The 144,179-nt window shown below is 39.8% G+C and overlaps 5 protein-coding genes across 7 annotated transcripts; all 5 read right to left on the bottom strand.

Annotated features, from left to right (window-relative positions):
- Nucleotides 1-12,206: 12,206 nt before the first annotated feature.
- LOC307123291 (GTPase IMAP family member 8-like) lies at nucleotides 12,207-25,329 on the bottom strand (the record flags this gene model as incomplete). The annotated part of the gene is made up of 6 exons (XM_079811783.1): nucleotides 25,132-25,329; nucleotides 24,884-24,946; nucleotides 15,314-15,949; nucleotides 15,105-15,137; nucleotides 13,748-13,810; nucleotides 12,207-13,585 (listed from the first exon to the last, which is right to left on the bottom strand). Exons 1-6 carry the CDS (start codon nucleotides 25,163-25,165, stop codon nucleotides 12,207-12,209), a joined length of 2,208 nt encoding a protein of 735 aa, XP_079667909.1. The 5' UTR covers nucleotides 25,166-25,329.
- Nucleotides 25,330-30,689: 5,360 nt separating this feature from the next.
- Nucleotides 30,690-57,957, bottom strand: LOC307125495 (GTPase IMAP family member 8-like). Its single transcript, XM_079815368.1, has 8 exons — nucleotides 57,854-57,957; nucleotides 57,669-57,699; nucleotides 57,355-57,405; nucleotides 57,173-57,208; nucleotides 43,862-44,461; nucleotides 39,067-39,108; nucleotides 35,275-35,949; nucleotides 30,690-33,043 (listed from the first exon to the last, which is right to left on the bottom strand). The coding sequence occupies exons 2-8, from the start codon at nucleotides 57,670-57,672 to the stop codon at nucleotides 31,122-31,124; spliced, it is 3,330 nt and encodes a 1,109-aa protein (XP_079671494.1). The 5' UTR covers nucleotides 57,673-57,699; nucleotides 57,854-57,957; the 3' UTR covers nucleotides 30,690-31,121.
- An 18,581-nt stretch (nucleotides 57,958-76,538) lies between these two features.
- On the bottom strand, nucleotides 76,539-85,765 carry LOC307125540 (sterile alpha motif domain-containing protein 3-like). Of its 3 annotated transcripts, XM_079815444.1 has the most exons (8): nucleotides 85,626-85,765; nucleotides 85,412-85,488; nucleotides 84,284-84,369; nucleotides 82,830-82,906; nucleotides 80,612-81,592; nucleotides 80,345-80,497; nucleotides 78,072-78,164; nucleotides 76,539-77,364 (listed from the first exon to the last, which is right to left on the bottom strand). In XM_079815444.1, exons 5-8 carry the CDS (start codon nucleotides 81,590-81,592, stop codon nucleotides 77,062-77,064), a joined length of 1,530 nt encoding a protein of 509 aa, XP_079671570.1. In that variant the 5' UTR covers nucleotides 82,830-82,906; nucleotides 84,284-84,369; nucleotides 85,412-85,488; nucleotides 85,626-85,765; the 3' UTR covers nucleotides 76,539-77,061. The 3 variants fall into 3 exon arrangements, 2 of the variants coding, with proteins under 2 accessions (XP_079671570.1, XP_079671569.1); XM_079815443.1 differs by lacking the exon at nucleotides 85,626-85,765 and having other exon boundaries at nucleotides 85,412-85,527; XR_013816394.1 differs by lacking the exons at nucleotides 80,345-80,497; nucleotides 80,612-81,592; nucleotides 82,830-82,906; nucleotides 85,626-85,765 and having other exon boundaries at nucleotides 77,324-77,364; nucleotides 85,412-85,527.
- A 21,058-nt stretch (nucleotides 85,766-106,823) lies between these two features.
- On the bottom strand, nucleotides 106,824-118,072 carry LOC307123282 (GTPase IMAP family member 8-like; the record flags this gene model as incomplete). Its single annotated transcript, XM_079811770.1, has 5 exons — nucleotides 118,025-118,072; nucleotides 117,761-117,799; nucleotides 117,537-117,569; nucleotides 114,762-115,454; nucleotides 106,824-108,073 (listed from the first exon to the last, which is right to left on the bottom strand). The coding sequence occupies exons 1-5, from the start codon at nucleotides 118,038-118,040 to the stop codon at nucleotides 106,824-106,826; spliced, it is 2,031 nt and encodes a 676-aa protein (XP_079667896.1). The 5' UTR covers nucleotides 118,041-118,072.
- Nucleotides 118,073-121,688: 3,616 nt separating this feature from the next.
- Nucleotides 121,689-138,824, bottom strand: LOC307125556 (uncharacterized protein). Its single transcript, XM_079815484.1, has 2 exons — nucleotides 138,749-138,824; nucleotides 121,689-125,863 (listed from the first exon to the last, which is right to left on the bottom strand). Exons 1-2 carry the CDS (start codon nucleotides 138,771-138,773, stop codon nucleotides 124,566-124,568), a joined length of 1,323 nt encoding a protein of 440 aa, XP_079671610.1. The 5' UTR covers nucleotides 138,774-138,824; the 3' UTR covers nucleotides 121,689-124,565.
- Nucleotides 138,825-144,179: the final 5,355 nt, after the last annotated feature.

Below are 144,179 nucleotides of genomic sequence, written 5' to 3'. Positions count from 1 at the left end.
GAATTTTGTTTCTACCTCTGTGTTTGTGATTACGCAGTAGCACCCGATCTCCAGGCCTCACAAGAGCTCCAAACAACTTGCGGTCGTATAACCTTTTTCTTCTTCTGGAAGCCTCTTGAGACACTGCATTTGCAACCTCCACAGCCGTCTTCAATCTTTCATGATGACCTTTCACCCAATCATCCAGGTTATCAACCTCATCCTCTTCTAGATCCTTTTCCCCAAGCACATCCATCGGTAAACGTGCATCCCTTCCGAACATCAGATAGAATGGGGAATAACCAGTGGATGAATGGACGTGACTGTTGTAAGCCATCACCAGCTCAGGAAGGTGAGTCTTCCAATCTCTCTTTTTCTCTGGTGGCAAGGTTCTTAACAAATCATGCATGGTACGGTTGAATCTTTCACATTGAGCGTTCCCCTGTGGATGGTATGGGCTTGTACGGCTCTTTCCTATACCATAGATTTTGCAAAGCTCCTTGATCACATTGGCCTCAAAACACCTGCCTTGGTCTGAATGCAAGCGAGCCGGACAACCGTAATAAGCGAACCAATGCTTAACCAGAGCTTTTGCCGTTGTGTTTGCTGTCTGATTCTTGGTAGGAACAGCAACCGTGACTCTGGTGAACATATCGGTAAGTACAAGCACGTTTTCATACCCCCCAGCAGACTGTTCAAGCAGTGTATAATCCATGGCGAGGACCTCTAATGAGGCTGAGACATTACTACACGTCATAGGAGCTCGAAGTCTGGGAAAAACATCCTTGGCCAGGATACATCTTTTGCACTGCCTTATCCAGCATGGAACATCCACAGACATGGTAGGCCAGTAGTAACTTCTTCTCATTCGAGCCAGTGTACTTCTTTCCCCAAAATGACCTCCGTGTTCATGTTGGCCCTCATACACTTCACGCTGTAAAGGTTCAGGAACAACCACCTGCCAGATCTCCTCTCCATCCCTAGGGTCGAAGATGCGCCTGAACAGCACTCCCTGCCGCAGCTTAAGACGATCAAACTCCTTGACAAGCTTCTTGAGTTTTGGTTCCATAGAACTCTGATCCACTCTGCTTGGTCTCTTGTTCTCGGACACTGCTTTATAAATGGGACAGATCACAGGGTCATTCCTTTGCTGTTTCCCAATTTCACTCCAGCTATAACCACTTATTTCCCCTCTTACCGATGCTTGCACCGCAGATTTGCCTTCAGGTTCCTCCTGGCAAACCATTTTGCCCGGCCACAAACATGCCCTCACTTCTTCAGCTCCTAGCCGGATGAAATCCTTGCCATCATCGTCCTCCTCCGATTCCTCCCTGGCAGGTATTCTCGATAAGGCATCGGCATTAGTGTTGAGTCGACCAGGTTTGTAGCATACTTCAAAGTTGTACTCCGCCAGCTGTGCTACCCAGCGTTGCTCAACCGCTCCGAGGTTAGCTGAATCGAGGTAACGTAACGGGTTATGGTCAGTAATCACAGTAAATTTTGAATACATAAGGTACTCTTTGAATTTTTCTGTGATTGCCCACTTCAATGCGAGGAGTTCCAACTTGAATGCACTATAATTTTTGTCATTTTTCTCTGATCTCCTCAGACCTCTGCTTGCATATGCCACGACACGTTCAGTCCCTCCTTGCTTCTGGCTGAGTACGGCCCCTAATCCATGATGACTCCCATCTGTGGCAAGTGTAAAGGACATACTGAAGTCGGGGTATGCAAGGATGGGGGGTGACATCAAGCACTTCTTCAACTCATCAAAGGCGGCCTGGCATTCCTGACTCCAGGTGAAAGTTGCAAAGGTTCTGCTTCTCTTTCCTCCACCTACCAACGCATGTAGTGGCTTGGCAATCTGGGCGAACCTTGGGACGAATTTTCTGTAGTAGCTCATAAACCCAAGAACTTGCCTGACCTCTCTTACACTCTTGGGAACTGGCCATGTGTCCAGAGCTTTAACTTTCTCGTTATCCACTTTTACACCTTCTGCCGAAATCTGGTGCCCCAAAAACTTCACTTCTGATCTTAGGAGAAAGCATTTGCTTGGCTTTAGCTTTAGACCATGCTGTTTCAGACGGTTAAAGACAAGTTCCAACCTCTCACAGTGGCTCTCAAAGTCTTTGGAGAAGATAATAACATCATCCAGATAAACCAGAAGAACATCAAAGGCCAAGTCACCAAGCACCACTCCCATAAGGCGCTGAAAGGTGGCCGGGGCGTTGCACAACCCAAATGGCATCCTGGTCCACTCAAACAGGCCAAATGGGGTGGTGACAGCTGTCATCTCTCGATCCCTCTCACTCACAGCTACCTGAAAGTACCCAGCCGTCAGGTCTAGTGTAGAGAACAGTTTAGTATTACCCAAAGCGTCCAATGACTCATCCACTCGCGGAAGCGGATATGCATCCTTACATGTTACTTGGTTCAGCTTTCGGTAATCACAGCAGAAACGCACACTGCCATCTTTCTTCATTACGATAACAGCAGGTGATGCCCAAGGGCTACTGCTCTCTTTGAGAATTCCCTGGGACACCAGATCTTGGACATGCCTTTTGACCTCTTGGAATATCTGTGGTGGTACTCTACGATGTCGCTGTTTTATTGGTGGTGCTTCACCTGTAGGAATGTGGTGGACCACAGCCGTGGTGTAGCCATAATCTTGGTCATCCTTGGAGAAAACATCTCTGTGCTTTGATAACAACTCTGTGAGCCTTTCACATTGTTCTGGTGTGAGTCCTTCATAGTTCACTTCAACAGGAACTGGTAACTGCACAAGTGAGTTCTTATCAGCTTGAACCTTGTTTTGGACCAACTCCTTGACATGAAGTACACCGTCATCTTCTTCAAAATCGAGCACATCCTTTGTGATCACCTTCTTAGGCTTATACACAGAAGCAACTCTGGATCGGGGAGCAAGTCTAACAGCCTTTCCACTCAAGTTCACCATACGCACAGGAACCTTTCCACCCTCTGTTTTAGCAAGAACATGAGCCACTAGGAGTCCTTTTGGCAAACTTGTTCCAGCTACTGGCTCCACTAGCACATGACTTGTTACCCTAGGTGACAATCCACAGCGACCTTCCAGCACCTTTTCACAGCGGGGAGGAATGGTGACAGCCTGTCTCCCAGCAATCTTGACATACCCAATCCTTCCATCAGGCCCTAGATGTCCTGCTTCTTTTTCAACTCTAGCAAGAATCCTCCGGACCTGGGCTTCATCTTGTCGATTATACTTGTCAATCCTCTCCATCCCCTCCGCTGAGATGAACAAGGACTGAACTTCATTGAGTACATTCATCCCGATGATCCCAGAGACCCCTTTCATTTCCTTCACATCAGGGCTTGTGTCCGTCAGAACGAATATACACTTCCCAGGTAGTACTTTTCCTAAACATTCAACATCTGCCTGCAAACATCCCAAGACAGGAATGTCCAGTCCATTGGCGGCGGTCAGCTTAACCCAGCACGCAGAGGATAACTTCAGCTTTTGCTCCTCAAAGTGCTGCCTGAAGTGTGACTCAGATATGGTGGACACTTCTGACCCTGTATCTAAGAGGCACTTGGTCTTGACACCAGCTATCTTCACCTCAATGGCCAGGCAATCTCCAAAAGCACTGTCCTTCTGTTTTTCAGCAGTCTCATCAGCCAGCCATTCCGCTGTGTGACATCTAATCAATGAGGGCCCTGGGCTTTTCTGCACCGCTCCCCCAGAGTCATTCTCTGTAATTTCAGCTAACTCCACTGTATGCTGTGATGCAGCTGGAGGCCTCCTCAACTTGCTACCTTGCGGACAATAGCGACTGGTGTGTCCGGGTTCACCACATGAGTAACAAATATAACGGCCTTCACTGTCTTTTAAAGGTTGTTTCTTTGGACGGCTCTGCTGTGGCCTATTTCTCTCTTTCTCATGGACAGCTTGATATAGTTCCTCTTGACGAGCTGCTATTTTCTGAATCGCCTCATGCAGTTTCTCCAGCGACAGAGCAGAGGAAGCATCCTGTGCTGCAGCAGCATTCACTACCCCTCTGGCACGGGTACTGGACCTCACATTACTAGGAGCCTGCGTTTCCTCCTCTTCTGACCAGGTAATTGCCGCTTGCATCAACTGAACAAAACTCAAATCTGGCTCAGCTTTAACTCTGCGCTTCATCTCTCGTCGCAAAAAGTCGTCTTGTAAGCCTAACACCAACTGCTCCTTCAAAACATTTTCAGCATCCGCCACTCTGTTTGGCTCTCGGTGCTGCACACGATTAAGCCTTTCCCGAAGGTCGTACGCATAGGAGCGTATTGTTTCTCCTGCTTTCTGAGCACGATCATAGAAATCTTTAAGCCTCGTACCAATGGGCACTTTATCTCCATAGGTATCTAGGAGAACAGTGAAGATGTTGTCAACCGTCTCTTCCTTTCCATCCATCATGAACTTAACTGTGGCTTTGGCCTCGTCTTTTAGGTTCTGTTTCACCAGCTCAATCCGGTCCTCAGCGGGAACCCTCATGACCTGAATTGCAGACTTCATCGATGCCACCCATTCTTCAATGCTCAGCTCTCCTGGCTTTGACACGCAACCACTGAATTCAGGGAGCTTCCTGTCCCGTGGGATATAAATGGCAGCTGGGGTCGGTTGTGCGGTGGCTTGACTCTCAATTACCACCTTTGCTAAGGATAGGGCTTCTCGCTGCTCTGCTCTGGCTTGATCGAGTGCCCCTGCCTGCTCTGCAAACCGCCTTTGCATCTCTGCCATGTCTCGTCTTAGTTCCTCAAGCTCAGACATCTTCTTCCTTGACCAACAACTTGTGGGCCTGGAGACGTGTGACTAATTCAATTTGCCTAGTTTGAATCCTGTTCGTGACGCCACTTTTGTAACGGGGTATTTAGCCCGTCTTGTAGAGGAAATTTGTTAGCGCTGCCCTGGAAGACTGAATAACGAAAGGATCTTAGTCCCCGCTTTCAGTGCTTTTAGTCTCGTTATATACTAATGTATATATGTTTTGTACTACTTTATTGAGACGCACTCTATAGACCGACAAGGGTAGGCTTCAGTTAAAGTAATGTCACAAGGTGGCTTTCTGAAGTAATAATATATGCGAGTTGAATATACTCCTCCCTTCCCTGATCTAATAAAGTAGGTAAGACGCCCCTACTCCCTGACAGCTCTCAACCAAAAAGGATACACTGAAAGTAAGTACAAAAAGGTAAATTCAAAAAAATTAAACAGTATTTATTTTCTGTGCAAATGTGTCTTCCTTATAAGGAGGTGTTACTTCAGTTTAAATAATCACTAAATAAATAAAATAAAATAAAATAAACAATCTTTGAGTCTTCTTTCAAACTCACTTGGACACAAACCCCTTCAATGCAAAGGTTATAAACTTTTCACTTGTACAATAATCAACCCTTATTGTACCTCAAACTGGAAAACACTTGTGATTTTTCGTAAAACCCTCTTACAGTGAGTTTTCACTGCTCGAATTATCACGGTTAAATACTACAAAGGCATACACAATGAAATTTCACCGTAAAAAACCACTTACGTGAAACGTCCCTTTAAGTGCTCACTCACAGTTCACTTTAGGTGCTGCAGTTCAAATGAACTTTCACAGTTCACTGTCCAGTGAATCCAAATACCAAAAAGGGAACAACTTGGCAAAAAAACAGTCAATAGAAAAGATTTGAGTGCGTTGTCTCGACGTAGCGTGCGTTGAAATTCACTTGAGATAGTAGTTGAATCACTCAAACTCAATGAAATGTCCCAACAAAAAAAAATTAAAAGATGATCAACATGAATCAAACTCCCAAATGAATCAAACTGAGATGTATCAAACTGAAATGTCGTTTGGATGGCAGGGTAACAACACGGTCTGAAACGCGAGTCTTCTCAAAAACTATAGTCCGCACCAACTACAAAGCATAGCATTTCTCATCTCACAGGCAGTTTCACGTGCAGAACACTCAAAAGACGCGTGACCAGTTCGGTTGAATCGTTAGTTCGTAAGGATGCTTCTCAATCAAAACGGAAAAGTACAAAATGCAGCAAAAATATACCAGATCTCTTCAATCGTCATCAATCAAGAAAAATGTGTACTTTATATGCACTTACGGATGCTTCACGAAGCATTACTGCATCATTCCAGCAGTCCAATGCAATGCAATCCCTGGAGCAAAACGACACAAAAACTCTTTCACGACGAAACGCGGGATACAGCTCACAAAATTACTTGATGCTGTCGTCCTTTATTCGACTAAAGCCCCGATTAACTTCCGTGAAGTAACTTTATCGGACGAGCTCCTCGAACACGACACATCACTCTCACTCAATCTCTTTGTGCGTCACTCTCATACACCGCGCTCTGCTTCTTCTTCTCTCCCAGCGCACCCCGAACGCCGAAAACCAGTTCACCCGTCAAAATAAAAGTCTCCGAAAATAATCTTTTTTTTCAGATAATATCTACCCGTTACACACGACCTGTTACTGAACACTTGTAACTGTTTTGTGACTTCATGTGGCAGCAATTTCTCTGGAGATATCATTAGTCTAGCAAACTGTCCTGGGTCCTCTGCTGTAAAGTCAGGAATGTAGGGTGTAGGACCTCTAGATGTGCTCTCTCTAGAAGGGTGTAGGCGGTCATCAGGAATAAAGTCTCTGGATGGGTGATAAGGCCTTGTGACATGATCTGTCCCTAATAGTGGTTCTCAAGGATTCAGTGAGAATCACAATTTGGCCCTATGTCAAACTCACTCAAATCCTTAATTTTTTCCTGCTTTTAACACATCAACTTTGAGGACAAAATGTTCACTTTCTGCCTAATATATCCCACCCACTAACAGGTGCCGTGATGAAGAGATAATCAGTGTTATTCACTTCACCTGTCATAATGTTATGCCTGATCAGTGTATATAAGAAGTCAAGTCAACTTTATTTATATAGCGCTTTTAACAATGTAGATTGTTTCAAAGCAGCTTTACAGTGTTAAACAGGAAAATAATGCAGCATAATTTTATTCAGCTGTATAGCCATTCTGGAAAAAGTATCATACAGTGACAGTGTGGGCTTTAGATCAATAATTTGATCAGTAATTTAGTTTAAATGGTTAATTTAGTTTATAAATTTAGATGTATTTCGATGTTTAGTTGAAAAATTTAGTGTCCCCAACTGAGCACGCCAAGCCAGAGGCAACAGTGGCAAGGAAACCAAAACCCCATTAGGTGACCTAATGGAGAAAAATAAACCTTGGGAGAAACCAGGCTCAGTCGGGGTGCCAGTTCTCCTCTGGCCAATTAACAAACAGCGTATTATTATTATTATTCTGGCAGTTTTACAGCTCGGAGGTCATAATAGATCAGAATATTCGAGGGACCGACATGCTGGAGAAGCAGAACTGTCTATACAAAAATATGTTTTATATACATGTACATAAACATAATACATTACAGGTACATAAATAAATTTTGATTCTTGTAAACTGACAGTTCAAATAAAAAGTATTTCATATTTACATTGATATGCCAGATTTAAATGCTCCAGTTTCCAGTGCCAGTACCTAGACTTCTGGGGCCCTCAAACTTTGTTTGTCAGTGCGTTCATTAAAAAGCCTGAAATGACCCGGGGTGAGTAAAAAAACATTCAGTAAAAATGAACTATTTAGCCTACTGCTAATAGTAGCCTACTATACAGTAATTGAATAATCAAATGTGAAACATTTATAAAACATTGCAAAGTCTTCACTGTATGAATAAAATATATAGCCTAAAGGGTTAACTTAAGGCTGAGTGATTTCTGGGATGCGGAGGGAATCCCGGAATCCAGTCACGACAATTAATTTACAGTATAACGCAGATACGTAAAACAAGCAAACTGATGGATGAATGAATACATTGACAGTAGAGCTGTAGGCCTACAATAAATCAAATCGCAACATGGTCTGTGAATATTAAAGCAAAACACTGCTATATAAATACATTATCTGCTTGTTCTGTCTCTGTGATGAGCAGCGCCGTTTCGTCTACTACATAGGCTACTTAAGTACGCGATGTTCGTGGTGTTTTAACCTTTCTTTTACTGTCTATGGTTTTAACGTCTCACAAACCATATATGGACATGAACACATGAACATTTTAAAAACCAGTCAAATACACTCTGAAACAGGTTTTCACAGAAGCAGCTCTTCACTAAAACCCATCAAAATAAACGTTTTTGAAAATCTCTTGAAAAATCTCTGTTTTGCAGCACTTTGCCAAAAAATAAAAGGATAAAAGTTTGTTACATTTTATTTAATTACCACCGTTTTGGTCATATATTTGTATAAAAATCATAAAAAGAAAAAAAATCATAGGATTCTTAAACATTTTAATAAGTTAATGATAAAAATAAGTTGTTAATCTAATTCATAACCATTTATTGAATTTGGTTGATTAGACATGTTTTATTGAAATTTTAATAAACAAAACAAATGGTTTCAAGTTTGTTATAATAAAGCATTTGTTCAACCAAAAAAAGAAAAGAAAAACGTTTTCATTCATTTCATGCCAATTTAACGTGATAATAATAACAACCATAATTTAATAATACAGTTTATTTATTAAATAATTGTTTAATACCGTGATGCTGTGAAACTCTGATGTTTTCATATCGTGAAAATCTCATTCTACCACAACCTTACACAGGAGATTCCCCACCTCTGCTATTAAAAAAGTAACTCAGTAACTTTTACTCTGAGTACATTTTAAATGAACTACTTTTTACTTTTACTTGAGTAAATTTTTAGACCGGTACTTTTACTTGTACTTAAGGAAAATTTTGTTGACGTAATAGTACTTTTACTTGAGTAGAATATTTTGTTACTCTTTCCACCTCCTGGTACTAACACACTAGTTGTTCTCCCTGATGTTCGATTGCTTCTCTCAAAATACTACTCCTATTCACTTCCGAAAAGAAGAGGCAAGGCCAGAAATGTTCAGAAAGGTGGGCTTTCATAAAACCAAATTGTATTGAGTATGAAAACGACAAAAAAGCATGTTGGCTTGGATTGGTTTCTTTCAGAATTGTTATACAATTTACATTTATATTTTACATTATGCATTTTTAAAAATTGTACCGTATAAAATTCTTATATTTTAAATGGAAAAGCTTAAAGCTCTTGGCTATGTCCCTCTACTGTTTTTGGGGAAATGGTTGAGGGCCTAGAAATGCACAACAAATGTCCACTGCACAGGGACACGGGGAGTTAGGAAAATTTCTGTAAATCTATTCAACAGCGCAATTCGTTAACATTAGTTAATGAGTTACTTAACATGAACTAACCACAAATAATGCCTGTAAATAGCTTCAATATTTTATAAGGGTAACTCGCAATTTTGACTCATAATGTAGGGTGTATTTTGGTTTCAATTTCTCACATTATGATATACAATATGATATCCCACTTATTATTATAATATCATAATACTAATTTCCCACGTACTGTATTTATTTTACACTATATAAATGAGTCTTATAATGTATAGTTGCCTTAATCTCATATAATGTATGTATATATATATATATATATATATATATATATATATATATATATATATATATATATATATATATATATATATATATATAAAATGCATATATATATATATATATATATGTTGCCATTGTACAGAACTGTAATTGAAATATTCTGGAAAATAGATTTAATAAATACAAATAATTATCAATAATTCAGAAATATTTCTATAGTGCCTTCTAGCGATTTAAATAGATCCCTACTCCAATATTTGAATAAAGATGATAATAATAATAATAATAATAATAATAATAATAATAAATATAGCTGCACGCAGCCATTATCTTGGCCAAGCGCAAAGAAGAAGACAAGACATGCCAAAATGGCTGACAATGTCAGATCAACTGCAGCAATGAGCAATTAAAGACCTATTAAGGTGATTTTAGGCAAAATAGCTGCAAAACGATAAATACAGTCAATAATAATGATTTAATGATTTATCACTTTCAACCAATAGGTGGCACAGTTACGAAATTGATGTGGTGTGGTCAGAATAAGGGAACAATGACACTTGCAAAGATTGGTGTCAATGTATCAAAGCAGGGTGTCAATATAGTGTCAATATGTCATTGCAGAAAAATAGCCTCAAGAGGCCTTTTTATTATAAGTATGGACCACATGGCGGTGCTGTTTTGAAACCTTTTAAGTACCTTAAAGGCATGGTGCTGATGGAACATACCAAGTTTCGTAATGATAACACCAATTCATTTGCAAAGTATAGCAAATTTCATGTTTTGTTCTATTATAGCGCCACCAAGAGGCACAATCCTACCATTTTTGTATGTGTCCTCGGAGTGAGCCCATACATGTGTGTGTCAATTTTGGTGAAAATATCTCATTTCGTTTTGGAGTTATAGACATTTATATGAAAAAACACATGAAAAATGACTGACACCTGACTTTGATTGGATTTTACACCCCCTTACTATCAATATTTTGACATTTGGGCATTAGCATATTGCTATCAACCTATGTTTTCGAACTTCTGACACTGGTTTAGTCACAATCGGACTAGCGGTTTCGACAATATCAGCTAACGTTTTTTAAGCGCTAAATTACCGTGCTGCACAAACCATACACCGAAACCTGGCAAATCTGGTATCGTTGGACTCGGTGAGGATTCAGGAGACAAAAAAAGTTAGTCCCATGAAAATAAGTTAACCCCACCCAAAGTTATAAGCGTTTGAAAAAAAATTATCCACTAGGTGGCGCTGTTTCGAAACTTCTCAGGCTACTTCAAGGCATCGTGCTGATGACCCATACCGAGTTTCGTAACAATCCGTTCATGCGTTCATAAAATACAGCATTTTAGCACATAATTCAAAATGGCCGACAGTCAAAATGGCCGATATGGTAAAATTGGAAATCAGACGACTCGGCATGCCGTCCTGAATCTAACCATTTTTATGATTTTTGGACAAGCGGTTCAAAAGTAATAAGCCATTTTTCGTTTCTCCGGACCAGTAGATGGCACTGCGCCGAAACGCTGCACGTTGCCTCAAGTCATGCTTGTGATGACTTGTACCAAGTTTAGTTTGAATACGATAAAGCGTTGCGGAGATAAGCGCCTTAAGTGTGTTTTCGCAAACGTTACGTAAAATTTGCTTGTGTGTTTATTGAAAATGATTTGACAAATCAACTTGAATTGGTCTGAAGATGATCTGGTTCAATTTTCATGCAAATCGGATGAACCGTCTAGGACGAGTTCGCAAAAGTAGGTTTTTCGGAAAATTCAAAATGGCGGGAAAATTTGACGTCGTAGGGTGCTTGAGGCAAGGAATCAGAGGAAAAAAGAATTTTGTTTCTAGCCCTTATGGTTCAAAAGTTATTAGCATAAACATGAGTGCAACTTAGGACAGGTGGTGGTGCTAGAGGGATTGAGATATAGACTCCAAATTTGCTATGTTGACAATTCAGACTGTCCTCTATGAGTGTGCCAAATTTCATAACTTTCCCGAAGAAGAAGAAGAGGAACGCTAACGGTTTCAATAGGTGCCTATGCACCTTCGTGCTTGGCCCCTAATAAGAACGCCAATGATTTCAATAGATGCACATGGGATCCCACCAGTGAATCTTGACCACTGGCATGTTAGGCTGTACATTCTAAGTAGAGATAGCCCTGGTGTTCCTGTCCAGGAAGATTTGTCTGTAAGGGTAATGTTTAAATGCACAGTTACCAGACAAATATTATTTTTGAGTATTCTTTCCGGTGCGAGGAAGACCCGTTTAGATCTGCTCTGACGGGTAAACATCTAGAGAACGCCCTCAAGTTAGGCCAAGAAGATTTGTCTATAAGGGTACTGTTAAAATATAAAAACAATATAAAAGAACAATATATATATATATACTGTGTGCAACTTTATAAAATGTCTAAATTGAATATATTAGTTTAATGAATATGTCCTCTTTGGAAATATGAACCATTTGACTATATGTAGTCCTGTTAGGTATAGCATTTGTGTGCATATATAGTGAAGTACGGTAGTTTATCTCACATGCAGTACTTGTGGAGCAGCTCTTGCGGTTGAGATTTAGCATTAGCATGTTTGAGTCCAGTGTGAGACAGAGCAACAAAATGAAACATCTTCATTCACAGATTAACTCTTATTAGTTTAGCAGTGTCCTATGAAGGAGAAACGTACATTTAATCTAATGATGTATTATCCGTTATTGAAGCACACAGGGTTTCCCATGGCTCTTCTCCCAGCTATCAATGTTTTGAGCATTTCTGGCATCAATTTTTTTGAGTTCTGCAGCATACACATCAGCGGTCTCTTTGTATGTCCTCATGGCCTCCTCCAACTTCTGTCTGCATTCTTCCATTTCTTTATAGTGCTGAAGCAGATGCTCTTTCTCTGCCTCTCTCTCCTCTTCAGATACTTTAGCTAAATCCTCGCTGATCTGTTGACCTGTGACTGTATCTTTTATATTTTCTGCATTGTCTTCTCCTCTTGCTGTTTCTTTTGTTTTACATTCTTCTGCACTCTCAATCTTTTTCCTTTGCTTTTTGCCTCTTTTTAATGATTTAAACCCCTTCCATTTTTTAACATGTTTCTTACGATTTTCATCAGTTTCTCTTCCTGTTTCTGGTGTCTCTCTCTCCAGATCTGTAGTTCCCGAAAGCTGATTTTCAAGCAGCTTTTCAATCCGATCATCATTCTTTCTCTCAACATGTGACTTAGATTCACAATGATCTTGCGTTTGTCCAGTGTCTGTTGTTGCTGTCTCTTCTCTCTTTATTCTCAACAGTGTGTTCCCTCTCCCCAGGATAAGAAATTCTCTAACCTTTCCTTTTGCTTTTTCTTCCTCTAGTTTGTCTTGAATCTCTTTGATTTCAGACTCATGTTTGGCTTTAATGGCCTCTATCTCTCGTCTGACCTCCTCCTCTCTCTCTCTGTTGATCTGCATGAGTCTGAATGCTCTCTCTGCCTCCTGAAACATTTTGTCATTGTAGAAACTAGCGTTATTATTCCACATCATCTTATCGATCTTCTTTAACAGACTTACAACTTGATCAGGATCCTTCTGTTTATTATTGAACACATGAAATCTTCCCCCACAGTCATTTATCAGTTTCTGGACATGTTGATCTCCTTCTTTAATGTAATCTTCGATACTTTGATCTGCGAGATTGTCTCCTCGTGTGAACACCACCATAGTGTAGGTCTCTGCTTCCTGTCCGAATGTCATTTTGATGAGCTGAAGGGTTTCTCTCTCTTCTCGTGTGATCGGGCCGAAGGCGATGACCAGCAGAAACACGTGCGGTCCAGGAGCCGACAGTTCAATACATCTCATGATCTCCTGTTGAACTTCTTCATTGCTGAGGCTTGTGTCGAAGAGTCCTGGTGTGTCCACCACAGTCACAGGTCGACCACAGGCATCTCCATGCTCTTTTTGACAGGTCTTGGTAACAGATTTCATGCTTGTCCTTGATTGAAATACATCGCATCCGAGGATGGTGTTCCCGGTCGCACTCTTTCCCACTCCAGTTTTTCCAATCAGGACGATTCTTACACCCTTCAAGCCTCTCTCATGGCCAGCTGTGGCTGTGAATCATAAACACAAACATCACAATTTTTTTAAAAGATGAAGTGTGTCATCTTAACGAGTTATAATAGAGAAAAAAATTCATTAATCATCTATGTAAAGCCAACAATAATAATAAATACTCAATATGTTAACAATATGTTATTTTGTGTAATACTCACATTTTGATCGCATTAATTTTCTGGGATTTTCTGACTTTGGCTGAAACTTCTGTGTCTTGGGATCTAAAGATGAAGCACATTATTATCCAATAATAATGCAACACTTGCCTGTAAGTTTGTAAACTTTTTATTGTTTTGATTTCCTCTCTCTGTTTTTAGAGTTAAAGTCAATTAACACTTCACCACCTAAAAATGGGTCTGTGTACATTTTGACCATTTTGACGTCCCTTTCTATTTGATTGGTCAAACCAGGTCTGTGTAATGTGTCACAATTCATATTATCATTTGAATAAATAAAATCTAACTGATTTAAGAACTTTTGTAGATGTACACTATATTGCCAAAAGTGTTGTGACGCCTGCCTTTACATAAACACTTTAATGTCATCCCATTCTTAATCCGTAGGGTTTAATATGGAGTTGGCCCAGCTTCAACTCTTCTGGGAAGGCTTTCCACAAGGTTTAGGAGTGTGTTTATGGAAATTTTTCTAGAAGCGCATTTGTGAGGTCAGGCACTGATGTTGGATGAGAAGGCCTGGCTCTCAGACTCTGCTCTAATTCATCCCAAAGGTGTTCTATCGGGTTGAGGTCAGAACTCTGTGCAGGCCAGTCCAGTTCCTCCACACCAAACTCGCTCATCCATGTCTTTATGGAGCAACGTTTTGTGTACTGGTGTGCAGTCATGTTGGGAAAGGGGCCATCCCCAAACTGTTCCCACAAAGTTGGGAGCATGAAATTGTCCAAAATGTCTTGGTGAAGTATTAAGAGTTCCTTTCACTGGAACTAAGGGGTCAAGCCCAATCCTTGAACCCCCCCCCCCCCCCCCCCCCCCCCCCAAAAAAAAAACGTTACACTTGGCACAATGAAGAGTACGTCCCCTTCTCCTGGCAACCACCAAACCCAGACTCATCCTTGGGATTGGCAGACAGAGAAGTGTGATTGTTCACTCAAGAGAACACGTCTCCTCTGCTCTAGAGTCCAGTGGCGGCGTACTTGTAAAATGAATTAACTTCTATAGCATTATGGTAACATGCTGTAAAAAAGGAGAGCTGTAAATTAACAGTAGAAGGCTGTAAATGAACAGTACATTACTGGCAATCACAGCTGCCAGTAAATTACTGTTATTTTACAGCACATTTTTTGCAGCATGTTATTTACTAACTTGTCATTACTTTATATTGTTGTATGCCCTACGCACCCAAATGATTTTGAAATGCAATGGTCATCATGTACACGTACCGCACAACATGGAACTTACATGAAATAATGAACTGGGATTAAACTGTTCTAAAATAGTGGGAAATTGACTAATGTCAAAAGTTCACTCTAATTTGATTGAAAATTCAATTCATACTTACTTTGATTCACGCTGCATGCCTTTCTACTTAAATCTGAACACACAACATTAAAAAAAGAGCAGGAAATATGTTATTTCATCTACAGATCATAAAAGCAGTTTGTTCTAATGCGTCACGAAAATAAAATATTATTTTTATCCAATACACAAATATTTGTTTTTACTAATCCCTCTATTAATATTTCAGATGAACTGAAGGTAAAGGTTTACCCTTATGCAACTTATTTGATGTTTGATAAACTGTGTCTTTTTTCATCAGGAAAGGCCTTGGATCATCAGGAATCCTCAAGCCATGGCCTCCGTTTTCCTCCACCATCTTCTCAATGCTCTCCAGGAGTTTCTGCACCTGTGATTGGTCTCCATTCTTCTGTATATGATGGTGTGATTGTCTGAAGGTATGTAGTAAATACTTCACTGATCTGTTGTCAGTGTCAGAATCTTTAACACTCACATGCTCCTGCTCCTCATGCATGAAGACCACAATAACATACTCAGATGCACTTGCACCAAAAATACTGTTAATAAGCTTGAGAACATCTTTATTTAGATCTATTAATGTTCGAGGCTTGAGGACCAGCAGCAGGGCATGAGGTCCAGGACCAGATAGATGGAAGAATCTCTTCGGGTCTTGTTCTTCAGGAGAGAGAGCATTATTGGGCAGGTCAGGAGTGTTGATGACCACCACATGTCTCTCCAGCACCATCCCATCATGCCTTTCAGAGAAATTCAGAGAGAACGGTGACTCCAAGAACACCTTTCGTCCAAAGATTGTGTTTCCACAGGAGGCTTTAACATCTGCGTTTGACCCCAGCAGAACTATTATCAGCTCCTCTTTAATCACAGACACTGAAATGACATGAACAGGCTTATAGCTACTCACAGTTCTGTTAATTGATTATTTTAAATTAAGTTTTGGAGTAGATGGGTGATTTTTCACAATCTGACCTGATTAATGTGAACTAATGCAGTGTGCTGAGACATGCTGGTAACATGATTATTGTTGTTTGCCTCATAATGGAAAGAGAAACTGTATACACCATACATATACACTATATTGCCAAAAGTTTTGGGACATCAGCCTTTTCGTACACATGAACTTTAATGCCATCCCATTCTGGAACGGCGGATCAGAAAGGGAATGCTGGCACGTTTGGCTGCCGCTCCTTTCTCCGTTGTTATTTTTTATTGAATTGTGTTACTGTTTATCAGTGGGTAGCGGTCACGGCTTTTGGAGCTTGGCATAATGCCCTTCTTTGGCATAATGCAGAACGGCATTATTATATTTGGACTATTATTTTTATCACAGAGTTTTATCTGCCGGGATCATTCCTTCAACTATTTGTTGCCGCCGGGGATTCTCTCTTCATGGCTCTAAGGTACTCTGTTTCTAATCTGCTGAATCTTAAAAGGAATTATTATCTACCTCATGGCACATATGAACTTTGCCGTAATCTCTGAATTTTGCGTCCTCCACGCTACATACATCGCGCGTCAGGACGCGGGTTTACACACTTCTCTTCAGTTAACATCTCGGTTCCATAATTTCAATGAAAAGCTCAATGATTGTCGTGTGCTGGTGCCGATATAAATAATTTATCAGCTCTTCGACATATAGAGCAGTTGTCGCCATCTTCATCAGCTCCACGCCTACTGTAATCGGTGCTGTTAAATACATGCTTGGTGAACAATAAGTCCCAGATCTTATCGGATATTATCATTGAAAAAGAACTCGACCTGGTGTGCTTCATGGAAACATGGCACAGTCAGTCTGATGGTCTTCTGTTTAATGAATTTACCCCCACTGACTATGGATTATTCGACTCGCCACGCCTCTCTGGGAGGGGAGGGGGCATCATTGTGCTGTTTAATCAACGTTTAAAAATAAGCCCTGTGGTTACCTAAATTTTGTGCTGGTACACCTAAATAAAAAAAAGTTAGGCGCACCAGTGCAACCAAGGCAAAAAGTTATCCTGGATCCCTGCATTGGGATGATTAGCCTGGTTGGCTATCAGGGTTTAGGCCCCATCAAGCCTCCCTGAAGGTTGGCTGTCAGGTGGAAGGCCTCACCAGGCCTCCCTGAAGGCAGGTACTGATGTATGGCATCGGGACAATTAGCCTGGTTGGCCATCAGGTTCTTGGCCCCATCAGGCCTCCCTGGAGGCCGGCTGTCAGGTGGAAGGCCTCACCAGGCCTCCGTAAAGGTCTGCTATCAGTTGGAAGGCCTCACCAGGCCTCACTGAAGGTAAGTACCGATGTTGGCATCTGGTTAAATAGCCTGGCAGGCTGTTAGGTGGTAGGCCTCACCAGGCCTCCCTGAAGGCTTGTATCAGTTGGAAGACCTCACAAAAAAAACGGGCCTCCCTGAAGGTGAGTACCGATGTGTGGTACTTAGTAGGCTATCAGGGGGTAGGCCTCATCAGGCCTCCCTGAAGCCTTGCTATCAGGTAGGAGGCCTCACCAGGCTTCCCTGAAGGCAAGTACCGATGTTTTTCACATCCGGACAGCTAGCCTGCTGGCTATTAGGTTGTAGGCCTCATCAGGCCTCCCTGAAGGCCTGCTGTCAGTTGGAAGGCCTTAGCCAGGCCTCCCTGAAGGCGAGCACCGACGTACGGCATCTGGGTATGCGGCCTAGCAGGTTATCAGGTGGAAGGCCTTACTAGGCCTCCCTGAGGGTGAGCTCTCAGGTTGTGGTCACTTGGACAGTTAGCATGAACTGCTATCAGACAGTAGGCCCGCACTGGGCCTCCCTAGAGGTGATCTCAGCTGCTTGGGATTAGCATGCATCGCTGGCAGGTAGTAGGCCTCACCGGGCCTCCCTGAGGGTGAGCTTGAATGCTCTAGAAGCCGGCATAAATTGCTATCAGGTGGTTGGTCTCTCTAGGCCTCCCTGAGAAACTTGCTATCAGGTAGTAGGCCCCACGGGGCCTCCTTGAGGGCGAAGTTCCCAAGTTTAGGCACTTCTCTGTTACCAGTTACTCTGTTACTCTGTGAGTAGAACCTATGGTAGCTTAGCCTACAGCTGGGGGTTACCCGCCAGGCAGCTTTAGGTGCTCCCCTCACTGAGGGTTGTCTATGAGCACACAGCCGCCTGAGTCTGGTCAGACGGTTGCAGGCCTCTCGTGAGGCCTCCCTGTTAGATCAATCCATAGGCCTGTCCGGCCTCCCTATTGCTTTGTAACACAAGTACCTGGTAGATCCTTGATTTGAGCAGGTAGACTCCCCTCACTAGCAAGGGTTGTAAAGCGCTACGCTGAGTGTTGCTCTCTCGGATAACCCGTCTCTGAGATCCGAGCTAAGAAGGACTGCCAGTTTTTCAGTCCCTTAGTCTGGATGCCTTTCTGAGGCACCGTCCGGAGGCTCTGTTTCTGAACAGACAGGGTTGGCCAAACCGAAGTGTCCAAACACTTAGGGCACTAGGTCAGGCCTCCCTGGTGGCACTTGGGCGAATATGATCCCCGGGTAGTGACTTGGCTGGGGTTCCTTCGGGTCCCCTAGCCACATTCCCCTTAAAAGGGACCCCTTCTGTTGAAGTCATGGTCCTGGGCCTTTGAGCAGTCTGGATAGGACCTCATGCAGTTGCATTAAGGTCCCGCTTTAGGCGTATAGCTTGGGCTATGACCGTAGGGGATGCTGTCACTGACTTATTTACTTGTGCTGACAGTTGTCACTCAGCATGGTGGCGTTGGTATATCATTCCCCGTAGTGTCATTCCAAAGCAGCGCGAGTTCCCTTTCGAAAGGGAACGTCTGGGTTATGTATGTTACCTCTGTTGCCTGAGAACAGGGACCGAGACGCTGCGTTGCCTGCCATGCCTCAGGGTCTGTTTGCCGAACAGTCCCTTCAGACGAGAAGGTGTGTATGTGTTGCCAAGGCACCCTTATATACTTCTGGGTCGCACATTGATGACATCATGGGCTGTCGCCGGTCAATAGGATTGCCGTGATTTGATAGTAGTTTCAGACACCGGTCACACCGAGGCGTTTCCCCGTAGCGTCATTCCGACACAGCGTCTCGTTCCCTGTTCTGAGGGAACAGAGGTGACATACGTAACCCAGATGTTTTATTCACAATAGAATATAGCAATATCAAATGTTGAAAGTAAGACATTTTGAAATGTCATGCCAAATATTGGCTCATTTTGGATTTCATGAGAGCTGCACATTCCAAAAAAGTTGGGACAGGTAGCAATAAGAGGCTGGAAAAGTTAAATGTACATACAGTGAGGAAAATAAGTATTTGAACACCCTACTATTTTGCAAGTTTCCCCACTTGGAAATCATGGAGGGGTCTGAAATTGTCATCGTAGGTGTATGTCCACTGTGAGAGACATAATCTAAAAAAAAAACATCCAGAAATCACAATATATGATTTTTTTACTATTTATTTGTATGATACAGCTACAAATAAGTATTTGAACACCTGTCTATCAGCTAGAATTCTGACCCTCAAAGACCTGTTAGTCTGCCTTTAAAATCTCCACCTCCACTTCATTTATTATCCTAAATTAGATGCACCTGTTTGAGGTCGTTAGCTGCATAGACACCTGTCCACCCCATATATTCAGTAAGAATACAACTACTAACATGGCCAAGACCAAAGAGCTCTCCAAAGACACTAGAGACAAAATTGTACACAAGGCTGGAAAGGGCTACTGGGAAATTGCCAAGCAGCTTGGTGAAAAAAGGTCCACTGTTGGAGCAATCATTAGAAAATGGAAGAAGCTAAACATGACTGTCAATCTCCCTCGGACTGGGGCTCCATGCAAGATCTCACCGTAAGTATCAATGGTCTCAATGATCCTAAGAAAGGTGAGAAATCAGCCCAGAACTACACGGGAGGAGCTGGTCAATGACCTGAAAAGAGCTGGGACCACCATTTCCAAGGTTTCTGTTGGTAATAGACTAAGACATCATGGTTTAAAATCATGCATGGCATGGAAGGTTCCCCTGCTTAAACCAGCACATGTCAAGGCCCGTCTTAAGTTTGCCAATGACCATTTGGATGATCCAGAGGAGTCATGGGAGAAAGTCATGTGGTCAGATGAGACCAAAATAGAACTTTTTGGTCATAATTCCACTAAACATGTTTGGAGGAAGAAGAATGATGAGTACCATCCCAAGAACACCATCCCTTCTGTGAAGCATGGGGGTGGTAGCATCATGCTTTGGGGGTGTTTTTCTGCACATGGGACAGGGCGACTGCACTGTATTAAGGAGAGGATGACCGGGGCCATGTATTGCGAGATTTTAGGGAACAACCTCCTTCCCTCAGTTAGAGCATTGAAGATGGGTCGAGGCTGGGTCTTCCAACATTACAATGACCCGAAGCACACAGCCAGGATAACCAAGGAGTGGCTCTGTAAGAAGCATATCAAGGTTCTGGCGTGGCCTAGCCAGTCGCCAGACCTAAACCCAATAGAGAATCTTTGGAGGGAGCTCAAACTCCGTGTTTTTCAGCGACAGGCCAGAAACCTGACTGATCTAGAGAAGATCTGTGTGGAGTGGGCCAAAATCCCTCCTGCAGTGCAAACCTGGTGAAAAACTACAAGAAACGTTTGACCTTTGTAATTGCAAACAAAGGCTACTGTACCAAATATTAACATTGATTTTCTCAGGTGTTCAAATACTTATTTGCAGCTGTATCATACAAATAAATCGTTTAAAAATCATACATTGTGATTTCCAAAAATTTTTTATTGTGTCTCTCACAGTGGACATGCACCTACGATGACAATTTCAGACCTCTCCATGATTTCTAAGTGGGAGAACTTGCAAAATAGCAGGGTGTTCAAATACTTATTTTCCTCACTGTATAAGAAACAGCTGGAGGACCAATTTGCAACTTATTAGGTGAATTGGCAAAATGATTGGGTATAAAAAGAGCCTCTCAGAGTGGCAGTGTCTCTCAGAAGTCAAGATGGGCAGAGGATCACCAATTCCCCCAGTGCTGCGGCGAAAAATAGTGGAGCAATATCAAAAAGGAGTTTCTGAGAAAAAATGCAAAGAGTTTGAAATTATCATCATCTACAGTGCATAATATCATCCAAAGATTCAGAGAATCTGGAACAATCTCTGTGCGTAAGGGTCAAGGCTGGAAAACCATACTGGATGCCCATGATCTTCGGCCCTTAGACGACACTGCATCACATACAGGAATGCTACTGTAATGGAAATCACAACATGGGCTCAGGAATACTTCCAGAAAACATTCTCGGTAAACACAATCCACCGTACCATTCGCCGTTGCCGGCTAAAACTCTATAGGTAAAAAAAAAGCCATATCTAAACATGATCCAGAAGCACAGACGTTTTCTCTGGGCCAAGGCTCATTTAAAATGGACTGTGGTAAAGTGGAAAACTGTTCTGTGGTCAGACGAATCAAAATTTGAAGTTCTTTTTGGAAAACTGTGACGCCATGTCATCCGGACTAAAGAAGACAAGGACAACCCAAGTTCTTATCAGCGCTCAGTTCAGAAGCCTGCATCTCTGATGGTATGGGGTTGCATGAGTGCATGTGGCGTGGGCAGCTTACACATCTGGAAAGGCACCATCAGTGCTGAAAGGTATATCCAAGTTCTAGAACAACAGTTCTAGAACAACAAGTTATAGGCCTTGCATTCTCAACATGACAATGCCAGACCACATACTGCATCAATTACAACATCATGGCTGCGTAGAAGAAGGATCCGGGTACTGAAATGGCCAGCCTGCAGTCCAGATCTTTCACCCATAAAAAACATTTGGCACATCATAAAAGAGGAAGATGCGACAAAGAAGACCTAAGACAGTTGAGCAACTCGAAGCCTGTATTAAACAAGAATGGGACAACATTCCTATTCCTAAACTTGAGCAACTTGTCTCCTCAGTCCCCAGATGTTTGCAGACTGTTATAAAAAGAAGAGGGGATGCCACACAGTGGTAAACATGGCCTTGTCCAAACTTTTTTGGAATGTGTAGCTCTCATGAAATCCAAAATGAGCCAATATTTGGCATGACATTTCAAAATGTCTTACTTTCAACATTTTATATGTTAACTATAGTCTATTGGGGAAAAAAAAATAAGTTTATGAGATTTATAAAGTAATGCATTCCTTTTTTATTCACTATTTGTACAGTGTCCCAACCTTTTTGGAATCGGGTTTGTACATCACCAAGCTTGGAAGGACCACTTAATTGAATATAAGGCAGCAATTGCATCGGTTAGGTCCCAGTATTTTTCACAGTTAATTGTTAATAATCAAAGTTGTCCCAGACAATTGTTTCAAGTCATTAACAGACTGCTTAAATGTAACTGTTCCTCCAATAAACCCATTGTAGCTAATCTCTGTGATGGGTTTCTTGACTTTTTCAACTCTAAGATTGTTAAGGCACCTAGTTGTATTAGTGTCTCTACCATCCCAGCTCACCTTTCCCACAATACCTTTTCAACACTTTTTCTCTTTTTTCCACACTTGATTTGATCTCTATGAGCAGAGAAGTCTCTCTAATGAAGGCTACCACCTTCTTAGTTGATCTGATACCTACTGGTTTGTTTAAATCATGCTTTGCCTGCGTTAGCTCTGCTGTTTTGAGTATTTTAAATGATTCGCTTTGCTCTGGTGTTGTGCCAGCAGCTTTTAAAATTGCTGTTGTTACACCTGTACCTAAAAAAGACCAATGTGTATTTGGACAATTTCAATAATTACAGTCCAATCTCTAATCTCCCCTTCTTAGCCAAAATTCTTGAGCGAACTGTCGCATCGTAATTGGTTTCTCATCTTACAATTAACAATCTGTTTGAGCCCCGCTAAATCTGGCTTTCGCAAATATCACAGCACCAAAACTGCATTAGTGAAGGTTACTAATGGTCTGTTATTTGCTGCAGACTCTGGCTGGCTGTCAATTTTGATTCTCCTTGACCTCAATGCAGCTTTTAACACCATCGATCATTCACTGTTACTTGCTTGTATGGAATCTGTGTTTGGCATCATGAAGACTGCATTAAAGTGGTTTAAATCTTACCTATCACACCGTAGGGAGTTCGTTGCCATGGGTGGACACAAGTCCAAAATTGGCTCAGTCAGATTTGGCGTTCCCCAGGGATCTACTCGAGTCCCTCACTCTTTAGTATGTATATTTCCGCCCTTGGTCAACTTCTGAGAACTCTTGGACTCAAGTTTCATTTGTATGCAGACGACACCCAGATCTACATTCACTCAAAACCCGGTGATCATGCAGCTGTTGCTTTTCTGGAACACTGCATTTTTTAGATAAAACATGGATGTCTCACAATTTCCTTTCCTTGAGGTTATGCTCATTGGTTCAACCCATCAGGTGCGTAAAGCCGGACCCTTAACACTTAATGTAGATGGCGCTGTCTTGGAGCTCCAAACTAAATTAAAAAACTTGATTTTTGATGCTCACTTAACATTTGACCCTCATGTTCAGAACTAGAATTGCAGTAAAAAAAGTTTTAAACCCCTTCATCGAGACAAATATGAACCTCAAGAACCAGGTGTATGAATTCTGGGTGCATCATACAAAACTCATCAGTAGCTCCCAGAATGCATTGTAGCATGAAGAATGTCACCATTATCGAGATGATTTCATATACACTGATTCTTGATTTGAGTGTGTCTAATCACACAGTAGTTTAAATGTGTTTGAAATCATACACATTCTTATTAAAAAAGTTTTGGGTCTCATGCTGTAGTAACATTACAATAATCAACTACATGAAACTAATAACACAGGTGACAGTCTAGATGAGATCAGCTGATCAGAGCACTTCATAATGATGATGTCTTTATTATCATTAAGCAACTGACAAAATCTAGCAATTTTTTCTCTTCATGTTCTGGCCATAACAAACAATTACAACATCCAGAGAAAAACTATCATTAAAACTAAAGCAAGTACTGACCACCATAATGGTGACATCAAACCAAACTGTTCTTTTCATTAAAACATTAACATCTAAACATCAGTTGATTCTCAATAAGAGCTTCTGAGAAATAAAGTCAGTCTGGTTAGTAATGTGTGAAGCTGGTAATGCTGTTTGTGGAGGTGTTTAATCCTCCTCTGATGAGATCTTGTGATGGTCAGTGTCTCAAGTTGTCCACCACAGGGCAGCAGAGACTTTGAAATGTATTTTTTTTAGATTGTATCTTAATTTTTTAGGCAGGAGGTAGAATTAATGAGTGAAATCAGCTGACTGAGTTCATGAGTGGAATAAACATATGTCAGGACTTTTACTTTCTGACCCCTGGACCTTCCACCTCTGCTTTTAACAGCCTGTAGTGTGGACACATATGTGCACTGAGGTGTGCTTGTGTACCACTAACAGTTGAGTGTGGAATATTTAGTAGTGAGGAAATTTCCCGAATGGACTTATTGCACAGGTGGCAACCGATCACGGTACCATGCTTTAGTTCACTGAGCTCCTGAGAGCAACACATTCTTTCACTAATGTGTGTAGAAGTGTCTGCATGCCTAGTGCTTGATTTATACACCTGTGGCCTTGAAGGGATTGAACACATGAACTCGTAATTTGGAGGGGTGGCCAAATACTTTTTTGGCAATATAGTGTACTGTATGTCTTATACTTATGGGAGATTTTATTCAATTCTTACAGAAAAAAAGCAGGTCTTCATTATATTCCAAGATAATTCAAAAGAAAATTCCCTGGAATCATTACGTGAATGTAAAAAAAAAAAGTATACTAAAAGTATCAGTTCATTTAATATCACATCTTGAATATGTTGTTGCACTACACGTTACTTTATTTAAATGTAAAACTCACTGTTTAGAGGTTGACGTTTACTTCCTCTTCTGTTGAAAAATCCTGAACTTCCTTGATCTTCACCTGTTACAAAAAAAGTATTATCATTAATAAGAAAGATTGAATTTAAATGTTTTATTGTAACAAGGAACTGTAAGGTATTTCATCTCTAAATACAATATTTCAATTTTGAATTCACAGGCCTTGCGTGTTTGCACTTTCAAAGCACAGCATTATTTCAAAGAACTTATGAACAGAAACAGACTCACCAGGTTGTGTGGATAATCCCCTCCAATCGGCCATCTTCACATAATTGTCACTTTTGTACAGTGAAACACTTCAGACATTAAAAAACAAACAGCTGCCTTTGCTGTAAGCGTGTTGTGTTCGATCAAATGTTGTTCATCACAACTCGTACACTGGTTGGACTTGATATGTGGCGTACATTCCATACAACTCCCTGCCATACAATCAGTGCAGTGAGATCTGTCAGATGACTGCTGGTGTCATATCGAAACAGCTTGGTAAATTACAGTGGCTTTAACTCTTTCCCTGCCAGTGTTTTTGAAAAACACCAGCGGCAGCATTTTTGATAATTTTCACAAAAGCTTAATGGACCCCAGAATATTTTGTTGTATGAATATCTGAACATGCAATATATCAATAGAAAGAACAGAGCCTTTGTTTAAGTCAAAGGTTAAATGTGGGTAAGTTTTTTAAAAAAAAGCAACATTTTGAGAAAAAGCTGACATAATCGAGTTTTGGTCAAGCAAGTCAACTTTATTTATATAGCGCTTTTTACAATGCTGATAGTTTCAAAGCAGCTTCACAGTGTTAAACAGGAAAATAATGCAACAGAATTTGATTCTAGCTCATTTAAATGATCATATAGTGACAGTGTGGGCAGATCAGTAAACTTAGTTGAAAATTTATTTAAATATTTATTTTAATATTTAGTGTGCCCGAATGAGCAAGCCAAGCCCAAGGCAACAGTGGCAAAGAACCAAAACTCCATCAGTAGTCATAATGGAGATAAAATAAAAATAAACCTTGGGAGAAACCAGGCTCAGTCGATTGCCAGTTCTCCTCAAACAGCGTATGATTATTATTCTGGAAGTCATATTAGATCGGAATATTCAAAAATCTGAGTCATCACGCCGGAGACGGGTTTATTGAGGATGTTGTGTCGATGAGGCAATTATTAGATAGGAATATTTGTAAGATCAGAGTCATCACGCTGGAGACGGGTTTATTGAGAATGCCGTGTCGATGAGGCAATTATTAGATAGGAATATTCAAAATATCGTGGTCATCACGCCGGGAAATGGGTTAGTCAAAGACTACATCCCACATGCATGCAGTGGCCTCAAGCTGGCACTGCTGGCTTCCTGTCGGCAATGGCATGTATCTTGTCAGCCAGAGCTGGGCCGTGTCAATGATGGCAAAGCATGGATCATGGCAAACAACATGAGGGCTGAGTGTTGCCCAGTTCAATCTGCTCTAAATCAGAATTGTAACCTTGGGCCAATGAAGTGCACTTCAATGCAGTTGACTTGACTGATTTACAATTTACTTCATTTGAAATTATAACTTTTCATCTGTTGTGACTTGGCATTTCAAAAAAAAAAAATTGAATTAATAAAAATTTCTGTAATCATTTAATCCAAATCTTCGTGATGTGTTGCTTTGTGTGAGGAACTGTTGTAGAGTGAGATTTAAAAGTTGTACGTGAGTATTTATAACAGTCTAATGCAGTTCAGCTTAGCTTAAAAAGCAGCAAAGTAGGATCAATTCTGAGAATTTGAGAATCGACTGAGCTTTTAACCACAAATGCGCGATGGCATTGTGTGTGCTTTAGAAACACCCCTTTTCAGCGTGCTTCCAATTTTTCACACACACACACATAGACGCGCCCGTGCACGCTTTGGAATGCAGTGGACTTATATATTAGAAATATGAAACTCACTGACAGAAGCTGTTTTCATCTTCAAATGTTCACATGTGCTTGGTGAAGAGCGCTTGTGCATGCGGCTGTGCACGAGTCCGAATCCATGTAGTGGTTAAATGTACTTGCATCTCAAAATGCTTTTATAACATGAAATTAATGTAAACAGTCAGTTGTGTCTTAAGGGATTAAACCGACAGGACAACCCACACCTTATATTTCAAAAGAGATCTGAGCATCAGTGTGAATGCAGATTATTAGATCTCCTGCTGTCTATGATGTCATCAGTAAAACAACAGTGAAGATGAGAGAGAAAAATCACTAGCAGCTCTTCATGTAGAGTCTAAAGTTCTAAATGTATAGTTAATGTTTAAATAATTATTAAACGTCCATAATAACAGCCAAGGGATTTTACAGAATGAGTTTTAAATGGAAATAAAAAAATGCAGGATTAAAAAACAAAATTTCATAAAGTCAAGGGTTAAGAGCTAGCCTGACGTGGTCATTCTCAATTCTAGTCAGAATATGAGTCTGATACTGCTCCGTTGGGCTGTGATTATGGGGCGTGTTTAAACTGAACCAGGAAAGACCTCAATTGGATAGACCCACAACCAATCAGAGCAACGGAGCGACGCATAACGTTAGTTGTCAAATGTCAGCAGAACTCAACTGCACTGTGTTGCCAAGTCCGCGGGTTGAAGCGACCCCAATTATGTGATATACAGACCCAGGAATGCGAAATTTAGCAGGCAGCCCTGCCAAAAATAACACATATATTATCCCCAAATGCCATTTTGCCCGGAGAACCCCCCCACCCAGTAAGCTATTGGGCTTGTTTTTGGCTAGTTTTGAATAGCAATTGGGCGAGTTTTGCTGTAAAAACTTGGCAACCCTGTCCGCACGCACGCTGGAATAAGTCACGTTAGAAGAAGAAGATGAGTGTAAACGATCTTTGCCGGTGTTGTAAAAAAATAATTTAAGGATACACAGAGTACTTACCAACACCATCACAGGGTTTTTCCTACATTGACATTTTTTTGGCGGCCGCCAAAACAAATTTTTGCCCCGCCAAAGCCTTATTTGATCAGTTATTGTGATTTATGAGTGATGTAGATCTAACGTTACTGCGCTTGTGATCGGCGCATGTTAACTGATGACAGAGAGAACGAGCGGAGAGCCCTACCCCGCGCGCACGCTCTCGGTCTTCAAAATAAGCACCGTTTTAGCATTCTAATATATCACATATCACGTTAATCAAAAGGTCGGAAGACCGAATCCATGTTGCACATGGTGGATTCGGACATTTTTTTCCTTGAACTACCGCTGGATGTGAATTGCGCTCAAAAAACGCTAACTCTTCACCGACCAGCTGACATAAACCATACTTTCAATAAACGGGAAACAAATCCTATCCAGTTATGAAGTGTTTTCTGTGTGTTGACAAATCTTTCGCGATGTTCTAACAGACGGGATTCACACACAAAGCGTCTGCTGGTGTCGATTCGCGACCTAATGACTCCTTTGAACCGAATCATTTTAACGACTGGTTAGAACAACTGAACTGTCCAACACTGAACTCACGAATCAGTTTGATCATTTACTCTGAACATCTGAAATGAGAACACAAGTGTGCTCACCCAATTTAGCAAGAGTGGATAGTAAGAATTAGTTTGAATTATCCACAGTATTTCAGCTTATTTCTGTTGACAATGTGTAGTTAATAGATAGCCTAAAATCATTTAGTTTAGACTGGAGTGAGGTGAAACCAGAACAAAGTTATTAGCTAGCTGATAATTTTAAGAAATTGTATATGGCAGAAAATTAGGCTATTTGTTTTTTTTTTAATACTATTTTTTAATATTGATATGGTTATATACCAAAACAATTATTTGTAAATAGTGTAAAAATGAGGAACAAAAGAAACAAAAATCAAGGTATCGAAATAAGATAAGCAAAAATTACAAACTGTTTCTTTGAATTTATTTTAAATTTATTGTCAGTATTGCGATCGCAGATCACGTGGGTAGGGTACTTTTTACTGTGTATGTGTGGATGACCATGTCTGTCAGCCACCACCGAAGACCATTTTTGACCCAGGAAAAACCCTGCATCATCATTTCTGAGAGAAATAGTAAAAGTGAATGCATATACGAACAAGTTCTCCGTTTAGGATTAGAACAAATTCAACCCAAGCGCCTTTGATGACGTGGATGATTACGTTACTGTTTATCATCTGTCCATCATCGTCTAAAGCCCGCCCTGACAGTTTCATTGGTCTGAACAGTTTCTGTTCGGGCATAATTACTTCTCTATGGATCAAGTCCAGACCGAACTGCCCGTGCAAAAAATGTTGTGGGTGGGGCTAAGTTCGTCTGGCATCAAGGCTAGTTAAGAGCCCAACTAAAGCAAACACTGATCTACAGCATGGTGACTTCCCGAAACATTATTTTCAATAAAACTAAAATTACAGAAATAAAGTCAAACTTGTAATAAAGATGAACAAATAAACATATTACACGCAATAAACAAAGAGTGTTTTCAGTATTTCAGAGTATCTGAACAAGTGTTCGACCGATATATCGGGCCGATATTTGCAGTTTTTACGTGTATTGGCATCGGCCGATACAAGGCTGCTGCGTTCGCCGATAGTTTTTTCTCGGCATTATTTACAGACAGGCGTCCACAGGCAGCTCTGTGTTGCTGGAGATGCTGCAGTTCATTCACTGCCCCTCCCCCACTAGCAGAGCTGGAATCTTCTCTTCAAAATAACGATAAGTTTTAAACTTTCAAAGCATCTTTTAATTGTTTGACTTAGTTGAAATATTGCCATACACTTTGAAAGTGGAAACATGTTGCTCTAAATGTGCTTGCAACTATAGCTAAGCAAGTTTGTGTGTCCAAATGGAAAACGCAAATGCTGAATGCCTCGTCTATAAAACTGCTTGTCATTGTATTTAGGGAGCTGCAACTAGCAAAGTTGTAGGCTATCCGTATGCATACGGTAGCTGTTACGAACACTGGTCATAGGATCAAGTAATGCCGACATTGTTCCGACGTTGTGAGATGGTGGTCCAGTGGGTTAAACCATGGAACTGTTATGCACTGATGATGGTTGTTGCATCATCAGTGCATAACAATCAGCACTCAATTATCATGTTTTCTTTTGTCATAACAAACATGGTTTGCAAAAATAAACAACTAAAATTAAAAAGTCAAGAAAAGCAAACACTGATCTCCATCATGGCGACATCACACTAAACATTTTCCATTAACCATCAATATCTAAACCTCTGTTGATTCTCAATAAGAGCTTCTGTAGGCGTGTGACAGAAATAAAGTCAATCTGGTTAGTAATACGTGTAATAATGTGTAAAGGCTGTTGTAGTTTGTGTTTCTCTTTTTTCTGTTCTTGTTGTTTTTCTGTCCTTCAATGATTCTGTTCATCATTAATGCTCAATTATCATTAATTATCTCACTGCATCAATGTTACTTCGACTGTTTGTAGTGTGGACACTACATGATGTTCCTGTAGGGTTGGAAGGGTTAAATGTGTAAGGAAAAAACGACACCCCCACAAAATGTATTTTAACAGTAATAAACTGTAAGTTAAAAAACAGATATATAATGAAACCCTGTTGCCAGTATTTTACTATAAAAAAGCATGGTAAGGTCTAACAGTGTGGGCTAACCCATTCGGGGCCTCCATAGAAACTGTGGACAAATTACATTAACAGAGAATATTTGTTTTCACGTTTTTTTAAAACCTGGCATTTCAACGTTTCTTTAGACATTTGTCTCATGTCTTTGTGGCAAGCATTCGCTGAGTTACAGCTCATTCTCAGACGCATTTCAGAATAGATTTCACTGACAGAGAGGCGGCTGAACGGGCATCATGTTCTTTTTATTTATTTTATGAAAAGCAAAACATTTTGTATACACAACTAAAAGTAGAGACTGTACTTAACGGTTTTAAATGATGTATAACTTGTCTATATGATAATAATCGATGGACTTATTCGAGTCTCTTTTGGCACTGACAAGAAAAAAATCAAGGCGGCTGACCCCTGGGGGTTTAAAATCAGATTTGTGAGATTAGACTTAAAATGAATCACAGAGTAGCTTTGTTCAGTTTCTTAGAGGCTTTGCAGTTACAATAATTTTGTCTTTAAAATCTGGGTTTTTTTGTGGCTTCATTGTTCATGCTTGTTGTCCCGCATATGATAGCTCACTTAAACCACAGCAAGAAAAAAAAAAAATATGTTCACTTGCCCTAACAAAGCATTCATGTTCATCTCCCTTATGAATATCATAGTTTCACATAAGTCTACACCATTTCTTTTTTAGATTTTCAATCTCCTTTTTCAGATTTTCCACTTCTTCACTTTTCTCATTTTTAAAATGATGATAGAGTTTTTCCAGTAGTTCATGTTGTTTCTGATGTTCTTCCAGCATCAGTTTGAGCTCATCTTTTCTCTCACTTAAATCACTCACTTCTTCTGCTTGTTTTCTGGCTTCATCTTTATGTTTCTTCTTTATATCTTTTATTTCCTTTTCATGTTTCTGTTTCATTTCATCTCTCTCTTTCTCTTCTCTTGCTTGTCTCTCCTTCTCTTCTTCTTCCCTTTTCTTTTTCTCTTCTTCTTGCTCTCGTTTCAGATCGTCTATCTTTTTCTTCCATGTATTTCTCTCTTCTTCTCGTCTCTCATCATCTTCTCGTTTTCTTCTCTCCCACTCCTCTTTTCTCTCTCGTTCTAGATGCTCATAATGTCTCTTCATTTCAGTTTTCTTTTCTTCATATTCTCTCTCTTTTTCTTCTCTTTCTCTTCTCTGTTTCTGTCTCTCCTCCTCTGCTTTCTGTCTTTCTTCATCCCTCTCTCTTTCAAATCTCTTTCTCATTTTATCCAGTTCTTCTTGTTTTTCTCTCAGTTGTTCTTCATATCTCTCTTTTCTCTTTTTTTCATCTTCCTCTCGTTCTCTCATCTGTCTTTTCCGTTCATCCTCCCATTCTCTCTGCTGTCGTTTAATTTCCTCTTGAGTCTCTTTTCTGTCATTTTCTTTTATTTTTCGTATCCATCTCTGTCTCTCTTCCTCTTCTTCTTTCTTCCTCTTTTGCTCCTCAGATTGTATCTTCTTTATTTCCTCTTCTTGTTTCATACGTAACTCTTCTATACGCTCTTGTTCATTTTTCATCTTTTCTTGATCTTGTCTGTATTTCTCTTCTCTCTTTCTATCTTCTTCTTTTCTTTCTTTTTGCTGCTTTTCATACTGTGATTTCTGATTTTCAATCTCTCTCTTCATCTCTTCTATTTTCTGATCATATTCAGCTCTTTGCTGGTTTTCCTCTTCTGATTGTTTCTGGTTTTCAATCTCTCGTTTCTTCTGTTCTGTTTTCTCTTTTTCTTCAAAGTCTTTTATGAGATTTTCTTCTTTTTTTCTGAACTCATGTTCTCTCTGTATTCTCTCCTCCTCTGCTCTTTGTTTCTCTTCTTCGAGTCTCTTCATCATGTTTTTCATTTCCATTTCATATTTGGCTTGTAATTCTTCTCTCTGTTCCTGAATCTCTCTCTCTCTCTCCTTCAGTATTTCCTCCATTCTCTTTTTAATGGACATCTCTGCCTCCTCAAACATGCTGTTAGTGAAGTATTGACCTTCATTGGTGTTTTTCAGCTCTTCTATCATCTTTAACAGTTGAATAACTTGAGTTCTGTCTTGATTGTCTGTGTTATTAAAAACCAGGAATCTGTTTCCACAGTCTGTGATCAGCTTTTTTAGTTCTGCATTTTTACTTTCACTGACAAATTGTTTTATGGGCTTCTTCAGTTTGTCTCCTCCAGTGAACAGAACGATGCTGAACCGAGCAGCTTTATGACCAAAGATCCTCTTTATCAGATCAATTGTGTCCATCTCCTCTTTTGTGAATCTTCCCAAACTCAACACAATGACGAACACATGAGGTCCAGGTGACGAGAGTGAAACACATTTCATTATTTCTTCCACCACGTGATCATTTGTCACTGTCGTGTCAAAGATTCCTGGAGTATCAACAACAGCTACTGATCGACCATCAACTTCACCAACTCCCTTTTCACAAACAGTCGTCACTGAATCTAAGCTTAACTCACTCTCAAACTCATCTCTACCCAGAATAGTGTTTCCTGTTGCACTCTTTCCACTTCCTGTCCTTCCGATCAGCACAATCCTCAAACGCTTCAGATCATCTGCATCACATTCCGAACCTGAAAATCACATTGAAAGAATTAATGTATTAATAACGAACATTTACATTACATTTAGTAGACGCTTTTATCCAAAGTGACTTACAAATGACACAAAAAACTAATCGATAATGAAAATCATCAACAACGAATGCCTTTATCTATTAGTGGGATATGTATGTCAATATGTATGTCACCTTATTTATATAGCGCTTTTAACAATGTAGTGTCATGTGTCAGGTTCTTTCTCTTTGCTTCTCACTATCCTTTTCTTCACTCACTCTCCTTCCTGATTGTTACACACACACACACACACACACACACACACACACACACTTACTCACTCACTCGTTAGGCTCATCTTCTCTCTGTCTACCTGCAACTGTTAGTCATCGCAATCAGCGCTGATCAGCGCCCGCTGCCTTGCGATGACACCTGTTCCCACTTTTGTTTGAGTGCTTACCCTTTATCTAGTGTTTGTTCATACTGCCTCTTGTTGGATCATTGTTTCATGTCATGCATTACGACTGCTGCTTTCTTCATGTCTGATTTGCTTTGGAAGTGCTCACCTGGTCTTGTTTGTCTAATACAGCCTTGCGCCTAAGTTTAGTCTGAGTTCTGCATTTGCTGCAAGAGTACCTTCGCGGTTCTCTGTTCCTGACTGTGATTAATTCTCAAGAACTGCCTCCACCTCTACTGGTGTCCCGATCTCTCACCTCTTCGAGACAGGATCATATCAGCTGCCTTCTCAGTTTGTTTTAACAGTTCTGTGTGCCTTAACGACAGACTGCCTTGTTTATATTCTCATTAAAGACGGTTGTTATCCTGTCAACCTCTGCACTAGGATCCATTCTTTATTGACTCTGACATGTAGATTGTTTCAAAGCAGCTTTACAGTGTTAAACAGGAAAATAATGCAGCATAATTTTATTAAGCTGTATAGCCATTTGATGTCATTAGTTCATTTCAATTTCCATACTATGACAGTGTGGGCTTTAGATCAGTAATTAGATCAGTAATTTAGTTTATATGGTTAATTTAGTTTATTATTTAGATTTATTTCGATGTTTAGTTGAAAAATGTAGTGTCCCCAACTGAGCACGCCAAGCCAGAGGCAACAGTGGCAAGGAAACCAAAACCCCATTAGGTGACCTAATGGAGAAAAATGTGATCCAAGCTGCCCAAAATCATGAGAATTCCTTATTTTAAGATTAGCATAAGGTTTAACATGGCTTGCCCTGACAGGCGCTTTGACAGTGTGCTGTTTAATGTGGGATATGTTTCCTCAGCGCAAAACTTTCATTTTACTGTTATATCCTTATCTGTAAGTGTTAAAAATTCACGCGCTTTTCCATTTTGCACTCTTTTGTATATAGCACAGATATAGATATATTCACTATGTATGTTTTCATAGCATTCAGTTGGTATGTTTGTTTGAAGGACAGCATTGGGCAGGATGTGGAATAATGTGTTTTATCAATAAAATTGTTTTATGTGATATGTATGTGGCTCTATGGCCTGCTTGTGGTCCAGATATGACAATCAGGAGCAGACCACCCACGCTTGTATTTGATCTAAATCATCATTCCACACATGACAGGTGTGGGCCGGATCTGGGCATAGATAACTATGTGCTACCTGGGACGCAGGAATTAGTTTTTTTTTTTCCATCTTAAAAGCTCAGTGGCCTGAAGAAATATTGTTGGTGAATATTATTTATTAACATTTTTAGTCAGTGATGAGTTCAAACATTTTTCTTCATGATAATTTTTGTTTATGGCTTCTTTTGATTTGAACAGATTAAGAGTTTTGTTAACACTGGAACAAACACCACAAACTCACATAAAGAGGCAAGAGTTAAACTGGCCAACTAAATGAAACACTGATCACCATAATGGTGATTTTTTTCAATAACACATCAACATCTAAACCTCTGTTAATTCTCAATAAGAGCTTCTATAGATATCTTTCTGGGTTGGAGCCAAACTCTGCAGGACTGAACTTGCCTACCCCTGCTCTAAGTCGAGGAAACAATGGTATAATTGTACCCTAAGAACCAATTGTGTACCTTTAAAGGTACAGTTATATGTTTTGTTCCCCAAGGAACAAGATTGTACCTCCACTGTATCTTTTTTTCTGAGAGTGTATGACATTAACATCTTTTTTGTTGTCCTTGTTTTTGTTTAAGAAAATTAGTAAATGAGAGTAATTCCTAAATTCTTACAAAGCTTAATACAAAAAACTCTGCTTACCTTCTGACTGAATTTTCTCTAACTCTTTCATTTTGCTCTCCATTTCACTCAGTTCTTTCTTATGTTGTTCTTCCAGTTCACATCTGACTCTGTTCTCTTGAGCTTTCACATATGTCTGAAGTGAATATGGTTCAGTCTTCATGCTCTCTATATAATCCAGTAGTTTTGGGATCTGTCTTGAGTTTTCAGGTTGTTTTAACCCCATCACTCTGTACTGACCTCCACAGAGACTGATTAAACTCTGCGATGATGGGAAGGATTTGACAAAATCTAATTCAAAAGCGAGTTCTGAGTTGAACAGCAAAATGAAGTGCTCTTTGGAATAAAATATCTTCTGGATCTCCTCCACTTCTGCTTTGTCTTCATCAGTCAGGGGACCAACAGGAACAATGAGGAGGAAAACATGAACTCCAGGATGACAGAGAGACACACAGCGAAGAGTCTGACGCATCACTTCCTCTTCTGAGAGCCGATTGAGAGTTGGAAGCTCTACCAGACTGATCATACGCCCATGGATCTTCTCTTCTTTCTTCACACACTCTTCACTGCTCTCTCTGTGATGTGAAGGTTTTATCGGTTTCCCTCGTAAAAGTTTAGACAAAGAGACCTTAAGTGTTGTATTACTTCCACACAGGACCAGGTTCAGCTTCTGTTTCCCTGAGACATTCAGTGACACTGAAAAACATATGCAGAGACATTTGTCTATAAAGTACGGGTTTTCAAACTTGTCCTGGAAGACCCCTAGCACTGCACATTTTGTATGTCTCCCTTATTGGACACACCCACTTCAGGTGTTGGTCTTTTGCAGCTGATGAGTTGAATTAGGTGTTAGTTGAGGGAGACTGCAAAATGTGTAGTGCTGCACAGCCAACTCCCCAGTGTTAAATACACTGTGTTAAAACACTCCTCAGTGTAAATACAGGTGCTGGTCATATAATTACAATATAATCAAAAAGTTGATTTATTTCACTAATTCCATTCAAAAAGTGAAACTTGTATATTATATTCATTCATTACACACAGACTAATATATTTCAAATGTTTATTTCTTTTTTCTCAGAACATTTTAATTACTCTTTGTTTGTAAATTTGACTTAAGTAATGCAGCCCCACTTTATATTAGGTGGCCTTAACTACTATGTACTTACATCAAAAACTAAGTACAATGTACTTACTGTGTTCAAATTGTATTGCAAAACACCTTTGCTGATATTGAGGTGGGATACGGGTAGGGTTAGGGACAGGTGTGGTGGTATGGGTAAGTTTAAGGGTAGAGTTAGGGACAGGTGTGGTGGTATGGGATAGTTTAAGGGTAGGGTTAGGGACAGGTGTGGTGGTATGGGTAAGTTTAAGGGTAAAGTTAGGGACAGGTGTGGTGGTATGGGTAAGTTTAAGGGTAAAGTTAGGGACAGGTGTGGTGGTATGGGATAGTTTAAGGGTAGGGTTAGGGACAGGTGTGGTGGTATGGGTGAGTTTAAGGGTAGGGTTAGGGACAGGTGTGGTGGTATGGGTCAGTTTAAGGGTAAAGTTAGGGACAGGTGTGGTGGTATGGGATAGTTTAAGGGTAGGGTTAGTGACAGGTGTGGTGGTATGGGTGAGTTTAAGGGTAGGGTTAGGGACAGGTGTGGTGGTATGGGTCAGTTTAAGGGTAAAGTTAGGGACAGGTGTGGTGGTATGGGATAGTTTAAGGGTAGGGTTAGTGACAGGTGTGGTGGTATGGGTGAGTTTAAGGGTAGGGTTAGGGACAGGTGTGGTGGTATGGGTAAGTTTAAGGGTAGGGTTAGGGACAGGTGTGGTGGTATGGGATAGTTTAAGGGTAGGGTTAGGGACAGGTGTGGTGGTATGGGCAAGTTTAAGGGTAGGGTTAGGGACAGGTGTTGTGGTAGGGACAGGTGTGGTGGTATGGGTAAGTTTAAGGGTAGGGTTAGGGACAGGTGTGGTGGTATGGGTAAGTTTAAGGGTAGGGTTAGGGACAGGTGTGGTGGTATGGGTGAGTTTAAGGGTAGGGTTAGGGACAGGTGTGGTGGTATGGGTAAGTTTAAGGGTAGGGTTAGGGACAGGTGTGGTGGTATGGGAAAGTTTAAGGGTAGGGTTAGGGACAGGTGTGGTGATATGGGTGAGTTTAAGGGTAGGGTTAGGGACAGGTGTGGTGGTATGGGTAAGTTTAAGGGTAGGGTTAGGGACAGGTGTGGTGGTATGGGTAAGTTTAAGGGTAGGGTTAGGGACAGGTGTGGTGGTATGGGTAAGTTTAAGGGTAGGGTTAGGGACAGGTGTGGTGGTATGGGTAAGTTTAAGGGTAGGGTTAGTGACAGGTGTGGTGGTATGGGGTAGTTTAAGGGTAGGGTTAGGGACAGGTGTGGTGGTATGGGTAAGTTTAAGGGTAGGGTTAGGGACAGGTGTGGTGGTATGGGATAGTTTAAGGGTAGGGTTAGGGACAGGTGTGGTGGTATGGGATAGTTTAAGGGTAGGGTTAGGGACAGGTGTGGTGGTATGGGTAAGTTTAAGGGTAGGGTTAGGGACAGGTGTGGTGGTATGGGTAAGTTTAAGGGTAGGGTTAGGGACAGGTGTGGGGGTATGGGTAAGTTTAAGGGTAGGGTTAGGGACAGGTGTGGTGGTATGGGATAGTTTAAGGGTAGGGTTAGGGACAGGTGTGGTGGTATGGGTAAGTTTAAGGGTAGGGTTAGGGACAGGTGTGGTGGTATGGGTAAGTTTAAGGGTAGGGTTAGGGACAGGTGTGGGGGTATGGGTAAGTTTAAGGGTAGGGTTAGGGACAGGTGTGGTGGTATGGGATAGTTTAAGGGTAGGGTTAGGGACAGGTGTGGTGGTATGGGATAGTTTAAGGGTAGGGTTAGGGACAGGTGTGGTGGTATGGGTAAGTTTAAGAGTAGGGTTTGGTGTAAGGGAAGGGTCAACTGTGTATTTACAAATGTAACTACAGAAGTTAATTACAGATGTAATTACATGCAGGTATTTTTTTTTAATGTAATTACAATGTAAAAACATGTATGTACACAATAAGTGCATTGTATCAAATGATTAATTAAAATGTTAGTACATAGTAGTTAATGCCCCCTAATATAAAGTGGGTCCAGCAATGCTTATAAATATAATGTGATTTATTGCATTTCTTTTACATAAGAATCCTAGTTATATTTTTTAGTTATCCTGAGTAACATTTACTTCAAATATTATTTAAACATTACTTAATATAATTTGTGATATATTACTATTGATTTTTCAACAAAAATTCATTTGTGAATGACAATAGTGTGCGGCCCTCGCTTCCGGTTTATACCCGCGGTGCGGGGTGGAGCGCGAGATGCAAATTTTGCACGCCAATGGCCATTGGCCCGTTCTCTATATCTCAAAGCTGATAGGTTCTCCCTGAAGAGATCCCAATTTGTCGGTGACGTCCGATGTATGTTGAACGTGACCGACTGAAAGGGAACTCCATTTAATAGAGACATCAGTATCAGTATTGGTATCAGTGCTACTGGCCTTCATTCATTGTACTTTGTAAAAAAAGATTCCATTAAACACATATTTAAAAGTAATCGTATTTATGTTGTTTCTTCATTTATTTGGAGATTCACTGTTAAATGATGATATAAAAATATTTTAAAATATTAATGCTAGATATAATTAACAGTCATTAATTAAATTAAAATAAAATGTCCAATTAATTATAATTTTTTAATCCATTAAATTTGACAGCACTTATATACAGTACTATATACACATACATATATCCATTTCAATTATTGGGTAAAATCAGCAGAATTGTCTACTTACTGTTGGGGCGATTTCGCTCGGGACTTTGGTCTGCTATACTGGCTGTAAAACATAAAAAAAAACTAGATTTAAACAACCATGAAGGGATATGTTTTTGCACAAATGAAGCCATATGATTTAATTTGATTTACTGGTTAAAACTTGATATTGAGGACATTCCTACGCTGTCACCCTAGGCCTGGTGTATGGAGGACCAAACGTGCAGAAAGTAAAAATAAATGAATGAACAAAATAAATAAATATACAAATATATAAATAATAAAAATATACATAAATGTGATAATAGAAAAATAAATATGTATAAATGTATAAGTCTGCATATACATGGAATATATAACAAACCATTAAGTCTCCATTAGCATGGAATATATAACAAACCATTAAGTCTCCATTAGCATGGAATGTATAACAAACCACTAAGTCCACATATACATCGAAACTTACACTACGCACATCACTTCACACTCCAATGTATTCAAGCATACAATGATTACAAATTATTATGAATACTAATAAAAAGTAATAATACAGATACAATATTAACTGATTATGAATACTAATAAAAAGGTAATATTGAATACTAAAATTGTATCTACAATAAATAACAGAATGAATGACTTGATATAATAAATAAAATTAATTTATAATCAAATGTAACTTTATATTATTTTTCCCATAATTTATTATTTTCTGCTTTTATACATTTTAAAATATATATTTTTAACTTAATTTTTTGGCTCATTAATTTTTATATTTATAATTTTACATTTATTTTTAGATTTATTCCCACATGTATTTCTTTTTAGATTTATTTATTGATTAGTTTATTTTTACTTTTCCGTGTGCAACATGTAAATGAGGAGGGCGGTCCTTGTGTATCATCAGTGCATCATTGGTTGACGCATAGACGCATTGAATCATCAGACCAGCTAAGTGACAGAAAGGAGAGCTTTCAAAGTAAAGGTAAATTGATAAACACATCTAATCTAAACAACTGTCTGAAACCTAGAAAATGCTGCCTTCGTGGGACACATTTTAAGGCAGGAAGGCATCAAGGCACGTCCAAATCTAATGTTAGCTTCATCTGATCGATTTTTGAAGGCAGCATATTTGTATCCTTCGCTGCCTTTGATATCCCACAATCCTGTGCTTTCCATTCTGTGACAGTTGAGCTGGGAAAAAAAGATGGCTTCTGAAAGTTGCGTTTGCTGGTCAGTTTGTGTGTAAATGTACGTCTTTTACCAACATTTTATACTTCTGATGTCATTTCTAGCGAGAAATTACTAATGTAGTAATTAAATATGTGTTTAGCTTTCACCAAAGCTCTCTCTATTTTGCTGTAGATCATTAAATGGTTACACTACCTAAGAAGTCTTTACGAAATTAGTTTCGCGAGGTGCCTTCATGCACAAACACTGCTTTACAAGCCATTGTCTGATAAGGCAGCGAGGCAATGAGTCACTGCCTAGGTTTTCAGATGCAGCCATAGTCATTCGACTTAATTCGCTAAGTTGCACAACTTAGCTATTTGTGAAACGTCCGCCATAGTATATATGCGAGAGCTACAACCTGTCAAAAATAATGTATCAAATTACTTTTTTAGATGTTTTAGGTGCGCTATATTCTATATGAATGTTGAAGTACAGCCTGAATTGTTAGGCACTCTGCAAAATATTTCCCAGCACATTAAAATTTGCGCGAGTCAGATGGCACTATATGGTGGGACGTCCATCGTACTTGCTTCCGATAGTACTATTGAAACTTATCTCTCAACGGGTCAAAGTGCTGGAAACATTGCTAAGTTGTTTGCTAAAGAATTGTCTGTGAAAGGACTATCCGGCCACCATTTACTTTGAAAGCTCTCCTCTCTGTCGCTTAGCTGGTCTGGTCTGACTGAAAACAAAACAAAACAAAAAACAAAACAAAAAATATATATATATATAAATAAAAGCAGAAAATAATAAAAGGAAGGGAAACATAATACAAAATAAAATTTGGTTAAAAATTAATCATTTATTTTATCAAGTCATTCATTCTGTTATTTATTTTCCTATTATCACATTTTTAATTTACCTATTTATTAATTTATATACATGTAGATTTATTTTATTCATTCATTTTTTATTTCTGCAGGTTTGGTCCTCCATACACCTTTGTAACCTTATAGCTTGATGGATTAATAGTTAATGTTTGTACAAAACAGACTAATTACAACACAATTTAGAGATGCTTTCGAAACATATCTAGTATATTCTAATTAATGTTCTGAATTCACTCATTTACTTAACAAATATTCTCATAAATGATGTTGTTGTTTATCAATGCATAGTCACCACAAGATGGAGGATTTATGCTGATATAAAAAACACTGTCTAAAATGTAAACTGCAAAACACTGATAAAAAAACAACACTAAAACCTAAATTTTAATATAAGCGTCATATAACTGAGCATTGAAATTGAGGTGCTAGATAATGAGTTTAAAACTCTCTTGGCTCATTGAAAATATGTGCCTGTTGCGACAATTCTGCAAAATGATATTACACTGCATGTTGCACAACACTTTCAATGTGAAATGTCCAGTGAATGGCACTAAAAGGGCCATACCACCACACCTGTCCCTAACTTTACCCTTAAACTTACCCATACCACCACACCTGTCCCTAACTTTACCCTTAAACTGACCCATACCACCACACCTGTCCCTAACTTTACCCTTAAACTTACCCATACCACCACACCTGTCCCTAACTTTACCCTTAAACTTACCCATACCACCACACATGTCCCTAACTTTACCCTTAAACTTACCCATACCACCACACGTCCCTAACTTTACCCTTAAACTGACCCATACCACCACACCTGTCCCTAACTTTACCCTTGAACTGACCCATACCACCACACCTGTCCCTAACTTTACCCTTAAACTGACCCATACCACCACACATGTCCCTAACTTTACCCTTAAACTGACCCATACCACCACACATGTCCCTAACTTTACCCTTAAACTTACCCATACCACCACACCTGTCCATAACTTTACCCTTAAACTTACCCATACCACCACACCTGTCCCTAACCCTACTCTTAAACTTACCCATACCACCACACCTGTCCCTAACCCTACCCTTAAACTTACCCATACCCCCACACCTGTCCCTAACCCTACCCTTAAACTTACCCATACCACCACACCTGCCCCTAACTTTACCCTTAAACTGACCCATACCACCACACATGTCCCTAACACTACCCTTAAACTTACCCATACCACCACACCTGTCCCTAACTTTACCCTTAAACTTACCCATACCACCACACCTGTCCCTAACTTTACCCTTAAACTGACCCATACCACCACACCTGCCCCTAACTTTACCCTTAAACTTACCCATATCACCACACCTGCCTCTAACTTTACCCTTAAACTGACCCATACCACCACACCTGTCCCTAACTTTACCCTTAAACTTACCCATACCACCACACCTGCCCCTAACTTTACCCTTAAACTGACCCATACCACCACACCTGTCCCTAACTTTACCCTTAAACTGACCCATACCACCACACCTGTCCCTAACTTTACCCTTAAACTTACCCATACCACCACACCTGCCCCTAACTTTACGCTTAAACTGACCCATACCACCACACCTGTCCCTAACTTTACCCTTAAACTGACCCACACCACCACACCTGTCCCTAACTTTACCCTTAAACTTACCCACACCACCACACCTGTCCCTAACTTTACCCTTAAACTTACCCACACCTCTCACCTGCCCCTAACTTTACCCTTAAACTTACCCATACCACCACACCTGCCCCTAACTTTACCCTTAAACTTACCCACACCACCACACCTGCCCCTAACTTTACGCTTAAACTGACCCATACCACCACACCTGTCCCTAACTTTACCCTTAAACTGACCCACACCACCACACCTGTCCCTAACTTTACCCTTAAACTGACCCACACCACCACACCTGTCCCTAACTTTACCCTTAAACTGACCCATACCACCACACGTGTCCCTAACTTTACCCTTAAACTGACCCACACCACCACACCTGTCCCTAACTTTACCCTTAAACTTACCCACACCACCACACCTGTCCCTAACTTTACCCTTAAACTGACCCACACCACCACACCTGTCCCTAACTTTACCTGTATCCCACCTCAATATCAGCAAAAGTGTTTTGCAATACAATATGAACACAATAATTACATTGTACTATTTTTTCAACATCAATTGTGGGTGCAAACGGGATGTTGATTCAATGCAGTTAACGTTGACACATTGAGTTAACATTGTTGATGGTTGCTTGCTATCTGCGACATAGGGTTAGGTCACAATAGTGTTAGACAATAGAGTCCCTTTCTCGGGACTCAAACACAGTACATTGCAAAGACAATGCTGTACCGGGTGAGCTACCAAGCACCTCTACTACGATAAGGTGCATAAAAAAATATGGAGCTCATGTGATGCAAACATTAAATGTATTAGTTTATAAATCATGTATTTTGGTAAAAGCATTTACAGGGCATAGCATGGTATTGTGCAAGGAACCACACAGAAAAAAAATGTTACCAATGGATAATCTGCCCCCTCTAATCTGTGAAAAGGAATATAAAATTGATTGATATGTTTGTTGAGTTTTGCAAAAATGTAGGTAGAGGCACATTTTCCAATAAACCTTTGGGAAGTTTTTTCACATTTAAATTTACATGAACATAGTTATATTGAAGATAAAATCATACAAAAAAAATTGGAACAATACCTTCTCTTCTTCCTTTGTGTTTTCCATATTCTTCCGTATCTTCATATATCTCACATGTGAGATATTGTTCCTTGTGTCTCTTGAGTATCTTGTCAACTGTCTTGAATATCTCTGATTGCCATTCTAGTTTTCTTACATCAAGCTGCAGATGTTCTCCTCCACACTCCTTTATTAGCTCATGAATAGCTGTATTATTTTCTACAGAGCCTGCGTGTGTATCAGTCGTGAGCACTATGGTGCGTTTATTTGCTTCTTCGTTGAATTTTTTCAGCACATATTTGACACTTCTCGTGTCCTCCTCAGTGAAGTCATTGTGCTGCAGTATGATTATGAACGCATGAGGTCCTGGAGCAGACACATTCACACACTCTTTCACTGTCTGTGTGATCTGATGATCAGAGATGTTTGGAATCAGCAGATGACGAGTGTTAATGACCATGACTTTTCTATCCTTCACCGTTCCACTAATTGGGATTACTGTGTGCTGCTGTGAAGATGTAGGTTCTTCAAACTCATGCAAATCAATTCCCAGGATTACGTTTCTCACTCGACTGTTTTCTGATACATTCTTCCCCAGAAAAACAATCCTCAGATCACACACTGAAAAACACAAAGCACATCATATAAAGATAAAAACACTGAAAAATCATCACCTATACAAATCTTAAAAATAAGAGATAAGACTTCAAGATAAAATAAATCAATATGAAAAATAGAAAAAGGATACAAAGATCTAGGGCTGGGCGGTATATCAAGTTTGTACGATATATTTTTTAGAAACAATATGGATTAAGGCAATACCGTTTATATCGATATCATTGGTTCTCAAAGTGTGGCACGAGTACCACTAGTGGTATTCACGCTGCCTCTAGTGGTACACAGAGGAATCACTAAATAAACTAATGTTAAAATGAAATACATTTTTTTTTTACATTTAAGTACAGTACAGTTTTAATTTAACTTTTAGGTACAACACATTTTAATTTAATCATTATTCAATTATTTTATTTACCTGTATGTAAGGACAGTGCAGTGTTAATGTACAAACTGTGTATTTACACTGTTAAAGTGGTTCACAACAATACATATTCTTATTAGGAATAAACTGCCTCGTTTTTTGAACTGTGCAGAGATGTAGCTGAATAGTTAGGCTTACCACGCTACTGTATTTTAATGTTGGTCTTTATACCATACCATACCAACTTTATTTGTTAAGCACTTTATAACAACCACAGTTGACCAAAGTGCTGTACAGAAAACACATTTGTACAATTAATAACCACAGAATAAAAGCAATCAAAATAACAAATTATATCATTTAAATAAAATAAAGTCAACCTCTTACTAAGTGTCAAAAGCCAAAGAGAAAAGATGGGTTTTAAGAAGGGTTTTAAAAACAGATAGAGAAGAGGCCTGCTTAACATGCAAAGGGAGATCATTCCATAGTTTTGGGGCCGACACAGCAAAGGCACGGTCCCCTCTGAGCTTACGCTTAGTTTTAGGCACAGTCAAGAGCAGCTGTTCATCTGATCTGAGAGAGCGGCCGGGTTTATAAGAGTGTAGAAGCTCAGAGAGGTATGGCGGGGCAAGACCATTTAGTGATTTAAAAGCAAATAACAGAATTTTAAAACGGATCCTAAATTGAATAGGCAGCCAGTGTAAAGAAGCTAAAATAGGGGAAATGTGCTCATGTTTACGTGTGCCCGTTAAAAGACGTGCTGCTGCATTTTGTATCATCTGGAGACGGGTGATGGAGGACCCACTAACCCCCACATATATAACGAATTACAGTAGTCCAGCCGTGTAGTTACAAAGGCGTGGATTACAGTTTCAAAATGTTGTCTTGACAGAATTGGCTTTATTTTGGCCAGTTGCCTCAAATGAAAGAAGCTTGATTTGACAACAGCTTTGATCTGACTGTCAAATTTAAGCTCAGGATCCACTTTTACTCCTAAATTTGTGATACTAGGTTTAATATAGGGTGCCAAGGAGCCCAGATCTACAGATGGGGTCCCAGTGGTGCCTCCAAAAACCATCACTTCTGTTTTTTTATCATTAAAATTTAAAAAGTTAAGTGCCATCCAGGCCTTTATGTCGTCGAGACAATCGAGCAGTTGTCCAACTGAATTATCATTTTTCTTTTTTAGAGGGACATAAATCTGACTGTCATCTGCATAACAGTGGAATGAAATGCCGTACTTTCTAAGTATGGAACCAAGTGGCAGCAAATACAGAGAGAAAAGTAGAGGGCCGAGGACTGAGCCCTGTGGGACCCCACACAAAAAAGGAGCAGAGGAGGATACAGAGTCACCTAAGCTAACACAAAAAGTTCGATCCGCTAAGTATGACCTAAACCACTCCAGAGCTATGCCACTAATGCCCACCCACTGCCTTAAACGTGAAATCAATATTTTATGATCCACTGTATCAAATGCAGCAGTTAGATCTAAGAGCACAAGGATAACATAGTCACCAGAGTCAGTAGCTAAAAAGATATCATTAAAAACTCTTAAAAGAGCAGTTTCAGTGCTGTGCAAGGTTTTAAAGCCAGACTGGAAAACCTCGAGTATATTATGTTCCTCCAAAAAGGCCAATAATTGACTGTACACAATCTTCTCCAGGATTTTTGAAAGGAAAGGCAATTTGGAAATAGGCCTAAAATTTGCAAGAACTGACGGATCTAGAGCAGGTTTTTTAATCAGCGGTTGAACTACTGCATGTTTTAAAATTTCAGGGACCACACCTGAGGTCAGACTACTATTTATAACTGCAACAACAGATGGTCCTATAGTGGGAAAAACCTCCTTAAAAAGTCGAGGGGGGACAGCATCATTTGGAGAACCCGATGGCTTCAAATGACCAACAACCTCCTCTAAAGAGGAAAAAGTCACCTGCTCAAAACGATCAAAGACAGCCGAGCAGGGGACAGAGACTGAAGGGTCTGGAGCTGAAGGTACAATTTGAGACCTAATAGAAGTGACCTTATCAATAAAAAAGCAAAGGAAGTTTTCACACATAGCAGGGGATGCCTCCATATAAGCATTTTGCGGGGCATTTAGAAGTGCGTCAATGGTGTTAAACAAAACACGGGGCTTGTGATAATTTGCCAGAATAATATCTGAGAAATGTTTTCTTTTAGCATCTTTCACAGTTTCCTGGTAATGACGCCAGCAATCCCTTAACATTTGAAGAGACACCTGCAGTTTGTCCTTCTTCCACTTGCGCTCAGCTCTACGGCACTCACGTCTGGCAGCATGAGTCATGTCATTTAGCCAGGGCTCAGATTTAGTTTTAGGCTGCCTAGATTTTAATGGAGCCACAGTGTCTAAAACAGTTTGGCAGGTGGAGTGAAACCATGAGCTAAGCTCATCTGTGTGCCATACAGACTGAGGAGTGATGGAGTTCTGACTGAAAGCAACCGAGAACTGAACAGCAGTGGAAGGGTTAATCATGCGACAGCGCCGTGCAATAGCGCGAGGTTTAACTGTATGACAGGCAAGAGTAGTCTCAAATAATACAGGCATATGGTCAGAAAACACTGCGTCACAGATCTCTAGACTAATAACAGGCAAACCATATGATAAAACAAGATCAAGTGTGTGTCCATGTTCTTGTGTGGGTCCAGACACAGATTGTACAAGATTAAAAGAATCAATGAGGTTTAAAAAACCCTTTGCGGTGTGATCAAGTGTGTGTCCATGTTCTTGTGTGGGTCCAGACACAGATTGTACAAGATTAAAAGAATCAATGAGGTTTAAAAAACCCTTTATGGTGGTACTTGGAGAGCTAAATATTTTCTGAGGTGGTACTTGGTATAAAAGGTTTGAGAACCACTGCAGTAGATTGATACGAGCGCATTTGAAAAATAGCGGAGGACATAGAGTGCATAATCCAATTTGTCATGACACATACTTTATATTAAGGGCTTCAAGCTGTCTGCCTGCTGTGTCTGTTGCTCTGTAGCTCAAGTCTGTAGCTCTGTAGAGCCTTGCTTACGTTTGAATCTTTATTTTGATATTTCCTCTTTCTTCTACTGCTAAATATAACTTACTCATCACCATACATTGTTTAAAAATTGCCTATCACGTTAAATTTGACATCGCTAGCTTTTAATCTAAATCACCATCACACGTTAGCATTTTGCTAGCCTGTTAGCTTGTTATCTCTGCACCCGGGCCTCCCTTTTTCTGAGTTCATAACTTGGATTAGTAAATTGTGTCCAGCAAACGATTGTGGTAAGTGGTAAATTGGATTAATCAACAAACACGGTAAGTCATGTCTTCTCCTGTCATTATCACCTGCAGTGCATGCCACATGTTCAGTATAGGCTTCTCCGCTGGCGAAAAGGGCTTCACATGTGATAAATGTAAGGAGATAGTTAGGCTGACGGAGAAGATTTCAGAATTAGAAACACGCATCCATACTTTATCTGAGAGTAGTGAGGATGTAACAGCTTTAGACACTGATTTGGATGCGAATAGCTTAGTGAACTCTGTACATTCTTCGGTTCCGGCTGCAGGGCCCTCGCAGCAGGGAAACTGGGTAACAGTGAGGCAGCATAGTCGCAGACCAAAGAACCGCTTTTCCGTTCCGGTTAGAACATCAAACAGGTTCTCCCCTCTCAGTGAAGCACCCACTGAGTATCCTGTTGAAAGTGCCCTAGTCATTGGCGATTCTATTACACGGAACGTGAAGATAGAGACACCAGCCACCATAGTCACTTGTTTACCGGGAGCCAGAGCACCTGACATCAAAGCAAATTTAAAAGTGCTGGCTAAAGCTAATCGTAAATTCTCTAAGATTATTATTCACGTCGGCACTAATGATGTTCGACTTCGCCAGTCGGAGATCACCAAAATTAACATTAAAGAGGTGTGTGAACTCGCTAGTACGATGTCTGAGGCTGTTTTTTGTTCTGGACCGCTCCCGGTAAAAAGGAGTGATGAGATAGTTAGCAGACTATCATCACTCAATGGCTGGTTGTCTAAGTGGTGTCTGCAAAATAACATAGGGTTCATAGACAATTGGAAAAGTTTTTGGGGCAGACCTGACCTGTTGAAGAAGGATGGCATCCATCCCTCTTGGGGTGGTGCCGCTCTTCTCTCTAGTAATCTGGCACATAGTCTTAGAGCTAAACCTTGACTCACTAGGGCCCAGGTCAGGAAGCAGACAAACTGGCTAAACCGACCGTCTGCTAGCTGTCTCACGTTACCGGAGTCAGATAAATCCCAGCACATAGAGACTCTTTCACCTAGATATTATCATATAGAGACTGTGTCTGTTCCCCGAATTAGTAAATACAAAAAAACATCAAAACCATTCAACAGTAAAAATTTAATTGACGTCCAACAAATAAACAAAATATATAATACAGATGAACAATTGATAAAGCTTGGGTTGCTGAATATTAGATCCCTTTCCCCAAAAGCGCTTATTGTTAATGATATTATTACAGATAATAATCTAGATGTGCTCTGTTTGACAGAAACCTGGCTAAAACCTGACGACTACATTACCTTAAATGAGTCCACCCCCCAAGATTATTGTTATAAACATGAGCCGCGTCTGAAAGGTAAAGGGGGAGGGGTTGCTGTAATTTATAATAATATCTTCAGTATTACTCAGAAGTCTAGTTTCAAATATAATTCCTTCGAAGTTTTGGTGCTTTATGTAACGCTATGTAGTGTACATGATAAAACCCGTTCAACATTTGTGTTAGCTACTGTATACAGGCCACCTGGGCATAATACAGACTTTATCAAAGAATTTGCTGATTTTCTATCAGAGTTAGTACTGGCCGTAGATAAAGTACTAATTGTTGGTGATTTTAATATCCATGTTGACAACGGAAAAGACGTATTGGGATTAGCATTTAAAGACACACTAAACTCTATTGGAGTTAGGCAACACGTGTCAGGAGCCACTCATCGCCATAATCATACTTTAGACCTAATATTGTCACATGGAATAAATGTTGATACCGTTGAAATTCTGCAGCAGAGCGATGACATCTCAGATCATTACTTAGTATCATGTATACTTAATTTAGCTAAGGTTGCAAAGCCGCCCCCTCGCTTTAAAAATGGCAGGACAATCACTGCCGCTACTAAAGATTGCTTTTTAAATAATCTCCCTCATCAGTATCATCTGCTCAGCATCCCAGATAGTATAGAAGAACTCGATGTTGCAACAGAAACTATTGACTCTCTCTTTTGCAGTACTTTAGACACAGTTGCTCCTCTGCGCTTAAAGAAGATTAAAGAAAATAGTCCAACGCCGTGGTACAACGAGCACACACGGGCCCTTAAAACAGCAGCCAGAAAAATGGAGCGGAGCTGGAAGAAAACAAAATTAAAGGTATTTCGTAATTCGTGGAAAGAGCACATGATCACATACAGAAAGGCTGTAAAAACTGCTAGATCTGCTTATTTCTCAACTCTCTTGGAAGAAAACAAACACAACCCAAGGTATTTATTCGATACAGTGGCTAAATTAACCAAAAATAAAGCTTCAACTTCTGATGATTGTAAACAGCACAGCAGTAATGACTTTATGAACTTCTTCACATGTAAGATTGATAATATTAGGAAAAATTTGTTAACCATGCAGCCGTCTAATACAGCATCACATCAGACAGAGCATTGTAGTGTCACTGAGGAAAAATTACACTCATTCACTGCTATAGGAGAAGAAGAATTGGCTAAACTCGTTAAATCATCAAAATCGACAACATGTATGCTCGACCCTATACCAACTAGGCTATTAAAAGAGATGCTACCAGAGGTCATAGATCCTCTTCTTAATATCATTAATTCATCTTTGTCATTAGGATATGTACCGAAAACTTTTAAGTTGGCAATTATTAAACCACTTATTAAAAAACCGCAACTTGATCCTACAGATTTAGTCAATTATAGACCAATCTCAAATCTACCCTTTCTGTCAAAAATACTTGAAAAGGCAGTGTCTTCACAATTATGTTCCTTTTTAGAAAGAAATGGTATCTGTGAGGATTTCCAGTCAGGATTTAGACCGTATCATAGCACTGAGACTGCTCTCGTCAGAGTTACAAATGATTTGCTCTTATCATCCGATCGTGGCTGTATCTCTCTATTAGTGTTACTCGATCTTAGCGCTGCATTTGATACTATCGACCACAACATTCTTTTGAATAGACTCGAAAATTATGTAGGTATTAGTGGAATTGCATTATCATGGTTTAAATCATACCTATGCGACCGTTATCAGTTTGTAGAGGTAAATGAAGATATGTCACACCGATCGCAAGTTCAGTATGGAGTACCGCAAGGCTCAGTGCTAGGACCGCTACTCTTCACCCTGTACATGCTACCACTGGGAGATATCATTAGGAAGCATGGCGTTAGTTTTCATTGTTATGCTGACGATACTCAGCTCTATATTTCTTCACGCCCTAAAGAAACTTACCAATTCACAAGATTAACGGAATGCATAGCTGATATAAAACATTGGATGACTGGTAATTTCCTGCAACTCAATTCAGAAAAAACTGAATTTTTAATTATTGGACAAAAAAGCTCCACAAGTAGTAACCTAGAATACTGTCTAACACTTGATGGCTGTTCTGTCAAGTCCTCGTCGTCAGTGAGGAACCTGGGTGTGCTCTTTGATACCAATCTTTCGTTTGAAAGCCACGTTTCTAGCATCTGTAAAACTGCTTTCTACCATCTTAAAAATATATCTAAATTACGGCACATGCTCTCAATGCAAAATGCTGAACAGTTAGTTCATGCGTTCATGACCTCAAGGTTAGATTATTGTAATGCTCTACTGGGTGGTTGCCCTGCTCGCTTAATAAATAAACTCCAGCTGGTCCAAAACGCAGCAGCTCGAGTTCTTACTAGAACCAGGAAGTATGACCATATTAGCCCAGTTCTGTCAACACTGCACTGGCTGCCTATTAAACATCGCATAAATTTTAAAATCTTACTTATTACTTACAAAGCACTAAATGGTTTAGCTCCCCAATACTTGAGCGAGCTCTTAACATATTATACTCCATCACGTCTACTGCGGTCTCAAAATTCTGGCCAGTTGATCATACCGAGAATATCCAAATCAACTGCAGGCGGTCGATCGTTTTCCTATTTAGCACCTAAACTCTGGAACAGTCTTCCTAACATTGTTCGGGAAGCAGACACACTCTGTCAGTTTAAATCTAGACTAAAAACACATCTCTTTACTGTGGCATACACATAAAACACTTTTTCAATGAAATGATTGTTAGGCTGCATTAACTAGGTCAGCCGGAACCGGGAACACTTCCCATAACACCTGATGTACTCGTTACATCATCAGAAGAATGGCATCTACGCTAATGTTAGTCTCTCTGTTTTATCCCGAGGTTTACTGCAGTCAGCTGGATCCGGGCCGTATCCAGATCAGATGGTGGACCTGCGCCCAGAGAAGACCAACACAGGACCCCGAAGTGTCTGAGAGACCGTGATTAGACTCCCCCTGAAACTGCCTCATCGACACGGCATCTCAATGAACCCGTCTCCTGCGTGTTGCCTCCGATCATTCGAATATTGCACTTTAATAATTATTTAATCAACATCATCCTCAATAAACCCGTCTCCAGCATGTTGCCCCCGGTCCCTCGAATATTCTGATCTATTATGACCTCCGAGCTGTAAAACTGCCAGAATAATAATAATAATACGCTGTTTGTTAATTGGCCAGAGGAGAACTGGCACCCCGACTGAGCCTGGTTTCTCCCAAGGTTTATTTTTCTCCTTTAGGTCACCTAATGGGGTTTTGGTTTCCTTGCCACTGTTGCCTCTGGCTTGGCGTGCTCAGTTGGGGACACTAAATTTTTCAACTAAACATCGAAATACATCTAAATAATAAACTAAATTAACCATTTAAACAAAATTACTGATCAAATTATTGATCTAAAGCCCACACTGTCACTGTATGATACTTGAAATTTTTCCAGAATGGCTATACAGCTGAATAAAATTATGCTGCATTATTTTCCTGTTTAACACTGTAAAGCTGCTTTGAAACAATCTACATTGTTAAAAGCGCTATATAAATAAAGTTGACTTGACTTGACTTGACTTCAAAATAACTGGTAAAATATAGTTAACACCAGAGAAACGAGCTAGAACACCCTAGTAACACCAGAGAAACCAGCTAGAACACCATAGTAACACCAGAGAAACCAGCTAGAACACCCTAGTAACACCAGAGAAACCAGCTAGAACACCTTAACAACACCAGAGAGACCAGCTAGAACACCCTAACAACACCATAGAAACCAGCTAGAACACCCTAGTAACACCAGAGAAACCAGCTAGATTTAAATCCCAGTTGTGCAGGTGGGGTGTGTTGTAACACTGCGTTACAATGAGCCCCTATTAGAAATATGCCATATTCTATACTTTTATTAATTCTTTTGAGAAACCATGAAACAACGGTGAATAATAACTGAGAGTTAATGTTTAGAAATTATTCATTATTATTATGTTTTGAACTCTGCTGTATAGCTGTATTTAGCGATGTTTGTAGTCAAACTCAAAAATGCTTATATATTTAATGATTAAAAAATGCCATTATTTTATTTTAAAAAGTTAATAATTGTATTTTGTTGACAAAATATTTTAGTTTGTCTTGTATATTTTTTTGATTATATCCGATATATTGATGTTATATATTATAACATTTTAAGCTGTTATTTGGTCATGTTACATTGTGCCCCACCACATGTTACAATGTACCCCACCTATGGGGCATGTTGGCACATTTCACTTCCATTCTTTCGGGGTAAATAAAAAATAAAAAAAATTACGAAAGCAAAAAGCACTAAAGACCAAAAATCTTGATTTATTAACCTGTAAACACAGTATACCCCATTTCCCCATTATAAGTACTTACAAGTCATTTGCCCACCGGCAAATATAGTTTTGGTGCTTGGACTTTTGACTAATTGTACAAAAAACTATAGATCTCTTGTAAGAATTGTTTTGTTTGGATGATTCTAGAGACCTTCACGATTATGTGGAGATTATATATATATATATATATATATATATATATATATATATATATATATATATATATATATATATATATATATATATATATATACACATATACAGTGAGGAAAATAAGTATTTGAACACCCTGCTATTTTGCAAGTTCTCCCACTTGGAAATCATGGAGGGGTCTGAAATTGTCATCGTAGGTGCATGTCCACTGTGAGAGACATAATCTTAAAAAATCCAGAAATCACAATATATGATTTTTTAACTATGTATTTGTATGATACAGCTGCAAATAAGTATTTGAACACCTGTCTATCAGCTAGAATTCTGACCCTCAAATGTCCACCTCCACTCCATTTTTATCCTAAATTAGATGCACCTGTTTGAGGTTGTTAGCTGCATAAAGACACCTGTCCACCCCATACAATCAGTAAGAATCCAACTATTAACATGGCCAAGACCAAAGAGCTGTCCAAAGACACTAGAGACAAAATTGTACACCTCCACAAGGCTGGAAAGGGCTACGGGGAAATTGCCAAGCAGCTTGGTGAAAAAAGGTCCACTGTTGGAGCAATCATTAAAAATGGAAGCAGCTAAACATGACTGTCAATCTCCCTCGGACTGGGGCTCCATGCAAGATTTCACCTCGTGGGGTCTCAATGATCCTAAGAAAGGTGAGAAATCAGCCCAGAACTACACGGGAGGAGCTGGTCAATGACCTGAAAAGAGCTGGGACCACCGTTTCCAAGGTTACTGTTGGTAATACACTAAGACGTCATGGTTTGAAATCATGCATGGCACGGAAGGTTCCCCTGCTTAAACCAGCACATGTCAAGGCCTGTCTTAAGTTTGCCAATGACCATTTGGATGATCCAGAGGAGTCATGGGAGAAAGTCATGTGGTCAGATGAGAGCAAAATAGAACTTTTTGGTCATAATTCCACTAAACGTGTTTGGAGGAAGAAGAATGATGAGTACCATCCCAAGAACACCATCCCTACTGTGAAGCATGGGGGTGGTAGCATCATGCTTTGGGGGTGTTTTTCTGCACATGGGACAGGGCGACTGCACTGTATTAAGGAGAGGATGACCAGGGCCATGTATTGCGAGATTTTAGGGAACAACCTCCTTCCCTCAGTTAGAGCATTGAAGATGGGTCGAGGCTGGGTCTTCCAACATGACAATGACCCGAAGCACACAGCCAGGATAACCAAGGAGTGGCTCTGTAAGAAGCATATCAAGGTTCTGGCGTGGCCTAGCCAGTCTCCAGACCTAAACCCAATAGAGAATCTTTGGAGGAGCTCAAACTCCGTGTTTCTCAGCGACAGGCCAGAAACCTGACTGATCTAGAGAAGATCTGTGTGGAGGAGTGGGCCAAAATCCCTCCTGCAGTGTGTGCAAACCTGCTGAAAAACTACAGGAAACGTTTGACCTCTGTAATTGCAAACAAAGGCTACTGTACCAAATATTAACATTGATTTTCTCAGGTGTTCAAATACTTATTTGCAGCTGTATCATACAAATAAATAGTTAAAAAATCATATATTGTGATTTCTGGATTTTTTTTTTAGATTATGTCTCTCACAGTGGACATGCACCTACGATGACAATTTCAGACCCCTCCATGATTTCTAAGTGGGAGAACTTGCAAAATAGCAGGGTGTTCAAATACTTATTTTCCTCACTGTATATATATATGTCAACAAAAAAATCTTATTAGTAACATGAAAATAACCTTTCTTTGGGAGGGTTTGCCTTCGCTATGCTTCCTGAAAGTAGGGGTAGGAAGTTGGCAGTCTCATGTGACAGGAAGGAAGTTAATACCTTTTTTTTTCTCTTGAAATCCTTTATTTGGTTGTTTTCTTGCGTGTCATTGAGATTAAAAACATAGTTACTATCTAGAAAAATACTTACAAAAGGAAAATGACACCTATACACTGCGGCAACTATAGTTGCCGGTGGGCGTTCCCGCTTAGAGACCGTTTGGGATTCACGTGCCTCAATCCATGCAGAGCTTTTCGGAAACCCATTTTGGAGCTTTTCGTGCACCATTAAAAATATTTCAGAGAGCCAGTATGAGATTAATACAATGTTTCTGCTCACTCTATTGTGACCTAATGCAGATAGCCTACACTCTCAGAAAAAAAGGTACAGGGCTGTCACTGGGGCGGTACCCTAAGGTACAAAAGTGAAAAGGTACATCTTTGTACCTTACTCACCCCTGAAAGGTACATTTTAGTACCTCAAAAGGTACATATCAATACTTTAAGAGTGCATATTAGTACCTTAAAGGTACATATTAATACCTTAAAGGTACATATTAGTACCTTTTTTGTTATGTACCTTAGGGTACCGCCCCAGTGACAGCAATGTACCTTTTTTTCTGACAGTGTATTATATATAATAAACTGAGAATGTGTAAGGTGTAAATTATTATTGCGTAAGATTGACTGATGGATCGGCAGACTGTCTGCAAGTCATCAAGAAATTATGGTTCTATTCTATCTAAAGAAATATGGGGTAAATGTGTGAATACATATTTCTCCAAATGTGCACACTTTTGGACTAGTTTGTAGCCTATATTGTGTACTGAAGCACTGTGATCAAAAATAAATGGTAGCAAACGCGATTGAATATGTACAGGTTTGTCTCGTTATATTCAGAATATCAATAACTACCAATTGATTTTGCATAATTTTGCATTCCTATCAGAAATTAATAATTATTCACGTCATTGAAAATAGCAAAAAAATCCAAACTAATCTTCAAAGCTCAAGGTTAAATCTGAATATTTATTGGAAAAATGTTTCTGTAACACCTGCTAAAAATAGTCTATAGAGGATATATTTCCACTCGGGTTTGTGATTTATTTTCAAAAAAGCTTTCCATTTCAGATAAATACTGTTCTTTTGAGCTTTCTATTCATCAAATAATACAAAAAAAAATGTTTTACACAACTGTTTTCAACGTAGATAATCATAAATGTGTCTTCAGCATCAAATCCTCATATGAGAATGATTAGTGAAGGGTCATGTGACACTGAAGACTGGAGTAATGATGATAAATTCAGCTTTGATCACAGGAATACATTATATTTTAAAATATATTCAAATAGAAAACAGAGTTAATTTACATTTTAATAATATTTTACAATATTGCATATTTTTTGTATTTTTAATAACATAAATCCAGCCTGGGTGAGAGTAATGCCAAAACATCAAACTTTCACCAGATGTATAAAAGAAAAAAGACATACTATCTGAAAAAAGGTAGAATTAACTTACTGTTAGGATGTCCATCGCTTCTCCATGGCTGTTTTTCTGGGGGGGTGAATAGACGACAGATCGTTGTGATTAAGGTCAGTCATTTAAAAATACATTTCTTAAAGTAACATTCGTCATCATTCTTGATAACGTCCCATACTATTTTCAAAGTTTTGCGATTATTTTCATGATTTGACACTTACTTAGGGCCATCTCTCTTCCTTTCCTTTGGAACTGCTGCCGTGCGAACGGATCTAGACAAAACCAAGCACAACATAAAAAAAACCATCCAAAAATACCGAACACATATAGCACAAGGTGACACATGTTCAGATTTTAAATTGCATGTGAGAAAATACAGCAAGTTATCTGGGTTATGTTCGAGTCTGATATGCGCTGTGATAGTAGGCTATTTTATTTCGATACAGTTTAAGCATCCTAAAAGGCAGTGATTTGTTAGACTAGCGAAAAATAAAACATTTCGCTCTTAATGTAACGCATTTAACTTCATTCTTACCCATCTTGATCGTTAGTTCTTCGGCCGCACCCTGAAATCGAAAGTAAAAAATGTCAAGTACGATCAGTTAGTGAACACACTGTTCCGGGAATCTTAATGTACTGTTTCACTTTATAATACTGCAATATTGTAGGCCTACCCATATGAATAAAGTAGCCTACAACTAATACTGAGAACACACGTACCTATGGGCGCTTACTGCTCATGGAGCTTCGAGACCTTTACGAATCTTGAATCAGTGGGACGGAGAGTGCGTCAAACTGCCAAAGTCACGTGATTTTCAGTAAACGAGGTTTCGTTACGTCGTCACTGTTTTGAAGCATCCGCTGAGGAGCAATGACCTCTGTGAACCCATAAATCATTAGTCTGGGGCACAACCTAACGCTTTTTGACAGTCTCATTTTGTGTAATTTTTATTTTATTTTATTTTATTATTTTTTTTGTCACATTAATGTCACACATCTAGTACAATTATGTGGTTTTGTTTCATTAATAGCCTACAGTGAATACTTTATTCTTAATTTACCCCAAAAGAATGGAAGTGAAATGTGACAACATGCCCCATAAGTGGGGTCACATGACCATATGACAATTTAAAATGTTACCTGATATAATAAATATATACTGTATATATATATATATATATATATATATATATATATATATATATATATATATATATATATATATATATATATTGTACATTTATTCAAAGTATACTGATTTTTGAGTTTGACAACAAACACATCGCTAAATACAGCTATACAGCATTGTTAAAAACATAATAATAATGAATAATTTCTGAACATCGACTCTGTCATTATTCACCCGTTTCTCATGGTTTCTCAAAAGAATTCATAAAAGTATAGAATATAATAGCTCTGTAATAGTTCTAATAGGGGCTCATTGTAAAGCAGTGTTTCAACACACCCCACCTGCGCAAAGAGGATTTAAACCGTGGCTAGTATGGGAGGATTTTAGACTCAAAATGATTAATAAATGAGCCATTTTTTGTATAAATTTGCATGGAACATTCTCTAAAATACATATTATAATTAAGCAAAGTGTCCTGAACATTAATCTAACTGCAAATGTAAAATATAAAATTTAAAACATTATTAACTACTGAGAACACAAACAAGTTTTTTATTTGTTACATGTCCCTGGTATGTAAATCTAAATTTATCAAGAAATATAATCATTAAAACCGATCAGAAATTGTGTGACTCCATATACCAAATATATTTTTTATAAAAAAATCCATAATATGTTATATAAAATGCATATTTTAGTCGTGTCCCCAGGTTTTCACTCAGTCCTGTTATCCTCACACATTGCCCCGTCTAAAAACGTAGAACATGCCACTAGACGAGCTTTTCAACAGGATGTTGCATCATCTGGATCGTATGGGAAGACCAAAAGTAAGTCCTCTCATTTTTATTTCTGTATATTTAATGAAATTGTAACTTTGACTAAGAAGGTCATATCTCAACACACTGTCCTAAATTATTTCTTGGAGGTTATTTGTTTATTTTGAAAATATTAACTTTAGGTAAGTCACTACAATTTTCTCAGTGTCCTCATGCTATTAGCTACTTAGCCAAGTGGCAATTTGGCATGTATTTGCTCATCTTTTGCTTAAAAACTCAATACTGTTACTTTCAGTCCTGTTACTCATATGAAAAATAACAGGACTGAGTAAAAGTAACAGGAGTGAGTAGAGTCCTCTGTTTTGTTGATTTAAAATTTTGAATATTAGTTGATATAATATTCACCTGATTTGTGTTTTACAGTTGAAAGTAGAAAAAAAAAAATATATATATATATATAGACATTTAGCACACACAGCTATGTACATTCTCTCTCACACACGTATGGACACTCATTCCTGTTACACAGTATTCATTCCTGTTACCAAGTTTTCATTCATGTTACAAAAATTTACTTTTTTTCTAAAAAAAAAAAAGTTAAACCACTGTTTTCATCAGTTTTGTTTGGTCCATCATTTATACAATTGTTTAATAAAACAAATTATTTAAAAAATAATAATAAACTTGTGGCTTCAGTCTTCTTTAAAATGAAAAAAAAAAAAAGTTTTTTATTCAAATACACCATGTCTTAATATAGAGTGTTTTTTTAATCACAAACATTAATTATTTGAACATGTAACCAACAATTTCTTTAAAATATTTACTATCTTGAAGGGAAAACAAAGGAATTAATTGACATGGTTTTAAACACGCTTTTTAACATGAGTTTTGGTAACAGGACTGAGAAAACATACATCCATCTTCTGCTTAGAAACCTTGTAAAGAACTAAATAAAGTTACCTGAGATTGACCAATACACATTTTGAAGAGGTAAATATGTGTAGTATTAGATTCAGTGTTGAAAAAATAAAATAAATAAATATATTTTTATTTAAATATATATATATAATATATAAATATATTTTTAAGAGTTACAACAAGCAAATGTCACCCATTCGGTGGAATGGCTCAAATGCACACACAATTATCCATGAACTTGATAAATGTTGCAGGCATGTTTTACTATCCACAAACAAATGCCTTTTAACTTGTGTGTGCAAAATACAGTATTAAATGAATGTGCAGCGATTTGTACTAATAGAGACATATAATACTAATACACAACTTTGATTTTGTATTAATGTAAGTCAGAATTTGTGCGTGCAACGTGTAAGATGTGCATTTGTGGATCCGGTGACGCGCATTCATTCACACATTTGTGAATGACCCATTCCACTCATTCACTCATTGACCAATTTTTGAGTTGATCCTATTTGATTCATTTGGATTTTGAGACTTTCGTTTCGCCGGTTTGGCCTTGCACGATCCACACACACAACTGTCTAAGAAAACCTGCTGCCACTAGATGGCAAGGAAAATGCTTCACAGTATGTTGTGATGAACAATATTGTGTTCATAATCTGACTTAATCTGCTTGCCTATACAAAATAGCCTAAGTGTTAGCCTAGTTAAGTGTTTTCCTCGTCTTTACGAGGACACATAAAGCATCTTATAAGCAGAATAAAGCTCACGGTGCCGGTGTCTGTTTTGGCAGAATATTGCCATCTAGTGGCAGCAGGTTTTCTTAGACAGCTGTGTGTGTGGATCGTGCAAGGCCAAACCGGAGCAATGAAAGTCTCCAAATCCAAATGAATCAAATAGGATCGACTCACTAACAAGTCCAATGCGCGTCTCCCGATCCACAAATGCACATCTTACACGTTGCACGCACAAATTCTGACTTACATTAATACAAAATCAAAGAAGTAAATTAGGAGCTTACCAAGGCAAAAAGTATGTGTTCCCCGCACTAAAGAGTTACCATACTTATAGACCATTAATTTATTTTATATTATCTTAATTTAATTTTATATTAGATTTTTTTTTTTTTTTTACAACAATTTTATTTGATTGCATTGTATTCCAACCCGTTCTCACCCACAGGGCGTTGTAAAACGAAGCATGGTCAAGTGCCTTCCGCGTCGCAACGAAGACGCTAAAGTCACCCCTAGGCGTCACTATTTTGACGCGCTGGGTGCTCCATTCATTTCAGTTGTTTACCCAATGCGTCAGATCAAGACGCATTTTATTCTTTGCATTTGTAAAAGCATACATGATTTTATTCATATTTAAAGGTTACTTTTATATTTTGGAGCAGCTAACCCCACTCCTACCCTAAACCTAACCACTCCTAAACAATATAAAACACACAACAGGCAAATACAAGTACAGTCACAGGTATTTATTGCAAAAACTTACCAACAACAGTATACAACTATTAACTCATGTTGCATTCCAAGTCTTCTGAAGTCACACAATGTCTTCATGTAAAGAACAGAGTTGATCTTAATGTTTTAATCGTTGAGATGATGATTCCGCCGCGCCGTTAACGCACTCATTCATATCTCATTCAAATAATACACACGCCTCTTTAGCGTGACGCATTCGGTCACAAGACACACGAGAACCAATGACATTTTACAATCAAAGCTGACGTAATGACGCAATTGGTCACGAGACATACGAGAGCCAATGCAATTTCACTATGAAAACTGACGTAACGGGCGGCACTATTTGAAATTGTATGTGTTCGTGATCTTCTGCGGATGGAGACGCTGATCGCTTTTGGGGATTTCCTTCACACAAATCAATCGCTTGGCCTCGGAATATTTGTATTTTTTTAATAAATTGTGCATGCAGTCGACTCTGCCTGTTATATCTGCGTTTTATACCACACAAATGGGTAGGTTTAGGGATGGAATAGGGTTGGGTTACATGTTCAAACGTGTCTAGATAGCGTAAATAAAATGATGCTGGCTGATTAAATTGAGAATCACAGTCCAACATGTCATAATGGCAAAATCATAACCCAATATATGATCAGCATGACGATAACGTTCCCATGCCCAACACGTCTGTGTCTGACGCCGAAGGTTTCTCATTGAAATGAATGGAGCACTCAGCGCGTCGATATAGTGACGCCTAGGGGTGCCCTTAGCGTCTTTATTATGACGCGGAAAGCACTTGACCATGCTTCGTTTTTCGACGCTTTGGGAGTGAGAACGGGTTGTGTATTCATGTTTATACTGCAATGCAAATGCATGATGGGAAATGTATGGACAGTAAAATTATTGTAACTGTAGAAGCATTATTTTACAACCACCGCATAGCATTGCGGCTGCTGTTTGAATTTTAAAATGATGTGGCCAACGGTATCAGAAGTATTCAATCAGTCTATGGATATATTAATACCAGTGACCCGAGTGAGAGTTGATTGTTTTGTTTGGTATATTGATTATCACAACTGTCCTGGATTTCGTGCTGTAGAATCACATGACTATTATTATGAATACTACAAAATTTATAACACATTACCTCTATAACTGGAGCATTTGATTCTGAATGAGAGCAGTGATTCAGCCACTACAAATAGCCAACATCACCTGAACACTTTTTCTCTTGGTTCCCCTTGTCATAACATACGTGCTTTATAAAAACACAGTTAAAGCAGTCAGAGAAAAAATAATGTTAAAAGGGTCAAGAGCCCAGCTAATCTCCATCATAGTGATACAAATTAAACTATTATTTTCATTAAAACAGAAATAAAGTCAGTCTGGTTAGTAATGTGTGATGCTGGTAATGCTGTTTGTGGAGTTGTTAAATCCTCCTCTGATGAGATATTCAGAGATTTAATGTCTTCTTTTTTCAGTTGATTTCATCTAAGGCTGTGGCTGAAGCCAGTTGTAGTTCTTGTGTTTCTCTTTTATGCAGTGATTCTGCTCATTATCATCAGGTGTTCATCATTAAAGGTCCCATGGCATGGCATTTTTCTATTATTTTATAATGTTTCCTGAGGTGTACTTATATTGTTAGTATGATTTTTACATCATAAAATGTCATAATTTAGAAATAAAAGGCATTTTTTCAATACTGCTGTTTGCCCTGTGGCTGAATGCCCTGCTTCAAGAGGCGTGTCTGCTGTGAGACTTCAGTAAAAACGCCCACTGTTGTGATTGGCTGACATCTTTGCATTTTAAATGAGCGGAGGGGGCGTGGTTTAACGAGGCACGAGCCTGCCAGAGACGGATGGACCTGAGTTCACTTCTCATCAGTTCTCAGTCTCAGTTCAGGGTGAACTGTTGTAGTTACTAGCATATACTTCAGGTTATTAGTTTATTTCTAGTCGGAGGGGCTGTCACTCATGTCAGAAAGTTAGTAACTTTAGTAAATGATGGATCAGCGCTGACTCGAGACGCGAACCGTTTAGAACGATTCAGTCCGATTTGGTGAACTGATTCGGTTCACTAAAAAGAACAGGTTCAAAAGAATGATTCGTTCGCGAACCGGACATCATGGAGACGGAGCGATTGCTAACAAAGTTATTTATAGTAACTTCTGAGTTATGAGAGCGCTGTCTGTCAACGCAAGTTTATTGTGTTTGTATCTGAGAGTTCTGAATAAACACGAGTCCCAGTCACGACGAGTCCGTATTCATTATTATTCTACCAACTTTGTAACACATGCAATGTACCATTACAGCTGTCGAGATGAACGAGTTAGTAAGTGTTGAGTATAGCATTATTTCTAGATATGTTACAATCATATGAATAGCGTCAGTGACGCGCATTGAGTAACGTTACACAGCGCAAACAAAGACACAACAACAGTAATCGAATGTAATCCAGTTTATTGTGGGGAAAGATGGCTAGCCTAGCCCAGATATGCTCATGCTTACCCCCCGTCTGCTTAATCTCACGCCGCGTTTGGTGCCTCCGCTGTGGGCCAGATGCAGTACTGGGGGTCGGGGATGTTGAAGGCCAACGGCCAGTGCAGCCCGAGCTTCGGCGTGTGTGAGGCCGATGTTGAGCAGAAACTCATGACTGTATGCACATTTTAGAACCGGTAGACGCGACGAGGACGTACAAAAACACTGACTCACAAGATAGAAAACACGAAAACACCGTTCTGTCGGAAGAGAGAGAAGCCGCTGGGTGTGCACGAATAATAAATAATTAGCTACACATAAGAGATCACTGATCACAGATCAGAAGGAACTGAAGAAAGACTTCTGTTTTCATTTGTACATCCAAACACTGAGAAACTGCCTGCGTTCACAAGTAACGTTAATGATCTCTCGAGCGTTTGCATGGGCGTGCCAGATTCTCTGGGTGGAGGAAAGGGAGGAAACCGTTCCTGCTTGGACATCAAAACAGGAGACTTCAGGATTGGCTCGTCTGGCCTGTCATTTTCTCAAAGGCAGAGAGAGACAGCCAGAACTCGGGTTTACACCGATCAACATTTCTATCCACTTGGGGACAATATTCAGGCTAGGGGAACTCATATTAATGTTGAAATACCTCATAAAATGAAAATTTCATGCCATGGGACCTTTAAAGCTCAATTATCAAAAATTGTCATGGTTAAAAGAAACTTTAATAATTATCATGGTGAAGCTGGAATTGAAAAACACAAGCAAAGTGTCTTTAAAAGATTTTATTCTGTCTGCAGTCAGGAAAGACCAAAAACAAAGCCCCTCACAGCCCTTCTTTTATACTCTCATTTCAATGGGTGAGGGCCAATAACACACAAACACAATAACAAACTCCTTAGTTGGTGTTATCTGCAGCTGTCACACCTTGAGTGAAAACACACAACTTTACCAGAACCTGTTCAAGGCTACGACAACAAACACTAGTTATATTGAGAAAATTATCAAAAGTAATCAAACAAAATTGTATTTTACTACAGAAAACTAGAATTCCCATTATATTTAAAAAAAAAAAAAACGCCTTATATGGTTTGATATAGTTTATGTTCAAAATTTCACTTACATGCACAAGTTTTATCAACTGAATCACGAACACAGCTAATCTAAACAAAAATGCATACACACAATCACACATACATGGGATGGAAAGTGACAGAATGAAACCGGAAAACCAAAAGTAAGCTATGGAAAAGAGTGATAAACCATGAAAAGAACCATCAGCTTGTTATTTTAAAAGCACACAATTACGAGGATTGTACTGCTTATCCGAACCCTCTGATTAGTTAAAATAGGCGATACTTACATTGCCGTTGCAGTTGAAGCAGTTTCGTAAAGTTCCAGATTTTATGGTTCTGTAAGTCAATGGATTGAAGTTGCAATCGATTTCTTCTGCTTTGACTGAAAAAAATGTATGATGAACTGTCATGGTTAGTTTGACTCTGTCATGGTAGGGGAGAGTAAAGATAACAGGCTGTGGTCAAGGCTTGCTGGTGCCCATGGGCCCTCGTGGGGTCCCACACGCACATCCACCAGAAGAAACAGCAGTAGAAGGAAGAAGAGAGAGGTGGGATTTGTGCAAGGACCTTTTAACCTCTGAGGATAGCCTCTCCTCCTAGGGATCATTGAGCCAATCGTACTTAGGCTTTCGGAGGGAAAGTTTTACAATCCTTTGTCTCAAGCAGAACATTTGCATATGTAACTGGATTGGTTGCTGATGAAGGAACTATTAAAGATTCTTGTAATACTAATATGTTGCACAGGTATCGACATGTCATATACACAATCATTCAGATCATTCACACTGTAAAAAATTTACTGTAAAATTTACAGTAACTTACTGGCAACGATTAGCCAGTAAGTTACTGTGAATACGTTTTACAGTAAGGGTACTGTACTTCCATTTACAGTATTTTATGTATATACTGTGAAATCAAAAACAATTAAATACTGTGATTTTAGTTGTATTTACAGTAACTTACTGGCTAATTGTTGCCAGTAAGTTACTGTGAATATGTTTTACAGTAAGGGTACTGTACTTCCATTTACAGTATTTTATGTATATACTGTGAAATCAAAAACAATTAAATACTGTGATTTTAGTTGTATTTACAGTAACTTACTGGCTAATTGTTGCCAGTAAGTTACTGTAAATACGTTTTACAGTAAGGGTACTGTACTTCCATTTACAGTATTTTATGTATATACTGTGAAATCAAAAACAATTAAATACTGTGATTTTAGTTGTATTTACAGTAACTTACTGGCTAATTGTTGCCAGTAAGTTACTGTGAATACGTTTTACAGTAAGGGTACTGTACTTCCATTTACAGTATTTTGTGTATACACTGTGAAATCAAAAACAATTAAATACTGTGATTTTAGTTGTATTTACAGTAATGATTGTTTTACTGTAGAAGAAAAAAAATGAATGCTGTGATTTGAATTGCATTTACATACAAAAAACAGTTAAGCCCTGATTTTTTATGTATTGTATGCAATACAGCATCACTGATTAAATATTAGCCATCATTAAAATAATCACCCATATTCTAAAACATTGCAATCAACTGCAGACAATAAGAAAATTGTTAACAGTTATTTATTTAAAAACATTTGGTGAAACGAATGACAAAACAGGTACAACATGAAGGGATAATGGACATTGGAGAAAAAAAAGCTGTGCAAATAACTGATTAATACTTAAAGGGTTAGTTCACCCAAAAATGAAAATTCTGTCATTAATGACTTACCCTCATGTCGTTCGAAACCCGTCAGACCTCCGTTCATCTTCGGAACAGAAATGAAGATATTTTAGTTGAAATCTGATGGCTCTGAAAGGCCTCCATTCACTCTCAAGACCCTTAAAAGACACTAAAGACGTCGTTACAAAGTCCATCTCACTACAGTGGCTACAATAACTTTATGAATCGGCGACAATAGTTTTTGTGCGCAAAAAAAGCCTAAATAACGACTTGCATAGTGATGACGATTTCAAAACAAAGCATCATGAAGCTTCGAAGCGTTATGAATCAGTGAGTCGAATGAGCAGTTTGAATCGCCAGTTTGGCGGTTTGACACGCGATCCGAATCATGATTCGGCTCACTGATTCATAACGCTTTGAAGCTTCATGATGCAGTGTTTTGAAATCGTCATCACTATCCAAGTCGTTATTTAGGGTTTTTTTGCGCACAAAAACTATTGTCGCCGATTCATGAAGTTATTTTAGAACCACTGTAGTGAGATGGACTTTGTAACGACGTCTTTAGTACCTTTTAAGGGTCTTGAGAGTGAACCGTGCCATTGAGCCAATGGAGGCCTTTCAGAGCCATCAGATTTAAAGGTCCCGTTCTTCGTGTTTTTTTGAAGCTTTGATTGTGTTTACAGTGTGCAATATAACATGTGTTCATGTTTCGCGTGTAAAAAAAACTGTATTTTTAACACAATTTACTTATCTGTACACCGCTGTTTTCACTGTCCTACAAACGACTGAAGACTTCCTTTATTCTATGAAGTCCCTCCTTCAGAAACACGTAACGAGTTCTGATTGTGTCAGCGGTTCCCGTGTTGCGATTTGACAGCAGCTTAGCGAACGTAGCACGGTCCTGTGTTGTGATTCGACAGCAGCTTAGCGCACGTGGAAAGGTCACGCCTCTTAACGGGAGAAATATACGCGCTTAATAATCTCTACAGCGTCCCTGGGAAAGCCAAACAAAGGTGATTTGACTCCGGGGTGAAAATAACAGCGTCTCGACGACATGGCGACAAACACACTGAAACGCAGCACTTCCTTTTCTCCACGCGACGTCCTCTTCTTCTCCACGTGGGACAGCAACAAGACCACGCCCCCTTTTTTCGCGTTTTCTTGTGGGCGGAGGTTAGTCTGTTCTACTGCTCTACTGACGTAATTAAAGCAGGAAATACCAGGATGTAGTCCTAACCAGCCGTTCGCTGTAGGCTTTGAAAGGGAACTTCTGTTAAATAAAATATCTCGCTTGGCATTGAACTTTGAGCTTTATCATTTTACAGGTATTATTTATGCTCTAGCAGCAACATTACACACTAACTAAAGTTTGAACAATGGGATCACGAAGAACAGGACCTTTAAACTAAAATATCTTAATTTCTGTTCCGAAGATGAACGGAGGTCTGACGGGTGTCGAACGACATGAGGGTAAGTAATTAATGACAGAATTTTCATTTTTGGGTGAACTAACCCTTTAAATATTACTATTACTTAAATAAAATAAAATAAAACATTGAACATTAAAAAATAAAATATTTAACATTTGCATGAACATTTAAAACTGAAAATAAACTTCCCCTGCCACTTGACTTCCATGCCCTGACCTTGGAGACCAAGAATCCTAGTGCAAATAACTGATTAATACTTAAATATTACTATTATTACTATTACTTAAATACAATAAAATAAAACATTGAACATTAAAAAATAAAATATTTAACATTTGCATGAACATTTAAAACTGAAAATAAACTTCCCCTGCCACTTGACTTCCATGCCCTGACCTTGGAGACCAAGAATCCTAGTGCAAATAACTGATTAATACTTAAATATTACTATTATTACTATTACTTAAATACAATAAAATAAAACATTGAACATTAAAAAATAAAATATTTAACATTTGCATGAACATTTAAACTGAAAATAAACTTCCCCTGCCACTTGACTTCCATGCCCTGACCTTGGAGACCAAGAATCCTAGTCGGAGCCCTGAAATTAAAGAAGAAAACACATTAGATCGGCTGAATGGTTTCGAAAACGGTAAAACTCAACTGTTTAACCCTGGGGGAGTTGTAAAATGAGCCTATTTCCAAACAAAGTGGAGTGAAGTGTTCTTACAACAAATACAACTTTTTATTTAAATAATGTAGGCTAGTAAATGGTGAAATGAACATTTAGAAAGATTAATAAATGCTGTAGAAGTGCAGTTTATTAATAGTTAATGTTAACTAATGTAGTTAACTAGAGTTTAATAAATGGAACCATATTGTAAAGTGTTACCAATTTGTTATACACCGATTCAGGCGACTCGTGAGTTCAGTGTTGGACAGACCAGTTGTTTTATCCATTCATTAAATGTAATTGATTCAAAGGAGTCATTAGTTCGAGAATCAGATGTGTCATTAGCGGACTATGGCATGCGTTTTATTATCCCGGGAGTTTAGGACATTGTACAATATTTTTGTCAACACAGGAAACATTTCATCACTGGATAGTTTTTTGTTCGTTTATTGAAAGTGTTTATTTCAGCTGATGCGGAACAATTTTCAGAGTACATAAGGCAACGTTTTTTTAGCACAATTCACACCCAGCGGTAATTCAGGGAAAACAAAATCTCTGAATGCTCGACATGAACTTCGGCAGGGCTCGACATTTACGCTTGTCCGGGACAAGTGGATTTTTTGAAGGGGCAAGTGAAAAACAATTTTACTTGCCCGACGGACAAGTATCCTGGTTAAAACGTCAAAACAAAAAATAACTAGGGAATCACCAAAGTGCAATAATGATTCTGCATTCAGTTAATGTAAGTGGCGATCGATAGTGGTTTATATAAAACGAACTGACGTTAACAAGGTTGGGCTGTTGAGGCTCGCGCAGCCTCTCGAGAAGAAAATCGAAAACAAATGAGCGCCGCTCACACAGAAACTCAGTTAACATACACAGTTAAAATTGTGACAACTTTGTTAATGTCAGTTCGTTTTTATCCACTTATTATCCACTATCGCTCTCCACTTAATCTAACTGAATGCAGAATCATTCTTGCATTTTGGTGATTCCCTAGTTGTTTTTTGTTTTGACGTTTTACTCAGGATACTTGTCCGTCAGGCAAGTAAAATTATTTTTCACTTGCCCCTTCAAAAAAATCCACTTGTCCCAGACAAGCGTTAATGTCGAGCCCTGCAAATGGTTTAATATTATTGTATATAGAAATAGCTGGTGAGATAAAACGTCTTTATAGCAATAATAACATTACGAGTATTTTTCCAAGTACCGACAGCAGAACTGATAACGTCTGAGCTTATCGATACAGCGGTCTTTAAAAACTCAGCCCCGGGGCCCGTTTAATACCGGCTTTCGGTACCCAGCCCTATATGTTAATGTAATATTTTTATGAATGAAGGCACCTATCACTGACATTAGTAATATAGCTAGGGATGCACCGATCCACATTTTTTCACTTCCGATCCGATCCCGATACCTGAATTTAGAATTTGCTAATCTGAACGCCTCTGATTATTATCTTCATAAACTCGATAGAAACACGTGTGATTGGTTATAATGCGCAACGCGATTATAATAGATGGCTTTTGAGAACACCATAAGTGGCTAGTGTGAGTGTTACACGCCACAGCTGAAATACACCCAGATGGCGATTGTTAATGTCAAGCCCTGATTATTATCTCTTAAATGTCACCCTAGTCCTGTCTGAACAATGTTTGATTGCGTTCGTTGTGTTGTACGACGCGAGGGAGCTTCAACCTCTCTGAATTACGGTTTTGCAAACATTGTCTTGCTCTGCAGTGGTGTTTCCAGTGTGAAGTATTTCCACACAGCTGACATATTGGCTAGCCACAATGCTGCTCAATGCTATACTGCTATCTGGCTGCAAACTGCGGAATGGATTTCCTGAGCGGGGGCGTGTCTCATAACTCTGCATCTCATTGAGCCGCGCCTCCACCCAGGAAATCTATTCCATAGTTTGCAGCCAGCTAGCAGACAAGCCGGCGGGAATCACTTTTGGAGTCATTTCAGCAGACAACGTTAAAGCGCAGACATGGCTCATGGATATCGGATTTCTCAGCAGGTTGGATCGGGAAAATCCGATACGTGAATTACGCTGGTATCGGTCCCGATACTGGATCGGATCGGCCCCATCCCTAAATATAGCTACTGTTGTCAGCTCACGGGTCTGTCCCGCTGCATGCTCAATCCACGGTACGTTTTTCTCTTATCAGCTCGCGCACCAAAGCAATGTTGTGTTGTGTTACTATATTTTGTTGAATATTCCACTAGTAAGATAGATTTACTTCATTGACTGCCTTTTTTTTAATCCCCATTATACCCTCTGATGTCAGTGTTTATTTTTCTAAACACAAACACTGTTTACACGCCTGGTATCGGTTGTTGGTATCGGAGTAAAAAAAAAAAAAATGTTTACGAGTACATTGAGCTCAGTATCGGCCCAATATCGATACCGGTACTTCCCTAATAAATTATTATTATTATCAAATTATGATTAATTATATTATACCCACATATACCTATATTATTAATTATATTATATTATTATTAAAGCTATTATCAGAACCTCACCTGTATCTAGTCAGTTAACAAATAGAACTCCGTGAAGTCCCTGATGAAGGAGATTACATGGGGGTTCATGTATGAGGTCTTCCGCTTCACCACTCTCCCAGTCGTCTTGCTCATCTGCTCCTTGGCAGTGCACTTGTTGGAGTCAGGATTAATCCTGACTAAAAACCTATGAACATGAGTATAGGAGTTAGGAGATAGGACAATATGTACACATTAATGAATAACTAAGTGCAGTGAGCAATGTAGAATCATACATAAAGGCCAGCTGACACAGGCATTTTACATCTCAACAGGAGTTGTGATCAAGGCGGTCTACTTTCTCGATTACCATTCCTCTTCGAAGGTCGACTAGATCATGCGGCAAGCTACTGACAACAGGTGCAATGGGATCCAATGGACCCCATTTACACAACTGGATGACCTAGACTTTGCAGATTCTATCACATTACTGTCCCAAAAACACCAACAAATGCAAGAGAAATTGAGAGAGGTAGAACAGAAGTCAGCTGAGACAGGTCTCCACATTAGCACAACGACCAAAGTGCAAACAGAAAGACACTGGCCAGCTGGATGGTTAACCACAAGAATAGACAAGGCAAGAGCTGCATTTGGAATGATGGGGTCCAAATGAAGAGCACGTAACATGACACTCAAGACCAAACTATGGCTATTCGACTCAAGCATTAACACCATACTCCTTTAAAGATCTGAGACATGGAAAACAACAAAGAACCTCCTGAACAAGCTACAATTCTTCAACCACTGCCTATGACATATTCTTAACATCAGAAGGCAAGAAAAAAAATGAAGAATTAAGAGGTAAATTTCTCCCATAAGGTTTTATGTAAAAAGGAATATAGCCTGTGATGGTCATATAATTAGAATATCATCAAAAAGTTGATTTATTTCACTAATTCCATTCAAAAAGTGAAACTTGTATATTATATTCATTCATTACACACAGACTGATATATATATATTATTTTTTTTAATTTTGATGATTATAACAGACAACTAAGGAAAATCCCAAATTCAGTATCTCAGAAAATTTGAATATTGTGAAAAGGTTCAATATTGAAGACACCTGGTGCCACACTCTAATCAGCTAATTAACTCAAAACACCGGCAAAGGCCTTTAATGGTCTCTCAGTCTAGTTCTGTAGGATACACAATCATGGGGAAGACTGCTGACTTGACAGTTGTCCAAAAGACGACAATTGACACCTTGCACAAGGAGGGCAAGACACAAAAGGTCATTGCAAAAAAGGCTGTCTGTTCACAGAGCTCTGTGTCCAAGCACATTAATAGAGAGGCAAAGGGAAGGAAAAGATGTGGTAGGGATAACCGCACCCTGGAGAGGATTGTGAAGCAAGATTCACAGACAGTGGACTGGAGCTGGAGTCAGTGCTTCAAGAACCACCACCACGCACAGACGTATGCAAGACATGGGTTTCAGCTGTCGCATTCCTTGTGTCAAGCCACTCTTGAACAACCGACAGCGTCAGAAGAGTCTCGCCTGTGCTAAAGACAAAAGGAATAAAAGTGGTCCAAAGTTATGTTCTCTGATGAAAGTAAATTTCGCATTTCCTTTGGAAATCAGGGTCCCATATACTGGAGGAAGAGAGGAGAGGCACACAATTCACATTGCTTGAGGTCCAGTGTAAAGTTTCCACAGTCAGTGATGGTTTGGGGTGCCATGTCATCTGCTGGTGTTGGTCCACTGTGTTTTCTGAGGTCCAAGGTCAACGCAGCCGTATACCAGGAAGTTTTAGAGCACTTCATGCTTCCTGCTGCTGACCAACTTTATGGAGATGCAGATTTCATTTTCCAACAGGACTGGGACCAGCACACAGTGCCAAAGCAACCAGTACCTGGTTTAAGGACCATGGTATCCCTGTTCTTAATTGGCCTGCAAACTCGCCTGACCTTAACTCCATAGAAAATCTATGGGGTATTATGAAGAGGAAGATGCAATATGCCAGACCCAACAATGCAGAAGAGCTGAAGGCCACTATCAGAGCAACCTGGGCTCTCATAACACCTGAGCAGTGCCACAGACTGATCGACTCATGCCACGCCACATTGCTGCAGTAATTCAGGCAAAAGGAGCCCCAACTAAGTATTGAGTGCTGTACATGCTCATACTTTTCATGTTCATACTTCTCAGTTGGCCAAGATTTCTAAAATTCCTTTCTTTGTATTGGTCTTTATGAGATACTGAATTTGGGATTTTCCTTAGTTGTCTGTTATAATCATCAAAATTAAAAGAAATAAACATTTGAAATATATCAATCTGTGCGTAATGAATGAATATAATATACAAGTTTCACTTTTTGAATGGAATTAGTGAAATAAATCAACTTTTTAAAGATATTCTAATTATATGACCAGCACCTGTAGTGTGTACATGCCCAACAGTCCTCCTAAAGCATTCAAGTTGTAAGAAGACTTCAACCTACACTATTTAGATACTCAGATACTTTACATAATAGGGCTGGGCGATAAAACATTAACAATATGTATCGCGATAGACATGTAATCAATATCAATAAAAAATGCGTTCGATAAAACGTCTTCGTCGGAAGAAACCAGAGGTTGCAAAGCAAGTTTGGTTGCATGAACAAAGGCACTCACTCTCTGGTAACCTAGCAATGCAGGGAGTAACATGCTACCAGCCAATCATGTAACAGTTTAGTTGCACCATATCGTTGTCTCGTGATGGATTCTTCAGTAACAGAACCGGCGTGGAGTGATATGTGGAAAGCCTTATTTGATCGGTGAGTGATGTAGAGTAGATGACTGACTGCTGCGCCAATTCTGACAGGTGCCCGCGCATTAGTGCTGGGCGGTATACCGGTTCATACCGAATACCGGTATTTATTTTTGTTATGATATGAATTTTGATGATACCGCAATACCGGTATATGTCGCTTAAACAACGTTCGGAACACGGCGCAGCGCGTCATTGTTTAAGAGGGGACCCATTTCATTGATGCACTGTAGTAAGAGCAGTCAGAGCACAGTTGAGATCGCAATACAGCACAACCTATGGCTGGATCCTATACTCTCATTCACTGTTCCCTACGTTATCACTTTATCACTCGACTTCCTGCTTCGCTACTGTTCGGACGCTCTTGCTTACTGCTCCGCGCTTTTCTCTATCGCTTCTATATTTTACAACTTCAGCAAATCAGCACAGTGCTCAAACGACAAAGCTTGACTCCAATGATAAAATTAGAAACTCTGGTGACTGAATTCCTAAACAAAAAGCGGAATATTTCAACCGACCAGCCTCCCACTGCCTTCAGCTTACATTCCGGAGAAGGGAAAACACAGCTGCCTACATTCAAAAGGATAAGAAAATGCCTCTTCTAGAATCTACTTGCTGCACAAACTGCCACAGACTTTTACAAAGGATTGCAGTTCTTGAAACAAAGTTATTTGCGGAACCATCCAACCAGACGAATCACACAGCAGAGCTTCATCATGATCGCCCTCTGCACACTGCCGGTGAGTCCCACAAATGTAGTGCTACTCAACATGTAGAGAAACAAGTAACTGATCAACACACTAATCGATGGAACAAACAGGGAGCAAGACCCAAAGGCACTCGAGACATCAGATTGTCACGAGCATCACATATTGCCGCATTAGCATGCTCTACCCCAGACACAAGGATTGCAAACACTAGTTTTCTACCACCAAATATACATCTTGAAAACAGATTTGAAGTGCTAATGAATGTGGGTGAGGAATCCCCAAACGTGATAAATGTGACCGAACACAGATTGAATCAGCCCGCAGCTAACACTAATGCTAACAGGCGCTCAAGGTCGAGCAGACAGCGGCCCTCAGCTCAGAGCGCAGCCGAGCCCAGGACTCTTATAGTGGGCGACTCAACAATCAGAAACATTAGCAGCAGGGATACAACTACATGCTGCCTTCCACAAGCAACAGTTTCTGATGTCAACAGGGAACTTAAGAACATTCTGATGAAACACAAGACTGCAAATCGACTCATCATTCATGTGGGAAAGAACGATATTCAGAGAGAGGAGTCAGAACTCCTTAAGAGGGATTTTAATGAACTTTTTGAAACACTTAGAAAACTGAAAGTTCAGCCGTTCATCAGTGGACCACTTCCAGCAAAAGGAACAAATAGGTTTTCACGGCTACTTGGGCTTAATACATGGCTGCAAAAAACCTGCAACATGAAGGGAGTGAACTTTATCGACAATTTTAATCTCTTCTGGAGTCAGAGACAACTGTTTACATCAAATGGCCTCCACCCAAACAAACTCGGTGCAAGAGTGCTAAAGGACAATATTTATTTTTCCCTTCATCATCCTTCAGCTGTGTGTGCTAACCCACTCAACCTGGATGGCACACACACACCAGTAAAGTACGATCACAGGACTTCATTTCAGCATCTGAATGGACATGCGGTTGATACAGCCCACAAGGACAATGATAACACCACGCAGCCACAACAACCACTTCTCATGGACACACTCCCAGCTGAGCCCAGCCCTCAGAGCTCACCACAGATAGACTGTGACGAATTAGAACTGCTCCAAATGACACAGATCGAGGCACTAAACAGTAACATCTCAGCCCATACTGTGGAGTCTGTGGAGGCACTGGTAAAAATGGGGACCATCAGGAGTGACACTGGTGAAATTTTAAAACTTATATGTAATATAAGCAATAGGCTGGAAGAAATGTCACTCCTTGAACCGGACGATAACATATTGCAGCTTCCGGTAACACCAGAGAAACAGCCCCCCTCACCAGACATGTTATCCCACTCTACAGCATCCCCGCCTCTGAGCTTCACAGAGAAAATGGATTTTGTTTATACTGGAAACAGACAATCATACTCGATCGCTGCGAGCCCCCAGATATCAACCAAAAAGCGTCAAGGCCCACACTGTAAGCCCGGATAAGTTGAATTCACTTAAAAATTTTGAGGAAACCGGTTGCCTTAAAAACTTTAAGTAATGGGTTATGAAAACTTGAGCGCATTGGACTTATTATTTTAAGTTCAAAACACTGAATGCCAAGTTGATTTCACTTACAATCTCTTGTAATATTAATTATCTTGTCACATGAACTCCACTTACTATTTTAAGTTAAAGTAACTAAACCTTTGTATTCATTGAATATGCTAAACTAGAACATTTAAATTAAGACAAATACGCAATACAAAAGTAATTTTTTTACTGTTTTATTTGAAAACAGCATTAACTTGCAGGTTGTTGTCCCCTGCTTTAACAACCTTGAATCATGAGCCTGAAACAGTGACAAAATGTGTCATTCATGCCCTGAACATTGCATAAAACAAAGCACCATCATGCCAACAAAAACACTTATTGTGCCCAAGCATGTGTAGATCATTATCACAACAAATCACATTAAAACTGTATTATAACTAAACTCCTGTTAGAGAAATGTTTTATATAGTTGAACATTCCCATTTATATGACTAAACATGACTAAAATATCTATGTACCTATACATCTTAAATCTAAAATGCACCAAGACATCTGCCTTTTAGTGGGTAATGTAACTAAAATACCCAACTAATTTGAAATGAAAAAGCCTGTGTCATGGAATCTTGTGCAAAAATCAGTGCAAATACCACAGGACATGTACTCCAAACCATACACAACAGTAAACATTTTTATAAAAGTCCAACGTTACAAACTGTGGCAAACAAATCTGGAACAGTAGTAGAGCCACTTCGAAACCCCGTTTTATGCTTCCAGCTGATTTTTCAAAGTTTGAATTTTGGGTACCAGCTCACTTCTACCCAGTTTGAGCATTACTTGCTGAACAAAGTTGAAAGTGTTTTTCATGCACTTGGGGTAGTCCAGATGCAGGGCGTAGATCAGTCCAAAAAGGACACAGAAGGCCTGAGGCAGGTTGGCCAGTTCATCCATTACCACAGACCCTTCCAAGATGATCCCTACTCTGGATGGGTTGAGCTGGGTATTTTCTTGACCAAGGCAAAGAATTCCCACTGGAGTTTCAATGTACGAGTCCTTGTCAGTTACATCCTAACAGTGAAAGAAACGTTTTGACAAGGAGAGAACATAAACATGGCAGTTAGACAATGGTGTTTTGTCCACCAAAAATAACCTGTTTATAATGAAAAGCATTGTACAATATAAACCACACTGAAAGTAATTTATATTAAAAGGATGATACCAGTATTAAATTTCTATCAAATGCCATATTTGGATCTGTACAGTTTGCAACACTTTGCCCAAAATATGGAGTTTACCCACTTTCAGTCACAGTTGTGCTGAAACATTTTTTTATGACTCTCAGTACCGTTCACCTTAATTGTTTTTGTTTTTTTTACTTTACCAGTTGAAAGTAACATACAAAATAATATATTTGATGACTGGAGCAACCAGAATCTAACAAGTGCTCCCCATTTGAGTCAGAACTCCCCATTTGAGTTTTAGACCCAAAAACAATTTCACAAGTTCCAACCGGTGACAGTAAAGTCAAAAACGAATTGGGCAATTGTAAAAAGATTCATACAACCTTAGTTATTGGGAGAAATGTTTCTACTTTTTCAATAGGACTGGGACTGAAAGTGAGTAAACTACCTTTGTTCGGCCATAAAATAAAGACCTAATGGAGACACTGATGCTGATCAAATAATTCTGAAAATGAATGGAAGTGTTCATTAACAGCTAAAAATGAGACAAAAGGAGCATGCACCAGCAACATTTACAAAAACAAATTAACTTACAGAGCATGTCTTGAAGAAGGCAGAAGAATCATCCGCCAAGATGACAGGCAGTCCCCGAAGACATAGGCACCTGATGTCTGTTGGCTCAGTGGTCTGCAAGATAGTGGACACAAGAGTTAAAACAGATCTTGCCAAGGATACTCACATCAGGGTTTCCCATACATTCCTTAATTTGTGGTGGCCCGCCACAATATCAATAGCAGTGTGTGTGTGTGTGTGTGTGCAAGTCTGTGTGTCTGAGTCTGTGTCCACCTCCAGGTCCAGGATGGTGTGTGTGTGCGCGTGTGAGCCTGAGTCTGTGTTTGAATCTGTGTGTGTGAGTCTTTTTGAATGTGTGAGTGTGTGTGAGCCTGTGTTTGAGTGTGTGAGTGTGTGTGAGCCTGTGTTTGAGTGTGTGAGTGTGTGTGAGGCTGTGTTTGAGTGTGTGAGCAAGTTTGTGTGTGCGCGTGTCCACCTCCAGGTTGGTGTGAGTGTGTCCACCTCCATCTCCAGGTGTGTGTGTGTGTGTGTGTCTGAGTGAGTGAGTGAGTGAGTGAGTGAGTGAGTGAGTGAGTGAGTGAGTGAGTGAGTGAGTGAGTGAGTGTGTCTGAGTGAGTGAGTGTGTCCACCTCCCTCTCCAGGTCCAGGTCGGTGTGTGTGTGTGTGTGTGTGTGTGTGTGTGTCTCTGAGTGAGTGTGTGTGTGTGTGTGTGTCTGAGTGAGTGAGTGAGTGAGTGAGTGAGTGAGTGAGTGAGTGAGTGAGTGAGTGAGTGAGTGAGTGAGTGAGTGAGTGAGTGAGTGTGTGTGTGTGTGTGTGTGTGTGTCTGAGTGAGTGAGTGTGTCCACCTCCCTCTCCAGGTCCAGGTCGGAGTATGTGTGTGTGTGTGTGTGTGTGTGTGTGTGTGTGTGTGTGTGTGTGTGTGTGTCTGAGTGAGTGAGTGTGTCCACCTCCCTCTCCAGGTCCAGGTCGGAGTATGTGTGTGTGTGTGTGTGTGTGTGTGTCTGAGTGAGTGAGTGAGTGAGTGTGTGTGTGTGTGTGTCTGAGTGAGTGTGTGTGTGTGTGTGTGTCTGAGTGAGTGAGTGAGTGAGTGAGTGTGTGTGTGTGTGTCTGAGTGAGTGTGTGTGTGTGTGTGTGTGTGTCCACCTCCCTCTCCAGGTCGGAGTGTGTGTGTGTGTGTGTGAGAGAGTGAGTGAGTGAGTGAGTGAGTGAGTGAGTGAGTGAGTGAGTGAGTGAGTGAGTGAGTGAGTGAGTGAGTGTGTGTGTGTGTCTGAGTGAGTGAGTGTGTCCACCTCCCTCTCCAGGTCCAGGTCGGAGTGTGTGTGTGTGTGTGTGTGTGTGTCTGAGTGAGTGAGTGAGTGTGTGTGTCTGAGTGAGTGAGTGAGTGAGTGAGTGAGTGAGTGAGTGAGTGAGTGAGTGAGTGAGTGAGTGAGTGAGTGAGTGAGTGAGTGAGTGAGTGTCTGAGTGAGTGTCTGAGTGAGTCTGAGTGAGTCTGAGTGAGTCTGAGTGAGTCTGAGTGAGTGTCTGAGTGAGTGTCTGAGTGAGTCTGAGTGAGTCTGAGTGAGTCTGAGTGAGTGTCTGAGTGAGTCTGAGTGAGTCTGAGTGAGTGAGTCTGAGTGAGTGTCTGAGTGAGTCTGAGTGAGTCTGAGTGAGTGAGTCTGAGTGAGTGAGTCTGAGTGAGTGAGTCTGAGTGAGTCTGAGTGAGTGTCTGAGTGAGTGTCTGAGTGAGTGTCTGAGTGAGTGTCTGAGTGAGTGTGTGTGTGTGTGTGTGTGTGTGTGAGTGTGTGTGTGAGTGAGTGAGTGAGTGAGTGAGTGTGTGTGAGTGAGTGAGTGAGTGAGTGAGTGAGTGTGTGTGTGTGTGTGTGTGTGTGTGTGTGTGTGTGTGTGTGCACCTCCCTCTCCAGGTCCAGGTCGGTGTGTGTGTATGAGCAAAACTTGCAATAAGAAGTCTGTGGAGCAGTCAGAGAAAGTGTAGCAATGGCAAAGCAATGTCAAGTTATCTGACATTAAGTGTTGGCAATGGAAATGTGTACTTGTCAATAAAAATATATGATATTTAACCTTTTTGTTGTGCCTTAATCACCCCCACCACCACCACCACCACAAAAAAAGACAAATTAGGTAATGAAGAGAGAAAAGGAGACAATTAAGGAAGGGAAATGAGATGGAAGGAAGGAAAGAAAGAAAGAAAGAAAGAAAGAAAGAAAGAGCAGGGAAAAAAGAAAAAGATAAAGAGCAGAGAAGAAAGAAAATACAAAAGAGATGAACAGAGAAAGGAAAGATATAGTCAAACCCACCTTTGTGTGACGTAAAAGCTCAGCCAAAAGCTGGCCGGTCAGGCCTTTCTTCTTCCTAAAGAGGTCCATCAGCCTTGGAGAGAAACGATCAAGTTCATCAAAGAAATTCTCTTGCAGACTTTTCCCCACCACTCTGGTGAACTCGTAAAAAACCTGAAACAAAACATGTTTTGCATAAGAAGCTAAAAACAAGAATCTATGGACAAATTGTATTCAACATTACAGTAACACATACGTCTTTTCGAAACATTCAACAGTAATACATACCTGGCTTTCTGTGAAAAGAGCTGGCCATCGATGTACCATCTGGCTGATGGCAGGCTTGTTTTGGACAACTTCTTTTCTCCGAAGCGCAAACGTCATGTCCATCTCTTTCTTAACAAGGGACCCATTTGGCTTTGTCTTCATCATTTCATTGACCAAAACCTGGCGAGCTTCTTCCAGGTTGTGCTCATCCCTCCCCTCTGGATATTCAGGTAAGAAATTGATTTCCCCTTTCCTTGGCTTCTTTATGCCTTTGTGAGGAGGGTCTGCATTTGCAGTGTACCTTCCACGTTTACCACCATTGACAGTGACATCAACTCGTCCAATCTGGCGCATTTTAGTTCTATAATTACCCATCTTGAACTTCAGACTGTTCTTCCATCCAATCCAGCCAGAGGATGAGCCTGATTCTTGGAGACACGGGTGGGTTTGTACTAATGCTTTTGCAACGGCTTCAAAATCGTCCTTTTCTGGGTATGCTTTAAATTTATACATGGTCTCAGCCAGTTTCTCTAGGATATCGTGTTTCAACTCTTTTGTCACCTTAAGATAGGTTCCATCCCTGAGATACAACAGGTTACCTTGACGAAGTCTGTACTCAACATCAACCGAAAATTTGGGAACGTCAAATACCTCTGGCCACTGAAAACTTCTATCCAGAGGGGAGCTGGACAGGATCTCGGTGTCAGCCTGGCTGCTTGTGTCACCATATGATTCAGTGTTTGGTGAGATTGGTACAAGCTCAATCATAGGGATGATTTTGATTGTTGGCTTCTCTGGGAGCTCACAGAGACTGGTGAGGTTACACAGTTCATTGTTAAATTCAGGATCTTGGTACTGTAGGGTGAAACTATAGTTCGCTTGGAGAGTGCCTTTGAGCCAGCCAATCAAATCATCAAGTGTGTCAGGTCGTTTTGTCGTCATCTTTCTTATATCTCCCTCAGAGACAATAACCCTCATGGTTATATTCTGTTGCTCAGCCATCTGTGAAACCATGATAAAAGACAGGTATTTAACAAATAACATATCGTCTCAGTGTTACCATAAGTTCTCCTTGTACCCTATATGCTGATAATGGGAAGACATCATTCAAGTCTGACATCTGAACCACAACCAAAGAGGGGACCTCATTACAGACAAGTTGGTAAGATCTTAAATGCTCACAATACCATGCTGTCATTTTGTGGCAAACAAACATAATTTCTGTGTTAACAGCCACAATCTTTTGAATCTGGGCAAATTCAGGGAGACCTGAGCATGAGCCAGTAGAGAGTATCATGTTGGGATGATATTTGATTCCATCTACACAGACAGATGATGCATTAAGAACTGACCCAGGCTTTGTAAAGTTTTGCGCAATTACTCTCTGAACGTTCAAAGGGAAAGAGGCAAGCAAAACTGGGGTAACCTTTGTCATCTCAACTGATGGTCTGAAAAAAGAGCTACAGTCAAGGTGGTAACTGACTGCTTTCTGGTGTTTGGTAGCAAGTGTCATGGCAACATTTTTGAAGTTTTGCACATTGCGAATTGCCTTTTTAAAGAACTTGTGCTTCCCCTCAAAGCGCATCGTCCAAACATCAGACAGGGGACCAAATCTCCTTACAAGCTGAGGGTAATGTTCCACAAAGTGATGCTTTGGCCTTAAACGAAAATCTGGAAATGTTGACTGCAGCAGCTGTCTGTGCTCTGCTATTTTACAGTCCAGGAAATGCAGTGTCTCCTCAGTATGCCTTGGTGCAACAGCTAGCTCAACCACATCTTTGAGAAGCATGACAATTTCCCAAGTGTTGTCACCCTCAGGGACACAGTGACCAATAAGAAATGGAAGGAGCCTTATGAGACACCAATTCTCATGGGCATTTCCACCAATGGTCCCTTTGGCGGAAAATCCCTTTCCAATAATCTGAGGTCGGTCTGTTTTGTCAGTAAATGTGTAGTTAAAGTTTCTGATGGTCTGATTTAACATTTCTAGTGTGAAATACCCCTTGCCTATCAGGTCTTTAAGACAAAGGGACAACTCAGTTGGAACAATGCCTTCCAATATATCATGCAAGATGTCAGGGGGGTAACCAGTGACTGCATGAAAGTGCTCAAGATTCTCAGTTAAAGGACATGCTCTTTTCACACCATAAGTCCGACTCAAAGCTGGGTCCTCTCTCACCTCCTGCACCTGCTTATCATGGGAGTCTTTGTCTCGGAGTTTAAAGAAACCAGAACATACCTCTTGGTGTTGTGTGTCAATACTGCTTGCCGAACAGAATCTGCAGAACTTGTCAGTAGTGAAGCTCTCCAGGAATCCTGCAAGGGAGTGGGCACCAAGATTATCAGCAACAACATATAAGACTGTGCCTTTCACACTCTCACCTAGTTGCTCTAAGTAAACACCATTTTGCTCCAATGACTTTAGATCATAGATAAGAGGTTGCAGAACTTTAGCGTAACCACACTCTTTGACTGTTGAGGTATTGCACAGTAGTGCAAGTTGGATTGAGTTAAGGGTTGACCTATATTTTGCAGGTATGTTGGCAATGACCCAGTATATGGCACACATTTTATGTTTTAGCTTTGATGTTCCTAGAGGATTGGCTACTTCGAAGTCATCAATGTAAAGTCCAAGAGCAATTGTGAACTCGTCCCTTGCAAGAAGAGAGTTTTCATTAAAGCACTGGCCATCTACATATGATCTATATTCCTGTGGGACATGTACTTTTTCTGACATGGCTTTATCTAATATGTCAGTTTTGTTCAGCAACTTCTGTAGCATGGGAACAATAGGGACATATGCAAGTGTTTTTTTGCCTTTTTCCACACAGTATTCAATGGGGTTCACCAGTGGAAACTCTCTACGTACATAGGCCGCTCTCCTTTTAGCAGTTCCTAGGGATCCATCTTTGGCACAAAATGCCATTATGTTACTTTCTGACACTACACTGGTAAGCTCTCTCACAACTGTTTCATTGATGTCAACATAATATTTCTTTAGAACGTCCCTCACTCTGTTATGCAGAAGTGGCTGTGACAGCTTATTGATTTGACAAAGTTGTTGTATTACTTCTTGCACAGAGCTCTCTGGTATGTGCAGGACAGTTTGCATCTTTAACAGAAGAGATGCTAAGTTGTGCTCAAGCTGTTTTTCTAAATCACGAAGATCAGTCTCACTGGCTTCTACACTGACATCTTCTAAATCGTCCATATCATCAGCATGTGACATTTGGTCTTGTGTAGCATCACTGTCATCGCTTACAGTATCAAAACCAATGATTTCTGACTTGAACCTTTTCCAGTTCTGGTCCTGGAGTTTTTTACTCTTGTGTGCTTTGAAAGTGGAGTACATACTGGTTTCAAAGTTACAGTCTATATATGGGCAACTGACTTTATGGTTTACTTTTAAGTGTGCAGTATGCAGGTGAGTAAAGTAGTCGGTCTGAGAACAAGACTCAGCAAACCCACATGACAGACAGCAAAATTTAACTGGTGCATCTGGTTGCTGCTGATCAGGAGTTTTGGTGTGAAGGCGGGATAAATGTACTTTTAGTGCATTGAGTGATTTAAATGTACATGGACATTCCTGATGTAAACAAGGAAAAGGCTCTGTTCTTGCATAACTTCCATGTTTTAGCCTATAATGCTTAAATAGCTGTGCTCTCTTTTCACAGCGAAGAGGGCAATACTTACACTTCCAAAGCATAATTTTCAGAGATTGATATTCAGTTTGTTGCTAATCTCAGGATATTGGGTTCAAAAGAATCTCTTTCCATGACCTGCAACACAATAAAACAAAGAAAATAAGAGACAAGGGAACTTTTAGCTACAGTATTCTATTGCAACAATATACCTGTATTTTCAAGAAAGCTAACATTAAAGCCGTAATGTCATTATTAGGGGTGTGTATTGCTAATATACTCAAGTTTGCATAAACCGGTTGCAATTCACTTTCTCTTAAGTGCTTGAAGGTAAAATAATCACTAAAGCGGAGCCTATGTCATGCACAAGACAATAATAAAATGAATGGTCAAAGTTGTCATCACATTTAATACTAAAAAAACAATCAAATGTGGTCGCTAACACTCCTCTTCCCACCGAGTGCGTGTCCCTCGTTCAGCGTGGATCGGGCGGTGTCACCAAGACGCTAAAGTTACAGGTTAAAAACATCCAGTTGAACTGGTTTTAACAACGGTTTTACACGGTTCAAAAAAGCCCCTCCAGTAAAAAAAGAAAGTTAGCAATGTTACAACGTGGTTGCGCTCTCTTTGCCGCCATGAATGCGCGTGGTTTTCGTCGGCAGCGTTTAATCTGCCGAGAGGCGGTTCAAAGCGGGGTAGCGTATCCGCCAATACAAGTGAAAAATGTCCCGTTGAACTGGTTAAAACGACAGTTTTCCAAGTTCACAAACAGTGCGTCAATATGGCTAGCTAAGCCATCAAACCGGTGGCTACAGGTGATGTCTGTCGACCTTGACGTTGAAAACGTCTGTCAAGTCAAGCACCGTCACAAAAAGCCCTTTCAGTGATAAAAGTAACTACTTAACTTTTAGATAGCTAGCTAAGTACCTTAACGGGTGACAATGTTAATCTCCGTCGACGTCAAACTGCTTCTCTTGGACTTTTCAGAAACAGCGCATCAAGTGAAAAAAACTTTCAAACTGTAACGTTAGCCAGTAGGTGAAAATGGCGGCCAACCTAACGTTAGTTAAGGTTATAGCGTCCCACTACTCACCAACATCCCCTTATATCCACACACAAACACATTAAATTGACATAGCTAAACAATGATCATCGGGAGGGCGAGACCAAAGCTACTTACCGTCTCTGGCGAGTTTTAGCAGCAACTGGACCGTCCGGTGCGCGGCAGGAAAATGACGTCGTCTTCTCAGCAAAAAACTTAGACACGGCGGCAAAGTGGCGGCTTTCACGTTCCCATCGTGCATTGCATGACTAAAACTTTGGAATTTTAAGCTATTTCACTTAAAGTTATTCACAGACTCAACTAGGTCTACAAATTAGTTTAACATACTTACATTTGCTAGTAATGCAATCAAAACTTAATCGATTTGAGTCATTTAAGTACATTATACTTTAAATGTTTGATTACATATGAAATCCGGGTTTACAGTGCACAACCACCAAAGACTGTGGGCCCAGCTCGCTCTGCCCCTCCTCCTGTGAGATTTCTTCGGTCACAACGCCAGGGCACACACCCTCCTCCATCTGCACCAAAAACAACTGATACCAGCTCTCAGTGACGTGTTCTGGGTCCTCGCAAAGTCACCAGCAATCTTATCAAATGTTTACAAAACATGCGTGAGCCCAGTGTGTCTCTATCTTTCTCTATTTCTGTTCTGTTACGTGATAGAAAGTCCAAGGCTTTCTCAGGCCGTATGGCAAACCCATCTAATCTGCTGCCTGTTAATTGTCAAACTAAGATTACTATGGGGGAAAAAATTAAAATTTAATACTGTTAAGTTAGCACTCTTAAACATCCGTTCACTCAAAAACAAATCATTTCTAGTCAACGACTTAATATCCACAAACAACCTAGATTTTTTGCTTCTAAATGAAACGTGGCTAGAAGACAGCTGCAGTGCAACAGTCCTCAATGAAACAGCCCCTCCTAACTTTACTTTTATGAGTGTGTGCAGACCAGTCAGAAGGGGGGGGGGGGGGTCGCAGCTCTATTTAAAGATGTTTATCAATGTAAGCAAGTATCATTTGGTGACTATTTGTCTCTAGAATATCTGGGCATTGTGCTAAAAGGTGCACCACGCATCCTGCTTATCATTATTTATAGGCCTCCAAAATATTCTCCGGCCTTTATTGATGACTTTACAGAGCTGTTATCAGCAATCTCCTCTGAGTATGACTGTTTTGCTATTGCTGGGGATTTTAACATTCACATTGACAATGCTGAATCCAGTACAACAAAAGATCTCATGACTGTTCTTAACACTTTTGATTTGACACAACATGTTCACGGACCCACACATGATCGTGGACACACTCTAGATTTACTTATCAGTAAGGGTCTAAATATTTCATCAATAGTTATTAAGGATGTGGCACTGTCTGATCATTTCTGTATTTTCTTTGATATATCAATCTCTCCTGCCATTGAAACTAGATCTGTCTCTGTCAAAAAGAGATGCTTAAATGAGAACACCAGTGTGCTGTTTATGAAGGCTATATCTCTAACACCAAGCATATCTGCAGACTCTGTTGATTTTCTCCTTGACTCTTTTAACTCAAAAGTTAAGGGTGTAATTGATGATATTGCTCCTGTGAAAGTCAGAAAAAAGAATAGCAAACAAAAAGCACCCTGGAGAAACTCAACAGCAGTGCAATTAATGAAAAGACAATGCAGGAAATCGGAACGCATGTGGCGAAAGACAAAACTTGTAGTCCATTATAAGATCTATAAAGACAGTCTTCGTGCTTTCAATGTGGAACTAGGCAAAGCTAGACAGACCTTCTTTTCAAATATTATAAACAGAAACATAAACAACACACGCACTCTTTTTGCTACTGTAGAGAGACTAACAAACCCCCCGAGTCACATTCCCAGTGAAATGCTCTCAGATAGCAAATGTAGTGAGTTTGCTTCCTTCTTCTCCGAGAAAATCATTGATATCAGAAATGCGATCAGCACATCCTTGAGTTTCTCTGGGGTGAATCAGATCAGACCACAGCCTCAGAAAGTTACTATGACTGATTTCGAAGCAATTGATGGTAAAATTTTAGAAGAAACAGTACAGCACCTTAAAACATCAACCTGCGCCCTTGACACACTCCCCACTTCTTTTTTCAAAAGTGTGTTTAACTGTTTAGAAGCAGATCTCCTAGAAGTTGTAAACTCCTCACTTCTTTCTGGGACTTTTCCAAACTCCCTAAAAACCGCAGTAGTAAAGCCTCTCCTGAAAAAGAGAAATCTGGATAACTCCATACTGAGCAACTACAGACCAATCTCAAATCTCCCCTTCATAGGCAAGATCATTGAAAAAGTTGTTTTCAGTCAGCTGAACAAATTCTTGAACTCAAACGGATACTTTGACAATTTTCAATCTGGTTTCCGACCACATCACAGCACAGAGACAGCGCTCATAAAGATTATAAATGATATTCGCCTCAATACAGATACAGGCAAAACATCAATTCTGGTACTACTGGACCTCAGTGCTGCATTCGACACTGTTGACCACAAAATACTTCTTGACAGGCTAGAAAATTGGGTTGGGCTTTCTGGAATGGTCCTCAAATGGTTCAGGTCATACTTAGAAGGAAGAGGTTATTATGTGAGTATAGGTGACCATAAGTCTGAGTGGACATCCATGACATGCGGAGTCCCACAAGGGTCAATTCTTGCACCACTACTATTCAACCTGTATATGCTGCCACTCAGCCAAATAATGAAAAATAACAAAATGGCTTACCACAGCTATGCTGACGACACCCAGATCTACTTAGCCCTGTCACCTAATGACTACAGCCCCATTGACTCTCTATGTAAATGCATTGATGAAGTTAACAGTTGGATGTGCCAAAACTTTCTTCAGTTAAACAAAGACAAAACTGAAATTACTACATTTGGAAACAAAGATGAAATTCTCAAGGTGAATGCATATCTTGAGGCTAAAGGCCTGAAATCAAAAAATCAAGTCAGGAATCTTGGTGTGATTTTGGAGTCAGACCTGAGTTTCAATAGTCATGTCAAAGCAATAACTAAATCCGCTTACTATCATCTCAAAAACATATCAAGAATTAGATGCTTTGTTTCCAGGCAAGACTTAGAGAAACTCGTTCATGCTTTTATTACCAGTAGGGTGGACTATTGTAATGGTCTCCTCACCGGCCTTCCCAAAAAGACCATTAGACAGCTGCAGCTCATACAGAACGCTGCTGCCAGGATCCTGAGCAGAACCAGAAAATATGACCATATCACACCAGTCCTCAGATCTTTACACTGGCTTCCAGTTACATTTAGGATCGATTTTAAAGTGCTATTACTTGTATATAAATCACTCAATGACCTAGGACCTCAATACATTGCAGATATGCTGATTAAATACAACCCCAACAGATCACTCAGATCATCAGGATCAAGTCAATTAGAAATACCAAGGGTTCACTCAAAGCAAGGAGAGTCTGCTTTTAGCTATTATGCCAGCCGTAGCTGGAACCAGCTTCCTGACCAGATCAGATGTGCTCCAACAGTAGCCACTTTCAAATCCAGACTCAAAACACATCTGTTCAGCTGTGCATTTACTGAATGAGCTGTGCCACTGTACGTGCTTTGTCCGAACTGCCTGCATTTTATTTTATATGCTTAAATTTAACCCTGTTTTTATTTTTATTTTTAATTATACTCTTTATTTTTATCTTTCAATGTTTTCTTTATTTTTTTAGTTCTTTTAATTCCTATTATAACTGTAATATTTTTTATTTCATTTCTGTGTAAAGCACTTTGAATTGCCACTGTGTATGAAATGTGCTATACAAATAAACTTGCCTTGCCTTGCCTTGCCTATTTGAAGGAGTGAATGAAAACGTGCGTGAAGTTGGACAGGCAATGTGTGTACATCGGCTGTACACTCGTTATTGCGGTGCAATGGGATAGAATGATTGCACTCAATAACGTCCACTAGGGTTTCGGACACCACTACAAAGCACTGTCCCCTCCAAATAATGCTATATTTGAGGTTATGGGGGCGATTTCGGATTCAGCCCTTGATTACAGAATTGAATTCAAACTACATGCGGTGTGCGAGATAGAGCGGTTTCTGCGCGAAGCGCCGCGATGGGTTTAACAACGCTCACCACATGGATCATATAGCACTGATATAGACGCATTTTACGTTTTTTATGGACATATTTCATAAACTCTAGTGCTCTAGACATGAACCAGAAGCGTGTATGCGTGCATATTTCATCACGTCTTATTAAAATGAAATGTAGGGTAGAGTGGGGGAAAACGCCCCCCTTAAGGAAAATGTTACATTACAGTGAAACAAAACATAAATGTGACTTGAATTGCCATCCCGGTTTTGAGTGACTATGGCAGGAGTTATTCACCAAATATTAAAATTGCACAGCCTTCATAATTAATTAGTATTTTGACTGAAAATATTTTTGTACAAAGGGGGCGTTTTGCCCCAGCGGTGGGGTAAAACGCCCCCCAAGGTGGGGTAAAATGCCCCCTTTCTTCCCAACCAGTTTGCTTCATAGATCAACAGCAAAATGAGCAGACTATAGTTTTTAATCTCTCAAAATAAAAGGCAAGTAATGTATCAACATGTATATATATTAATATTTATTTGAGGAATGTCCAAAATATCCAAATTTTTACCATTTATATTTATATATAAGCCATGCAAACAAATATTTTGTAATAAATAAATAAACATTAATTCATTAGCCATTCACAGCCATTTTAACATATATATTTATACATATAACTAAGCCATGCAAACAAATATGTTGTAATAATAAATAAACAAATAAATAAATATATACATAAATAAACATTAATTCATTAGCCATTCGCAGCAATTTTACCATTTATATTTATATAACTAAGCCATGCAAACAAATGTGTTGTAATAAATAAATACATAAATAAACAAATAAATACTAAATAAACAAATAAATAAATACATACATAAATAAACTTTAATTCAGTAGCCATTCACATAATCTAATATGTTATTATAGTAATTATGATAGAGAAACTATGCCCTTTGGGGGGCGTTTTACCCCTCAGCGTAGGGGGCGTTTTACCCCACAAGCTATGACTTTTTAAAAAAATGTTTAATTTTTAAGATATAATTATATTCCTTATAAATAACATTTCCTCTCAAACTACAGACTTCACTATTCATCTATCATACATCACTGTGATATCCTGCAGAACAATATTTTCTTAAACACTTGTTTACTAATATCTGAAAATTATAGCACTTAGCATGTAATCCTCTTCTCTTCAAATACGTCGCTGGTGTCAGCTTCTCCAAGGAGATTTGTTTATCCCCGTTGTCAACGAAGTGCATAGCAACAGTGAAAATATATCTTGACTCCCTCTAGTGGTTATTTTGGGAAAAACAGGTGGGGGGCGTTTTACCCCAGGGGGGCGTTTTCCCCCACTCTACCCTATGCACTGATTACACTAATACAACCGCATGTCTGATCACGACCGCGCTGACATGATAGATTATTCTGCTACACAAAAGACAATGAATAATGTAAATTAATAAATAAACTGACAATTCAAAGAAGAATGGGCAAAAAAGTAACTGGTTTATTCTTTCTGTGTTAAACTGATGTGTGTCATTCATTCAGAGAGTGCTCTTACATGTATTGCAAATATCCTTGTTTCTCCTCGTTTGGCAGTTTGTTGTTATATAGGGTTAGATTTTTTAAAGGCTTAAGGTGCCCTCAACTCAACTTTTAATATTCAGGTGTCTGTAAGTATGACTGAGTATGTTGCAGGTCTGTGTTTTATTGGTTGTTGTCTCTCCACAGAATCATTTTGTGAGGCTTTGTAAACATGTAGGCCTATTAAGTGTGGAATTTGTCTACAATTGTTCACTCGTCATGACAGTAAAATAGGGTATTCTAGTCAATCTACTGCAGTATTTCCTCTCTTAATCAGTAGAAAATGTGATTAACACCCAGTCGTGCATAGGGGGAAAAATACCGTCATATACCGTGAAACCGATATAATTTAGAAAAATACTGTGATATAAATTTTTGGTCATACCGTCCAGCACTACCACGCATATTACTGAGAGAACGAGCAGAGAGAGAGAGAGAGCCTCCTCCGGCCACGCACATTCACAGTCTTCAAACGGTCTTGCTCTCACTCCCTTCTTTGCGCATATTAATTAAAATTACCATCAAAATAAATTGAGAATTGACACGATGATAGGTCGAAGACCGAAGTGTCACGTGAAGCATTCAGAGATTTTATTTCCCCTGAATCACCGCTGGGTGTGAATTGTACGAAAATAACGTTGCCTTATCTTCTCTGAAAAGTGTTCCGCACATTCAGCTGACATAAACCACACTTTAAATAAACGAACAAAACCTATCCAGTGATTAAATGTTTTCTGTGTTGACACAAATCTTGTGCGATGTCCTAACTACCGGGATAATCACACGTGCTGTGGCCACGTCATGATATATTATATATATAATATAATATAATATATTATCCACTTAAACTCTGCAGCATATTTTGAATTTTTTAGAGGATTTGGCATATCTGAATTTAAAAGAGTGCCCTTCCCACATACATTGGAGTAAATGGATAAAAATGGTCTCATTTTACAGAAAACACTCTGAATTTTAACACAGTGGTGGAATATTGCATATATTATATTGTATAAATTCACAATTTTATGATAAACACATATAAAAAGTCATTTTTGTATACTGTTTTTAATTAATATTTTATATATATAAAAAAAAAAATTTGACCTTTTTTTTCTATGTCCCTTTAGAAACTTTCTTTTGATTCCACTAGGTGGCAGTAAACAGGGGAAAAAAGATTTTTCTTGATATCACCTTCTAAAAAAAAGTTATCGAGATTTATCTGAAAGGAGTCACTGGTGTCTCCAAGTCTACTTTTACGGTGTACATTTTTTATTTCTGAAACAATAGAGCATACCTGAATTTAAAAGAGCGTCCTACCCACATACATTGGAGTAAATGGATAAAAATGGTCTCATTTTACAGGAAACACTCTAAATTTTAACACAGTGGTGGAATATTGCATATATATTTATTGTATTTATTCAAAATTTTATGATAAACAAGGATAACAAGTCAGATTTTGATTGATTTTTTTTAAATAAGTTTTTATTTGAGTCTGTAATTTAGGACCCGTTTGGTGTATTTCCCTGCGGAAGGTTTCTTTTGAATCATCTAGGTGGCAGTGAATAGACAAAAAAAGAATTATCTTTCTATCATCTTCTTAACAAAAGTTATTGAGATTTAACTGAAAGGAGTCACTAGCGTCTCCAAGTCTACTTTTACAGTCTCCATTTTTGATTGTTAAAAGAATTGGGCATACCTGAATTTAAAAGAGCGTCCTACCCACATACATTGGAGTAAATGGATAAAAATGGTCTCATTTTACAGAAAACACTCTAAATTTTAACCCAGTGGTGGATAATGTTATACATTTTATTTTATTTATTCACAATTCTATGATAAACCAGGATAAAAAGTCAGATATTGATAAATTTTAAAAAAAAGTTTTTATTTGAGAGTCTGTAATTTAGGACCCGTTTGGTGTATTTCCCTGCAGAAGGTTTCTTTTGAATCATCTAGGTGGCAGTGAATAGACAAAAAAAGAATTATCTTTCTATCATCTTCTTAACAAAAGTTATTTAGCTTTAATTGAAGAAAGGCAATGTCTTCTCTGAAGTCTCCACGTTTACTCCATAAACCCAAATTATTCAAAGTGCAAAAACAGGCTTATTACCTGTAAAATACTATTTTTACCATGTTACATTTGACAAGAGAATAAACACTTTATCACTTAACTTCACCCATGTCATGTAATATATTAACAAAATAATGAAAAGTAGCAGTTCTTGTATTTTATTATACATAAAGATAAACTCCAAGAAAATAAATTAAATGTTTTAGAGAAAAATGTGCAAAAAACACAATATACAAATCTAAGATATAAAATAACTATATACAGCACATAGTAACTATAAAAAGTCAACAAGTTACTATAGAAGAAAAAAGCATAACATGTAGTTTTTGTTTTTTGCAAACGTTGAAATATTGCAATAGTTGATGGAACTGCACATTATCCAGACGAGTGTCCATCAGTGTGCCATTTTCTAAAACAGTTTCTAGATGGCACCAAGCACAATGGTACATTGCACTTTGTACAGTACAATGGAGTCTTTACTTTGAGGCCTGAAAGTTTGCACAAAGCAAAGTGTTTGAGGTGGGGAAACAACCTCCTTGCTGCTGGTGCATGGCAAATCTGGCTGCCACTCTTCCTCACTGTCCAGACTGCAAAACAAATAACAAAAAATAATTCACATATGCACATAACGGATACAAGAATATAATTTGCATATCCACATAAGATACACAAATAAATGTGCATTCAAATATGAATGCAACAGAAACATGTAGAATGCATTTTATGTATACATTACAAAACAAATGTAAATAAAAGCTGCAGATATACATGCCATAGTTCAAATAAGCTTGGGAGCATTTGCTTTTGACATACACACATGCATCAATGCAAGTGATGAACAAACGCGTGCAAAACTAAAAATATGCATGTCAAATTATTTTAGCACATGTTGGTGCAAAACAGGACAAAAAAGCTTGCAAAAGCTCCCAAGCTTATTTTATCATTTCATGCATATGTTTTTAGGTGAAAAAGTGCTCAAATACTCATGCACAAACATGTATGCGACACACACAAAAAAATCCGCACGTGCTTAGTTAGCAAAACATGCTATTCTGAATTAGCGCGTGCATGGGTTATAATATTTCTCGATGTCTGTTGCATGCATATTTTGTATTGTTGCATGCATTTGTTCATGAAATACAATGTTTATAAGTTCGAAATGGGTACTTATGCAATGCATGCATGTTTTTAGGTGAAAAAAATCCTCAAATACTCATGCACAAACACGCGACACACTAAAAACAAAAATCTGCATGTGCTAACTAAATCACCCATGCATTCTGAATCATCGCGTGCATGCATGGGTTATAATATTTCTCGACGTCTGTTGCATGCATATTGTGTATTGTTGCATGCATTTGTTCATGAAATACACAAATACAACGTTTAGAAGTTCGAAATGTGTACTTACTCAAATTCAGGCTCTTCACCCGCATTGTACGCTGCTTGTCTGACAGAGTCAAAACTTCCATCACTGCAAGTTTCAGTATCGCTCTCGCGATCAAGCTCTGCCAAAACAGCCTCCACACCGACAAAAAAATTTCTTGAAGCCATTGTTCAAAAACAAACACTCCAATCAATCCTAAAAACCACGCAATAAATCGAAAAACCAATATCCAAACTATCACTAACCACGCCAAACTCTTCTGCAATGACTGCTGCCAGCCGCTAGAAAGTCATGAAGACGACCCGCCTCCTAAACTTTGGGAAGGGAGATCTCGGGCTCTGATTAGTCTACAATCATGATCGACATGTCTATCGATCACTAAAAAGCTCAGCTTTTTTGACGTATGACGCAATACGTGATGACGTCATCAGACATCGCGCCAGATAGAGATGATCCACTGAAAGTATTTATCTGCATCGCATGTTTTGATCTGGACATCGGTGACATATTACAGTGTCATTTGGCCATGCATGCTCACAGACATGTGAAAATACTCTCATTTTGAAGAAAACAACCTAAGGAACGAGCTGATATAGTTTGTGGCTAGTAGCTCCACACGGAGTAAGTGATCCGAGCAGGAATATGACTCATGTGTTTGCTTGTTCAAAAGAATCGATTCAGTTTTCGTAAATCTTTTGATAATAATGTTACTATAAATTGTTGGATCGGTGAAATAAACTGCACAGTGATATTCTTGAGAGTGAGAGCTTTCATTTGATATATGACTTGTCTATTTTTGGTGAGTTTATGTGATATAAATATTAAATTTAATATCGCTCATACCATTTTTTCAAGGGGGGGTCGTCGCGGGGGGGTCGCATTTAGACCTTATTATCTTCTTCTATATAACATAAATGCTAAAGTGATTGGGTTTTCCTGAAAGCTGAGGTTCTAAGCTTTCAAACAATACCAAATATATTTATGTTTGTGATGCACAACTTAGAGATTTTTTAAAATGATTATGATGATGCAAAATTGGACCCACCGGTGGGTCCGCAGAGTTTAAGTGGTTAATATATTTTCCTGCTTTTTTGTCCTTTGCCAATCACACCTATGGATCAGAGGAATGTTAAAGTATTAGTTCACCCAAAATGAAAATGTCCTAATCATTTACTCACCCAAATGCCATCCAAGATATCCATGTCTTTCTTTCTTCAGTGGGAAATAAGTTTTGAGAAAAACATTCCAGGATTTTTCTTCATATAATGGACTTCCATGGCAACTAACTCAGTTGGTTGCTATTGTTTCCTCAAAAAACGTAATTTCTTTTCCACTGAAGAACATGATAAAGACATGGATATCTTGGATGACATTGGCGTGAGTAAATGATTAGGAAATTTTCATTTTGAGGTGAACTAATCCTTTAAGTTTAAAATAAAAATGTTTAAATGTAATATATTTTTCTCCTGGTCCTTGTTTTAAATAGGTCATAAAAAATATCAATAATTATCGATATCGACCGATATGAAACACATATCGTGATACAGTTTTCAGCCATATCGCCCAGCCCAATTACATAACATTTTAAATAGGGGTGTCAAAATTTATCGTTTCTACGATGCAGACGAGGACGATTCAGTATTGGTTCAGTAATAGACCATAACCGATTATAATGTACTGACACTTTTCTGACGTAATTTGTCGCATACGTGCTTTGTCGCGGTAGCATACAATGGCAGAGGGAGGCGAGATGCGAATGCGAGTAATTGAAGAAGCTCAAACTACTTTTAAAGCCTACATCTGGGCACATTTCGGCTTTTATGAACAACCTGGTAAGCACGACCTGCAGAAGACGCGCTGTGTGTGCTCATATCACGCACAAATAGAATATGCAGGAGGTAATACCACTAACTTGATAAACCACGTTAGCCGTTTTCACCCCGAGCTGTTAACGCCTGGCAGAGTCTGACTGCTTTTAGAGATGCGCGGATGAGCTCCAACGCCGAATCCAAAGCCAAAATGTTTTAATTGTAGACATTTTAAGACTTTTTAAGACCCCGCGGGAACCCTGCATAATACACTGATTAATGAGCGCTGCTTTTAAATGAACATTTCTTTAAAACAATTTATGACAGATTTTCCTTTTCTTAATGGCATAAACAGGCTTTACTCCCAACTGGAATGTCACCGTTTGAACAGGCGAGCACACACGCGCGCGCACACATCATTTTCGAAGAAAAATTTAAAATTGAGAATGCGGTGCATCACGATCCATTGTGATATCGAATTGAACTGAATCGATGACATGATAATCGTTATCTAACCGAACCGTGAGACCAGTGTCAGTTTACACCCCTAATTTTAAAGGGAGAAGATTTTGAACAGCTTTTCAATTGTCAATTTGCTTTTACACTGCAATCAAACTATTTAAGATAAAAATACCTCTGAACAAACTCCAGTGTTGTGCTGGCTTCCACCTGATACTCTAGGTTGAATACATAGTAACAGGCGAAGAGAGCGGCCAAGGCAGTGGTGAAGTCCGCCATGTGAGCCCCAGGTGGGATTACGACCCTCCCCTCGATTGACAGCATCCATTTTTTTGCAGTCAGGATTGTCTCTCCTTAGTAAAGACAAGAGTCATCACAAATTATATTTCATAGCAATATATTCTATAAAAGATTTTCTCCACATAAATTATTGTAACAACAGGGCAGGGAGCATACATATCTTTGAAGCGGTGCATTAAAGGATTAGTTCACCTCAAAATGAAAATTTCCCAATAATTTACTCACCCCAATGCCATCCAAGATATCCAGGTCTTTCTTTCCTCAGCGGAAGAGAAATTAAGTTTGAGGAAAACATTTCTGGATTTTTCTTCGAATAATGGACTTCAATTGTAACCAAAGTTTTGAAGTCCAAATCAATGCAGTTTCAAAGATCTTTGAAGTGCTTAAACGGGCTGTGCAGGATCCCATCTGAGGATTAGGGTCTTATCTAGTGAAACGATCGGCCATTTACATACTTTTTAACTACAATTGTTAGGATTGAGCTGGGAACTACGTCATCACGTCGAAGGTTGCGCTCGTTATCGCCGGCGGAAATACCCAAAGATGGCCTGCGTCATGGAGCGCGACCTTTCGACGTGATGACGTAGTTCCCAGCTCAATCCTAACAATTGTAGTTAAAAAGTATATAAATTATATATTTTTTTAGAAAATGGCAGATCATTTCGCTAGATAAGACCCTAACCATCAGCTGGGATCCTGCACAGCCCGTTGAAGCACTTCAAAGACCTTTGAAACTGCATTGATTTGGACTTCGTTGGTTACAATTGAAGTCCATTATTCTAAGAAAAATCCAGAAATGTTTTCCTACAAAAACGTAATTTCTCTTCCACTGAGGAAAGAAAGACATGGATATCTTGGATGGCATAGGGGTGAGTAAATTATTAGGAAATTTTCATTTTGAGGTGAACTAATCCTTTAAGCAGCAATAACTGGTTTGGTGATAGAAAAACAATGAGTGATATAGGCATAGCAAGCAATCTGAAATAGCAATCATGACATTATAGGTGGCTACTAAAGATGAGAGATTACTCCACATAACTTAAGTTTTTGAAGTGACTGTGCTGTTCCTGACTGGTGCAGAGGCAGAGAATGACACGACACACATTCACTAGTGTTTTCCAGAAACTTTGCTTTGCTTGTGCCCTATACATTCAAAGGATTCGGTAACATTGAATGTGAAACTTACCGAGCATGATGATCCTTGGAGTGATTGGGAGACACAGCTGGGCCTCTGCGTCTGCGGGAGTGGTAGTCTCCTATGCCAGCAAAGATAAGAGTTACTTGAAACAAGGTAGATGGTATATTATCTCTACGATAGAAAAAGCTTTTTGAAATTTGTTGATAAGGAAGCAATGAGCCTTTTTTTTGCTCTGAAGGTTTGTGCATGTTTACACATAAAAATTAACTAAGTACCACAATAACTCTCACAATAACGCTACATAAATTTTCTCTTAATTAAAATATTGTGCACACAGTGGTCAAGTGACTTTACCCAGCATTTACCCAAGAATTGAGATAGAAGCTTGCACCATGTGGCTTATATTGTGAGGTGAGGTCTATCAAGGAAAAAGTGCTCAACCACCAATAACATAAACCTGACACAAACCTGTATTTACTTGACCAATTGGAGGTTCGTCAACCTGCATTAACCAATTGGGGGGGGGGGGGGGGGGGTTACTCTAAATGTTTCACTCTAATCAGGGAAAATGATTCTTCCGCAATAAATGTGACAATTAATTGTTGAAAACTCCAAATAAAAGATTTAAATAATTAAGGAACTTACATCAGCAATGAGAAAAAGTGACTCCTCTTGCTCTTTGAAGTGTGCCAACATCACAAGCATCGCTGCTAGGCCATCAGATCCTTCTCGGTCCTTCTTTATGGCTTCCTTCAGAACAGCTCTAACTTCTTTCCTCCACTTTGTAATCTGACTACTGAAGAAATCCAGGAGTCTTTTACCCTTTTTGTCCATATCTTCATTCAGTCTTGTGTATAGTTCAACATTGGTGAGAGTGGTGAAGTGTGACAATAAAAACTTCTGTGAAAAGAGAAATGGCCACTCTTTACCCACATCCAGAATGCTTGGGGAAGGATTTGCGTTGATGTATTCCCGCTGTTTGGCATAAGTGATTGCCATTAGGTCTTCTACCCTTCCTCTCTCAGCGCCCTTGAGTCCCTCTCGGCTGAATATATCCATCATCTCAAGCTTCTTTTCCTCTAATGATGCTGATGTTTCCCCATCTGGATAGTCCTCTGGCTGCCAACGAACACACCCATAACTGTCGATTCTTGCACATGTAGCTACTGCTGGCTGGTCATTATCATCATCTTCATCATCTCTCTGGGTGCGTTTGTGCTTCCTCAGACGGGAAAGAGAGTTGCCTCGATTCAAATATTCTACTCTGGTTTTGAGCTGATTAGTAATGCTGAAATACCCACATCCAATTAGCTCCCCCTCTTCATTTTTGTCTAAAAAGCTATTTGGATATTTTTCAGTTATAGCTTTAGCCACTACCACGCACTCTCTGCGAGTAGGGTTCAAGGAACGCTCTCTCATCGCATCAACAGTGACTTTTATCAAGTGTCTGCGGTCATCCAGAGCTGGCCTCTCACCAGCATCTACTGCTCTTCTAAGAGTCAGCCTCACTTTGTTCCATGGCACCTCAAAACTGTTCACCCATGCAGAGATGGGACTGATAGATGATATGGGGCATGTGCTGGAAGAGGCAACTGGCAGTGGCTCAGATGATGAAGGGCTCAGCTGGGGATTGGAAGGACCTGCATTACACACGTATGAATGAAAGAACAGAATAGTCAGGTGAAAATAAGGTTTGACCCTAAAAAAAAATCTAACAAAAGGTTTTAGTGGTTTACAATAGTATCAGATGTACTTAAACTAAAACTTTTTAAAACAAAAAACAAAATGGTGGCTGTTAGGTCCTTATAGGTGGGTCAATATAGGGTTAAACCAACAAAATTTAAATAATTTTTTTTTTTTTTATGGATTCTGGTACAGTTCAAATATACTAACTGTAAAAAATACTAAATAACAGACTAAAATCTATTTAAATCTGACCTTGGGAAAAGGGTCATTTAAAAATTGGTTGCCATGGCTTTATCTCAATTACTAATCAGCCTAGATGGGTGATTTGAGGTCAACTGATGGTTAGAACAAACAAGAAAATTATTTTACATGTTAACATTGAAATATTTTTGATGATGTGCTTTTTTCAGCCGCATTGCAGGTGTATATTAAAATCAATGCGTTTAAAAAAAAGAGCAAATGCAATGCATGACTATGTGATCTGCATGGATGGGGGAATATGTGAAATATCTTATATGCGGTTTTCAATTGCAATGCAACCACTGTCTTTCTATACTGTATTGCACTGTTCTTACATACTTGGGCCTATAATCAAGTGATTGGGCTCTTTGGAAAGCTGTGGGTCTGTAGTTTTGTGTGGAATAACTGTATCTAGTAGAGACAGCATAGCAGAGGCATGAATATAGTTTTTATTTTTCCCGGATATACCATCTTTTTTTTAAAGCAAATTTGGCTTTATATGCTGCCATTAGCAAAACTGCACACCCAGAAGGGCATGTATTGTAGTGTGGGATTTGAATAATTCCAACCTCAATCTGTACTCCTCAAGTTCTATCAACATGTCACCTGCCTGACCAAAGGGGACAGAATCTTGGACAAGGTATACACTAACATCCACATATAAGCTGAAATCAGAGAATTTTGATTTTTTTTTATTTTTTTATTTTTTTTACAAAATTATGATTGAATGATTGCTGATTTATTTAGTTTTAATTGTAGCGGATCAACTAATATATGTTAATTAGAACAACTAATCTCACCTTTCAAGGAATGAATAATTTTTCTGCACTGAATGGGTGTGAGCAGATGTTTGATGTCATCTTCTTGAATAAACTGCAGATCATCTGGTCCTTCAACACCTACTTTCACCAACTCATTGACTAAAGTTTGAAGCTTTGCTTCATCTAACTGTGGTAGCACTGCCTGTATTGCCTTCTCAATGGAGTCCATTACTCATTCTTCTGAAACACAGAATGATGCAGAGCAACAAGATTAAGACCAAATTGATTATATACAGAAAGAGGGTAATAATCTGCAAGCTTCTCTACAGTCAAACACTGATACTGTGCTTCTGAGTTGCTTTGTAAGCAATAAACACCAAGATCCACAACAGGCACAGACTGATACTGCTGGACAACAAAATGCACGTTTGCCTCGTTTACCAGTATCAACAGTATTTTCCCAAGTAGATACCCTGTGTCATTTTGGTCCACTACAACAGTCATGCCTCTTTTGTACAGAGTGCCTTTGAAAGTGACAGAGGGTGTTTCAGTAGTGGTTTCTGGGCGGAGACCCTTGAGACTGACAGCTCTCTGAATGCCAATCTGGTACAGTTGGTCATCGAATTTACTTGGTTGGCCCATTTGAAGAGTTGGAGGAAACAAGTTACCAGCATGTAAATATGCTTGTAGCAACTGGTGTCTTTCTGCTAAGGTACTGCAGAGGTTTTTAAAGTTATGCAGTTTCCTTGCACACTGCTTAAAATATGAGTGCTTGCTTTCAAAGCGCAATGTCCACAACCTAATGAGGGGACCAAACTGAAGAATGAGTTCTGGGTAATGGACAAGATAGTGGTGTTTGGGTTTAAGTGTCTTTTCTGGGAATGTGGCAGTTCTTAGCTGGATGTATTCCTCAATGAGAATCTTAAGGTATGCTACTTGGTTGGTATGGATCTTGGGTGCACATATCAAATCCACAATTTCTCTGAGCTTTAAACACAACTGCCACACCTCATCATCAAGTGGATTTTTGATTCGGTCTCCAACCAGAATAGGAAAGAGACGTAAGAGGCACCAGTTTTGAGCAGCATGCCCTCCCAGCTTCTCCGCATTAGTTTTAACCTCACATGGCTTGTTATTTGCATCACTGCCTAGGTATGTGAACTGTGATATAGTCCGATTCAGTTGACCATAGGTGAAGTGTTTGCCCACTGTCACTAAGTGCTTAATGTACATAGCAAGATCAAATGAAACAACCCCTTCAAACAGGTCATGACCCAGGCATGGAGGGAGCCCTGGCTGGCAAACATGAAAATATTTCAACAGATTGAAAATTGAGTCAAACTTTACTCCACTGTTCATTTCCTGGTCTACCAGGTCTTCCACACTGTTTTTGTAACTCTCTATGGTTCTTTTAGGACCAGATTTGCAGGGATCTGTTTGAAAAGACACTCTGTCGATGACACAGTACCGGCAAAAATGGGTGCTTTTACTGAAGTTTTCAGTAAACCCGCCAATACTGTGTGACCCCAGATTATCTCCAGTAATGGCAATCACAGAGCCTTTTATTTTCTCCTCAGCGCCATATTCAATTCCATTTTGCTCCATTTCTTTCAAGTCACTGACTAAAGTGGAGAACACTTTTTCTTGTCCAAAAAATTGGAAATCCTCCTCTCTGCACAACATAACAAGTTGCATTGGATCAATGGAAGACCTGTTGTGTGGTGCAATCTCTGCAAGTGTCATGTACATGGCCAGTATTTTGTGTTTTTTTCTGCCTGAGCCCAGTGGGTTCGCAACTTCGAAAGAATCCTGATACAAGATGAGAGACAATGAAGATGGTGAATCTCGTAAAAGTATATTCTCTTTAAAGTTTCTACCATCTCTCACATCTTCCAGAACATCAGGATTTGTTTCTGTGTCAGCTTTAGCTTGGGCATACTGCTCTTTAACAGAGTTCTGAGAGAGGAGTGATTTTATTGTATCCTTGATGGGCACGTACTGGTAGAACCTCTCTTTGCCTTTAGCATCAATGCCCAAATAAGTCTTGACTGGCTCAACATAGCAAAATTTGCTCTTAAAGAAGGTTTTACGGGTTTGATCTGTTCTAAACACTCCTTCATTGCACATTTTCAGTAGGTTATCTTTTGAGAGATTATCAAGGAGCCTCTTAATATCACTTTCAGGCACATTCAGATTTGTCAACTCTTCATGCATCCTAGACAATAGATGAGTCAAACCAGTGTTGTGTACCTCTTGTATTTCCTCTATTAAGGTCTGAATTGTACTGGCTGGTAACAGCATTTTAGCCTGCATTCGGAGATAAAACATGGCCAGATTGTTCATAAAATCATCTGTGTCCACTTCACCATTTGTGTTGTCATTGTCATCGTCAAAAGTGGTCTCAAAAGTGTGATCAAGTTCACTGTCTGATGACATGGAGGCACAGGTGATGTTAGTACTAGCACTGGTAGAACTTTGGCTAATACGTGGATAACTAGATATACTCTTGTGTTTCCGATTTAAGTGCGAGGCAAAGGTTGAACGGACACTGAAATGTTTTAAACAATTAATATAAGGGCATGACACTTTTGTGCCATCTTTAATATGCCCATGAAGATGTTCATGTAAGCTTGGAAAATTTGCTGACACATAGTTACAACCTTCAACAGAGCAAGCCAAATCAACTCCATCAATTTTTCTTTTAGGTCCTGGTTTAGCTGTCTTCTTGTGAAAGCGGTACATGTGGCTTTGAACGGCACCACGCGTCACAAAAGTGGCAAAGCATTTTGCTACACCACATGGAAATCTAAAGTTAGCTAGATTTCTGTGTATGCTCAAATGACGAACAAATGCAGTAATTGACGCTGTGGTGAAATTACAGTGCTTGCAAGAGTAATTCATTTTGATGGAAAGTTAACTGGTTATACTCCTAGCGCTAGCTGTAACATTATACATGTTGCTTTCCACTCCTAGTTTTTTGCTTTTTCTCACTACTTTTTGCTCCTAGTAGTGATGGTAAAGTTACTTACTGATTTTCTGGATAAGCAGTTGGTGAAGGATCCGCGATTCCAAGATGGAAACTCCGGCAGAGGCCACGGGTGCGTTAAAGGCTGTGAAAACTTCTCCGTCGAAGCCGTTAACGTTAAATGTTTTAGCTGAATTCCTCTCAGGCAAAAAGTGAAAGATATCAACACGAAGACGAAAATAAAACAAATAACTTTACAACCACAAGACAAAGCCGTGTATAAAGAAACGTAAATTTAAATAATAGTCTGTTATTAACAGAGCTTAACAACGTCTCCGTCGGAGCTCTCACGGAAACGTTTCGACGAATTTCTCAGGCAAAAAGTTAAAGAAATCAACAAAAACTAAATAAATACAACCACAAGACAAAGCTGTGTGTAAAGAAATGTAAATTTAAGCATTAACGGAGCTTTTCTGTCACTGACGACGAGTCACAAATTCAAATACAAATGCTGCTTCTTTCGCGCTTTTTCCCACAGATTCTAGATCTTTCTAGACTCACTGGGTAAACCCCGCCCACTCTGCCGGCGCTTTGATTTCGCCCTGCCTGCAGCTCAGAAACAGCTCTGGAAACTTGCACGTTTATCTCTCCTGCTTCCGAAGAAAAAATATATAACACTGGTGTTTGTAAAATAAAAATCCCATGGTACGTATTTATGAGTTAACCAGACAGCCCCAATTTTGGCAAGTAATGCACATGACATAGCCTACCTAAAATAAAAAGGGTTGCTGCTCATAAGTCATTCTGAATAAACACATTAGCCTACCAACATTTATTTAGAATGCTTGAGAGTTTTGGCTCAAGTTCAAAATTAATCAGATGTTATTAATATTGAGATATATAAGCTCAAAAATAAAAACAAAAATATTAAGAATATATTTATTAAATGTATACATATATTAATATTTTAATACTAATATACATAATTATGTGAATATACTATTGCAACTTATAACCAATGGTCATGCTTAATTAAAAATCTGAAAAATTATGCGTTTATGAAGCCTATATTGTTATGTCAGGGGAGACTTTGGAGAAGTTTAAGATAAGGCTTATCAAATATTTTATTGCCCTGTTAACACCCATTTACTCCCAAACACCCATTTACAGTCACAAAACAAACAAACAAAAAATATTCTTGGAATCTTATGTGAATTCTTTAAAAAAAAAAAATATTGTATGGAATAGAAAGCTCCAGCAGTATCAGAGTACAAGTTGCAAGACACATTTTAATTTATTAATATTACACTTTTACTTAAAGCTCAACATCGAGTATTTATATCATATTCCGGTAATGAATTCTGAACAACAATAATCTGGGGCTGTCCATGTGAAAGGGGTACAAAGAAAGATATGAAACAAAAGGAAAATTACAGTAGTTTACTTTACTATTTACAGTACTATAGTGGCTAAATTGTGATTTTTTTACAGTAATGCCTTGAATACTGTGATTTCAACTGTAATTATTGGACTACTGTGTTTTTTACGGTCTTAGTTTAAACTTTACAATATTCTACTGTAAAACTTGTTTACAGTACTGTTACTGTGAAATCGACAGTAAATAACTGTAGATTTCACAGCCATTTTTTACAGTGCAGAAGTACAACACCGTAGACACCAAACAAGGTATAGTTGAGGTTTCATTAACTGCTGGTTCTATCATAAAACAGGCATATAAACAATATGCCATAGTAGAGACACTACACAAGATATTAATAATCATTCACACAATGAAAGCATGTTCATTTATAGATCAGTTTGTCTATAAATTAATGCAGGAATGTCTGTTTAAGGGATAGTTATTGCCATGTGACCATTTTTTAGAGAAATAAACCATCTTATCTTGGTAAGATGTTAAGCGAGGCCCTTCTTGTGAATTTTAATGATTATTTGTTACATATAACAGATAATTGTGTCTTATTTGTCTCGGTCGTTAGAAAAAGCGACTCCCCCTCTCTCTGTCAGGGTCAATAAAGAATGGATCCAAGAGCAGAGGTTGACAGGATAACAACAGTCTTTAATGAGAATATAAACAAGGCAACACACTGAGAAGGCAGCTGAGAAGATCCTGTCTTGAAGAGGTGAGAGATCGGGACACCCGTAGAGGTGGAGGCAGTTCTTGAGAATTAATCACAGTCAGGAACAGAGAACCGCGAAGGAACTCTTGCAGCAAATGCAGAACTCAGACTAAACTTAGGCGCAAGGCTGTATCAGACAAACAAGACCAGGTGAGCACTTCCAAAGCAAATCTGAAATGAAGAAAGCAGCAGTCGTAACGCATGACATGAAACAATGATCCAACAAGAGGCAGTATGAACAAACACTAGATAAAGGGTAAGCACTCAAACAAAAGTGGGAACAGGTGTCATCGCAAGGCAGCGAGGCGCTGATTGCGATGACTAACAGGTGCAGGTAGACAGAGAGAAGATGAGCCTAACGAACGAGTGTGTGTGTGTGTGTGTGTGTGTGTGTGTGTGTGTGTGTGTGTGTGTGTGTGTGTGTGTGTGTGTGTGTGTGTGTGTGTGTGTGTGTGTGTGTGTCTGAAACAATCAGGAAGGAGAGTGAGTGAAGAAAAGGATAGTGAGAAGCAAAGAGAAAGAACCTGACACATGACACTCTCACTCCAAATTAAAGCAGTTTAGAGGGAAATAATTTAAAAGACAAAGTTGCACATCTTTTGCTTCTAATTATTTATTATATTTAAATTATATGAATTGCAATTATGTATAATTCATATTATATAATTATTTTATTAATTTACAATTAAAATTACACTTTGCTTTCAAATTAAAATAAATATGTTTATTAAAGCAAGCTTTAATATAAAAAACTTTTAAACAGATTAAGCTCATGTGTATTCTTTTGAGCTCTTTGTGAAGCTATATAAATTATAAGGCCTATTTGTCATTTTGCATTGATATAGTCTGCTATTTTCCCAAACTTTTGCTGACTCTTAAATGCATTTAATTTCACGATTTAAAAAAAATCTTCATCAGAAGTGATTCGCACTCTCTCACGAGCACGCTTTGCACTGTGTGGGAGCTGTTCTTCAGCTTCTTTTAAAGCTTCTTCCATTTCTGTCTTGTGTTTTTCTTCAGCTTCTTTTAAAGCTTTTTCCATTTCTGTCTTGTGTTTTTCTTCAGCTTCTTCTAAAGCCTTAGCCACTTCTTTCTCAAGCTTATCACGAAATTCATGCTCTGCTTGTTTTCTTGTTTTTCTTTGAATTTTCTTCTGGAGTTTTTGTTTTTCTTTCTCATGGTTTTCCTCCAGGTATTTTATGAAGTTCTGTTGTTCTTCTTCTAAAGCCTTTTCTTTTCTTTTATTCTCCATTTCAAATTCTTTCTGCTTCTCTTTCAGTTTTCTTTGTAGCTCTTTTCGCAGATTCTCATCTGTTTCTTTCTTGATCTCTTCCTCTCTATTTTTAAACTCATCTTCTCTTTTTCTCAGTTCATTCTGCATCTCTTGTCTTTCTCTCTCTCTTTCTTTCTTCATTTGGTCCATTTCAGCTGCATATTTGGCTCTCAGCTCTTCTTCTTTTCTCTTGCTCTCTTCTTCTTTCTCTTTCATTATTCTCTCTTGTTCCTCTTTGATGTTCTTCTCCACCAGCTGGAACATCTCATTGTCGTAGAAACTCCCTCTGTTTACTGCCAACATACAGTCAATCTTATCCAGAAGCTCAGAAACCTGCGTCTGATCTTTAGTCTCATTGTTATTGAACACATGGTATCTCTGTCCAAACTGCTGGACGAGGTTCTTCACACTTTCATTATCTTCAATGAAATCTTGAATTGTTGTTTCTCCAAGTTCATCTCCTCTGGTGAACAGCACTATGGTGTACATTCTGGATTTCTCTCCAAAGGTCTCCTGGATCATCTTCACGGCATCTTTCTCCTCTTGAGTGAATCGTCCCAGTTGAATCACCAGCAGAAACACATGTGGTCCAGGTGCCCCCATTGAGACGCACTTCACAATCTCCTTCCTGGTCTCAACATTATCAACTCCAGTATCAAACAGGCCTGGAGTGTCGATCACAGTGATGTGTCTTCTGTTGAACTCAGATGTTTCTTTCTGACACTCTCTGGTCACAGAGCGTGAAGTCAGGATTGATTTAAAAGCTTTTATTCTCAGGATGGTGTTTCCCGTTGCACTCTTCCCAACACCTGTCTTTCCCAGCAGCACAATCCTGAGATCATCATCATTATCAACAACACTGCATATTACACCTGCTAACAGAATGAGAATGAGAGTTATTACAAAAAATATTTTCAGAAACACAGAACACAATACTTTAGACACATTTCTTGTATTTTTATGTTTACGGTGATGCTGCCCAAAATGCACTGCTGTGATTTGTAAGTGTAGTAACCATGTTTTTTTGGCTACTTGAGTACGATTTATATAACCACAGTTTTACCACATAGTTTACCACTGAGAGAACGGAAATACCATGGTTAAACTATGGTTACACTGTTAGCAATTGAAGTGATTTTACGATAAATTTTACAACAACGTATTGAATTCATGGTTTTGCTGTAAATGCAAGTGCATGGTGGGAAATTTATGGACAGTCCTGTAATATTATTGTAACTACACTGTAGAAGCATTACTATACAGCCACACAGGAAATTCCCCGGTGTTGAATTAACACCGCTCTGTGTTCATATGGGAACCACCAGCAGGGTGTTAAACTAACACTGAAGCACTGTTAGAGATAATTAGATACTTAAGTGATTAATTGGGTTGTTAAATCAATTGATTGTTCAATTATTGAAGACACCTGATGATACTGAGCAGAATCACTGAAGGATAGAGAAACAGAAGAACTACAACTGACTTCCGCCACTGGTTTAGATGAAATCAACTGACTATACATGAAATCTCTCTTATTTAAAACCAGATTGACTTTATTTCTGTAATTTGTCTACAGTTCCTTTTGAGAATTAACAGATGTTTATTAGGATGCTTTATTATTAGAGGCTATTAGAGTTATTATAGAGGTTTATTATTATTAGGATGTTGATGTTTTATTTTAAATGTTTGGTCACCATTATGGTGATTAGTGTTTGCTTTAGTTGGGCAGTTTGACTCTTTGCTTTTTTTTATATCAGTTTGTGGCCTTTGTAACAGAGTTTACTGAAACACATAACTTGTTATAAAATAAACCATAAACAAAGATGGTCAGATGATATTGATTAATGTCATCATTAAACAAAATTGATTTGTTATTATTAATATTTCACAAGCAATGTGTTCTTGCCAGAGATCAAACATTTTTAAATGCATTGTGAGAAAAATTTTTAGACAAGCACACAGAGTCATGAAGAATCCGCATATGAATCTCAACAATGGTGACACGCTTCTTGCAGCAGCTGGGAGCCACCATAGTATAACATTAATGTCCCAGCATTCATTGCAGCATTAAGTATGTCACCATTGTTGAGATTCATATACTGATTCTTGGTGTATGTGTGCATCTATTGTAAACTATTTAGTTTTTGTAATGTATTTAAAAATCTAAATTCAGAATATGGCAAGAAAGTATTATTGGTGTATATTTATCGATAAATAACCAGTTTTGGTCAATGATGAGCATAGTCAAATATTTGTCTTTATGATGATAAACACTATATCACCTGATCATTTTTGTTTATGGTTTCCTTTGCAACCAATGATGTGCTTTGTTAACACTGTTACAAAAAACACAAACGCACATGTGTAGCATCTGGAGTCGCCCTTGACGTGAGATCAAAGTGATGGGTCGTTCGAGAAACACCGGAGAGGCAGATCTTTTCCACAGCTCTGCCTATGAATTAGTATTAGCATATAAATGAGTTCTAGGGTTGCCATCGGAATGACTGACCCAAATGGCCCCGCTATCACCTTTTTACGACCGGCAGAGACAACGCAGGTCGCTCCGTTGTCACCCTGTGAGGACTTCAAACAGGTTCTAATCAGCCAGACGATCTAACTCACCTCTCTGTGCAGAATGGCCGAGGACTGACCTCCACACACACAGGCAGCCCCTTTTATGTTGCCTGAACTATTATAATTGAACTATTCCAGAAATTACATATATGATGATTTCCTAAGTATATGCATGCTCCCTATGTTCCTTATGTTCATGTGATGTAAAGGCCCTCTTGAATGCTCAAAATGGCTCTGTAAAAGAGATACACTGTCTTTTATGCGTTTAAGCCAGGGCATGTTTGATGTTTAAAGATTCCTCTTTCTCTGTCTTAGTCAATGGTGCAAAATATATGATTATGAGATGTACCGTTAGTATGCTTAGCCCTTTTGGAGCGAAACCTTACTTGTTCGACCTGCCAAGCGAGAACATTCCAGTGAGTGATAAAAGTCCGAACAAAGGGACTTTCCCGCCTCAAATCCACACCAACGATTGGTCATCTCAGAGAAGATGGGCATGGGTTAGTGGACTTTAAAGGACAGTAACTCGAGCACATCAGCGCTTAGTGAACTCGCAAAGACTCTGACGAGACAAACTTTTGTTTCCTCCCAGCGTGGCTCGCGGGCCTCGGCCCGGCCAAGCTGATCGTTTCCTTTGAAGATGACGCACTCCGCGACACCGGCGCGCTCCATCAGAGCGCGCACATCCCTGCGCGAACCTTCTCAGCGTGGACGAGATGAACTTTCCCTCCCAAGACAATCGCTTCTACACACCGTTAAATCTCCCGCAGACCGACCACGCTCCGGAAGGACCAAACGGAGGGAGAGCTTCAGCGCATGAACGCTCTGAGAAACGCCAACGCACGCATCTTGCCTTACACGACACAAAGGAACCATGCAAGTATCAATTCTATCGAAATTTAGATGCGTTTGAAGATAATTGCTCCCTGCTGGCTCTAGCGGGTATGTTTGGGAAAGTTTCTGACCAGAACACACTCTTCTTTATTCTACTTCCCTCTCTCCTCATCCTCATCCTCATCCTCCCTCTTTACTTTTCTTTATTCTGTATATACATGTATTCTTTATTTAGTCGTATGTAATCAAACCATTGTATCCACGTTTTGATTGTCATTGTTGTTGCTCACAAAACATGAGTTCCTTTAATGTCAGATCTAAGCTACGAGCTCTTATAAGTATCATTGAATGCTTTAATTAATACCATAACTCGGAAAGTTTGTCCTTTGTGGCCAGAGGGATAAACTTCCCGAAAATTGGGTAAAAGACCTAGTGAAAGTTGATAAGGATCAAAGGGATCCGTTAAACAGAACGGATTTTAGTTAATTCTTAAAAGGATATTCTATAGCCTCCTGACTTGGCTTATATATTCGTAGTTAATTGCAATTCATTGTGGTTAACTGTGTATATATTTGTTCAAATATTTAGGCTGTGGCTTGTAGTTCCTTTTTCCTTCAGTGATTCTGCTCATTATCATCAGATGTTTTCAATAATCAAACAATCATCACTCAATGAATCACTTAAGTATCTCATTAACTCTAACAGTGCTTCAGTGTTACTTTAACACGCTGCTGCATATGAACACAGAGCGATGTTAATTCAACACCAGGGAATTTACTAAAATACAGTGTTTTGTTGTATTAAAAAACAGGACAAATCCTGTATATTATGTGCTGTAAATTTACGGCAATTAGTTGCCAGGAACTTCCTGTAAAATTACAATACATTTTTAACAGTGTAGAGTAGCAAAGCCGTGGTTTATTTGTGGTTACCATGGTTTAACTATAATAACCATGTTTTTTTTGTTTTATTTGTAGTAAAACCATGGTTCATTTTCGTACGGGCAAGTCCTACCTATTTCAATGGGGAAATCCTGAAATCTCAAAAACTGCTTGCCGAAACTCACAATTAAATAAAATATTTCAAATGGGGTGAGCTAGAGCTAGAGTGCCCAAATGCTTTCAGAATGGGACTGGATGAGGGTTGGTATTGTCCTCTTTGACTTCATGAGGATTCAAATACACAGAGAAAACAAAGGGAGAAACGAACTAGACACACCTGAACTGAGGACTCTAATCAATATGTGACCATGGAGACAAACAGGCACTGAGAGAACGGAAACCAATTAACAAACTAGAGGCAAAAGACAAAATAAAACAGACCAGGAAAACTGAACAAAACAGAACAAACATGTGACAAACGCAACGCAAGCAGGTGTGTTAACTCCTGAACACCATTATTAAACAGCTCTGCAATATCCAGTGAGAAACGTATGTTTATGTGACACACACATATCTGTTAAAAGCCACAAATCACTCTGTAATTAAACTAGTTTAAAATCAGATGAAACAGCCTCAACATTCCCAACAAGGAAAACAGAAGAAACATTGGCCATGAATGAACAAGTTAGAATTAAATCCCCATATCAACACCCTTGCATTGCGTTCACACCAAACGTGAATAGAGTGTCAAAATCAAGTCTACCACGTCTAACGCGTCTAGTTGGACGCTTGAACATTTTGAATCCATTCGCGCGTCCAGAGCGAATAGGACGCGCGTATAAATCGAGCGCTTGAACCTAAATAGACATGCGTTCAAGGCGCTCCAGGAGAAATATGTCATAAAGCACCACTCTTTCATTTTCATAAAAAAATATATTAAACATTAATAGCCACATAAATGTGGTCCAGGCAACAATAAAGTTCTGAAACTTCTCTTTGCCCTCAGTCAAACAATTTGTCAGACAACAAATTATAGATTCAAGACACCAAAGATCGAAGGACTAGCCGAGGAAAGGCTGCTCTCGCCGGGTTTAATGAGCACTGAGCGCCGCTGATCCCCTGGATCTCACAACTCCAAAAACGCAAGATTAATGTTTTTAAAAATAGGCATTACAAACATTTACCATGGATGTATATAGTAACACTAACCCTGAGGCTATTAACAATGGCGGTTTGGCAGAAAGTTGGTCTATTCATATCGAATACTATGGTTACATTTAGCCATAGTAGTGAGGAGCATGGCATGGTTTTTCCTGTGGTTAACTAGTAAATTCCCCAGTGTTGAATTACACTGCTCTGTGTTCATATGGGAAGGCTGTGGCTGAAGTCAGCTGTAGTTCTTGTGTTTCTCTGTCCTTCAGTGATTCTGCTCATTATCATCAGGTGTCTTCAATAATCAAACAATCATCACTCAATGAGTCACTTAAGTATCTCATTAACTCATTAACACTGCTTCAGTGTTACTTTAAAGGTCCCATGGCATGAAATTTTCATTTTATGAGGTATTTCAACATTAATATGAGTTCCCCTAGCCTGAATATTGTCCCCAAGTGGATAGAAATGTTGATCGGTGTAAACCCGAGTTCTGGCTGTCTCTCTCTGCCTTTGAGAAAATGACAGGCCCGACTAGCCAATCCTGAAGGCTCCTGTTTTGACGTCCAAGCAGAAACGGTTTCCTCCCTTTCCTCAGCCCAGAGAATCTGGCACGCCCATGCAAACGCTCGAGAGATCATTCCTTGTGAACGAGTGAATGCTGGCAGTTTCTCAGTGTTTGGATGTACAAATGAAAACAGAAGTCTTTTTTCAGTTCCTTCTGATCTGTGATCAGTGATCTCTTATGTGTAGCTAATTATTTATTATTCGTGCACACAATGCGGCTTCTCTCTCTCCAGACAGAACGGTGTTTTCGTGTTTTCTATCTTGTGAGTCAGTGTTTTTGTACGTCCTCGTCGCGTCTACCGGTTCTAAAATGTGCATACAGTCATGAGTTTCTGCTCAACATCAGCCTCACACACGCCGAAGCTCGGGCTGCACTGGCCGTTGGCCTTCAACATCCCCGACCCCCAGTACTGCATCTGGCCCACAGCGGAGGCACCAAACGCGGCGTGAGATTAAGCAGATGGGGGGTAAGCGTGAGCATATCTGGGCTAGGCTAGCCATCTTTCCCCACAATAAACTGGATTACATTCGATTACTGTTGTTGTGTCTTTGTTTGTGCTGTGTAACGTTACTCAATGCGCGTCACTGACGCTATTCATATGATTGGAACATATCTAGAAATAATGCTATACTCAACACTTACTAACTCGTTCATCTCGACAGCTGTAATGGTACATTGCATGTGTTACAAAGTTGGTAAAAATGATGAAGACGGACTCGGTGTGACTGGGACTCGTGTTTATTCAGAACTCTCAGATACAAACACAATAAACTCGCGCTGACTGACAGCGCTCTCATAACTCAGTAGGTACTATAAATAACTTTGTTAGCGATCGCTGAGCTCCGTCTCTGGTACATTAGTGATGTCCGGTTCGCGAACGAATCATTCTTTTGAACCTGTTCTTTTTAGTGAACCGAATCAGTTCACCAAATCGGACTGAATCGTTCTAAACGGTTCGCGTCTCGAGTCAGCGCTGATCCATCATTTACTAAAGTTACTAACTTTCTGACATGAGTGACAGCCCCTCCGACTAGAAATAAACTAATAACCTGAAGTATATGCTAGTAACTACAACAGTTCACCCTGAACTGAGACTGAGAACTGATGAGAAGTGAACTCAGGTCCATCCGTCTCTGGCAGGCTCGTGCCTCGTTAAACCACGCCCCCTCCGCTCATTTAAAATGCAAAGATGTCAGCCAATCACAACAGTGGGCGTTTTTACTGAAGTCTCACAGCAGACACGCCTCTTGAAGCAGGGCATTCAGCCACAGGGCAAACAGCAGTATAGAAAAAATGCCTTTTATTTCTAAATTATGACATTTTATGATGTAAAAATCATACTAACAATATAAGTACACCTCAGGAAACATTATAAAATAATAGAAAAATGCCATGCCATGGGACCTTTAACACTCTGCTGGTGGTTCCCATATGAACACAGAGCGGTGTTAATTCAACACCGGGGATATTTTAATTTAATAAAATAATTTAAAATTATTTTATTGTTGTAGCTGATCAGTCTAGGATCCTATTAATGGAAAATTCAAAGAATACCTTTCTCTTCCTTTATCGTTGTATGAGTGCCTTTGTGTTTTCCATCATCATCATGTACATGAGAATCTTTTTTCTCCACTGCTCTGACTGAACCTACAGATCTGCTCTGCTCTTCATCCACTGGTGTTTCTTCAGCATCATCATATAGCTCACATATGATATAATCGTCATGGTTTTCTCTAAATATCTTCTCTAACCGCTGGGATATTCCAGAGCAAAATCTCTCTTTTTCATTATCAAGCTGAAGATGTCCTCCTCCACACTCTGCAGTTAACTGTTGAATGAATTCATTCAGTTTCACAGGCGCCCCTTGAGCTTCATGTGTCTCTTCATCAGTCGTGAGCACTATAGTGCGTTTAATCGCCTCTTCACTGAATTCTTTCATGATATAGTTCACTCTTCTCATGTCCTCCTCAGTGAAGTCTTCACACTGCAGTACGAGTATGAACGCATGAGGTCCAGGATCAGACAGATACACACACTCTCTCACTGTCTGTGTGATGTGACGGAGTGACAGATGTGTCTGGAGCAGCTGAGGACTGTTGATGACCATCACGTGTCTGTCCTTCAATCTTCCTCCGACTCTCTCTACAACATCTGGAGGAGCTTCACTGTCAAACGCTGCTCGTCCCAACAGGAAGTTTCCCACTCGGCTGTTTTCTGACACACTCTTCCCCAGCAGAACAATCCTCACTGCAAAGAGTAAAATCAGATATTTAGTATCTATAATCCTCAGATCAGACACAGGAACACACAACATATCGACTGAGATTGAGATTTGTATTCCTTTTTTTTCGTGAAAATGCATACAGAAATTGTACACAATACATATATTGAGACATAACACAAAAAAACAACAGTATAGACAAACACTTATATAGTGGGCGATGAAGGAGAGAAAAAAACAAAACAAAACAAACCAACAAACAAAAAGTGTGTTTATGAGAGATCTTGTAATTAGAGTATGTCTTTAGGGAGTAGTTAGATTTTATTTTAAAGGGTTTTTAGTAATTTATTACTAAATAATACAATTTATTTATTACCCCCCCGCCCCCTCACCTCTCATCCCTCACACAGCAACAATATCGATGTTGATATGATTATCTCCTTCTATATTGTATGTCTATCCACGCACATCCCCAGGGGTAGAACAGCACGCCCACCTCCGCTCGGTATACCCATTATTATTTCAAGTTTTTTTTTGTTTTTTTTCTTCCTTGTTTCCTTCCCCTTCACTCCCTCCTCCCTCTCTCCCTCTCTCTCCACCCTCCACTCCACCTCCCTCCTTTAGTGTTTTTGTTTTTGTACTTTATTGCACGTGTTCCTTACCTCACGGTCCTACAGCTATCCCTACACATCCCATCGTCGACCTGTGGTGGCAACTAGATGTGATGATGCCTTGGACCTTGTGGGGCAGATAGTATTGAACTTGTGTTTTTTTATGGAGATTTCTTTAGGGGAGGGAAGAAAAAAAATGTGGGGGAGAGAGAGAGAAAAAAAGACCCCAGAAAAACAAATAGTCAAAATTAGTAAAAAAAAAAAAAAAGGTCATGATGACCACCATCTAAACCGGCATACCTCACTAAGAGTCGAGTGAGTAGGGACCCCATAGCTAGGCCCGCCCCCGCGTGGCAGCCCCACTCCCATTTGTATTCCTGAGTGAGTGTGATCTGATAAGGGGCGTTGGACTAGGGGTAAAACCAGTACTGATTACCAGGGCTCCAAGGGGAGAGAGGGCCCTTGAGAAGTATGGAATATATTTGAACGTGGAATATGGGGGCCCATCAGGACTGCCTATGCATAGGGCCTGGAATCTTGTGCTATGCCCCTGATCACACGTTTTGATAAATAATATGTCATGAATAATTCACTGAAGTACACACTACACTCTAAACAAAGGGTGCTATATGGCATTAAAAGTGGTTCTTGGCTCGTAATCATAGGGGAACCACTTTTGGTGCTATATAGCACCTCAGTCATCCCAAAGAACTGCTGAAGAACCATTGAAGAACCACTGAAGCACCCACCCCCAATAATTAAAAAGTACGCAGTGCTCTGTATGTTGTTAGGATGACAAAAAGGTTTAACATTTTAAGTCTGGTCTGCCTTAGCGGTCTAACAGCGTTCGTCAATGTCAAAATGATTGAGATGGCTAATCAAATACGGGTTGAAAGAGCATGAGGTAAGAAGCAAAACATTTAATACATGTCAACTGTTTTGAGACAGAAATGGCAAACGATCGACAGTAACATGATGCAAACTTCTCTACCTTTTCCCTGAAATATGGCCGTTTTTAATTGAGTGTGAAGAGACAATAAATGTTTTACGTTTTCGACATATTAGACATACAAATAAAAGTACATATGTTTGCAAATATACAATAGTTCAAAATGATTATTTCCTAGAAATTAGACCTAGAATTTCCTTCACTGTTCTGTTTCTATAAAATAATGCCCCCCCAATGTTCAATAAATTTTTTTTCTCTTATTGTTCAATGATTGGGGGGCGGGTCAGGAAAATAATTTCGCTTTGTGAACACTAGATAATAAATAATGAAAAAAGAACTAACTAAAAATGTTAAACTAATTTTCCAGGATGATTATTATTGAGTACATAATGCTAATCTTTCAACAATTTACAGTATTGTCAATACCTTATCGATTATAGTTTAATAAAATGTGTGCCCATAATTTGTGCAAAGCATCATGGGGTATTTCAAACCCTGAAATGAGAAATCGGACCACAGAATAGCTTAATTGATTTAAATTTACTTACAGGTGGTGCGAGAGAAATCGGGACTACTTTCCACTGCAAAACACAAACACAGATGTTAGTGGATCAGGTTAACATTATGAACGAATTAAAACTAGGCACATTTATGTAAAAAAGCACTTAATCTTAAAAATAATCATAATGTAATCATAGCTAGGTCAAAAATATAAAGCCTACAAAAGTTCGAAAGAAAAAACTCAAAACCAATTCGTGATTCTGACACTCACGTTTCCTTTTTCTCCTCACTACCGGAAACGTTTGAGAGTCTGAAAAGGAACATGATGTTAACACTGATGAATGCAACACACAAATACAGAAAGAAACGATTACAGAGTGGCTGTTTTAAAATTCGTTTGTAAGTTGTATGCCTGTTAAAAGTATAAATTACGTGCTTCCGCATGAATTGACATTCTTCAGTACGTACTGCACTCCATCAAAATAGTTTAATCTTAAACAACTGATCGTTTGGCTTAAGAAACAGGTTCCCTTACCTGCACTGTGCGCCATTTTATCACCTTCACCTTGAAGTTTCCAAAAACGAAAGTGAAAGTGTGCGGATGAAGCGAGTCCATATCAACTCACCTGCGCCCCTCTGTGGTTTAAAACGCATCCACATATTCTCCAGCTCAGTGGTTCGCAACTGGACAGCAGACATCTGAAGACATCATCTAAACTGCCAATGACTCAATCTCACAGCTTGCAGAGATAGAGCAGCATTTACTGTGAACCAATCGATCCCCTCTGAACAGTGCTGCGCTTTACCTGCACATACATTTATTTATTTAAAAAATTACAATTTCATAATTTATAAAGCCAAATCGCGATCTCGATTTAATATACAGCCCTAGATTAACCTCACACAAGCACAAAACACTTCACACAAACAAGCTCTGTCTCACATGATAAACTGTATCGCACGCGTGCTACTGTGGTAAATGTATTCATCGCACAGACCAATGTTTTTGTGTGACATATATGTCGCAAGGCACAGCCCTGCTGCATTTATTTGACCAAAATAAAATAATGGTTTTCTATTTTAATATAATGTTAACTATAATTTATTTCTGTGATGCAAATCTGAATTTTCATCAGCCATTACTATATTTATTCATCCACGAATCCTGAAAAAAAGTATCAACGGTTATAAAAAAGTTTTTTTTTTTTTTTTTATGTTGTTTAATGTTAATTTTGTCACCTATTTTTAATTTAGTTTTAGTCTTAGTCTTGTGCCAAATGTCCTTGTTAGTTTAGGTCATATTTAGTCATTCACATATCTTTTTTTGTTAGTCAAGTTTTAGTCGACAAAAAGTCTCGTCATTTTAGTCTAGTTTTAGTTATAAAAAAAAACTCAATATATCATGTGGCAAAATAAGTTGCATAAAATATATATAACCTGCATAATGTATGTGCCACAACACCATAGCTAACTGGTTGATTTACAGCACAGATGCCTAAAATCAGCATTAGCTTATGAGACGATGGGCACAAATGTCAATTTCATTCTTGATTCATGTATATAGCCTACTGTACATATAAGGAAAGATACGTTTGCCCTTTAGCACTATTTTCAACTTTTTTGGGTTAAGTTATATTAGCTTGCATTCATTACTATATATTCACTATTATTAACATTTTAAAATAGCACAAATAAGTTATGATCTGCAATACTTTGTTGAGCAACTAGACAACATGTATATTGATTAAAGAGCCATACAGGACACTAGTAGTGGGTAATGGCATAACAGATGAAATATTTTATCTTTCCAGCCACAAAATGACTCTAATTTGGAATCTCATTGGAATTCTCTATTTTAACCTTAACTACTACACTAATTGTAATATAAATAATACAAATATTAGAAGAAAGGGGTCATGAATGGACCTTAATTATTGCACAAATAATATTTAGTATCAAAAGATCTATAAAAAAAATATTCAATAAATATGACTAAAATATAGGCTTTTTATTTTAAAAATAGTTTAGGTGTATGGACACATTTGACCACCAATGAGTATACAGGGAGTGCAGAATTATTAGGCAAGTTGTATTTTTGAGGATTAATTTTACAACATTAATAATTAAACAACAACCATGTTCTCAATGAACACAAAAAACTCATTAATATCAAAGCTGAATATTTTTGGAAGTAGTTTTTAGTTTTAGCTATTTTAGGGGGATATCTGTGTGTGCAGGTGACTTAACAAAAACAACTTTTTGACAACTTAACAAAAAACAAATGTATACCCATTTCAATTATTTATTTTTACCACTGAAACCAATATAACATCTCAACATTCACAAATATACATTTCTGACATTCAAAAACCAAACAAAAACCAATCAGTGACCAATATAGCCACCTTTCTTTGCAAGGACACTCAAAAGCCTGCCATCCATGGATTCTGTCAGTGTTTTGATCTGTTCACCATCAACATTGCGTGCAGCAGCAACCACAGCCTCCCAGACACTGTTCAGAGAGGTGTACTGTTTTCCCTCCTTGTAAATCGCACATTTGATGATGGACCACAGGTTCTCAATGGGGTTCAGATCAGGTGAACAAGGAGGCCATATCATTAGATTTTCTTCTTTTATACCCTTTCTTGCCAGCCACGCTGTGGAGTACTTGGATGCGTGTGATGGAGCATTGTCCTGCATGAAAATCATGTTTTTCTTGAAGGATGCAGACTTCTTCCTGTACCACTGCTTGAAGAAGGGGTCTTCCAGAAACTGGCAGTAGGACTGGGAGTTGAGCTTGACTCCATCCTCAACCCGAAAAGGCCCCACAAGCTCATCTTTGATGATACCAGCCCAAACCAGTACTCCACCTCCACCTTGCTGGCGTCTGAGTCGGACTGGAGCTCTCTGCCCTTTACCAATCCAGCCACGGGCCCATCCATCTGGCCCATCAAGACTCACTCTCATTTCATCAGTCCATAAAACCTTAGAAAAATCAGTCTTGAGATATTTCTTGGCCCAGTCTTGACGTTTCAGCTTGTGTGTCTTGTTCAGTGGTGGTCGACTTTCTGCCTTTCTTACCTTGGCCATGTCTCTGAGTATTGCACACCTTGTGCTTTTGGGCACTCCAGTGATGTTGCAGCTCTGAAATATGGCCAAACTGGTGGCAAGTGGCATCTTGGCAGCTGCACGCTTGACTTTTCTCAGTTCACGGGCAGTTATTTTGCGCCTTGGTTTTTCCACACGCTTCTTGCGACCCTGTTGACTATTTTGAATGAAACGCTTGATTGTTCGATGATCACGCTTCAGAAGCTTGGCTATTTTAAGTAGGGATGGCAGACGCGAAACAGACGTTTCGGGGCTTTGCCGAGATCCCGAAGCGCAGATGTTTCGAAACACTGCTCCGAACTGTGATTCGAAACACCCATGTCACGTGACTATGGCTAAATGAAGCTTCGAACTGTTTCATCAGGTGGCGCCTTCCGAAACTGCGTTGATTAAAGGGGGCGAGAACAAGCCACACAGTCACACATCTGTATAAACCTAATTCACCACAGTTTAAAAGTGAAGTTAATCCATCTTCACCTCGTGGGTTTTTGTGAGAGGAGAGAGATTTTGTGATAGCAGTGATTTTGTGATAGCAGTGAGATTTATAGTGCGCTTTGGTTATTGATATTTAGGCTAGATTTAAATTAGATATATTGACTGATAGGTATAGACAGTGACATATAGTATAGATATAGTGACATATTCATATAGGCTAAGTTAGATAGTGACAAATAGATAGCACAGCATAAGTTAGATATATAGAATTATATAGATATAGATTCATAGGTGATATATAGATAGATATATTAATAAAATATATAAAAATGGAGGCTGCACGCAAGAGATGCCGTACATCTGTGGTGTGGGAGCATTTCCATTTGGAAGCACCAAATAAAGTGAGATGTGTGTATTGTGATAGGCAGCTAGCCTTCTGCAACAATACATCATCCATGTATTTACATCATCCAAAAATATTTGTGCATGCCAGCAACAAGTGTCCCTTGTGAGAGGATTTTTTCAAAGGCTGGAGAAATTATATGTAAAAAAAGAAGTCAGCTGAGTCCTTCAACAGCAGAGCAATTCATATTTTTGAATAAAAATGTTTTGTGACAAATGTGACACATTGTGGCTTTATTTATTTTATTAATGTTCATTTTGTATAACAAACAAAATATATATAGTTCTTTACAATGACGAGGCTACAGGTTACAAAACCAAGATCATGTAGTTGTCAGACAGATGTTAAAAACATTTTTTTTTACATGGATCATTGTCAAGGTATTTCAGATCAACACATGGAAATGACCACTAGATGGCGCCGTAGAGACGGGTGTCAGATTAATTCGAAGCTTCGAAACAATATGACACATTTGCTTCAACTGCTTCAGTGCTTCACGAAGCCTCGGTCTGCCCATCACTAATTTTAAGACTGCTGCATCCCTCTGCAATATATCTCACTATTTTTGACTTTTCTGAGCCTGTCAAGTCCTTCTTTTGACCCATTTTGCCAAAGGAAAGGAAGTTGCCTAATAATTATGCACACCTGATATAGGGTGTTGATGTCATTAGACCACACCCCTTCTCATTACAGAGATGCACATCACCTAATATGCTTAATTGGTAGTAGGCTTTCCAGCCTATACAGCTTGGAGTAAGACAACATGCATAACGAGGATGATGTGGTCAAAATACTCATTTGCCTAATAATTCTGCACTCCCTGTACGTGTGACCAATTAGTAAGTAAAAACATTAACATTAATGTTAACAATGTTACATCTCCACCACTCTCCCTAATAAAATGATACGGTAAATGTGGTTGAAGTAATAATCAATGCACACTATGCTGTACTGTTTACCAGAAATTGCTGTAAATACCTGTTGCCTATAGTGAAGGTGTTGTGTATCCGCTTAAGCCATTCAAATGCATTGACACAGCGCTAGAAGTATTGAGCGCTCCATGAATCACGTGACCCGCGTGATGACAGGCTGGCAGCAACAGGAGTATGAGACCTGTACTTGAACAACAGCGCAAACTCTTTCGGAATATTTTCTCATCATAAAAAAGTAGAGAAAATGAAGAGAGATTTTATCTTAGTTTTTATTTAATGCAAAACATTTTAGTCTTGTCTTTTTTCGTCAACAATAATGCATGTTAATTTAGTCTTAGTCAGCGTTTTTGGACATTGGTGCAGTCTCGTCATCGTCTCGTCTTCATCATGGAAAAAAAGGACGTTGACGAATATATTTAGTCTCGTCTCGTCTGACGAAATGACCTGATCCTGGCCCACAAAGGACAATGCCTTTGCCTCTTACTTTATATTGTTATTCTAAATAAACTACAAAAGTATATTATTTTGTAGTTTATTTTGTCCTGTTTTGTCCTCATATTCTTTCTTATACCTCCCTCTCAAATAACTGACTCAAAGGCTCATTCATTATGCGGTTCTTTTGTCCTCTCAGCTGTGAAACACAGCATTATTCATGCTAATTCACGCCTATATTCGCATATGGGATTTGTAAACAAAGCGTCTTACAAAATTGTAATCAATATTTTTTTTATTTGTATGAGTAAGCACAATAATTTTAACATAATTTTGAAGCAAAATCTCTAGGCAACAACATCCATTAGTCAAAAGTCTTGTGGACACTTACATTTATGTTATATATTATACATATGTTTTGCGGCCTTATTTCAGTCACTTCCTTTTATTACATTTCTTTCAAAAAACATACAGAAATGCTCACATATTATGGTAGCCCAGTTTGTGCTGAATACTGTGTAAAGACACTTTTGCCATTAATACGTTTATAAGCAACTGAAAAAAGCACAAATTTCAGAGCATGTCAAAACTTCTAAAGGGAGCCAAAACCTAGTTCCTAGGGGTAATACACTGTTTAACTTGGGGCTTAGCAAAGGTGTATTTGCATACATCTTTCAGATATATATTGAAATTCTGCAAATATCTCAAAATAAAGGTTTTCCTAGTTAAAATCAGATTGAGATATCCATAAATAAATTGCAGATATCTTTAAATGAGATTCGACTAGGAAGAATTATAATTCAAGATATGTCTTATTATGTCTTGCCTAGTCAAAAGTCCAATTCAAGATATCTACAATTGTATTTGGACGAGAAGTAAATTACTTCCTGATATCAACAAATGTACATTGTTATACCTTTAAAGATTTTGAATGAAAGATATCTTACATTTTAATAGAATAGATATCTGGAATTGGAATTTTGACAGAATGTAATGCAGCGCTGCATGAAGTTTGACAAGCCCAACAACGCAAGAGAAATAGGGAAAGCCAGATGTGATGCACCACAGGCGGCAACCAACCAGCTAAATAGACAGCCTGCTTTGCTCATAGGTGATTGCAAGTGTCAATCACCCCTTACCTAATTCTGTTACATTTACATGTGTGTTCATGTCAGAAGATCCTTCAAATCAAGATTAGGAAACCCGAGATAATTAATTTCCAGCTAATGTGTTTGAACTGATACTTGTACACGTGAAAGCATCAGAAAACAATCTGAGTTTAAAATGTGTAGGTATATTTCACTTAACAGTCTGATGAAATGTAGCACATTAGTAATACACCAATAGGCCGATTAACTGAACAATATTTATAAAGTGTGATCACTTAGCTAATAAACTTTTCAAAATAAAGAGCTGCTTTTCCATTGTCATTTCCATAAATCTAACAATAGTTAGGTCAAAGAAAGTAAACAACGTATGTTTTCATTGTTGTTGTTTATAACATAAAAGAAAATTTGATAAAAAATATATTATTATGAATATCTGTTTTTATAATAATCAACCATTCTACTCTCTAGATTTCATAATAATCAGTATCAGCCATTAAAAGCCCATATCTGTTGAGCACTAATTACAAATAAACGTTACATGGTGATAGTTCTAAAGACATTTCTCATGGAAAATAATTTGTGTTGTACAGCAAAAAAGCTAAAAGAGTTACAACTGTATTCCATCTGCAATACTTTCCACATTTCCACCCCATGGCTCTAACACTGATTTACGTTTTCTGTAACCTCAATAGAAATCCGAGCTCGGCGCCTGAAGCTCTCCAGGAAGGCTCTGCGGATGTAGCGGCGCGGGACGTGCCTCGGCACGATGACCTGAGACACGGTGGTGCTTTGACCAGGCGCCCGTATCGTGTTCAACTGGATCTGTAGGTTGTAGTAGGGTTGATTGTTACGGCGGATGATGCCCTGCATGTCGATACGGAGGTTTCTTCTAGCGTTTTGATCATTTCGATCAGGGGGGACCAGATCTGAGCGCCCCTGGTCCACCAGGTACTCGTTTTCCCAGCGACTGATTAAGTTTTCTGCCTCGTTTCTCCATCGACTGCCATCAGTGATTTGAGTAGGAGCTGGCTCCGCATAAAAGGTGGTTGTTCTCTTGTTACCTCGGTCCCTCTTTGTGCATATCAGTACTCTGTCATGTGGGGCTCTCCTGTTGCGATGTTGAGAGGTGATGTAAGTGCACTCTGCAGATTCAACAGGCCCGCAGTAATCATATTCTGAGTCTGAGGTCCAGCACCAGTTGTAACTAGAACCATGTAAGCCACAGGAGTGGTCTGAGCGACAGGGTTTGCCTTTATAAGTTACATCTATATCTGGAGAGCAGTGGTCCCAGCCGGTGGCAGTGTGGCACCTGTAATAATCACCACTCTCATAATATTGGCATTCATCTATGCAAACATAATGATACATAGACCGGTGGAGCAACATCTTTGGTTCCACGAGCCCACAGTAACCCCAGCTTCCCTCCTTACGGTTGCACCAGTAGTAGTCCTGCTTTTCATTCTTCCCACATGGACTGTCTTCTTTGCACTGTTTGTTCATGTATTCAGTGTTTTCAGATGGCGAACAGTATTCCCATCCCTGTGCAGTATGGCACCAATTGTAGTTTTCATTTCTTTTGCCACAACTGTCGTAACACAGCAATCCAGAAGAAGATCCATAATGGTTCTTGTTTTCCGTCACCAGCCCACAGTATCCCCAATGAAAGATATTAATTCTGCACCAGTAGTAGTCTGTTCCATCATGCTTCCCACAAAAACTGTCAGCTTGGCACAGCCTACCCTGGTAGTCCATGTTTTCCTGAGGAGAACAGTGCATGTCCTGACATTTTCCATCGTTATCAATAGTCTTGCACTTGTACTGGCCCAAGAAGTCGGGCTTGCAGTCTTCAGTACACAGCGTCCCAAGATGAGTGAAGAAAGTTTTCCCATCGCCCGGCCACGGTGAACACAAGAGGAGGAGCAAAGCAAGAGAAGTGTGTAGATGTGCCATTCTTTCTGTGAAGAGAATGAAGTGAATAGTAATAACGTCTTCAGCTGTGATCATTCAACCCCATGTAACCCTTAAGTGCATCACATTAGTTTACATAACCTTGAATGTTTGGCCTGATCATAGCCATTCAAGTTTGCACACTGGTTGAAATGGTTATGATGGGTATCCACCTCTTGTTTCTGTGTGTGTATTTATGTAGTCAGTGAGTTTCTTTGTTAAATTATGATGTAAAATTACTTTAGCAAGTTAAGGATCTTCAATATATCTCATACACGAACATGTTAATGATGACAGTCCTAATAACTAATCTTTTGTAATCAATTAACTTTAAAACCTTATAATTTATATAAGGTTTCATAATTATCATATTTTCTCCAGTGTGTCTCATGTTTAGTCAGTTTACAAACGGTCAATATTGTTTTAGTCTTTTGAGGTCGGGTCAAGGTTCGGTATTCCGTATTATATATATATATATATATATATTTTTTTTTTTTTTCTCATTCATCAAAGATGATGATGTGTCTCAGTGTCAGTGTACAATCATTCTGAGTGTTCAGATAACAAGTTTGTCTGCCCAGTAACAACAATACAAAGTGGCTTGCGAGGTGTGGAGTAAACCAAACAAAAATGCTTCTTTTTCCTTGTTTTAATTAAACAGTGGTTACTGAACAAAATTGACAAATAGTGTCTCTCACTTGAAATAAATTAAATTATAATTCAAATATCTATCTGTGCTAATGCTGTAATATACAGAGATCCCTTTTTTGCACATTAATAAAATATTAATTCATAGTAAATTAATTATAGTATGTGAAATAATTAAAATTAACAACAGAGCCCAAATTATTATAATTTGTTGCTATTTATTTTAATATATAATAAAAAACTAATTATAAAAAAAGTATAGTGAAATGTAGTCATTTACACATTTAATTACACCAATATTTAAAGGTTAAGACATTACTAACAGGTAAAGTAAATATAACAAATATATAAGATAATATAGTGCACATATTTAGTGAAATGCTCCCCTCAAGAGTTCTTTTCATCTCATCAAATTTTTAACACAAAAATGTATGGACTGCAGCTTCAAAGTACTTTCAATTTTTTTTTTCAACTCCAATTCATCTCAGAGATGATTAATTAATGATTACTGCATCAGCAACTAATAAAAAAGATATACACTGCCGGTCAAAAGTTTTTCAAAAGTCTCTTCTGCTCACCAAGGCTTAATTTATTTGATCCAAAATACAGCAAAAACAGTAATATTGTGAAATAGTATTGAAATGTAAAATAACTTTTCTATTTGAATATATTTTTGAAAATGTACTTTGTAGGGACACACATGGGCTTTTAGAAGTCTGTTTCTGACGAGTATGCTCAACAGAGCACGGTCAAAAAGTACCTGTAACTGCATCATCCCCTTACTTAAACATACTCAAAATACTTGTATGGCCTCTAGTGTCACTAACAAAAATTACACTTTGATATAATGGCTCCAACATACTATACTCCTGTGATCAAAGCAAAATTTTCACCATCATTATGGCAGGCTTCAGTGTCACATGACCGGGGGCGGGGCCAGAGGGGTGGCCCAAGCCCCCCTTGTTTTTTATTCAGTTTCTTACCTGAATACTACTGTTAGAGATACCTGAAAAAAACAAAGCAGTCTATTTCATTTGTATCTTCATTCTATCGTATTTATTTGTGCTATTGTTAGTAATTTGTTTATTTGTTCTTATTTTATTACTGTTTGCTTGTGTATTTTTAACCCTTAAACAGGCAAGAGTGGAAAATGATAAGCAAAAAATAATTTCATGTTATTTTTTATATCATCTGAACTTAAAGCTACACTGTGTAACTTTTTTTGTCTGTTCTTAGCTAAAAACACTTAGTTCTTTCAAAAATATATGTGCTCATTAATGTATATTTACTTCTTTCAAGTAATAAAGTATTCTCGTAAGTTTATAATATGCCATTGAAAATACATAAGGTAATGGGATCTAACGGTGGTCACCATGTTGCCCCTCCATCTTGAAAGTACATTAGCCAAAGAGGGACATACCCGTAAATTCAAGCTTCGCCTTTCGCGTTTTAACCGGTTTTAATACTCGATGGCACTGTACAAAATTCCTTGCCTCGCGCATGTGCGCGTCAACTTGTTCAGACTTGTCTGGTGCATGCGCAGAGAGTTTTCATCTCAGCAGCTCCAGTAACAGAGTTATACGGAGTTTTCCTGGCTTGTTTATTCCTCAAAAGTCTGTTTTTCCTTGTGTGGTATTTCTGTGCGTTAACAACTCCGTAAGTAATAATAGTTATTGTCATTGTAGATGTGTTTCAGAGTGTGTCATCGCGTAATTCAGTTGATGTCACCTCAGAAGTATTTTTGTGTCAACATACAATAGCGTAATGCTCACCTATTTGAATAATCATTCAGTTATTTTGTTATCAACAATGTTTATTCGTTTATAGAAAATATTTGCTTGTAATGTATGTTGATGGAAATATGTATCAGCAGCGGCAGCTCCGCTCCTTTTAATGCAGCTGCCTTTAGCACCTATATATGGTACAATAAGCTCTGGTTTACGGTTACATTATACAAATGTAACTTATAAGTATAGTTATACAGTTCTTAACTGTGTATGTATATTTACCATCCTTATTTGTTCTCTCACAGAAACCACATTTATGTACATATCCACGCAAACCTGTTTATGCCTTGCAATTGGATGACTGAATAAACATTACTATCCTCAAAGTTCACTCTGGATTAGCTGCAGTTCTTTCTAGCCGAATAATTAGGACAGTTGAGTTCCAACAATCCCACTGCGCACAGAATATCACACAGGCACAGTGTCGAATGTGGACAAGGTCGAACTGGAAACATGTTAATCTTGGACTAAATCGGCCACCGTAGGAGTTGAAACGAAATCGGAATTGAGAGGAACAGAAACTAATATTCACTGGATGGTCATATACCTTTTCACCACTAGATGGGGGAAAATATCACACTGTGTAGCTTTAAGTAAAATATATCCAAAAGAATTTGGGAAATATTTGATATATGTTGGATTTTATGAGTTGTGACTCCCAGTTCATGTTGCCTGATTAGGGTATAAAAAAAGGACCAAGTCATTAATCTGTTAACTGTTACTGGCCCACTTGCCGTTGCATGTTTAAAACATTATATCCTATACTTTACCTAGGGCCTGTACCATGAGGGTAGTTTAACAAACTCAGGGTTATAGGATTAGTTTCGAGTTGACAAAACCAAACCAATCTATTCAGGCTTTGTTGGTCCCATGATGCTGATCATCAGCTTTCTCTGTCAACTCAGGCTTTGATCCTGAGTTTAGGAGTTTAGCTGTGACATCAGCAGTGAACAGCCAATCACATGCTCAGTGGAACTGAGATTCATTTCTCTGTTCTGCAGAATATCACATGATTGAAAAATATAAAACATTTAAACAATTTTACACAGCAAGAAGAAAAGAGCTGTCTATAAAAGAGGACAACTTAAAGAAAAATCCTAATACGCCAATGCAAATAAAAGTTATGAAGTTAGTTTATTTGATATATTGAGAGATTTGAAGCTCACATTTAGTAATTTTTATAGCTTTATTTATTGATTTTAAAGCTTATTTGCATGACCTTTATATAGGCTATTTATATTAATTTCAACAGTGCCTATTAATGATTGATTAACTAAAAGTATATGTGTAATTGATTAAGGATATAATTACATAAATTATATCTAAATCATTAAAAATTATTATCATTATAAATAAGCATTGTTAAAAGCCAGACGCTTTAGTCTTTATAAACCACTCGCTATGTAGTGACCTTTAATTTGGAGTAGAAAAAAGGGGAGTGGCTTTATTGAATCAGAGGTGTGCTCACAGCTGATTGGTCCAATTTCAGTTTGAGCTCTCTTATCCAGAACATAACCTGCCCTGGAGCAGGTTAGCCGTGGAGCGTAAGTTACTATGGACATGAACACTGCAAAAAGCCAAACCACTTTAATGGTACCTAAAACCCAGGATTGGCACAAACTAAGCTTAAACATATCTGGTTAGCCAGCTAAACCGGCTTCATGGTATAGGCCCCAGATCTAATGTTGACAAATTATATATCATTCAAAAGCTTACAAACTCAAGATTCAGCCTGTGAAAACAGTATTGAAATCGGACCTTGCTTTACCACAAAAATTTTACTTTAAATTATTTTAGCATTTCATCTAGTGGGTGGTATCAGGTTTTGTATTACAAAACTTTATAATAAAAAAGTTTTCTAATCTTGACAAAACGCATATCATCGGAAAGGTCTGAGTCTCACGGTTCCATATCTGCCAACTGTTTTGTGATATTGAGACTGAAATGTATACATTTGATACAGGAGAATGCATAAAACAACTCTTGGTGGCTATTTTTGGTACAGCGACTAAAAATCTCATGGGAACTTACATTTTGTGATATCAACTTAAAATTTGGAACACAAATTGGTACACATATGACTTTGATTTGATAGTAATTTTTATTAAAAAATATTTTGTAAAATATATATTTTATATAAAATATTTAAAGTACATTTGATTTAAATTTCCATAACTTTTTCATACTTTCATTTTTTGAAGTTGGTTTTTCATTTTTTTAAAACAAGACCAAACTTATGTCTATATTCCAAAACATTCTTCAATTATAACCATTTAACATAACCATTATATTTGTATAGTGCAATGTTACGTATATTCTCAAAAAGGGGAGTGACAGTTTTTTTAATAGTTTCTTTGTTTATTTGCAGCAAAAAAATGTGATTCTGACATTCCTTGTTATTTTAAACAGTGTAAACAACATATTTCATCTAAACAAGTAATTACTCATTTTCCATGATTGCATTTTTAACAAAGCATGAGCCGTTCACATTGTCGCTAATTGTTGATGCTAGTTCCATGTAACTGGCAAGAGTACAGGGCTGCGTTTCCCAAAAGCATCGTAAGCCTAAGTTGATCGTAAAAACGATCGTACGAGTGATCTTAATATTAAGGTCTGTTTCCCAAAAGCATCGTAACTTAAGTAGCACTTGAAAATGATCGTAGATCTACGAGTGCTCTGGAGTAATCGTAAAGCTCTAAGTGTATCGTAAGAAGACAGAGTTATGAGGTCACCTACAGGACAACCGGCAGATTACACCTTTAACTTTATTCAAGTGCATTGTGATAATACTATAAGGTTTTGATTGTACTTTATTGTACACTTTTTTATTATTTTTTTTTATTTTAATATTCTCATTATTATCAATGTTGATAAAAAAAACAGTTCTGCTGCTTAATATTTTTGTGGAAACTGACTTTATGATCACTGGATTTTATTATTATTTTTTTATGAGGGCAGGTAACAAACAAAAAAATATATAAATACACATCTGAATTAAATGAGGATATTTATTTCGTCTTTTTGAAAGGTATCTTTTCCTGTTTTTTTTTTGTTCAGCCATTTTGTCAGTGCCTCAGCCTGTAGGTGCTTTATATAGACGTGTTTTGATTGCTAATCCACATCAGATGACAATTATTAGGTGAAACTTCAGAGGAAACGATTCCATATAAGTTTATATTTCAGCACTTCGCAAATGGACAGCGACTCTTAAGTAGCACTTAGAGCGCGTTCTCGCGCGTTCATGATAAGTACATTTTTGGGAAACACACGTGGAATTGCTGCGAGTGATCGTAACTTCGCTCGTAGAACATGCTCTTTAGAGCTAAGATACATCGTTATTGGGAAACCCGGCCCTGATTAGTTTGCTCGGCAATAAGTTGGAAAAGCTTCAAAAAACCTTGTGAAGTAGCTGCAAGTAGTTGAAAGCTGATCAGGCATTCTGAATGCATTTTCATTGGCTGCTGACTACTGCTCAAACCTTTTCTTCCTCCAGCTGCAAAAAAGAAATAAACACATTTTTTAGATAATACACTAACAATTTGATAAATCAATTAGATATTTATTTATTTTGTATACTGCCTCAATGTCCCCTCAATGTGAACTATATTTGTTTCACACAGAGGCCTCTAACCTTTAACTTTTATCATTTGTAAAAAAAAAAAAACCGTAACGTGCTAAATAACAACATGAACAACATATGAATAAAACATTTTCTTCAGCACCTTAAGACAATGTTCACAATTAATGTTAGCAGTATCATAATTTTTTTTTCCAAAAGAAAAGTTTAATATATATTTACTTACCTCAAAATCTGAATGTCCTCCACCACTGGCAGCCATGTTGGATTTAGATCAGGCTGACTAATAGATCACTGAAAACCTGAAGCAAATCATGTGGCCAGCATACTTGAGACAGACCAGGCTTTGATAAATTATAAAAAGATTTAATAAAAAAAATTGTTCTTATGCCCCAAAAAAAAGACAACAAAACTATGTGACTCGTGGGTCACATTGCCTGTTTTAGAGTTAAATTCAATTCACCATTTTAAATCACAATACAATTTGTGCTTTGTAAGCTATTGCAACAAAATTACCCCATTGTAAAAAATACATTGAGTTAGCAAATATTTGTGAGATAATTGTAATGACAATTGTTGAGAAAAAGCTTAAAAGCTTTATCATATAAAGTGATCTCTAATTTTTTGCTTGCCTAGACTTTCAATAAATGGACCAAAAATCAAATAATATTAAAAATATTTGGGAGGAGGAGGGAACGGAGACGTAACGTTAGTGACTAACGAATGGGGGTTTCGCTTAGAAGCCTATCATCTTCGAGCTTAGAGAAAACGCCCAATGACGTGCCAATGCCATGGGGCATGCGGAATTTGCATACGTAACTCCGCCTCACCGCGTGAGTATATAAGGAAGTACGAGGCAATATCGCATTATGTTACCTGCTTGAGGAGCCAAGACTGAACTCCTGCGTTCCAGGTAGCACAACTGAAGTGGCAACGGGACGTTACGTCTCCGTTCCCTCCTCAGGGAACGAGGGTTACATCCGTAACCGTGACGTTCCCTTTCGTTCAGTCACTACGACGTAACGTTAGTGACTAACGAATGGGGGTCCCAATATAATCCCGCCACTCAGCTGTCTTCCAGCGCCCTGCGTAAGTGTGAGTACCCTGTCGTAAGACTAATACGGACGAAGGACTCCCACTTAACACAGGAATACCAAGGTACACTGGGAAGCATATCCCAGTGAGGGAATGCCAAGATGCCTACCCGTGGGGAGGACTTAAGAGACACATATGAGCCGGAAGGGGCTGCATATGGAAGATCTCTAGGGTACCAGCCGAAGGTGGATTTTTAACCCTAGGGGTGGCGGGGACACGCCAAGGGAAGAAACCCGCTCACTGCGGAGGCTTACGGTGAAATACACATGTGGGGGTCGCCGGAGGGGAACCATGCACATGGGGCACCTGGCCGGACATGAGGGTCCGGGCTCGAAAGGGCAGACTGAACTGATGTCGGCGTCGACAGTGCTGGAGGAGCTCAGGGCTCTCGGGGAGCTCACCTGAGGAAAAATCGCACGTATCCAGTCCGTGGAGTGGAATGGCGAGCAAGCGAAGACACCTGAGCCTGGTCCATTACCGGCCCCTCGGGGGGGCGAGTACATAGTCGGACACTGGCTCCACTCGGAGATTGTAGAATCTGGCGAATGTGTTGGGTGTCGCCCAGCCTGCAGCTCTGCAGATGTCTGCTAGCGAGGCGCCATGCGCTAAAGCCCAAGAGGAGGCCACACTCCTAGTGGAGTGTGCCCTCACACCAAGGGGACATGGTCGACCTTGCTGCTGGTAAGCCAAAACAATGGTGTCCACTATCCAGTGAGACAGCCTTTGTTTTGAGAGAGCACTTCCCTTCCGCTCTCCACCATAACAGACAAAGAGCTGGTCTGAGGTCCTGAAACACTGCGTCATGTCTACGTAAGCGCGGAGGGCGCATACTGGACAGAGCAATGCCAAGGCTGGGTCTGCCTCCTCCAAAGGCAGCGCTTGCAGGTTCACCACCTGGTCCTTAAACGGAGTGGTGGGAAACTTGGGCACATATCCAGGCCGGGGTCTCAGGATCACGTGAGAGTTGGCCGGCCCGAATTCAAGGCACGCTTCGTCAACCGAAAATGCCTGCAGGTCCCCGACCCTCTTAACGGAGGCCAATGCGGTCAGCAGAGCCGTCTTCATAGACAGGAACTTAATATCAACCGACCGCAAAGGCTCAAAGGGAGGTCTCTGCAGAGCACTTAACACTACTGCGAGGTCCCAAGAGGGTACGAGAGGAGAGCGAGGAGGATTCAGTCTCCTTGCTCCCCTCAGGAACCTGATGACCAGGTCGTGCTGACTTACCTTCTTGTTCTCCAAGAGATCGTGGTGGGCAGATATTGCGGCCACATATACCTTGAGGGTGGAGGGAGACAGCCTTCGCTCCAGCCCCTCTTGGAGAAATTCAAGCACGGACCCGATCGGGCATTTCCAGGGGTCTTCTTGGCGGGAAGAGCACCAGGTGACGAAGAGGTTCCACTTCAACGCATAGGCATGCCGAGTGGACTCTGCCCTAGCGGAAGTGATGGTGGCGACCACCGTAGGTGCATCCGTGCCGAGCGTGCCCTCGGTCAGGGAATAGTACAGGCTGCAGTGGGAAGAGTCGTGGGAGGCAAACAGATCTACCTGTGCGTCGCCGAACTGTTCCCAAATCAGCTGAACCGTCTGGGGATGGAGTCTCCATTCTCCCGGGAGAGGCGAAAACCGCGAGAGCTCGTCGGCTGCGTGGTTCAGGACTCCCGGAATATGGACAGCACGAAGGGACCTCAGGCGCTTCTGACTCCATAGGATGAGATGGCGGGCGAGTTGAGACATACGGCGGGAGCGTAGACCGCCCTGGTGGTTGATGTACGCTACTACGGCCGTGTTGTCTGTCCGGACAAGCACATGTTGACCCTTCAGCAGCGCTCGGAAGCGGTGCAGGGCGAACCGTACTGCCAGCAACTCGAGGCAATTGACATGCAGGAGGCGCTGGGGTTCTGTCCAGGAGTCCCATCTCGGGACTCGATCGCGAAGCCAGTGCTGAAGCGGTCTCATATGAAGCAATCTGAGCGGCGTTACCGCGGCTGCAGATGCCATATGCCCCAGGAGCCTCTGAAATAGTTTCAGTGGAACCGCACTCTTGCTCTCGATTTGTTGGAGGCAAGTCAGCAGTGACTGCGCGCGCTCGCTCGTAAGCTGCGCGCACATGGCGACCGAGTCGATCTCCATACCGAGAAAAGAGATCCTCTGCACGGGGCAAAGTTTGCTCTTTTCCCAGTTGACCCGAAGGCCCAGACGGGCTAAGTGGTGGAGAACCAAATCTCTGTGTTCGCACACCTGCTCTCGAGAGTGGCCTAGTATGAGCCAGTCGTCGAGGTAGTTCAGGATGCGAACCCCGTGCTGCCGAAGGGGCGCAAGGGCTGCCTCGGCAATCTTCGTGAAGACGCGAGGGGACAGAGATAGCCCGAATGGGAGAACTGTGTACTGATATGCCCGCCCCTCGAAAGCAAACCGTAGGAACGGTCTGTGTCGAGGAAGGATGGAGACATGGAAGTAGGCGTCCTTCAGGTCGATCGCTGCAAACCAATCGTAAGGACGAACGCATTCGAAAAGGCGTTTCGCAGTCAACATCTTGAACGGAAGCCGGTGAAGGGATCGGTTCAAGATACGAAGGTCCAGGATTGGTCGTAACCCACCGGTTTTCTTGGGTACAATGAAGTAGGGGCTGTAGAACCCCGACTTCATCTCGGCCGGAGGGACAGGCTCGATCGCACCCTTCGCCAGTAGAGTGGCAATCTCCGCACGCATGACGGGGGCATGGGCCCCGGTCACGGTATAGCGGACTCCCCTGTAACGGGGAGGAGCCTGCGCGAACTGAATCGCGTAGCCAAGCCTGATGGTCCGGGCAACCCAGCGGGACAGCCCCGGAAGCTGAAGCCAGGCTTCCAGAGACTGCACCAACGGGGTCATGCGGACGGCAGACGTACCCCGGGTGGGGAAGCGAGGCAGCGTTACCGGCCCGGACAGGGGAGGCTGTTGGGCGTCCCGGGGTCGGGGCACGGTTAACGGCTGCGCCCTGACAGAGGAGACCAGGGAAGGACTCGCGTTCCACTGGGGTCTGCTCTGCCAGGGGGCTGGCGACAGAGAGGGACGAGAGTGGCGAGACCCGAGGGTGGCGCGCACTGCCGTCACCGATCTCTGGGGGCTCAGGGGTGGGGTTGTCAGTTCTTTCTTTAACCACATTAGGGTGCTGCTGACCCGGGGGCCAGCAGCTGAACAAAAGATTCTCCCCCGGCCCTCCACCGGGGGAAGGAGCGGCCCTGCCGCCGTCTCCTGGAAAGAACTGCCCATCCCTGAGCCGTCCGCGTCAGGAGCGCCGCTTAGCCTGGCGTTTCTTCGCGGGCTGCGAGGCTGGAGCGGACTGGGACGCCTTCCTGCGGCTGCCTCTGCGCGGCCCGGGTGGAGGCTGCTGCTTGGGTGGCGCAGAGGTAGAGGGAGCCGCGGGAGGGCGCCTTCGGCGGCGAGCAGGCTGAGGCACCTGCGCGGGCGGTGGGGTGGAGGCAGCAGCTGACCGCCGGGGCAGGATATATTTTATAGCCTCAGTCTGCTTCTGAGCGGCCGAGAACTGTTGGGCGAAGCTCTCGACCGCTCCGCCGAATAGCCCATCCTGGGATATGGGGGCGTTGAGGAAACGGGTTCGCTCAGCGTCGCGCATATCGGCCAGGGTGAGCCATAGGTGTCGCTCCTGGACCACATTTGTGGACATCACCTGACCCAGGGAGCGTGCGGTCACCTTCGTCACCCGGAGAGCGAGGTCTGTGGCGGCACGCAACTCATTGCTGAGTCCTGGGTCAGCCCCCCCCTCGTGCATATCACACAGCAACTTGGCTTGGTAAGCCTGAAGAGTTGCCATGGTATGCAAAGAAGCAGCGGCCTGCCCCGCAGCTCTATAGGACTTCGCCACCAGGGATGACGAAAACCTACAGGCTTTGGAGGGGTGCTTAGGGTCACCACGCCAGGACGAAGCGCTCTGAGGACACAGTTGCATCGCAACAGAACGTTCGACTGGGGGGACCCCAGTGTACCCTTGAGCCGCGGCTCCATCGAGGGAGGTGAAGGCGGAAGAGTTCGCCAAACGTTCACGGGAAGACAACGGGGCCTTCCAGGAACGCGCGATCTCTTCATGCACCTCGGGAAAGAAAAGATTTGGAGGAGCGGTCGGACGGGCGTCCGAGCGCGCCGCCCCCAAAAACCAATCGTCCAACCGCGAACGCTCAGGCTGAGGCGGAGGGTTCCACTCCAGTCCAAGCGCTGCGGCTGCCCGAGACAGCATGGCTGTCAATTCTGGGTCCGACTCGGGCAATGCTGGCGCACCCGAAGGTGGCAGCACAGCCGAATCATCATCCTCAGATGACTCCAGCCCACCTTGTGATGCGGCGATAGACATCACTTCCTCTTCCGCCGCGCCAAACGCCACAGTCGGGACAGCAGGAGCCGGCCCCGATGTAGACGCCTGAACACGGACCGGGTCAGGTGCATGAGAGGGGGGTGTGGGCCGAGGAACTAGCGTCGGAGCTTTGTTCCACACCGTCACCCTCAGATCACCCTGGTCACCAGCCAAAGTGCCGCCTCCAGAGGAGACCGCAGATTGGGGGGTGACGGAGGGGACTCTCGTTCCGGCATCAGCACGGAACTCACAGAGTCTTGACCGTAACACCGAGATGGCCAGGTTCCCGCAGAGGGAACATGAGTCATCCACGAGCGCTGCCTGAGCGTCCTGAAAGCCCAAACACGTCACACAGCGCTCGTGCCCGTCGAAAGAAAAAAGCGATCTACCGCACCCAGAAGTGCACGGACGAAACATCCTGAAAAGGACGCGTCACGTGCAAGCTCTTTTATGAGAGGAAACTTTGCAGTCGATGCCGAAGCGCCCAGGGAAACACACACCAGCTGTCAGGCGGACCACTGCACAGATCAGCAGGCAGGAAGTATGCGATCACTGGAACGCGCCGTCACACCAACACCGACTGGAAAGCTGCTCGTCTCGAAGAAGCTGACAGAGTCTCAGAAGGCTGTAGGAGTGAAGAGGTAGGTACTCTTGGCTCCGAAAGCAGAAACAATGCGATATTGCCTCGTACTTCCTTATATACTCACGCGGTGAGGCGGAGTTACGTATGCAAATTCCGCATGCCCCATGGCATTGGCACGCCATTGGGCGTTTTCTCTAAGCTCGAAGATGATAGGCTTCTAAGCGAAACCCCCATTCGTTAGTCACTAACGTTACGTCGTAGTGACTGAACGAAAGGGAACATGTTTTTTTTTTCCAGGATTCTTTGATGAACAGAAAGTTAAAAAAAACAGCATTAATCTGAAATAGAAAGCTTTTGTAACTTTTTACACATTTAATGCATTCTTGCAAAATAAAACTATTAATTTATTAAAATGTATTAATTATTAATAAAACTATTAATTTGAAACAAATTCTTACTGACCCCAAACTTTTGAACAATAGTGTATAATGCTACACAAGCATTAGATGGTTTGTGTGTAACAATTGACATTTATTTCTGACGTTAAAATTCTTTTTAGGATTAAATTGTGAATTAATAGGTGAAGCAAATATTTTTTTTTTTTTCATAAACCCCGCATAAACGTCATTTTCTCAAAACTACAAACCTTTACATCCATGCTACTCACATATTATTGTATTTTGTGCTGAATACAGAGTAATCAGACTTTAGCCATGAAAATGTTTCGTTACAGAAATAAGCTCAAATGACAAGGCATGTCAAAACACCGTCAGGACCCAGAAAACAGCTCAGGGTTCAGAGGGTTAATAAAAGTGAAATAACAAATACAAGTAAATGTAAAAAAAATCTAACCTGAAGGAATTGGGAATCCAAACATCAAAATGAGTTTTCTGCTAAGAGACGTGTCTTGTGCTCTTGAATTATTTTGCTGTACTCTTTTGCCACTGCAATGTGGGCTTAAATAATTGTTCTCGTGTTATGCAAGATGCATGTTAGCCAATCAGAAAAGATCTGTATATTACGTAGATGTCAGACATCTGCCCTCTCTTTCTAGTAAACCACATGACTTTAAAGCAAAATACCATATTAGAGGGTCAGGGTGGAGGGAACTTTGGACTGTGTAAAAATTAGGGATGCCACAATTCTCAATATAATATTCAATTCATAATATTGAACCATTCTTATAATTATTTTTGCTAATGCAGCCAAGGTCAAAGCTTCTCATGCTATAATGTGTTACAAGCATCCAGAGAAAAACTATTAATAAAATATAAAGGGACAAGAGCCCAACTAAAGCAAACACCGATCACCAAAACTCTCATTAAAACATTAACATCTAAACTTCTGTTAATTGTCAATAAAAAAGCTTTTGTAGATGTATGACAGAAAAAAGTCAAACTGGTTAATAATAAGTGTGTAATGGCTGATAGTCAGTTGTAGTATTAGCAAGATGCATGTGTAGCAGTTTTACTCTGGTTGTGTTTACTGTGATGGTTCTTAATGAAGACAATGCAGATGGAAGGTCTCATGATGTTTTATTCTGCAGACATACAGAGCACAATTAATTTTTTTCTCTCCCCTTCACTCTCTCCGTACAGCACGGAAAAGCAGCACGCTCGTTAGAAGAGCGAGAGAGAGCACATCTGACCCAGTCAGCAGCAAATGTGCGTCTAAAGATCTTAATTTACTCAAAAAATAGTTGCAAAACATAAAACAATCATAATATCAATTAATTAAAACCTCAAAATATAATAAGACACAAAATACAGTTCACCATTATATGCCAAATGAAATAATATACAAGGGAAAATATTATTTCCTCATTGCTTGTTCGTAGGCAGTGAAATAATTAGATGCAATAATTAGAGACACTTTCAAAAGTTACATATTTTAAACAACTAAAATGGAAGAAAACATTTGATATAAATGACATCACTTTTGCAGACAGGCCTCACTCTCTTTTTTGTATGTATCAAACTCATTTCAAACATTTCTCAACATATTACACAATCGAACATACCTGCAGAAATACAGAGTACAATTAATTTTTGGAATGCACGTCTCTCCCCTTCACCCTCTTCGTACAGCACGGAAAAGCTAGTAAGCAAATACATTTCTCTGTAAAACATTCAAAATGCAACTCGCTGCATTTAATTTCATGACATCACAGCCTTACATTGTGTTTAAACATTCTCTATCTAACGAAATAAATCGATGACATCATTTAAAACACTTAAAAAATGTCTTTACCAGCACGCTCGTTAGAAGAGCAAGAGAGAGCCCATCTGACCCAGTCAGCAGCAAATTTGCGTCTAAAGATTTTAATTTACTCAAAAAATAGTTGCAAAACATAAAACATAACATCTTTACAAAACATAAAGATGGCGCTGTTCGCACATCGCAAAAGGTATTGTGCGTCACCAACATGTGCCCCATACAATGCTGCGTTCCACTCCAGTTTTAGACACGCACTAGCGAACTTCCCTAAGCAATTCCCCTCGGGAGAATCCCCGCCGCCATTTTGAAGTGCGTTCCACTTCGTGAAGTTGACAAGGGAAGTTTATATGGACGGACCCTTGCTCCCTGGATTTTGACCGAGGGAGCGAGTCTACTTCATATGTACACTTCAGGCAGCTTCATATACCACAATGCAACACGATTGTGACGTCACAGCTTATCGCGTTTGATTTACCCCACCACAAACAACTCTCTATGATATTTTTATTATTTTTTAAAACATTTAAAACAACCCAAATACACCTATAAACATATAGAATGCTGCTTTAAACAATTTCGTAAAGGAAAAAAATAAATAATAAATCAACTCCACAGTGGATTCGAAGTGATCAAGGGCTTAGGACGTTCCAGTTCAGTCCATTGCAAATGTTCCTCCAGTAGTGGGTACTCATGCAACGTAAGCAATGAGGGAAGGGAGGGAAGTTAACGAGTGAAGGGCATAATAAAAATGAACTGGAACGCAGCACAAGACGATTTCTGCATGAATGGTTACTACTAGAGATAATTATGTACATTGAACCATTATGACCCAGATAATATTTAAACAAACATAAGTTTTGATGAAGTTCATTACATTTTAAACAAATTTAACCAGCTACACATGTCAGCTCTGGTTGGTTGTAGTGCTATCCTATTGCGTGCAGAGGGAATCTGAAAGACAACCATTTATCCCGCCCTTCGGATTGAGCCCTGCCAATGGTGTGTTCCTAGACCCAACATCTTAATGTGGCTCTGGCTTGTCAGGCTAAACAACAGGTTGAAAACCGACAATGGGTCCTGTTGTTTTTAGCATCCAATAAACCGCTAGCACATGCTGTGTACATGGGTCGAATCCGTGCTCAACCAGAGATTTTTTCTGGCTGTAATACGCGATTGGACGCAGTTTTCCCCCATATTCATGAGCTAAGACTCTGCTTAACGTGTTTTCATGTGAGTCTACCTGAATGTGGAAAACTTTTGATAAATTGGGCAAACCCAGGGCCGGCGTGGAGCACAAACGCTGTTTCAAATCACTAAAAGCTTGTTCGTGTTTGTCAGACCCTTCAAGGACATCACTTAGTTTTGTTGCCCCTTTTAGAAGCTAATACAACGGTGCAGTGGTGTTTGCAAAATCAGGGATGAAATCTCGAAAATAGTTTTCTGTTCTTAATACATTTTCCAGCGAGTTTAAAGTATGAGGTTGAGGCAGTTCGGCAATGCATTTCTTTCTGTCGTCTGTTAAGGCTCTGTGACTTTGCGTCAGAGTGTATCCCAAATAGTGCACCTCCTTTAGTGCAATTTGGGCTTTTTCTTTATTCATGTTATAGCCTGCGTCACCTAGCATCTGTAACACTTCATCAACCAGCTGCAAGTGGTTCTCAAGTGGATCCTCTGTAGCTATCAATATGTCGTCTACATAGTGAACTACTACTATACTACCTAGTAAGGGACTGAGCACATCACATTTGCCACATCTGTGAAAAATGTCTGGGCTGTTGTGAAGGCATTCGTTCCCATGTATATAGACAAGATACAGTAGACGTCCAAGGATTCACTGCACGTTTACACGTTACCACTGTTCCACTTAGAGACATTACTAAAGTGTTTAAATCATCTGTATATCACTCAAGTTGATGGTTCCATGGGGGTTAATGCAAAGCTCTTGGATGTTTTATTAATCATGTAGCAAGAACCCCCATAAAGGAACCATACCACCAAAGATAAATGTGTGTTTCAATAAACTGAAGTAATTTGCCAAAGTGGTCCTGTCTGAACTGTTTTTGATGCTCTAACAATTAATACATTTTTCATTTGTATTCTAACACCTTCAGTTCTGCTGACTCTGTACACACTTACATGGTATTGCATGCAGTAAAAGTGTGTACAAAGCCAGGAGTACTGAAGGTGTTAAAAATAAAAATGAAAGATTTATTCATTGTTAGAGCATAAAAACACTGCATTGCCAAGCAAATATAAGTTTTGTATTGCCAAGAAAATATAAGATAACGTCTTGGTTACGTATGTAACCCTCGTTCCCTGAAGGATGGGAACGGAGACGTTACATCAGTTACTGACGAAATGGGGGTTTCGCTTAGAAGCCAATCGCCTTTGAGATCTACAAAACGAGCCAATGGCATGAAAATGCCATGGGTCTGCGGAATTTGCATAATGCAACCACGCTGAACTGTTCCCAGATCAGCTGAACCGTCTGGGGATGGAGTCCCCAGGCTGAAAACGTGACAGCTCATCGGCTACACAATTCAGTTCCCCCAGGATGTGAACGGCACGAAGCAACCTCAGCTGCTTTTGACTCCATAGGAGGAGGTGGCAGGCAAGTTGCGACATCCGACGGGAGAGTAGATCACCTTGTCGGTTGATGTACGCTACTGTCGTCGTGTTGTCTGAACGGACCAGTACGTGCTTGTCCTTGAGCAGTGCTCGAAAGCGGTGCAGGGCAAGACGCACAGCCAGCAACTCAAAGGCAATTGACATGCCAAAGGCGCTGGGGTCCTCTCCAGGAGCCAGCGGAAGCATGTCCATTGCACATGGCACCCCTGCCCGTGGCAGAGGCATCTGTTGATACAACAATATGCCAGGAAACTTAGTAAGTAGTATAAGTGTAAGCTGCGCGAACATAGCGACCGAGTCGGTCTCCATACCGAGAAAAGAGATCCTCTGCACTGGGAAGAGTTTGCTCTTTTCCCAGTTGACCCGAAGGGCCAGACCGAATCGATTTCCATAACGAGAAAAGAGATCCTCTGCACTAAGAAGAGTTTGCTCTTTTCCCAGTTGACCCGAAGGCCCAGACGGGCTAGCACCAGGTTCCTGTGTTCGCATACCTGATCTCGAGAGTGACTCAGAGTCAGCCAGTCGTCGAGATAGTTCAGGATGCGAACCCCGTGTTGCCTGAGTGGCACAAGGGCTGCCTCGACGACTTTCGTGAAGACACAAGGGGACAGGGCTAACCTGAATGGGAGAACCGTGTACTGATATGCCTGCCCCTCGAAGGCAAACCGTAGAAACGGTCTGTGTCAAGGAAGAATAGATACATGAAAGTATGCATCCTTCAGGTCGATCGCTGCAAACCAATCCGAAGGACGAACGCATTCGAAAACGTGTTTGGCTGTTAACATCTTGAATGGAAGCCTGTGAAGTGTTTGGTTCAAGACACGCAGGTCCAGTATTGGTCGCAACCCACCGGTTTTCTTGGGTACAATGAAGTAAGGGCTGTAGAAGCCGGACTCCATCTCAGCTGGAGGGACAATCTCGACCGCACCCTTCGCCAGTAGGGTGGCGATCTCTGCACGCATGACAGGGGCATTGCCTCCCACCATGGTATAGCGGACTCCTCGAAACTGGACTGGAAACCGAACTGAATCACATAGCCGAGCCTAAGGGTGCGAGCGAGCCAGCTGGACAGATTGGGAAGTGCAAGCCAGGCTCCCAGAAACTGAACCAGTGGGGGTCATGCGAACCACAGGCGTACCTACGATGGTGCAGCGAAGTGGAATGACCGGCCCAGACATGAGAGGTGTGGGAGCGTCCCGAGGTGTGGGCGGGGTCGAATTCTGCACCCTGACAGAGGAGACCAGGCAAAGACCAGTGTTCAACTGGGGTCTCGTCTGCCAGGGGGCTGGCAACAGAGGGGGCTGGAAGTGGCGATTCTGTACGTCGCAGACTGCCAGCCGCGCCCTCTTGGGGCTCGGAGGTGAATGTGTCAGTTCTTTCTTTGACCATGTATAGGGTGCTGCCGAAAACCAAGGATTCTCCCCTGGCCCTCCAATGG

This window comes from Gobio gobio, assembly GCF_949357685.1.
Source record: "Gobio gobio genome assembly, chromosome: 1".
Taxonomy (NCBI): domain Eukaryota; kingdom Metazoa; phylum Chordata; class Actinopteri; order Cypriniformes; family Gobionidae; genus Gobio; species Gobio gobio.
Note: the sequence above shows the minus strand (reverse complement) of the source record. Positions and strands in the feature narration are given on the sequence as shown.

Coding starts and splice junctions, on each gene's coding strand:
- LOC307125556 (XM_079815484.1), bottom strand. CDS start 138,773: ATGTTTGGATTCCCAATTCCTTCAG. Junction 125,864..138,748: donor TGGATTCCCAATTCCTTCAG/GTTAGATTTTTT, acceptor TTCTCTTCACAG/AAAGAATGGCACATCTACAC.
- LOC307125495 (XM_079815368.1), bottom strand. Junction 57,209..57,354: donor AGGAAGAGAGATGGCCCTAA/GTAAGTGTCAAA, acceptor TCACCCCCCCAG/AAAAACAGCCATGGAGAAGC. Junction 39,109..43,861: donor ACACAAAGGAAGAAGAGAAG/GTATTGTTCCAA, acceptor TATGTTTTACAG/CCAGTATAGCAGACCAAAGT.
- LOC307125540 (XM_079815444.1), bottom strand. CDS start 81,592: ATGGCTGAGCAACAGAATATAACCATGAGGGTTATTGTCTCTGAGGGA. Junction 80,498..80,611: donor CTCTTTTCACAGAAAGCCAG/GTATGTATTACT, acceptor GTTTTGTTTCAG/GTTTTTTACGAGTTCACCAG. Junction 77,365..78,071: donor CCTTCTTCAAGACATGCTCT/GTAAGTTAATTT, acceptor TTTCACTGTTAG/GATGTAACTGACAAGGACTC.